The 104,037-nt window shown below is 33.7% G+C and overlaps 7 protein-coding genes across 9 annotated transcripts; 3 read left to right on the forward strand and 4 right to left on the reverse strand.

Annotated features, from left to right (window-relative positions):
- Positions 1 to 12,538: 12,538 nt before the first annotated feature.
- On the reverse strand, positions 12,539 to 16,878 carry LOC129884822 (very-long-chain aldehyde decarbonylase CER1-like). The gene is made up of 10 exons (XM_055959100.1): positions 16,780 to 16,878; positions 16,213 to 16,439; positions 15,656 to 15,888; positions 14,794 to 15,013; positions 14,294 to 14,669; positions 14,090 to 14,197; positions 13,627 to 13,827; positions 13,448 to 13,549; positions 13,053 to 13,226; positions 12,539 to 12,960 (listed from the first exon to the last, which is right to left on the reverse strand). The coding sequence occupies exons 1-10, from the start codon at positions 16,837 to 16,839 to the stop codon at positions 12,790 to 12,792; spliced, it is 1,872 nt and encodes a 623-aa protein (XP_055815075.1). The 5' UTR covers positions 16,840 to 16,878; the 3' UTR covers positions 12,539 to 12,789.
- Positions 16,879 to 23,528: 6,650 nt separating this feature from the next.
- LOC129886814 (very-long-chain aldehyde decarbonylase CER1-like) lies at positions 23,529 to 28,166 on the reverse strand. Its single transcript, XM_055961676.1, has 10 exons — positions 28,087 to 28,166; positions 27,481 to 27,707; positions 26,872 to 27,104; positions 25,677 to 25,896; positions 25,177 to 25,552; positions 24,973 to 25,080; positions 24,511 to 24,711; positions 24,332 to 24,433; positions 23,937 to 24,110; positions 23,529 to 23,844 (listed from the first exon to the last, which is right to left on the reverse strand). Exons 1-10 carry the CDS (start codon positions 28,144 to 28,146, stop codon positions 23,674 to 23,676), a joined length of 1,872 nt encoding a protein of 623 aa, XP_055817651.1. The 5' UTR covers positions 28,147 to 28,166; the 3' UTR covers positions 23,529 to 23,673.
- Positions 28,167 to 41,537: 13,371 nt separating this feature from the next.
- On the reverse strand, positions 41,538 to 45,993 carry LOC129886815 (very-long-chain aldehyde decarbonylase CER1-like). Of its 2 annotated transcripts, none has more exons than XM_055961677.1 (10): positions 45,854 to 45,993; positions 45,509 to 45,735; positions 44,718 to 44,950; positions 44,053 to 44,272; positions 43,281 to 43,656; positions 43,088 to 43,195; positions 42,494 to 42,694; positions 42,291 to 42,389; positions 41,991 to 42,164; positions 41,538 to 41,896 (listed from the first exon to the last, which is right to left on the reverse strand). In XM_055961677.1, the coding sequence occupies exons 1-10, from the start codon at positions 45,911 to 45,913 to the stop codon at positions 41,708 to 41,710; spliced, it is 1,887 nt and encodes a 628-aa protein (XP_055817652.1). In that variant the 5' UTR covers positions 45,914 to 45,993; the 3' UTR covers positions 41,538 to 41,707. The 2 variants fall into 2 exon arrangements, with proteins under 2 accessions (XP_055817652.1, XP_055817653.1); XM_055961678.1 differs by having other exon boundaries at positions 42,494 to 42,690; positions 43,084 to 43,195.
- A 10,309-nt stretch (positions 45,994 to 56,302) lies between these two features.
- Positions 56,303 to 60,457, forward strand: LOC129886816 (uncharacterized). Of its 2 annotated transcripts, XM_055961680.1 has the most exons (5): positions 56,303 to 56,516; positions 57,319 to 57,506; positions 58,433 to 58,911; positions 58,993 to 59,916; positions 60,024 to 60,457. In XM_055961680.1, the coding sequence occupies exons 3-5, from the start codon at positions 58,742 to 58,744 to the stop codon at positions 60,124 to 60,126; spliced, it is 1,197 nt and encodes a 398-aa protein (XP_055817655.1). In that variant the 5' UTR covers positions 56,303 to 56,516; positions 57,319 to 57,506; positions 58,433 to 58,741; the 3' UTR covers positions 60,127 to 60,457. The 2 variants fall into 2 exon arrangements, with proteins under 2 accessions (XP_055817655.1, XP_055817654.1); XM_055961679.1 differs by lacking the exon at positions 57,319 to 57,506.
- Positions 60,458 to 60,990: 533 nt separating this feature from the next.
- LOC129886818 (DNA replication ATP-dependent helicase/nuclease JHS1) lies at positions 60,991 to 78,912 on the forward strand. The gene is made up of 34 exons (XM_055961681.1): positions 60,991 to 61,666; positions 62,796 to 62,963; positions 63,048 to 63,281; positions 63,367 to 63,429; positions 63,568 to 63,753; positions 63,835 to 63,888; positions 63,970 to 64,031; positions 64,757 to 64,889; positions 65,031 to 65,141; positions 65,273 to 65,369; positions 65,541 to 65,623; positions 66,166 to 66,231; positions 67,194 to 67,353; positions 67,478 to 67,529; positions 67,661 to 67,718; positions 67,837 to 67,947; positions 68,466 to 68,522; positions 69,382 to 69,516; positions 69,601 to 69,855; positions 70,656 to 70,730; positions 71,751 to 71,872; positions 71,959 to 72,031; positions 72,131 to 72,235; positions 72,384 to 72,551; positions 75,107 to 75,176; positions 75,260 to 75,411; positions 75,656 to 75,733; positions 75,808 to 75,900; positions 75,990 to 76,127; positions 77,223 to 77,262; positions 77,364 to 77,437; positions 77,544 to 77,678; positions 78,316 to 78,435; positions 78,543 to 78,912. The coding sequence occupies exons 1-34, from the start codon at positions 61,076 to 61,078 to the stop codon at positions 78,699 to 78,701; spliced, it is 4,278 nt and encodes a 1,425-aa protein (XP_055817656.1). The 5' UTR covers positions 60,991 to 61,075; the 3' UTR covers positions 78,702 to 78,912.
- A 931-nt stretch (positions 78,913 to 79,843) lies between these two features.
- Positions 79,844 to 86,708, reverse strand: LOC129886819 (eukaryotic translation initiation factor 3 subunit B). The gene is made up of 11 exons (XM_055961682.1): positions 86,438 to 86,708; positions 85,486 to 85,723; positions 84,343 to 84,489; positions 84,105 to 84,233; positions 83,781 to 83,909; positions 83,621 to 83,704; positions 83,420 to 83,544; positions 83,045 to 83,237; positions 82,423 to 82,955; positions 82,232 to 82,340; positions 79,844 to 80,429 (listed from the first exon to the last, which is right to left on the reverse strand). The coding sequence occupies exons 1-11, from the start codon at positions 86,557 to 86,559 to the stop codon at positions 80,085 to 80,087; spliced, it is 2,154 nt and encodes a 717-aa protein (XP_055817657.1). The 5' UTR covers positions 86,560 to 86,708; the 3' UTR covers positions 79,844 to 80,084.
- A 14,283-nt stretch (positions 86,709 to 100,991) lies between these two features.
- LOC129884078 (amidophosphoribosyltransferase, chloroplastic-like) lies at positions 100,992 to 102,702 on the forward strand. Its single transcript, XM_055958445.1, has one exon. It carries the CDS (start codon positions 101,035 to 101,037, stop codon positions 102,700 to 102,702), a length of 1,668 nt encoding a protein of 555 aa, XP_055814420.1. The 5' UTR covers positions 100,992 to 101,034.
- Positions 102,703 to 104,037: the final 1,335 nt, after the last annotated feature.

The following is a 104,037-nucleotide window of genomic DNA, read 5'->3' on the forward strand; positions in this document are numbered from 1 at the left end:
TTGCAGGTTTATATAATTCGCGTGTTAGTATAATTCACGGGTGAGTTTGTATAGTTGAACTATTTTTGTATAAATTCGAAATAACGAATTTATACAAACACAAACATCTGAACTTTAAACAATTATACAAATTATATTATTCAAAATTACATTATACAAAAGTTATACAAATTACATTATACAAATTTCGAATTATCCAAACATGTGAATTATAAAACTCGAACCGTAATTAACGTTAAATGTTAGTGGAGAATTGTAAATTAGCTAAACTATGGCTATGTTAACTAATTAGCTCGTATATATTTGTTTATTCGCGTAATTTTTCCTAACGTTTTCCTTTGAAAAGGTTAAATTTTGGGACTTTTATATGATTTTCCCAGTTTAGTTAAAAAAAAATTACCTACTTGTACTCATTTATAATTTGTTTATTAGAAAATCGAACAACATAGTTTTGTAAGTTGTCGTGATATATAATTCACATAATTGCGCACCCAAAAGTTGAGTTATACGGCAATAAGAATAATTGAGTCACGTATTTTCTTAAGATATACAAGTTGTATACAACATGTGAATTCTATATCCCAAAAGTATACAACGTACATATTTATTAGAGATCTTATAATTATTTTTTCAATAGATATATACAATGCAATATTTTTAAAAGGAGTACAAAGTCTCATTCTTCATGCTTAGGTTACTCAAAGGTAAATTAGTCACTGAGGAAGTACTTTGAAGATTTAAGGCTCATGGACCCTCAAAATGCTATTATTGTACAGAGGGTGCCAATGAAACTATAAATCATCTGTTTGGAATTGGAGACATTCCAGGTTTTCTGTCACTTCTTAAGAGGGTACCCTAAACGTAATTGGCACTAAGAGACTATTGCTAGTCCCCATGCGAACCACTTGGTTCGGTCACACATCTAATCACTCAGTGGAAGACTCAATTTGAATTTAACATACATTCAAGTGGGCTAACCAAATCAACATTTCGAGAAGAAAATATATTTAAAACAAATCTTAGATCAACTACATATCATAAGAATAGTTTTGAAAACCAAAGCATCTACTTAACACTATCATCTATCCGTCTATGAAGCCTCTATTTCTATCCAGAAGGTGCCGAGACAAGCCCACGGCTACCTCAAAAAGAACTACTCAAAGCGATGAATGAAATAAATATGATTCCTCCGAAAGCAAGGAGGTCTCACAACTATCAGGAAGGAAATAGATCTTCAATGGAGCATCTGTTGATAATCTCTAATACCTTGCCAAGGTAAGGACGCTCAAACTCATTGGATCCACAATCAATCAAAGTCCATTGTTTTGGGACTTGAGAGGCATGACCTCTATCCAACGCTGGCTACGTAGTTTATGGGCTCACCTCATATCGGTGCTCAATACTACTTCCAAATACTTTATTATGCTCATATACATCAACTGAGTAAAATACTCAAAATACTCATTTAGCTCAAAGCTCAACTCTTGCTCAAAATAATAATTAAGAGACTTCTCAAACTCATGCTCAAAATAATAGTTAAGAGATTTCTCAAAATACTCATGCTCAAAATAATAATTAAGAGACTTCTCAAAATACTCATGCTCAATATAATAATTAAGAAACTTCTCAAATTCATTCATACCTTTCCAAAACTCCATCTCAAACAATCATTTATACTCAAAATACTCACGTTCAAAATAATAAAATTTAATAACTTCTCAAAGTCAACTCATTCTCAAATATATGTTTTAGAGGAACATATATAAATTTTCAACTCTTTCATACTCAAATGGTAGTTATGGGACTCCTCAAACTCAACTCATTCTCATTCAAAAACCTTCACAAATTATGTTTTAAAAACTTCATCACTGCATATTATAACAAAATGAAATTTCAATTTGGGTTCATGTGAATGAAGACATGAATGTATACCTTAAATACTCAAACTCAAGGACATCATCAATACATATGGATTTATATACAAAAAAATCAATAGAAATTATAGATAACTAAAGAACTCAACTCATTGAACTTCAAAATTCAATCAACTCGAATCATTGAAGATGTATGGCACGTGGGCAAACTCAGTCTAACGTTGTGATTAGCCTTACATACATGAATCTTAGAAATTATTGAAGAAAAGCATTGGGTTTGGAACCTTGTAGCTTGAAGTTGAGAAACCCTTCTAAGGATTTGTAAAGAAGATCTTAAACTTATAGTCTTTAGATCTCCCAATATTGTAGAAATTCCTTTCTTGAAGTTCTTGATATTTGGGAGAAGAAGAGTTGGGGATTTTGAGAGTATAAGAATGTTTTTAGGCAGTAAGATTGAGTAAAATGACCTTTTAATGAGTTTCGTCGGTAATTTCTGCGAGGTGGAGGTCTCCTCGCCGATCTATTCGGCGAGTCGCCGAAAGGGTGCTTTAGCTCTCCTAAAATACAGTTTCTGAAGGATTTGGGGTCCATTCGGCGATCTAAGTCGGGTTTTCACCGAACTATTCGGTAAGTCACCAAATTGGCTGGTGAGCTCATTGAATTGTCCTGTCCGGACATGCTTCAGTAAAACGATCATAACTTTCTATTTCGAACTCCAAATGAGGCAAACTTGACGGTTTTGGAAAGATGACTCAAATGCCTTTAATTTTATAGTTCATGAGATACCTACCTTTAATTTATAGTTCATGATACACCTACTTCCTTATATTCTAGTAGATATTATTGTTCGAAGTTGACCTTTATACAGACTCCTCCAAAAACTTACCCGATAGAAATTCTTTGGACTTGGCTTGGTGTTAGAGATATCTTATGACCCTAAACCACATATAATACACTTTAAATACTTAAGAATTGATCCTAACTCATATATACAATTAGAAGTCATCGAGTTCAAGCCTATATGCATATGAAGAATGGTATGGGTCTTGGCGTAGAAATTTTTGGGGTGTTACATTTTCTTAGGAAATATTTCTCTAATGCTTGTGGAATCCTTCATAACTCAAATGAGAATCTCAGGGTTAAGATTATTAAATGGTGGTTGATCAAACCTGTCAATAAAGTTCACGAACTCCTTCTCTAGAGTCTTCCATCTATTATTTGGTGGGAAATTTGAAAATATATGTGCAATTTCAAATCTAAGGGTGTTAGAACTCCTATTCCTAGAATCATTGATCACGTCTTCAACCTCCTCTATTTGATTATTAATTCTCAATTTCTAGAGCTTCCATTTTCACACCAAAGCTAGAAATTAAATTGATGAAATGGATAAGACCAAACTACAATGAGCTTAAACTAAATGTGGATTGTTGTAGTAAAGAATATACTAAAAGTGCTAGAGGTGGAGGAGCGCTTAGGGACCATGCTGGACAAATGATTATAGCTTTTCAGTGCCTATTTTGGTCTTTGCTCAAATAATTCCATTGAGGCTCTAGGTCTAAAAACTGGCATGAGATGGTGTCTAAATCATGGTTTTCACAAAGTTACCGTTGATTCCGACTTCCTCTTGATTATTCAGATGGTTAAAGGTAAGCTCAACCCCTTATCAAAGATGATATTAAACATATTCAATACATGAGTTCACTTGATCAGTTCTCTTTCATTCACATCTTCATGGAAAGTAACACTACCATCTTCACCGAGGCTATAAATCTTACGTCTATGATTACATCCACTTTGAAGAATGATGTAGTTGGCAAGCCCAACATTGGAATTCGAGTGAAGAAGGGCAACTTCATATTTGACCCTAACTAAATTTTGTTTGGTTGCTTCTAGTCCTATGGATTTTAGAATTTTTTGTAAGCTTATGTGATGAGTAGCAACCCTTCTCCTTTTTCCTTTCTTTTATTTTGATAAGTTAGAGAGTAAGGATATACCCTTAAACCTAGTTTATTAATGCGGAGGTCAGATCGTTTCACCCCTTCCATGCTCCTTTAGCTTATCTATTGAATCCCTTTGAGGGCAAAAAAAAAGAAAAAAGAAAGAGTATAATTAAGCAGCTGAATGATCCTTCAGTCATAATTTCCTTTCCAAAATGGCCCAACTGTCAATTTATTACTCTAATTAGACATTCGGCTCTTTCACCTTCAACGAACAGCCACTGGATGCATTGATCAAGTTGCCCTCTATTTCACCATTTTCCTAGTGAATTTTGCGTTGTTTCTCAATTCTCTCATTCTTTAAAATTCATATGGACAAAACTAAATCATCATGAACTATAAAAGAAAAGTAAAGCTGCAATTGAAAATTCGTCAAGTTTTGAAGTTCAAATTTTAAAATTTGATCTGTTGCAATGTAAATTATTTTGAGTGAATTATATTCGTTGCTTTATATCTTTCTTTTTATTTTTTTTGATTTTTCTAAATAATTAGAACTTATTGTTGAAGAAGACTCAGAACATCGAAAGCAATTCATATCGAAATTTAAAGACTTTTTAGAGGAGATTTGAGTTGATTGAAATTAAAAAAAAATTTAACTCGTTGAGAAAGATGAATTACTGCAATGTATAAATATTGTATAAGTGTAACAATGTATATGAATGTGTGTGTATATATATATAAAATTATTAATACAGAAAAAGGTCAAATATACCCCTGTACTATCGTAAATAATTTAAATATACCCCTCGTTATACTTTCGGGCTAAATATAATCACATGTTATACTTTCAGTTCAAATATACCTCTCTCATTATACTTTTGTATAAATTCGCCCTTAATTTTAACGGAAGACACTTGAAAAACTCAAAATTAAATAACTCATTCTCAATTTAAATATAACCCTAAATCTTCATTTATTTTTTTCTCAAAAGTTATTTATATTTTAAAAATAAAAAAAGTGAGATGTGTCACTTCAGTAAAAAAAATTAAGTTCAACGAGAATTTACATTTTCGATTATCATGATTGTTTGACTACTAGGATGATTATATTATAATTTTTATAATTTAAGTATGTTGTTTAATCAATATTTTGAATAATATTTGCTAAATTTTGACACACTAACAGTGTATTCCTTTGCTAAAGAAATTCTGCATCTATATTTTATATCTTATTAATATTGCTTAGCTATATTAATAAGAGATGTGAGTAATTTTTTTTAAAACGTTACAGCATTTTCTATCTTATCATTTTGTAAGAAAAAAAAAGATTCAAATTAGTACTTTGAAATTTCATGTATTAGTACTTAAAATTATGTAACGCATTCTAATGTCATTTCTAATAAAAAAAACTCAAATTATTACTTGGAAATTTTATTTATTCATAAAAAAATCAGATATTTAAAATTTGAAATGAGTTATTTAATTTTGAGTTTTTCAAGTGTTCTTCCGTTAAAATTAAGGACAAATTTGTACCAAAGTATAATAAGAGGAATATATTTGAATCAAAAGTATAAAATGAGGGGTACATTTAGCACAAAAGTATAACGAGGGGTATATTTAAACTTTTTTCAATAGTACAAGAATATATTTGACCCTTTTCCATTATTAATATTGATACATTACATTTATATGCTATCATTTTATCTAAAATGAATTTTGGTCGATGGTACATTTACGTAAGAATTTTTGGGCCTCACGGGCACCCAGCGTAAATAACACTTTAGTCAAATTTGGCCCAAAAAGAAAAAGGAAAAGGGGAGCAATTAACGTCAAATCTCAATATAAATCTGTATTGTGAAGTGAAACCCTAGAATGAGATACGGCTAATAGGAAATTGCGAAGTGGAGAAACAACACTTGCTAAAACAACTTCATAGTGATCCTCCTCTTTTGGAGTTTTTTTAGCAAGAGTTGTTTTCCCTCTTCTCAACTCCGTCTATGTGCCACTGTCGATCTATCGGTCTCCAATCTGCAGAGGTTTGCTGCTTCTGTTTGGTTATTTAACAGTTATTTGTATTCTTGGGGGTTACTATTTGTACATCAAACTTCATTCTTTTTCTGTCATTTTTGGCGATCTGTTCAGATATTTTTCTTATTTCGTTTTTGGATCTAAATGAGTTTTGGTTTTGGCTATTTGACCTTGTGTAACTGTAATTCAGTTTAGGTTGTGGCTTTTGATATTTTCTTTGGCGCTTTACTCTTCTTTTTTTTTTAATGAGGTTCAGGGAGCCATCTGGTATTTTAATATCAATAAGGTAATGAGAATTTGGAAATTTATTTAATTGAGAACACTCTTTGAAATGATTTCACATAGTACTCGAAGAAAATAAAGCTCTTGTTTAAATGAGATGTAAAAGGGAGTTCAAGACAGGCCATTATGGTGAAATTGATAGACAAGCTGCTCTTAGGAAGCAGTGCTATTGTATCTCGGATTGAGTACCATCTTCTAAAAAGGATAAATAGATATTACAATGAAATCAATTCCCTATTTCCATTTTAGAAGTATGTAATTAAGGGACTCTTCTTTTTGAAGATTTTTTAATGATATAATTTCAACCTTAGAGCAAATGTTAACTCACATTTCCTTTTCCATTTGTAATTACAATTCATTTGATAACCTATTTATTAGTCTATGAAATTGTAAAGCTATACTTTTAGCCAGAAAAGGGCATATATAGTTACTCACTTTGTTTTCTGTATAACAAGATTATTAGTTACTCCTTGAATTTCTTCAGGACATTTCCCACCTAGCGATTTATATGAACCATTAATTCTCCTTTCATGGTTAATCTGCGTCACTGATCAGGATGATTTTTATCGCCTCTAGGCTTTGACAGAGGAAAATTATAAAAAAGCCACGTAATAAAGCTAGTGCGTGAATGCTTCTATTTTTATTCACACTATGAAATTACTCCGCTGGGTGTCGACCTTACTTATTCTTGGTCAGCCATACGACCAGTAGTAAAAAACAGACTTATAGAAACTTGCATTGTGAGCATTTAAATAGAACAAAACTGATTGATGTCTTCATTCTTCTGTTTTGATCTTTATACCTTCTATCTGTTTAGCTGTATGTGTGCATGTTTTCTCAAATCTGGCCTTCTGACTTACTTTGCTTTTGGATTTCCTTTTTGAGGATGACTATCATTTGATATAAATGCATGAACATGGTGAAATAGAGTGAAGTTCTGAACCAAATGATCTCCATTAAACATGCTCTTAGAAGTAATAATAACTACTTTTACTTGTAAGAAAAAATATATAATAATAACTACCCTTGCACTTAGACATAGGGGTGGCAAAACTAGCCCATGAAAACATGACCTGCCTTTTCTGCACATTGATTAACTCAACCTATTTTAACATGTCCATTTCAACCCATTTAAAACTTGGGCTGATTTGTAGATAGGTAGCCTAGATTGACTCGTGAGACATTTTTTTAAATTTTGTTTGTGTGATATGTTATATATAATCCAGATTCAAGTATTTTGGGTCTATAATTTAGGGGAGTGGAGATATCGACGGTATAACACATATCATATTGGTGCGGCGTGGATGAAGTGGAGGTTTGTCTTTGGATTTTTGTGTGAGATAAAAAGGTACCAACGAAACTCAAAAGTAATATCTATAGAGTGGGGGTTGGATTCGCCTAACTCATAAATGCTGATATTTGCCACATCATCACCCAAGGTTGAACCATATGGAACAACCCAACCTAGTGTCAGAGCTAGAATTTTCACCAAGGGGATCAAATTATACACAAGTAAGCACACGAAGAAGTTAAGGGGGTTTAACGTCTACATATATACATAAAAGATGATTTTAACTATGTATATACAACGTGTTTTTGGTGAAGGAGGTTCTGATGAACTCTCTTGTGCCGCCTAGCCCAACCTATAGTAATATTGTCTGCTTTGAGCGTAGGCCGGTGTTGCTTTAAAGTACATTTTAAGGATCTAGGGGTTGCTCCAAAACCCAACCTTCCTTATTAAGAAGTAGGGTAGAATGTGGAAGTCATTGTAAGAAGAAACTCTCATGTTTATACTTTCCTTTTGGAAAAGGGGTGTTGGGAGCAGGGATAGGGATGAAGAATGAAGGCGCGAGGGTGGTAAGTGTACGTACCAGTTTCTTTCTCTGTCAACTTGATCAAATTCAATGCTTCTATCAAAAATCTGATTATCACCCTTAGCAGTCCTGTAGCGGGATACGAATATCCACATTTGGTGATGAACCATTCTCATGACTATATAGAGGAGTATGAATATGTATGAAAGCCCCTCTGGTTTTCATATGAATAAGTATGAAAAGTCCCTCTGGTTTTCTTCTTTGCCCATGAAGAATGAGTATATGCTATGACCCACCAATTGAGCATAAAGAAAAAAATAAATCAAAACAATAGTTAAAAAGAAGAAGAAGGACTTAGATAAATAACTAGCTAATATTTTTTGTACAAATAAATCTCTTCAAAAAAAATTAAAATGAAAAGGATAAATTAAGAAAAAGACAAATAATAACTTACCAAAAGCAACACCAAATCCCTCCCACGTCCCTCTAAATTTTTCATTCTCCATTTTTTTCACACAATCGCACTATGATCAGATACGGTTACAACTTACATTTGCATACAACAACAACAAATCCAGTATAATCCCACCATGTGGGTCTAGGAAGGGTAGAGTGTACGCAGACCTAACCCCCACCTTGAAAGGTAGGGCGACTGTTTCCGAAAGACCCTCAGCTCAAGAGAGGAAAACAAGATAAAAGGTCAGATAGGGACAAACATATCGAAAACAAGATGAAAACAAGGAATAGCAAAAGTGAGAAAGTCATGGTAGAATAGTACGGAAAGAAAGAGACATTAACTACTATAAATAAATAAGGTAATCAAAGTACAACGGCCTCACACCTATAAACAGCAATACAATGCAGAAATCAAATGGCAATAAACAATGAGCAGAACTACAATTACTATGGTGTAAGGATAAGTCACCTAGCCTTTTATCCTAATCTGAGTTCTCCACAAAAGAAATTATAGTGCGCTAATGCGCTTACTAATAGGGAAGAATAACGAGACTATGTACTAGCCTTCTATCCTAATGTAGGTCCTCCACACCCTCCTATCTAAGGTCATGTCCTTGGTAAGCTGTAACTGCGCCATGTCCTGTCTAATCACCTCTCCCTAATATTTCTTCGGCCTGCCCCTACCTCTTCTGAAACCATCCATGGCCAACCTCTCACACCTCTTCACTGGGGGCATTTGTGTCTCTCCTCTTCACATGCCCAAACCATCTCAGTCGCATTTTCCACATCTTGTCTTCCACAAGGGCCACTCCTACCTTGTCCCGAATGACCTCATTTCTAATACTGTCACTCCTGGTATGCCCACACATCCATCTCAACATTCTCATCTCGGCTACTTTCATCTTTTGAACGTGAGAGACCTTAATTGGCCAACACTCCGCCCCATATAACATAGTCGGTTTAACCACCACTTTGTAGAACTTGCCCTTAAGTTGTGGTGGCACCTTTTTGTCACATAGCACACCGGAAGCGAGCCTCCATTTCATCCACCCTGCCCCTATACGATGTGTGACACCGTCGTCAATCTCCCCGCTGCCTTGCTTGATAGACCCAATGTACTTGAAACTACTTTTCTTTTGGATGACCTGGTCACCAAGCCTAACTTCCGTGCCAACCTCCTGAGGTGTCTCACTCAACTTGCACTCTAAGTAATCTGTCTTGGTCTTACTCAGCTTAAACCCTTTAGACTCCAAGGTATGTCTCTAATCCTCCAACTTAGCGTTAACTCCGCTATGAGTCTCATCGATCAGGACTATGTCGTCCGCAAAAAAACATACACCATGGCACCTCACCTTGAATTTGTCGCGTCAATCCATCCATCACCAAGGCAAATAAAAACGGACTAAGGGCTGATCCTTGATGCAACCCATCACAACTGGGAAGTGCTCTGAGTCCCCTCCTACTGTCCTTACCCTGATTTTGTCACCCTCGTACATTTGCATACACACAGATATAAATTACACTTACACACAGAATATATGGGCAAGCACTGAAAGAGGTAATAAAAAACACAAATAAAAAAAATTAGAGTAAAGATTTTGTTTTTGGTGTGTGTTTGCTTAAGTTGCATTAGAATAATTGAGTATATTTTGGTTAGGTTAAAAAATTACATTAGAAGCCATGGATAGTCGTGTTTATCAAATCTGGTTCTGATTTTTTATTGCTTATATACTTTTAGCACTTTTCATTAATTGCTTTGTGACAGTGACACGCAAATTTTAAGGCCTGAAATTGAAGGTGTTGCTCAAATTTTCTTGCTAATCTAATGAAGAGATGTTGGGACACCAATCCTAGCAAAGGCTTGAAATGGACGAGTAGTGTTTTTTAACTATGATAGAGACTAATGATACCAATATGATCAGCAAAAGGGTTGAAGTATTTGAACAATTTTATTTAGAAAGCCATGTTTCATGCATTTTTCTCTTGATTTTATTTAAAACTTACGCATTTATGCTTACTTTTTCCATTCTACTTCTTCTTCTCTTATTATCCTATGAATATTCCTAACCTTTGTTTTTTCTCTTATTATTACTTTCAATTTGTTTCATTCCATATCATGTTAATTTATAAGGAATTCTTGAATATTAAGTTTTATGCAAGTTTATCTGCATATGATTTAGTCCATCAATTATTTCATTGGTGAAAATAGTGATGTAGTTTGATTTTCGGATTTTTCTGTTATTTTATTTTATTTTATCGATTTATTTTTATACAATTTTCAAGAATTTCATAATCATCAATAGATTGTTTTTCACTAACTAGGTTTTATGCAAATGTATCTACAAGTTATATTAAGAACAACAATGGAGTTTAAAAAATATCATGATTATTAGCCAGATTCAACCTATTATTTTTTTCTTAATTTAGATTTTTCACAACTTTTTTATCGTTGGTTATATTGCATAGAGAAGCACAATAATATCAGTCAAGATTCTTTGGTAAAAGAGAAACGAAATGCAAATTTAAAATTAAATTTAGTTTCAAATCAATACCTTATGATTAGTAATTGACAAACGTCTCTTATTTGAATGTATATGTTGTTCCTTTCTATTTTTTGGTTATCTTTCGTAAAGATATCTTATGGATAATTTGTTGAGCAATAATTAAACAAATTTTACAGAAGTTTTTTTTTGTAAAATTTCGCTCACAAAGATATAGCTATTACATTTTTTTACTATTTTTATTTTAAAAAATACGATAAATAATTGAAAAGTTGACCAAAAAATACCTACATAGAGAAATCTAAGGTACATTTATTATTGATTTAAAATTTCAAAGAATATTGTTGTGACATTTGCTTAGCTAATTTAAAGCAACTGTAAAAGGTCTAAATTTAAAGACACGTGAATAATTTTAGTCGACAATTAGCAAACGTCAAGAAGAAAAAAAATATTTTATAAATGTCGTTATATATTTTAACTTTTTTTTTCAATAATAAATATTAATTTTTTTGAGTGACTAGATAAAAAAAGTGACATAAAATAAAGAATCTATATCTATATTTTTAAGAGAGGAGTGAGCAGAGATATCGAATTAAATAGCAAGCAAAAATAAATTGCATGTCAATCTTTTGATGATATTAATGGGCAATGTAACAAGGTTTAATAACGAAATTCACTTTATATAAATAAAGAAAAAATAAGAAATCAAAATTCAAATCTAAATTTCAACGTACAAATGATAGATAAATAAGTGCAATTTAAATTGAGATGAGAAGATATGTATAAATTTTATATGCTTTAATTTTAAAAGTAGCTTAATGTCAATTTAGTACTCACTTTATTTATATGAACAAAAATAAAAATAAAAATAAAAATAATATTAAAATATTTTAAATTATCAACATAAAAATATAGGTAGATAAGTCCTACTTAAATATAAGATGATAAGATATATAATAATTTCATATGGAAAAAAGTAAAAGAGATTGCGCAACTTATTTTTTAATATAAAGTTAGAATCTCAAAAATTGCTCCACCATTTGTAATAATTTATAATTGAATTAATGACATAAGTTTTGCACCATGATAAATAAGAGTATAATCAAAGGTTAATCATGACTCAACTTATATATGTATATTTTTATTTTATAATAATATATTATTTAATTTTTGTGCATTAATTAAAAAGTAAATGTTTGCACTATAAAATCTCAATAGATTATTTTATAAAACCAATGTTGTACAAAGAATATTTTGATATTAGGAAAAAGAAAGAAAATAATTTTCCTTAATATCAATCGCTTATTGCGCGGGTACTTATACTAGTTCTATTTCTATAACAGCGAATAATTCAAATGTGCGGCGGTTCCCAAAACTTGTGTTTCCTCTTGCATTTGTGTATACAAATGGCTATAACTCTTGAATTTCATTCTAATTTCTTTCTAATTTCCTGATTTTGATTGGAATGTGTGATTTTTCTCTTCATTCGTAATGACTCTTTGAATTCTCATAACTTTGTTAGTTTATGTGTAGTAAGAACATAATCATATTATTCTACTAGCTTATACTAAACCAATTGTCACAATGCTTGTATGGGAAGGAGAGAGTTGGCAAGAGACAACTTGGAATAGGTGATGTTAAGCCAAATCTTAATAAGGGACCTTAAAATGCAAATCTTATTGCTACCTTCAACATGTTGTAGTAGGTTAGCATAGTACATACTACTTTTTATTTAGCCAATGAAAGGGTAAATTTTGTTGAAAGAACTTCTACAAGGGTAACACCTTGAGCAACAAAATAAATCTGTTACACAAAGCTTTGTAGGAAATGTTTTACAAGCTTTTAAGTCACCACCTATCCAAGAGCAGTCTATATATAATTTTAATTTAACCCTTTGATTAAGCAACGACAAACTTAGTTATTGGACAAAAACCATGCCGGAGACTAGCTTTCCACACTTTTTCAGTATCAAGTACCATGCCACCACATTCATGCTCATTCCAACCTTCCAATGCATGCAAAATTCCAGCTATTCTCCAGGCACTCATCACTCTTCTTGGCAGCCAATTCTTGAATCAAAAAATAACATCCATCACTTTAATTATCAAAACATGATCAAATTGGTATAGAGAAATTTAAAAAATTCAATGAATTTTCTAACCTCACAAGAGTCTATATTTTCAAGATGTTTTGGAGCAATCATGGCTGGTGTGTTGAAGTAGAAGCAATCCTTGCGAACTTTCCTTAGTGGGAATTGTGAATAAGGAATGAATAATGTTCCTTTTGGTGATTTCAATTGTTCCTCTTCACTCAATCTATCCCCTACTAGCCATGTCTGCAATGTAATACTTCAATCAAGAGTCTCTTTTTAAATCTACGGAAAAGAGACATGTCATGTTGAGGAAGATTCTTTTCTATCGTTGGACTTTCTAAAATCAAAAATTGCTCAAAACTCAACATAAGGATAAAAGTTTGGGTTAGGAGAGGAGGGAGGGGTAGGTGCAAGGAAATGTTAGAAATTGTCAAGATTTAGATCAGTATGTTTCTGGTTTATACCTTTGAAACATTATACGATTTCGAGAGGACCAAATTAGTTGCAGCCTCGGGGGTAAGCTTTGGTTTAAGTCTCTTGTACTCTTCTTCGTCTAACGTGACAACCTATATATATAAGAAATTACGATGAATGAGATAACAGAAAACCAAAAATGATGGAGGAGATTAATAGTCAAATGTACCTGAATTCCTTCTTGACATAAGGCAAGGGCAATGGAGTTAGCAACTTTGGACAAGCGACCTTGAAGGACAACTTGGGAAATTCCTTTAGGAATGGAGTTGAGGACCACAACAACAGCTAGGCTACTTCCATCTACTACTTTCACTTTCAGGTGAGGATACCTCTTTATGTAAAATTCACCATTACTATTCCGTTGCTCTTCCTGCAAAGTTACATTTGAAATAAAGCATAAGTATGAGTTGACCCTCTTTAATTGGTTTAACGTACAAACACTGATATAGGGGGAGGGGTGGTTTCTTTCTTAAATCTTTTTCTCCATAATAACAATATGTTGAGATTGCTTACAAAACATTTTGCGATAAGCTTGCAAGATAATAACCAGTTAAGAATAGATCACGCATTTTTCTCATACATAAAGTAAGGATGGGTATTATTAGACTTTTTAGACATATATTTTGACTTGCCTGATTTAGGAGTCCAAGGCTCAACACTTTTATGCCTTTCTGATCTGCTTCGATGATGGCTTCCTCGATCAAATTGTTAATACTCTCTCTTTGCCGTTGCATAAAATACTGCAACAAAATCAAGAATCAAGACAAATTACTAATCACTTTAACCACGGACCTGTAAAATATAACAACAATTTTTAATAATGATAACTTGATTACTTGTATGCGATACTTTGGAATCACCCAAGTTTGTAATTTGAGATTCTTGAACAAATTTCTCTCAACAACAAATGTGTGACCATAAATCCATGTAAGCATTATTGACCATAGTGTGACGGGCCACATTAACCAGAAATACCACTTAGAGGCGTGAGGCTTCGAGGCCAGCGATGCAAATCCTAGTCGAAGATGGTAGATGGATTCTAGAGTTGTTAGATGTGTAAGGTGCACCACATCAGGCACTTCAGCTTCTCTCTCAAGTGACTTTTCATACAATGTGTCTGATGACTTGTCCACTGTATCATAGATATAGTCATACAGTGGCATGAAAAGGGAATAGTTTGTTCTGAATTGTGTGTGATGTAGTGAGTGGTACCTGTGCCATCAAAATGTTGATATAATTGCCTAATTAGAGACATTGTTGTATAAAATATTATGTTACACCGTCCGAGAAAAAAAATTTGACTCATAAATATACAGGGCAAGAAGTTTTAACTCACGAGGGTGTATACATCAAGTACTTGAGAGGGGGAAGGATAGAGAACATCCACTTAGGAATTAGCTCAAAGTTACAATGGCCCATGAGGTTCATGAAATCAACGTAGATGATATAAGCACCGAGTGAAGCCATTGAAACAGTCCCAGTGACTACAGTTGTGAACACAGGTATGGCAAAGAGCGTATAATATGCTAGTATCTCAGCAAATGGATGAATTACAGCTGCCAAAATAAAAATTACTTTGTAAACCATACAAGTTGGTAATTGATTGGTAAAATTGAACTATCCCCGGTAAGTTATGTTGGCTTACTCTCTCAATTTTTTTAATGATGACAAGAATTGAAGTGTTATGGCATGTGACTTATGTACCAAAGTGTCTTGGTAAAATGTCTTTCTTGGTACTAAAGCAGAAAATATTATCCCAAATGCTCATTCTCATAACTTTTATTTCACTTGACATTTTTTTTCTTTGTCTAAGATTGTGTTTGCTACGAAAGAAAATGTTTTAATGGAAAGTAAGTGGTTTTCTTAATCATTCTTTGGTGTTTGCAAGTAAGCAGAAATGTCTTTTAAGAACATTTATACATATAATCTAGACAAACACTATAGGGGTGGGTGTGAGGGTGTGTGTGCGCAGTGTTGAGGGATGGAAGGGAGACAATCAATGCGGGGAATGCCATATATATAACTTATTTTCCTACTCTTACCACTAAAGTCCTACATAATTTTTAAAGAACTTATTTTCTAGAGAAAGCATTTCTTTTTCATGCATTTAACCAACCCAACATATCCTAAAACTGTTACGCATCTTCTCCAGGATTGCTCATTCTCTTTCTTAATAAACAATTTTGAAGACAAATTACCAGTGATGGGCTCAGTAACAATGGAGGAGTGGTGATGGGAATGGTAACGAGAGTAGAGAAAATGATGATGCAGAGCTCTGTGAAGCCAATAATAGAGGAACTCTACAGGACCAATATGAATCAAGGCAGTTATAATGACCCCGTCGGTCCTCCACATAGGCATGTGATGAGCTTGTTCCAGCATTAGGTATCCGATATGATATACCAACCAAAAAAGTATGTTCTGATTGTCCCTACAAAACAATTATTCAACCTTACATCAATCGTTTAATTTATATTGTCCTTTCACTTTGTTAGATCCCTTGTATCTACAGTTCAAGAACCTAACAAGTACAGGTTATTTAGGCACATATGCCAGATTATGTAAGGTAAAGCTTACTTGATGACCAAAAAAACTCCCAAGTAACTTTTAGCTAGAGGAAATCTAGGATTTACGTTATAAACATTGACAGCGTAAAATATCTTTTTTGTACGATCAGTGAATTTTAAGATGTAATAGTATCAAAACGAGGTTTGGTGTGAACACCATGGAGTGGGTGAAGAACGAAAGCACATACCAGTTGCTTTCTCTGTCAACTTGATCAAATTCGATGCTTTTATCAATAATTCGATGATTACCCTTTGCAGTTCTGTAGCGGGATATAGATATCCACAGCTGATAATGAACCATTCTGGATAGAGTAAATGGGAGTATGAGTATGTAGAACGTGTCCGTCTGACTTTCATCTTTGCTCATGAAGAATGTGTATATGCTGTGACACGCAAATGGTGCCAACACCAAGTACTTCATCATCCCAACAAATCAGTTTTAAAAAATGTTAGCAGAATTCAAGCTATAATAAAGTAGTGTATCATATATAGCATACTGACAATGCCAATTCCATATATTACGTAATACAGTCTCCGATGAAAATGTTATAGAGTTGCACGAAGCTAACTAGTCACTTTTACCCAGAGTCATCATATTGTATCCATAATCTGAAGTTTATGGATTATGGTATATTGTTAATGTGTACATATTAAGTGTATTTCTTAATAAATATATAGAGTTTGGATCAAAGTTACTGATACCTATAGCTTCGGCCCTGCAACTTTTACCATAAATGATAGAATTAACAGTATACCTTTAAGTTGCCAAGCCGTGCCCATGGCCATTCAGTGAGAATGCCAGGTTTAGTAGCCATTTCTTTTGTTTAGCTTTGCCCCAACTTGTGTGATCTCTATAAAGCTTCTGCTTCAATGGACTTATATACATATAGAATTCTACTACTTACGTACATTAGGGGCATTCATATATATATTTCCTATTTACCTATTTAATTTATAGTACTGTAAAGTCAATGCATCTACTTGTGCCTGCCTGTTATAGTAAGAAATGTTTGGAAAAGTTATAATAGCTTATAAACCAAAATGTGAGGAAATGAAATTGATATCTTAATCATTATTTCTTATTAGCAAAAGTTAAACTTCCAGAGGAGGTTTATATTTATATAAACTAGAATATAATAAAAGGTGCAAATAAGGGTAGTTTAAAAATACTATAGACACACTATTATTTAAATTAGTTTTGTAACAAAAACATCAAAATAAGGGAGGTTAATGTAATATCTCAAACAATATAGAAGGTTAGTGTTACAAGATCAAACCTGAGGGAAAATCTCTAAAATTATTTCTTTTTTATATTGCATATTATATTGAAGCTAAACGGGTTCATTTCTCATATGATCACTTATGACTTAACTAATAGTTATTATTTTCAAAAGTCGCTTTTTTTTTCGATTTTAATTTTTTTTCAAACATGACTTTATGAAATAATAACTATTAGTTGAGTAATCATTCCATAAATCAACTTCAGTTTTCTTTGATGGGACCTAGAGATAAGCAACTATATGAGTACTCCACCTAGCAATGTATAGATTATGCTACCATTAATTGTGTGTTTGCGCAGAAAGTTGGATATGTGCTTGCCCCTTTTTCTTTTCCCTTTAGGAGCTTTCATCGTTTTGCTTCGTTGCGAACTCAAACTCATAATTTTATGATTGGATTATATGTGCATTAATACAAGGGAGTGGCTATATGTATATACCAAATTTTAATTTAACTCAATAGGTTGAACGAGAATTTGGTACAAAACAAATTTCGTTAGATAATTAGGCACATTATTATCAGTAATGTAAAGTCGATCGGTGCAAGTTCTTGTGCCTGCTTGTCATAGCAAGAAACTCGGGTTGGGACTCCAGATTTAAAGTTTATGGGTTTTTTCATGGATATCAAGTATTAATATATAGTATTAAGTGGGTTTATATATAGTTAAATATTTATAAAATATTTAATGAATTTCTTAATATACATATATAATCTGGACAAACATTTTACCTTATACAAGTAAAAATAAGGTCTGCTATACTCTACCTTCTCTAGATCCCATTTACAAAATCACACTTGGTATGTTGTTATTATTAGTCTTGGCAAAAAGGTAACTGTGTTATATTTTATAATAAACTCATGTTCTAAATTCGGCACCATTAATTAGGAGGAAATGATTCAACATAAGGAGATTTGACATAAAAATAAGTCTATTAGGAAGTATACCTAATAATTAGATTTCGTGTATTAGTAATTCCATAGACTTATTTATTTGACATAACATAGTTACTAGTTACAATGTAATTTTATCACTCGAAATCATAATAGACCACAAAATCAATTGCCAAATATGAAATAATTAGCTAGTATGGATGTCTATTACTCTAAAAATAGAAACATATGTCTAGCTCATTACTCTAGTTACGGCAAAGTGAGCCCATATTTTGGTAATCCGCTCATATTTTAATGGGTTGGATGAGTGATCTTTTAGATGGGTAAAATATGGGTTTAAACTCATATTTAATTCATAGAAATATGGATATTCATAAATAAAATATGGGTAAACTATGGACTACCCAAATGGGTTAAGTTTCCAATTTTTATTCACTCAAAATTCATGATATCACCAAAAATGTTGTAATTTCCCTTCCTTTTTATGTTATTCATTAATACTAATTATTAAAAAAAGACAGCCCGGTGCACTAAAGCTCCCGCTATGCGCAGGGTCCGGGGAAGGGCCCGACCACAAGGGTCTATTGTATGCAGCCTTACCTTACATTTCTGCCAGAGGCTGTTTCCAAGGCTTGAACCCGTGACCTCCTAGTCAATTAATACTAATTATTCTCATCTATAATTTAAAAAAAAATAAAGAATTTTAAAACTAAAAAAAAAATAAAAAATTGAAAAGGTGAAGTCTTTACCCTCGGAGTGGATCTCAATTCGAAAGTCGGATTCTGGATTGGGAGTCGGGATCGAGCCCAAATCAAATATCGAGATCGGGTTTCGAATCCGTCATCGAGGTTGGGTGTCGGGGTCAAATTTCAATTTGAAAGTCGGATCTAGGGTCGGCTTCGGGACCGAGTTTGAATTCAAAAGTTGGGTCTCGATTGAGAGTCGAGAGTTGGGGTCGGATCCCTATTTAGATGTCGGGGATCGGGGTCAGTCCTAGGTCGAAAGTCGGGGGTTGGATTCTGATTTGAAAGTCAGGTCCTGAATCTATTTCAGAGTCGTGTCTCGATTTAGAAGTAGGGTCCCGTATCGGGTGTTAAATTTAATTTTAGACTACAATAAAATTAAATAAAACATTTTCAATATTTTTTATCCAAAAAAATTATAATATTTTCTCCATATTGAATTATAAAGTAAAGTACTATTTACTTATTAAAATATTGATAAATATGGATAAACTATTATGATATTAATTCTCATACACGATACCTCCGTAACCTTGGTATAAGCAACTATGTATGAGCTCACCTAGGAATAGATTGTGCGGACATTAATTTATATGTGATGCTCTTTTTTCTTTTTTTTCCTTTTAGTCAGTTTTTTAAAAAATGACCAGTTTCTGTATTAGAAAAAGGTTAATTTTAGACTTCATATTCTGTCCAGTAAGTTATTCTCTCCAACCCATGTTAGTTATCCACTTTTTTTTTACATGCCTTTTAAGAAATCATAAATAAAAAAAGTTTTACTATTTACTCCTTAAGAATATTTTTTTAAAAACTTTATAAACTTATTTACACTTTTAAAAAAATAATTAATTGTAAAGTAAAACACAAAAAGTTTTAATTAATTTTATCTTAGTTTTATAAATTGATAAATAATTTGGAATAACTATTTATAGTAAGGTCAAAGGTAAATAACTAATATGAGACAGATGAAGTGATTTATAGCTACATAAGTTTTTTATTTTTTTATTTTTTTGCCACATACTAAGCTTTTATATTTTGCTTTACACCATAAATTCTAAAACTCTTCATTTCCTTCTTAAATTTTGTACCCAATTAAACACTTTCACATTAATTGAGACAAAAAAATTATTGCAATGTGTAAACAATTTTTTATTACCTGACACAATTAAGCATACCTGATAAAATGTTTTTTTTTTCCACTTCATAAAAATTGATTGTGTAAATGAGGGGTGGGGATTGGTAATGAAATTATTTCGATGGAGTTCCGATATAAGTGAGAATTAATTTGAGGTTTGAGGATAATTAATTTAACTTTGAGGGATGAAGATCAGGCAAATCTAGAATATTTCACATCGTTTCAAAAGTAATTTGATCATTTTTCCTTATAGAAAGGGCCACGAGTGGACATGTGGCACCTGATGCTAACTAATATATATATCATTTGAGACTAATATTGGAAAATATATTTTAAAAAAAAGTATTGGAAATCTCTCTTATGAGATGTCCAAGTGCTGCATGATTCATTCTTTCAAATTGAACTTGTATTTTCACCAAAAGACTAAAATCTTTGGTCAAAAAGTCCTTTCATATTTTGCATAAAAACCTTTGTTCTTTTAATTGAAAATAGGGGAAGGGAAAATGGAAAAGGTAATTACAAAGTGTGAATCAAATTCTCACTCCGTGTTCTTTAGATTAAAAAAGAAAAGATTACAATAATATTTATGTTGTGCACATTTCTCTTCAACTAATATGGAGCTTTTTGAAGTCCTATGAGATTTCACCTTGTGCTTTGTCAATGATATATATGAGTACATTTGATCATACCAATAAAAGTGTGCCGTGCTTCGCGGTATAGTCACAAAAATGCAAAATGTCAGGGTGTTGTCCACATATAAGGAAGTTAAATTATGCATTAAAGTTCAAGTAAAATAGTCTTGCACATGTCTACCTTGAGTGACTCAACTCTATAGTTACTATATATTTTTTTTATGACTTTTGATTATATTTATTATAAATTAGTTACTTTATTGTATATTTGAAATTAGCTCGTCAAAATTTAACATATTTATATAATAATTATTTTTTGACTTATATACTTTGTTTAATTTAATTTGCTCTATATATAGTATAATTTTTTAATAAAAAATATTTAACTGATCATCTTTTACTATATAAGGCTACGTCACTGCCTACGACGTGGTGTAGTAGATTAGATTTGTACATACTTTTTAATTAGCCAAAAATTGTATAAATTTTGTTGAATAAACTTACTCATGCTCGGCGTGAAAACATTGTTTATACCATGTGAAAGAATTATATTAAAGAATAACTAGTTACTACTATTGTTGACAAAAAAAAACTATTTTAGTTGACTAGTGAATTTTAATAAAATTATGTGTATTTAAAAGTTTGTAATCTCATACACTTATTGCTATACCCCAAAATTATCAAAATACCCCTAGAGGATAGCGCGCTCGCATCATGTATCATCCCTAACTTTTTGGCCAATCCGAGGTCGGAATATCAATCAAGGGGAAAAATCATGTGAAAAAGTGATCTCGATTGAATTTTAGGTCAATCGGGTCAAAAGATAATTTTTCAGGGCAAAATCAGTCTAACCAGAAGAGTGCGCGACAAGTCCTCGTCGCGGACCTGCCCCCACCTAATTCATTTTCTCACTTTGTTCATAAAATACATTTGGCAAGTGCGTTTTATGTGTTGCCCAACTTTTATAAATAAATCACATTTGACAAATGCGATTTATATTTATTTTTTTCGTACGTTTTTCAGTTTCAATGAAGAGCATTCCGGTCTTTTCTCCACCCACCCTATACTTAACCCATGTCATTTTGAGGTCATTTTCGACTCCATATTAGTTCCTAAGCGTGATTTTCCTACCAATTACGCTATTAAACTTTGAGAACTAGGGCTGAGGAGAAAAGATAAGGCTAGGGTTTAGAGAAAACAAATCAAATCTTCAACGTTTGATTGATCAATCTTCATTACAGGTATGTACGGCTAATCATAGTGTTGGATTGAGTTCATCCACGCGTCCTACATCTAAATTCTATCGTTAAACAGTTGAGTTGAGTTTTAGCCCTAGTTTCTTGAGTTCTGAATGAGTAATTTCTTTGCTCATTGAGTTCTATATAACTATGCATCGAGATTATTATTGATTCTACACCTTGAGTTCTTAAGATTTATGTTCATGGTTTCATTCACATGAACCCTAATCGAGAATTAGCTAACGTCAAGAACAAAAACTTATTTTATAAATGTCGTTATATATTATAACTTTTTTTTTCTATAATAAATTTCATAAATATTAATTTTTTTGAGTGACGGAATAAAAAAAGTGACATAAAATAAAGAATCTATATCTATATTTTTAAGAGAGGAGTGTGAAGCGATATCGAATTAAATAGCAAGCAAAAATAAATTGCATGTCAATCTTTTGATGATATTAATGGGCAATGTAACAAGGTTTAATAACGAAATTCACTTTATATAAATAAAGAAAAAAAAGAAATCAAAATTCAAATCTAAATTTCAACATAAAAATGATAGATAAATAAGTCCAATTTAAAGTCAGTTGAGAAGATATATATAAATTTCATATGCTTTAATTTTAAAAGTAGCTTAATGTCAATTTAGTACTCACTTTATTTATATGAACAAAAATAAAAAGAAAAATAATATTAAAATATTTTAAATTATCAACATAAAAATATAGGTAGATAAGTCCTATTTAAATATGAGATGATAAGATATATAATAATTTCATATGAAAAAAAGTAAAAGAGATTGCGCAACTTATTTTTTAATATCAAGACAGAATCTCAAAAATTGCTCCACCGTTTGTAATAATTTATAATTGAATTAATGACATAAGTTTTGCACCATGATAAATAAGAGTATAATCAAAGGTTAATCATGACTCAACTTATATATGTATATTTTTAATTTATAATAATATATTATTTAATTTTTTGCATTAATTAAAAAGTAAATGTTTGCACTATAAAATCTCAATAGATTATTTTATAAAACTAATGTTGTACAAAGAATATTTTGATATTAGGAAAAAGAATATTTTGATATTAGGAAAAAGAAAGAAAATAATTTTCCTTAATATCAATCGCTCATTGCGCGGATACTTATACTAGTTCTATATCTATAACAGCGAATAATTCAAATGTGCGGCGGTTCCCAAAACTTGTGTTTCCTCTTGCATTTGTGTATACAAATGGCTATAACTCTTGAATTTCATTCTGATTTCTTTCTAATTTTCTGTTTTTGATTGGAATATGTGATTTGTCTCTTCATTCGTAATGACTTTTTGAATTCTCATAAGTTTGTTAGTTTATGTGTAGTAAGAACATAAACATATTATTCTACTAGCTTATACTAAACCAATTGTCACAATGCTTGTATGGGAAGGAGAGAGTTGACAAGAGACAACTTGGAATAGGTGATGTTAAGCCGAATCTTAATAAGAGACCTTAAAATGCAAATCTTATTGCTACCTTCAACATGTTGTAGTAGGTTAACATAGTACATAATGCTTTTTATTTAGCCAATGAAAGGGTAAATTTTATTGAAGAACTTCTACAAGGGTAACACCTTGAGCAACAAAATAAATCTGTTGCACAAAGCTTTGTAGGAAATGTTTTACAAGCTTTTAAGTCACCACCTATCCAAGAGCAGTCTATATATAATTTTAATTTAACCCTTTGATTAAGCAACGACAAACTTAGTTATTGGGCAAAAACCATGTCGGAGACTAGCTTTCCACACTTTTTCAGTATCAAGTACCATGCCACCACATTCATGCTCATTCCAACCTTCCAATGCATGCAAAATTCCAGCTATTCTCCAGGCACTCATCACTCTTCTTGGCAGCCAATTCTTGAATCAAAAAATTACATCCATCACTTTAATTATCAAAACATGATCAAATTGGTACAGAGAAATTTAAAAAATTCAATGACTTTTCTAACCTCACAAGAGTCTACATTTTCAAGATGTTTTGGAGCAATCATGGCTGGTGTGTTGAAGTAGAAGCAATCCTTGCGAACTTTCCTTGGTGGGAATTGTGAATAAGGAATGAATAATGTTCCTTTTGGTGCTTTCAATTGTTCCTCTTCACTCAACCCATCCCGTACTAGCCATGTCTGCAATGTAATACTTCAATCAAGAGTCTCTTTTTAAATCTACAGAAAGGAGACATGACATGTTGAAGAAGATTCTTTTCTATCGTTGGACTTTCTAAAATAAAAAATTGCCCAAACCTCAACATAATGATAAAACTTTGGGTTAGGAGAGGAGGGAGGGGTAGGTGCAAGGATATGTTAGAAATTGTCAAGATTTAGATCAGTATGTTTCTGGTTTATACCTTTGAAACATTATACGATTTCGAGAGGACCAAATTAGTTGCAGCCTCGGGGGTAAGTTTTGGTTTAAGTCTCTTGTACTCTTCTTCATCTAACGTGACAACCTATATATATAAGAAATTACGATGAATGAGATAATAGAAAACCAAAAATGATGGAGGAGATTAATAGTCAAATGTACCTGAATTCCTTCTTGACATAAGGCAAGGGCAATGGAGTTAGCAACTTTGGACAAGCGACCTTGAAGGACAACTTGGGAAATTCCTTTAGGAATGGAGTTGAGGACCACAACAACAGCTAGGCTACTTCCATCTACTACTTTCACTTTCAGGTGAGGATACCTCTTTATGTAAAATTCACCATTACTATTCAGTTGCTCTTCCTGCAAAGTTACATTTGAAATAAGCATAAGTATGAGTTGACCCTCTTTAATTGGTTTAACGTACAAACACTGATATAGGGGGAGGGGTGGTTTCTTTTTTAAATCTTTTTCTCCATAATAACAATATGTTGAGATTGCTTACAAAACATTTTGCGATAAGCTTGCAAGATAATAACCAGTTAAGAATAGATCATGCATTTTTCTCATACATAAAGTAAGGATGGGTATTATTAGACTTTTTAGACATATATTTTGACTTGCCTGATTTAGGAGTCCAAGGCTCAACACTTTTATGCCTTTCTGATCTGCTTCGATGATGGCTTCCTCGATCAAATTGTTAATACTCTCTCTTTGCCGTTGCATAAAATACTGCAACAAAATCAAGAATCAAGACAAATTACTAATCACTTTAACCACGGACCTGTAAAATATAACAACAATTTTTAATAATGATAACTTGATTACTTGTATGCGATACTTTGGAATCACCCAAGTTTGTAATTTGAGATTCTTGAACAAATTTCTCTCAACAACAAATGTGTGACCATAAATCCATGTAAGCATTATTGACCATAGTGTGACGGGCCACATTAACCAGAAATACCACTTAGAGGCGTGAGGCTTCGAGGCCAGCGATGCAAATCCTAGTCGAAGATGGTAGATGGATTCTAGAGTTGTTAGATGTGTAAGGTGCACCACATCAGGCACTTCAGCTTCTCTCTCAAGTGACTTTTCATACAATGTGTCTGATGACTTGTCCACTGTATCATAGATATAGTCATACAGTGGCATGAAAAGGGAATAGTTTGTTCTGAATTGTGTGTGATGTAGTGAGTGGTACCTGTGCCATCAAAATGTTGATATAATTGCCTAATTAGAGACATTGTTGTATAAAATATTGTGTTACACCGTCTGAGCAAAAATATTTGACTCATAAATATACAGGGCAAGAAGTTTTAACTCACGAGGGTGTATACATCAAGTACTTGAGAGGGGGAAGGATAGAGAACATCCACTTGGGAATTAGCTCAAAGTTGCAATGGCCCATGAGGTTCATGAAATCAATATAGATGGCATAAACACCGAGTGAAGCCATTGAAACAGTCCCAGTGAATATAGTTGTGAGCATGGGTATGGCAAAGAGCGTAAAATATGCTAGTATCTCAGCAAATGGATGAATTACAGCTGCCAAAATAAAATAAAATAACTTGTAAACCATACAAGTTGGTAATTGATTGGTAAAATTGAACTATCCCCAGTTAGTTATGTAAGGCTAGGTCTTAATTTTTTTTTAATGATGACAAGAATTGAAGTGTTATGGCATGTGACTTACAGTAATACATGACAGTAGTATATTTCTGAGTTTAAGGGTGTGCTTGCTAAAATGTCTTTGTTGGTACATAAGCAGAAAATATTATTCCAAAAGTATTTTTGTATAATCACTTGTATTCAACATTATCCTTCCTAGAAAAAAGTATTTTTCAAAATTACTACTAGTACTTACCGAAGCTCAATTTCGAATTAGTTAGAGAAGAGCTAACATGATCACTTGTATAATCTTTTTGTTTATAGATATTTGTTTTACTCAGTTCTTAAATACCAAGCTATTGCTTATAGTGAAATTGACTCAATGTTTAGATTGCAAAAGTTGAAAAATTCCACACATTATAAATATTCTGAAGAAAAATATAACTGGTAATAAAATACCCAATATACTTCCGAACCAATTCAGCCATTAAACTTAGAGAAAGCCAATCTACAAAGTACTTCATTCTCATATCTTTTATTTCAGTTTACATATTTTTTTGTCTAAGAGTATGTTTTCTACGAAAGAAAACAATTTCTTGGGAAGTAAGTTCTGTTTTTAACTCATTTTCTGGTGTTTGCAAGTAAGAAGCAATATGTTTTAAGAACATTTATACATGTATTCTAGACAAGCACTGTAAGGGTGGGTGAGGGGGTGTGTGTGGGCAGATGTGTTGAGGGATAGAGAGGAGACAATCAATGCGGGGAATTTCATATCTAGAGAATATTTTTTTTCATACATTTTAACCAACCCAACATATCCTAAAACTGTTACGCATCTTCTCCAGGATTGATCATTCTCTAACTTAGTAACTTTGATCAAAGTGATGGAAAGCAATTTTGAAGACAAATTACCAGTGATGGGCTCTGTAAAAATGGAGGAATGGTGATGGGAATGGTAACAAGCGTAGAGAAAATGATGATGCAGAGCTCTGTGAAGCCAATAATAGAGGAACTCTACAGGACCAATATGAATAAGGGCGGTTATTATGATTCCATCAGTCCTCCACACAGGCATATGATGAGCCTGCTCTAGTATCAGGTATCCGATATAATGTAGCAACCCAAGAAGTATGACCTGATCATCCCTACATAACAATCATGCAACCTTACATCAGTCATTTATCTTTACATTATCCTTTCCTTTTGTTAGATCCTTTGTAAATATCTACGGTTCAAGAACCTATCAAGTACACAGATTATTTAGGAATGTATGCCAAATTCTGTAAGGTAAAGCTTACTTGATGACTAAAAATAAAAAAACTCTCAAATAACTTTTAGCTAGAGGAAATCTAGGATTTAAGTTGTAAACATTGACAGTGTAAATATATATTTTTTATCCTACTAGTGAATTTTAAGATATAATAGTATCTAAACTAGTTTGGTGAGAACACCATGTGCGACAGTGTGAGTATGAATTTACCAGTTACTGATATGTAGTGGGTGAAGAATGAAGGTACATACCAGTTGCTTTCTCTGTCAACTTGATCAAATTCGATGCTCTTATCAACAATTCGATGGTTCCCCTTTGCAGTCCTGTAGCGGGATATAGATATCCATAGCTGGTAATGAACTATTCTGGAGAGAGTAAATGGGAGAACGAGTATGTAGAACATGTCCCTCTGACTTTCATCTTCGCTCATGAAGAATGTGTATGTGCTATGACACACAAATGGTGCCAACACCAAGTACTTCATCATCCCAACAAATCAGTTTTAAAGAGTTAGCAGTACTCAAACTATGATAATCTCATGATTCAGCACAAAATAGTGTTTGGAAAAACAAAAAGAAAGTAGTGTATATCATAAATAGCAGATTGGCAATGCCAATTCCATATACTATGTAAAACAGTCTCCGATGAAAACGTTATAGAGTTGCACGAAGCTAATTAGTCACTTTTACTAGAGTCATCACATTGGATCCATGATCTGAAGTTTATGGATTATGGTATTTGTTAATGTGTACATATTCAGTGTATTTCTTAATAAATATCTAGAGTTTGTATCAAACTTACTGGTACCCGTAGGTTACACCGTGCAACTTTTACCATAAATGATAGAAAGAGTATACCTTTAAGTTGCCAAGCCGTGCCCATGGCCACTCAGTGAGAATGCCAGGTTTAGTAGCCATTTCTTTTGTTTAGCTTTGCCCCAACTTGTGTGTTCTCTATAAAGCTTATACTTCAACGGCCTTATATAGAATAATTCTACTACTGGTACTACGTACGTATATATTAGGAGGCATACATATTTCCTATTTACCTTTTAACTTACATTATTATCAGTACTATAAAGATCTGTATCTAATTGTGCCTGCCTGTTAGAGCCTGTTAAGCAAGAAACTCGTGCTAAGTTACTAATTTCACGTGATCTGATATCGTACGAACTCTTTTTTGCACCCGTAGAAGCAGATTTAAGATTTGAAGTTTATAGTCCACCTTATGTTTCTCTTCTTTTTTTTTGGAAACTCCAAGATAATCCGCAGCCGCTACAACCTCTGTCACAGCCTCTGCCCTTCGGGTGAGAGGGGATGTAAACCGCACTAGACAAGCCTTATGCGACAGGCTCGATTCAGAGAGGACATTGAGAAGGGATCGAACACGGATGACCACCTCCAAACCAACTGAATCATCCCGAGCAGTACTCATAATTAATTTACAATTACATATTTATAAGCATTTAATGAATTTCTTAATATATATATATAAGGGAAAAGGGTCAAAATGCCCTTAAACTATTTGAAATAAACAAAAATGTCTTATATTTATAGTTTAGTCCAAAAATGTCTTTGCCGTCAATACATTGGTCCAAAATGCTCTTATTGTAATTTAAAGGGTCAAAAATATCCCTATTGTTACAAAATGGGTCCAAAATGTCGAATAAATATTATTTTTTTAACAAAAAATAAATTTTCTTCCTTATAAAAATATTGCTTTTAAGAAACTCTATTCTTGTTTTCTTTCTTTTTAAACCACTTTAAGTAATAAAAATGCAGGAAATTATTTTATTCTTCGTAATCTCATTTTATCAATTAAAAAAAATACTTTTATGTACTTTATGTTTTAATGGATAATATATGTCATATATATAAGATCATAATAAATCTACTATTAATTTTTATTCAAATAACGATAAAAAATAATTATAATAAAATAGTAGTACTTAATTGCACATAGTAGTACTTAATTGCGCGCAAGATAATCATAATTCAAAGGGGAAAGAAGTAGGGCGAGATAAAATTAATATGATATCTGCTTTGATTTTTTCCATGAAACTTGATTGAACATAACTTTTTAGAATTTGAATATAAATGCACACATCAATACCATACGACACATTGCGTCTTTGAGTAGGAAACTGGTACACTTTTGTATGTTCATCCACTCATGTTAATTGTACAAAAGAGAATCCCCCTTTTTTCGAGGGACCAAAATTATACTCAAATATGAATAATTGAAAAAAAATCATTGGCTATGATTTTTTCAAGTAAAATATTTTTTAAAAAAAAAATAGGAGGCATTTATGGTATATATATATTTCTTTTTATGTTTTCGCTGGATAAGTAAAACATCCGTTCAAAAAATCAAGAATTCAATGTTAGTAATACAAATAATTTAACTCACTTAATCCTAATTTATTGTTCAGTTTGATTTGGAGACAACTTAAAAAGAATTGTTTTAATAATTTTGAAATCTAATATATGGTATTTGCTTCTCACTTCCTCCTTGAGTTTCACGGTGGTCCTGGAGCTTCCGTGGTGGTTGAGAATATGATTATGAAAATGGATTTGATTCAATCTGGGCCATCGAAGGGAATGGATTAAATGGGAAGGCTGAATTAGAGAGGAAAAATTACGCGGTATGATAAATCTTTCTACTATGTTACGCGGTATGGATATAGTTTAAAATAATTACGGCTCGCAGCAATCATATTTACTTGGTATGGCAAATATCGCTGCCAGATATACATATGTGTAACGATCCATAAGGTCGTTTTGAGTACTTGAGTTTTTTAATTCATAAAAGACTCGTCCCGTAAATTTTTAATGGATATTTTGGACTATTCGATAACCATAGTTATTTAGTTAAGGGGTAAATTTAAATAACTAATTTAATTAGTGGGCTAAGTTGATAATTTATTTAACACTCTATACCAATTATTAAAGGAAAAGGATAGGGTTTATTACTTTTGGTACATAATTATTTTATTTAGAAAAGAAAAGAGCAAAGAGGGCAGAAGCGTACTTGGCAGACGAACGAGAGGAGTACAACTACTTCCGATTGGAAACGTGAGGCATTGAAGAAAGAAAAATCACCGGTGAATTAGCTTGCTTTACTTTGGTTCTTCGGTTGAGGTATGTTATGACTTTATTCTATATCATAGATAGACTCTCAATAGCGATTGATAGTCATTGAGTAATGTGTGAAGTTTACTATGCATTTAATTGTTGTGGTTTGGATGATTGATATGTTGTTGTGATTGATCTGAAATTCCGAGACTGTGAAATCCATAATCTTGAACTTCCCTATCAAAAATGGTGCCTTGAATAAAGAAGGCTTGATGAAATATTGTTAATGAAGTGGAATGTAATAATGAAGAATGATAAATCAATTATATTTGGATCAGGTGTCACATTCCGGCACGGTAATATTAAAGAAAAACAAATTAAAATGACTTAATACTACCCAATCTCCAAAACTCATTTTTCAAAAGAGTGTGATGTGGAGGCTTGAGTCCTCATGTGTGATCTTGATGTTGTTGACTGGTTATGTAATTATTCATTGGTTGTCACCTGTTAAGTGTTGTTGTTGATTTCCCGCTATTACTTTATACATATTGATTTCTATTTTGAGTCGGGTGATGATACCTTCTCAATACATATTGTCCTGTACTGACCCATACTTGTATCTTTTCTTGTTTTATTTTGTGGAGTGCAGCGAGTGTTCCACCGACTTCGACTCGACCTCAGCTCTAGTCAGTCTCCAGTTCATCGAATTGCAGGGTGAGCTATTATTCTAGCTGACGATGGAATCTCTTGTCATGGCATAGTGTTCTTAGTTTTTGGACACGTTATATTATTTATTTATTTGGTGTTCGTTAATTTGTGACTTAGTTTTAGAATTTAGATGTCCTTCATGTGATGACTTTCAGGTTTTTGGGAAAACGTATTTATTTGAGCTTCCGCGTTATTGTTATATTTATTAGTTGGGATTTGTATCGTTGGTTCTTCCACCTAGGAGGTTAAGTGTGGGTGCCACTCATCGCCTATTTTGGATCGTGACAAACTTGGTATCAGAGTTTTAGGTTCAGTGATCTCATCACACAAGGACAGGTCTAGTAGAGTCTTGCGGAACGATACGGAGACGCCTTTACTTTTCTTCGAAAGGCTACGGCACTTTAGGAAAACTCCATTCCTTCTTTCTTTTATGCTATTACTTGAATCCAATTGGTATCTAGGTGATACAAATTGGTATCTGACCTTCTTCACTTTATTTTTACAGATGGTTAGAACTAGAGCAACCAGGGCACCTAAGCCAGCCGTTGGGGATGTAGGCAGAGGAGGAGTAGCAACGAGAGGCCGTGGTAGAGGTCGCGGGAGAAAGCCCCCCAGGGGCAGGATCCAGATAGCTGGGCCAGCCAAGGAGAGCGCAGCGACCCCTCCACCGGCTGATGAGGTAGTTAGAGATGATGTTAAGGTGGAGGAGGAGCAGGTTCATGAGAGAGAAGCACCACCCCAGCCTACTCCAGAGATGATCCACCAGGTTCTCACCTATCTTAGTGGGTTATCCGATCAGGAACAAGCTCCCCAAGCACCTCATATTCCAGGAGTTCAACATGCAGCTGTTGTGGCTCCCCGCATGACTGCGTCCTTGGGAACAAACATGTTTTCTCGATTGACTACAGGGCCGGTAATGACTAGTGACCAGCATGATCTCTTTGTTAAGTTCTTGAAGTTGAAACCCCAGTCTTTAGGGGTACTGAATCTGAGGATGCCTATGATTTCCTTGTTGATTGTTATGAGCTGCTTCATAAAATGGATATAGTAGAGTGATTTGGTGTTAAGTTTGTGACATACCAGTTTCAAGGAGACGCTAAAATGTGGTAGCGGTCTCATATTGAGTGCCGACCAGCAAAGGCACCACCTATGACTTGGGCAACCTTTTTTGACTGTTTCATGGAGAAGTATATTCCTCGGACCTTGAGGGACAAGAGGAGAGACGAGTTCCTAAATATAGAGCAAGGGAGGATGTTTGTTGCCGCTTATGAGGCAAGGTTTCCTGCCTTAGCCAGATATGCTACTCAGCTTTGCTTTAGTCTAGAAGAGCAGATTTGCCGCTTTGTGAAGGGATTGAGGTCAGATTTACGGATTCTAGCTTTACAGGTTACTGCTTCAGCAAAATCTTTTTAGGAAGTGGTTGATTTTGTTATAGAGGTGGTGGGGGTGAAGCCAGATAACTTCGCTAAGGAGACAACGTTCAAGAAGTTTTGTAAGAAAGGTGAGTTTAGTGGTTCTTACTCCAGAGGACAGAGTTCTGGAGATTATTCGACCCGTCCTATTCAGTCTTTCTTCGTCTTCACAAAGACCCACTCTTGACCATAAGACTTATTACGGATATGGTGATCCTGGACATATCAGAAAATATTGTCTAAGGCAGAGTCAGGCTTGGCATGATCAGGGTTATAGAGCCCCAGCAGTTAGAGATGGAGGCGACGGCTATGATAGGGGCCGTCATTCTAGAGGACGTGGTGGCCAAGGTCGTGATGGTCACTAGTCCGGCCAGAGTGGCGGGCAGGTTGGAACTACTAGAGTACAGCCTAGTAAGGGAAATGGTCAGACAGGTGACAGAGCCCATTGTTATGCTTTCCTTGGGAGGTCAGAGGCAGAGGCATACGATGCTGTTATCACATGTATTCTTCTGGTCTGCGATAGCTTGGCTTTCTTATTGTTTGATCCTGGATCCACATTTTCTTATGTAACTTCCGCATTTGCTAATGGACTTGATTTACATTGTGACTTACTTGACATGCCTATTCGTGTTTCTACTCTTGTTGATGAGTCTGTGCTAGTTGAGAAAGTGTATAGATCTTGCCTTGTGACTTTTGTGGAAAGCAGAACTTATGTAGATTTGATTATTCTAGAGATGGTTGTCTTTGATGTAATCTTGGGTATGACTTGGCTCTCTCCAAATTTTGCTTTCTTAGATTGCAATGCTAAGATTATGACATTAGCCAAGCCTGGGATGGATCAATTGGTGTGGGAGGGTGTCTATCTTCCCACCCTAGTTCGGATTATCTCTTTTCTTCGTGCTAAGAGGTTGATTAGTAAGGGTTGTTTAGCCTTCCTAGCACATCTTAGGGATGATAATTCTGAAGTGCTGTCGATTGAGTCTATCTCGATAGTGTGTGAGTTTATGGATGTTTTCCCCACAGACTTACCTGGTATGCCACCTGATAAGGATATAGATTTTTGTATCGATCTGAAGTCCAGCACTCGCCCTATTTCCATTCCACCTTATAGAATGGCCCCGGCTGAGTTGAGGGAGTTGAAGGCCCAACTTCAGGAGTTATTGGGTAAAGGTTTTATTATATCGAGTGTCTCTCCTTGGGGTGCTCCAATTTTATTTGTGAAGAAGAAGGATGGTAGCCTTCATATGTGCATAAACTATAGGCAGCTGAACAAGGTGACTATTAAAAATAGGTATCCCCTTCCTCGCATTGATGACTTATTCGATCAGTTGGAGGGTGCTTGTGTTTTCTCAAAAATTGATTTGAGGTACGGTTACCATCAGCAGAAAATACGGGCAGCAGATATACCGAATACTATTTTTCGAACCAGGTATGGACACTATGAATTTTTGGTAATGTCTTCTGGGCTTACAAATGTGTCTGCTGCTTTTATGAGTCTGATGAATGGAATCTTTAAGCCATATTTTGATCTCTTTGTTATTGTTTTTATTGATGATATATTGATCTACTCAAAGAGCAGAAAAGAACATGAAGAGCATTTGAGAATTGTGCTGGGATTCTTAAGGGAGAAAAGGTTATATGCCAAATTCTCCAAGTATGAGTTCTGGCTTGATTCAGTGTCTTTCTTAGGGCATGTGGTTTCTAAGGATGGAGTGATGGTGGATCCCTAAAAGATTGAAGCAGTGAAGAGTTGGGCAAGGCCCACTAATGTCTTAGAGGTAAGGAGCTTTATTGGTTTGCCTAGCTACTATCGCTGGTTCGTCAAGGGATTTGCTTCCATTGCTTCCAACTGACCAATCTGACCAAGCAGAAAGTTCTATTTATGTAGTCGGACGAGTGTGAAGAGAGTTTTCTGAAACTCAAGACCTTATTGACTACTGCACTGGTTCTTTCCCTGCCAGTAGAAGGTAAGAATTTCATTGTTTATTTTGATGCATCATATTCTAGTTTGGGTGCAGTGCTAATGCACGAGAAGAATGTAATTGCCTATGCTTCAAGGCGATTAAAGGTGCATGAACATAATTACCCCACTCACAATTTAGAGTTGGCTGCGGTTGTATTTGCATTGAAGGAGTGGAGACATTATCTATATGGGGTAAAGTGTGAAGTGTATACAGATCATCGCAGTTTACAACATGTGTTTACTCAGAGAGACTTGAATTTGAGGCAGAAGAAGTAGATGGAATTGTTAAAGGATTATGATATCACTATTCTTTATCACCCGAGAAAAGCTAATGTAGTGGCTGATGCCTTGAGCAGAAAGGTAGGGAGCATGGAAAGTTTAGCTCATTTGCAGGTTTCCAAACGTCCATTGGCTAGAGAAGTTCAAACTCTGGCTAATGACTTTATGAGGCTGGAAGTAACCGAGAAAGGAGGATTATTGGCCTGTGTGGAGGCAAGATCTTCTTTCCTTGACAAGATTAAAGAAAAGCAATTTGAGGATGAGAAGCTGAGCCGGATTCGTGATATGGTCTTGCAGGGAGAGGCCAAAGAGGTCGTGATCGATGAGGAAGGTGTCTTGAGGATTAAGGGGCGGGTATGTGTGCCCCACATTGATAACTTGATTCAGACTATTCTTGTAGAGGCTCACAGTTCGAGGCACTCTATACATCCTGGTGCAACCAAGATGTATCACGATTTGAGACAACATTACTGGTGGAGCAGAATGAAGCGTGACATTGTTGATTTTGTTACCCATTGTCCAAATTATCAGCAGGTAAAATATGAGCACCAAAGGCCTGGAGGGACACTTCAAAGAATGCTCATTCCTGAATGGAAGTGGGAAAGGATTGCGATGGATTTTGTGGTCGGCCTTCCAAAGACCTTGGGTAAGTTTGATTCTATATGGGTGATTGTTGATAGGTTAACTAAGTATGCTCACTTCATTCCAGTCAAGGTGACTTATGATGCTGAGAAGTTAGTCAAACTCTATATCCGCGAGGTTGTTCGATTATATGGAGTTCCGGTTTCTATCATATCAGATAGAGGTATAGAAGTGTATAGAAGTTAAACTTCATTCACTATTTTTGTATTAGTTTTTTCTTTTATTGTAGAAGCAGATCTAAAATTTAGAGTTTATAAATTACTTTAAGTTAATATACAATAATAATCGACAACCACGATCCACTTATCTACTTTTCTATCACATTTTTTTGTTCCCCTTTTTAAGCAAGTCAAATAATCAAAGCCTTTGCACATAGTAGTACTTTAATTGTGCGCGAGAGATAATCATGATCCGAAGGGACAATGGTTGAACATAAACTTTTAGAATTTGAATTGAAGAAAATTACTGTAAAGTTCTATTATGTTTTATTTATAGAACTCTTATGTGTAATTGTTCGATTATGCATATATTTCACCCAAAATAATGAATTAAATAAGGATAGGTGGCATTTGAACCCAAAATAATCATTGAAAATGAAATTGTGATTTTAAAAAAAAAAAAAATCTACCCCCACACATACCCAACCCAACCCTCCCCCTTGGGACACCATTTCATCTGCTCCCCGTCCCCAAACAAGTCTTTTCTTCTTACTTTTGTTGCTGTTCATGTTGAATCATACAAGTAATTTACATAAGGTCAATAGTAAATTGGGATGGTTGTTTGCTGGCAAATTGATCCATGAAATGTTTTTGTCAAAATATTTTTAAAAAAGATATTTTTTATTTGATAGGTACATGTTGCCATTAATAGAAAATAATTTTTGATAGGTACTAAAAGATTATTAAAAAAAAATCAGTTAAAAGCTTATAAGAATTAGATGAATTAAGTTATGATCCACATTTTAGTATAATACATCTCAACTTAAGTAACTTTTGGACAATCATTTACTAACTCAATTTATTTTAATCCGCTCAAATTCAGATAAATCTGACATTTAACACCTCTAATTAAGTACCATTACTTGTATGTGTGCTTAAACGTACAGTACATTTAACCAAAGATATGTCTCACTAGTCCACATTAAAGTTGAGGACCAAAAACAACTTGCAAAATAAATCTTGGGGGTTCAATTATTGTACTTACTCTTGGAACCAAAATTTATTCATGCATGCCAATTTACTCATAACATATATGTGCTATGTCTGACATTATTGTAATGGTTATTAAATGGCAAACAACAATCTTTTGTATAAGCAAATTCATAGAAGTGGAACTTGGTCAGGAAGCTTGCTTTGTTAATAAAAGGAAATGAATGAATAAATAGCAAAGTGAGAGTGGGAAATTTAATTTGGACCCTGTTAGGTGAAGACAGCTAGCTTGTCTTAATGAAGGGCATTTCAGGTTTTTGGAAGTTGTGAGTCATACAAAGAGATGGACAAAATCGTGTGATGGAGCAAGAATATACATGTGAAACACAGATACGGAGCGAGACGAGCAAGAGAGAAGCGAGGCGAGAGAGAGGCGGTTTTAAATGAGGTTGTAGCTCAGCCTCTATCTATATGCATCGAATACATTGAATCTTGCTTTAAACTCTGACAAGATTTGTAATTATCAAAAATGTCATTGCGTTATGTAACTTCACTCTATACTATTGTGTTTTGTGAAATTTCCTCTTTTTAATATATGTTAATTAACTATATTTTTTTGAAATTTTGGTCAAGACGGATTGGTTTTCTTTAAATTGAGTTTGTATTTATAAGATTAAGAATACTAAAAGTTGATATGTGTTAAAATGAAGAGTAAAAATTATCACTCATTGAAAAATTGGATTTTTTGATAATTATGACTTTTTGTTACTAAAGCGAAAAGTTTATACTTTGGTGTTAGTAAAGTGAAAAATTTATAAGTTTTCTATTTAAAAAAATATAATTATGTGGCTTTAATGAAAAAAAAACTCAAGCCTATATAATCATTTATGAAATTTAACACATTAAATCTCGAAACAATTCATATGAAAATTTTGGTCCTGAAAGTGGAGCTAGTTAACTTATCAAAATACATATATCACCAAGGCACAAACTTTCATCAATAAATCTCTAAAAGAAAATTATAATTCGAATGAGAGGGAACTAAACCTCTCGCTAAACAAACATGTAAAAAATAAAAATCTTGCAAAATTAAAAGTTCTAGTATTGCATCAGTGTTGATAACATATATTTGCTCTTGGACAATATTACAAAGTGAAATACTAATATAATGATAAAATAAAATATAAAAATAAAAGGAAGCATGAGGGTGAATGGTTAATAAAAGATATCAACGTTAATGCTCATCAATGCAAATTTAATATCAAAAATAAAGGTAACAAGACAGCACATTCAATAATGAGATAAAGTGTCAAAAACACAAATAAATTATTTTATTTTATTGAATTTCATACTTAAATTATTGAGAATATGAGTATTATACATAAATTATCACTTTGAAAAATACTCATCTCTCTTTTATTCCACTCTCATCATAATATGTGTACTACAATCTCTCTTTTATTTTCAAAAAAAAAATGTCACATCACACTATGCATAGACAAAACATTCCACCTTGACAAAAATTAAATAAATTATTAGAAGTTGAAATTAAATATTAAGTATTATCCTGTTCCACCACTTTCTCTCACCATATCCCTCACCCCCATTTTTTTTAGTTTTATTTTTACTTTTTAAATTTATTTTATAAAAATATTTTTAAAAAGTTCTTACTTCATCCCCCCCACCCCCCCACCCCAAATTAGATATTATTTTAATTTTTTTAAAAAAAAATTATATCCCGCCTGACCTAGCCCTATGCTTCCAAAAAAAAAATCATTTTGTGTTAAAATATATATATATATATATATGATTTTAGGAAAGTATTTTTGACTTGCCGCAAGATTTTTCTTAAAATAAAATTTTTATTTCTTTTATATTTGATACGCAAGTAGAAAAAAATTCCTAAAAATATATTTACATATCTAACTCAAAACGAAAAAATATAAAAAAGATAGAAATAAATTAAGAGCGGAGGGTTAGAGGGGTGGGTATAATTTTATTTTTTTAAAAAAAATAAAAATAATAACATTTTTTAGGAAGGAGGGGGAAGAGGGTGAAGCAAGAATTTTTTTAAAAAAATATATTTATATAAGACATTTTAAAAAATAAAAGGACGGGAATTGTTGGTGGTAATTGGGGGGGGGGGGGGGGAGGTGGTGAAGTGAGTGAAAAAATATTTAAATTTTATTATTTTAAAAAATATTATTTTTTTGGAGATAAAAAATATTTTAGTCTTTAACTTTTAATTAATATTAGTAGTTTATTAATTTTTTTCAATGTGGAATATTTTATCTATGTGGCAAAATTTTTGCAAAAAATAGAGAGAGTGTATGTAACTCACACTTCTAATAGTTTATGTATGAAACTAAAAAAAGAGAGGATAATTTAAGTGTGTTTTTGATATTTATCTTTACAATAAATAATATTACCTGAAAAAATAATTCCTCCGGTCCATTTTTATTCGTCAAGTTTGTTTTTTTACACCCTTTGAGAAAAATATTAAATAGGGTGTAAGTTGACTAAATTATCCTTAATTATTTTTCTTATTAATTTTAATATTTTTTTCACCACATTAATATTTTTTTATATTTGTGACCAAGAAATGTGAAAACAAACGACTAATTATGTCATGGACAATGAGGTTACAAGGCTGATTAGTCATTCTAATTGAATGATGTACAAGATTGCTAAAATTATAGACCGTAAGTAAAAGAGAGAGAGATATTTTCTTAGTGGTGTTGGCCATTATCAAGAATGAATCGTTTTTTCGTGTGTTTTGATTCTGAAGGTTGTCGTATCTTTTTGAGGGCAATTATTCTTAATATTAAATAACTATATAAAATAGTAATATTTGAATTTAGAGTTACATAACATTTTTAATAAAATTAATTTAATAAAGGAAAAAAGATCAAAAATATCTCCAACTTTTGTTTATTAGTTTACTTTGTCTCTATCGATAAAATTAAGTTAATCCTATCATGTCGTTTGTAAAGTTTGCACGCGTAACCCTAATTTAACAAAATCCCCCAAATTCAATCAAAATTAATCCGATTTTTTAAAAAATGACTCATTTTCATTTTAAACCCTAATCTAATCCACACCCAACCCAACTACAAGTAACCCAAACAAATATACCCCTCCCATCTCACCTAAATTAACTACTAACCCCACAAATTCAAATCAATCTCCAAGAACCCCCAAAATAAGAAAATCTAATAAAGATTTTTAAAAAAAAATCACTTGCTGTGGCAAAAAAAAATCTTCAAACGCGTTCCTCTCTATCACACACACCTTTACCAAACATTCCTCCAAATCCTCCTTTCCATTATATTTCCATTTTCTAAGGAAACTTTCATAAATTAAAAAAAAAAATTGCTTCCATCACCTATCCTCTCTCCGTCTCCAGCTAGACAAACATGGCTCATTTAGAAAGAAAAAAAATTAATTCAAATTTTAATTAATTAGCCAGACAGATTCCTAATTATATACATATTTATAGAGACCATTTTCCATTAATTGCATTCTTTGGTCTCTGGATATTCATAAACAAGACCCGTATTTTTCTATCACATTTTCTTGAGAAATTTTTTTAAAAGGTTAGATGCTTATAAAATTGAGTCTTTTATAGTAAGCAACCTTTTTTTTTTTGAAAAAAAAAACAGCAAATAGCATCAAGATTGGAGAATTTGCTTTTTTTGTTGTTTTTCATTTTTTAGAATAAAAGACATGAATTGTTTTTCATGTTTTTCGTTTCACGAGAATAAAACATCTAATAATACTAAAAAGAAAAGAAAAGAAAAGAAACATCAACTTCTGTTCATCCTCATAGAGAAAATCTCTCGCCAGTACAAATATTGGCTTTTGCCACAGCAAGTGATTTTTTTTTTTGATCTTTATTGCATTTTCTTATTTTTGGGGTTCTTGAAATTGATTTGAATTTGTGGGGTTAGTAGTTAATTTAGGTGAGATGGGAGGGGTATACTTGTTTGGGTTACATGTAGTTAAGTTGGGTGTGGATTAGATTAGAGTTTAAAATGAAAGTGGGTCATTTTTAAAAAATTGAGTTAATTTTGATTGAATTTGGGAGATTTCGTCAAATTAGGGGTACGCGTGCAAACTTTACAAACGGCAGAAGTAAGATTAACTTAATTTTAACAATAAAAATAAAATGGACTAATAAATGAAAGTTGAAAATATATTTAACCCTTTTTTCCTTTAATAAAATATACCTATAACTAAAATTTTCTTGAAAACTCAACAAAAGCTAAATAATACAAAACAGAGGGTTGGGCTATTCGGTTTTCACGGGTAGTACTAGTAGGTCAGTCATCAGTAGACTTCCGTGGTTGCCTGTTAAAACTTAAAATTGTGGGCTTGAACCTTATTTTGGCAGAAGTACACAAATATGTATTTTTTTGAGACATAACTTCAGATATTCGCCTATAAAGTTTGACAAATTTTGGACATTTTGTTTGAAGTGTGGCCTTTTAAATTAAGGATAAACTTATGTTTTTGTCTAAAGTTTGGTATAACTTATCAAAAGTAACTTGAGACATTTTCACTGAAGTTGTGGATTTAAAAAAGTCAAATATCAGATATTTTTCTCTAAAGTTTGGTATGGCCTGCCAGACGCCACCTTCGAACATTTTTAACTGAAGTTGAAGTTGTGAACTTAACAAGATCAAACTTAGACTTCTAGTACTAAATTGTGAATTTAACATGACTTCAAATATATAATGACTTCTCAATTTCAGACATTTTTTCGCCCTCCCAATTCGAAGACCCTTGAAATGCCTAAATTAAGCAAAGAAGTTGTGACCTTCCCAGCTCTAGGAAACTTCATTAGTATTAAAAACTGTTTAGAAAGTGTGGCCACCTACATTGACTGTTAGTATATAATTAGTGATACTCTAACTATTTGTGTCATACTTAATTGTTTTCAGTGTGCAAATTGCTTCCATATTCAAAGAAAACTTGAGGAAAATTATCAAAAAGTATTTAACAAATCATTGACCACCTCTTGATATACTTTGTCTGAAGTTCATTAATACTTATACAAATATAATAATTTTTAAAAAGTGATTATAGGTAACATATAAGTCATCGTTCAATAATATGTTGTGTTCATATTACATCTTAATTAATTATATAACGCATACACAACTCTGGAAAATGTTTCACATAATGCAAACTAATAATTTGGCTGATCCAATAATATATAATACTAATAACAAAGACATTAATCTATACTTCTAGTTCTTGGATTGATCTGTAGAAGTAGCCATTAATGTTAACGGGCGAAAACCATGATCAAGACTGGCTTTCCATACTTTGTCAATATCAAACATCATGTCACCACACTCATTCTCATTCCAACCTTCCAACGCGTGCAAAATCCCAGCTATTCGCCATGCACTCATCACTCTTCTTGGCAGCCAATTCTGCAATTAATATTGTATAATAATGTTATTTCATTATAAAACAATCGGAAAATATTGAAGAGAAATGAATGAAGTATTACTATATAATAATTACCTCACAAGAGTCTACATTTTCGAGATGTTTAGATGTAATCATAGCTGGTGTGTTGAAGTAGAAGCAATCCTTGCGAGCTTTCCTTGGTGGGAATTGTGAATAAGGAATGAATAATGTTCCTTTAGGCGCTTTCAATTGTTCATCTTCACTCAATCCATCCCCTACTAGCCATGTCTACAGTATATATATATATAATACCTCAATCAACAACTAAACTTTTTTTGCTCCTTTCTTATGAATAATCAAGATATAGGAGTAAGGACAGTATATTTCGATGTTGTTTAATTGGTTTATACGTACCTTTGAAACATAAGATTTCGACAGGACCAAGTTAGTTGCAGCCTCAGGGGTAAGCTTTGAATTAAGCCTCTTGTAATCTTCTTCATCTAACGTGGCAACCTGTGTATATTAAAAAGGAAATTACTATATACAATAATGAATGAGAGAAAGGAAAATATAAAAAAAAAATGGAGGAGATTCATATGATATAATCAAATATATACCTGAATTCCTCCCTGGCATAAGGCAAGGGCAATGGAGTTAGCAACTTTGGACAAACGACCTCGAAGGACAACTTGGGAAGTTCCTTTAGGAATGGAGTTTAGGACCACGGCGACAGCTAGGCTACTTCCATCAACCACCTTCACTTTCAATTGAGGATGCCTCTTTAGGTAAAGTTCACCATTACTATTCAACTTCTCTTCCTATAAGGTAATTACATTTTTGTACAAGTATTAATAGGGTGCAGAGGAGAATTCATAATAATTCTATTTCTCCCTAATACTCAATACTTGTGATAGCTAAAAGATGTTTTGCAATTGAAATAGGAAATCACATATTAAGAAGAGATCATGCAATTTTCAACAACATTCTCAGTGTAATCGCACAGGTAGGGAATAGAGAAGGTAATTAATATATACGCAAATCTGATCCCTACTTTGCATAGGTAGAGACTAGAGAGGTTGTTTCTGATAGACCATAAGATCAAGGAAAACATTTCAAAGCATGAAAGTGAGATCATGCAATTTTCTCTAAGGTATAAAGTAAGGACAGAGCATTATTAGTTTCCTTTACATATACATATACTCTGGACTTGCCTGATTTAAGAGTCCAAGGCTCAAAACTTTTATGCCTTTCTGATCTGCTTCCATGATGGCTTCCTCAATCAAGTTGTTAATAGTCTCTCTTTGCCATTTCATAAAGTACTACAACAAAAACAAGAATCATATCAGATAATCGCTTTCATAAATTATAAAAACAATCTTGAATATAATACTATAGATTACATACTTGTACGCGATACTTTGGTATAGCCCAAGTTTGTAATTTGATATTCTTGAACATATTTCTCTCGACAACAAATGTACGACCATAAATCCAAGTAATCATTATTGACCATAGTGTGACGGGCCACATTAACCAAAAATACCACTTAGAGGTATGAGGGTTCGAGGCCAAGGAAGCAAATCCTAGTCGAAGGTGGTAAATGGATTCTGGAGTTGTTAGATGTGTTAGGTGCACCACATCAGGCACTTCAGCTTCTCTTTCAAGTGACTTCTCATACAATGTGTCCGATGACTTGTCCAATGTATCGTAGATATAGTCATACATTGGCATGAAGAGAGAATAATTTGTCCTGAATTGAGTGTGATGTAGTGAGTGGTACCTGAACCATCAAAACGTTTATCATAGTGGCAAAAGATTGAACCAAATCTTAAACTATTTTTTATTTTTTTTTTTAAACTCTATGTCAAGTCAAACACCATCACATAAATTGAGAAAGAATGAGTAATGTTTTGTAACTGGTTAAAAACATTGTGTAGAGTATATATCTTTGACGTTTATATTTCTAAGATATAAAATGTATGTACTACATGGTCCCCCTAGTTAATGAGTTAGCTAGGCGTGTAAATAATTGCTATTCAGAAGTGGGGACTCTGCATATTCAACGTTTTGGCTTTTAAGATGCACTTTTATTTCGATTAGTTACCATTTTTACCAGATGATTTAATTGCGTAAATTGTTTAGCTCATTGAAAAACAGGGCGATAGAGAAGACTTACGAGGGCGTATACATGAAGTACTTGAGAGGGGGAAATATAGAGAAGATCCTCTTAGGAATGAGCTCAAAATTGCAATGACCCATGTTGTTCATCAAATCAATATAGGTAACATAACCACCAAATGAAGCTATTGAACCAGTCCCAGTGAATACAGTTGTGAACAATGGTATGGAAAAGAGTGTGAAATATGATAAATGCTCAGCAAATGGATGAATTACAGCTGCCAAAATACCAGCAAAAATAATAATTAGTATGTAGACGAATAGATAAAATTAATAAATGAGTTAATAGTCAAAAATGCATTTGAACTATCATTTTTTATCAGTTTTACGTTTCAACTATCCGTTGTTTCCTTTTTTTACTTAAACTATCATCATCTATATATTAATTAAAACACACATTGACTACTAATTGATCCCTTTTCCTACCTAAAATACCATCATCGTTCAGACTTCAAACAGGAAAAAAGATTCGTCACTCAAAATTAACAACTCATAGTTGAGGTTTATTTTAACAGATGGTGATGGTTTAGGCAGGGAAACAAAAGAAGAAGAACAACAGATGGTTTTGGGATGTGAAATTACTCGCGAAAAAAGAGATAGTTTTAATGTGGTTTGACCATTATCTGTTAATAGAATGAGCCTATTTTAAGAAAATGAACTTACAAGTGATGGGCTCAGTAGCAATGGAGGAATGATGATGAGAATGATAACGAGAGTAGAGAAAATGATGATGCAGAGCTCTATGAAGCCAATAATAGAGGAACTCGACCGGACCAGAATGAAGCAACGCAATAATAATGATCCCATCAGTCCTCCAAAAAGGCATGTGATGAGCTTGTTCCAGCAGCAGGTATCCAATATAGTATAACAGGCCATTAAGTATGATCTGATCATCCCTACAAAAACAATTTAACGTTTAAAACTCAACCTGTTAGCTCCAGTTTCGTCATAGATTTTGAAGCTGTGTTTGACATGCATTTTTACTTAGAAAATATTTGAAGTTTTGCGAGCACAAGTCTCAAAAAACTAGCATCAATTTTAAGTCGTTTTATATGGAAAATATTTTTTGTTGAAAAGTATTTTTTAGGTATTTGGTTGGCGAGTGAAATATTTGTTGAAAAAAATAATATATGTTAAGAGGATTTAAAATAATATTAGCAAAGATCAGAAAGTATTTTAACAAAATAAATTTAATACTAAATAATAATATAATACAGTAATGTTTAACTGTTAATGGAGCCAGTGATATCAAATATGAATTATGAAGTTAAAGAGTTAAAACACTGCCAGGAAAAACAACTTCTGTCCAGAAGTGAGAGAATTTTGAGAAAAACTAACTTTTGTCTAAACCAAACATCAAAAAATGACTTCCAATTTACCAATCACATCAATGTTTACTTTCTCTTGGAATTTAAAAAAAATAAAAAATAACATACACAGAAAAGATCATTTACCAGTTACTCTCTCTATCAACTTGATCAAACTCGATGCTCTTATCAACGATCCGATTATTACCCTTTGCAGTTCGGTAACGGGATATTGATATCCATATCTGGTTGTGAATCATTCTCGAGAGTAAAAGTGGGAAAATGATTATGTATACAATGTCCCTCTGCCTTCCATCTTTGCTCATAAAATATGTGTATGTGCTATGACACACAAATGGTGCCAATACCAAGTACTGAATCATTCCAACAAAGAATAATATATATAATTAATTAGCTAGCTATTATAATAAGAACTTCATGATGTTTATTTAATTAAGTGTAAAAAGATACTCATATGAAATAGTATAGTACCTTGAAGTTTCCAAGCCAAGTCCATGGCCATTCAGTGAGAATGCCAGGTTTAGAAGCCATGCTAGCCTTTGTACTTCTTCCTACCAAATTAAGCTCCTAAGCTTTTGTTTTTTACCAGCTTAGTTTGTTCTCTCTTTAAGCTAAAGTCCTCTCTTTATATAGAAACTCTCCTCATTTTTATTTATTACATTTCGTTTGAGTTAATTTAATTTAATTAAATTAGATTGATTTAATATTCTAAATTTAGATGATCAAAAATTATACAAAAAATACTAATTCAGTTGGAATATTTCTCATATTAATATGATTTAAAAAATAATCATAAAATATTGATAAACATTCATGTGGTTTGATTCTTGAAAAATAAATGTGACTAGTAAAAATGAACGAAAGAATATATTTTTCTTACATAGTTTCTAAAATATGTAGAATTTATCTCTAAATTTACTATCAAAAGTAAAAAGTTTGATTTTTAAAATTTAAACGATGTCATATAAATTGAAACAGATAGAATAGGAAAAATCCGTCCAATTAATGCCTTTTACCCCCAAAGCGTCCCTAGGATCGATAAGCACATGTAGCCAAAGGGGATTTAATTATATCATATTAATAATTGTTTTTAAAGTGAAGTGCGAAATTCAAAATGAATAAATAAAAATAAATGAAATGAATAGTTAATTATATCTTAATTTTTTAAAATAACGATAATTATTTTTAGATTATCCATTTTTAGTGTGGAGTAGTACCAAAAGGAAAAGGGTTTAATTGAATAATTCAAACATCTATTTTAGGAAAGTTTTGGTATGAAAAAACATTTATTATTCTCAACTACCATAGGGAAAAGGGTTTATTGCTGGGGGACTGTTTCTGCATTGTTGAAGAAAGTAGTAATGGCAGACCAACTAATGTGTTTCACAGTTCATATCTTTACTGCAAGTGTGTTAAATAGTTTTTGCTTTTTAAGTTTTTTATTTATTTAAAAAAATGTTTGGAAAGACAAAAATTTAAGCCGATCGAAAAGGTAAAAAAATAAGCTAAATATCAAAAACTAAATATTAGCGACATATGATTTTTAACTTTTAACTTATAAGCTATTTTAAAAAAAGTCAATTAAAACACTCTCTAAGTCCGAAAGCAAAGGAAAATAAGAGATTAATGAACATTGCAATGATCATGTATAAAATTTGGTATGCCAAACTTTAATTATATTTTTTTTGTGCAAATAATCAATGAAAGCTAGTTAAATGGAAAAAAAAGAAAGATTGAAGAATGGAAATGATAATAACGTTCCTTGTTTCAATCTACTAAATAAACTTGAAGAATATGTACAGCACATACAATTAACAATAATTATATACATATATAATTCTAGTATTTTTTCCTTCTTCCTAAAATTTCTACCAAAAAGATTGAAGAATCCAAATTGACAATTAAGGGTCTTATTTCTTGTGGGTCATGAAAAGGAAAATACTTCTAATACTCCCTCCATTTCATTTTACTTGTTTTGAATCTTGTGATTATTAAACTAAAAATATATATAATTTATTTAAATAGTTTTTGAATTTTGAAATCTTAAATAATATGAGATATGTAATCAAAAAGTTACTACTGCTACTAAATATAAAAAGCAATACTATTATTTTTTTTAAGCATACCAAAAGAAGAGGTAAGAGATATAAGTTGAAAGTATTTATCAATTTAAAGGACAGTTGTTGGAGCCTGATCGAGAAGTTCAGATGTTCATTCTGCGTGACGAGGGACAAGCGGTGGAAGAGGAAAGGACAAGTACAGGGAGCTATGCACCATAGTATTTAAAGTTTATCGAACTAAAAGCGGCCGAAGAATTAAATGGAGAGAGAGTTGATATTTCTATTTTAATTTTACTATTCAATTAGTTTTCACTATTTAATTAGTCAAAGTTTTTGAAAGAAAGTTTAACAGATGTTGGGAAAATTGATATTTAGTGAGGGTTGGCACCCTGTAGTGAATGTTATTATAAAGCTAGTTTACCGAACTAAGATATGTTTGATGGGTTTAATTAAAAAAAGGAAAATAAAATTATGTTTTTATTATTAATTATAACTTTTGACATGATGATAAACGTTTGATCCTGATATTAATACTATTAGCATGGTATGACTATGTTCATTATCCCCAAAAGATCTCACACTACAAAAATTATATATTCCTACACATTTATATGTTGTCATAAACATGAACTCTAATATGTCGTTACAATAACATATTTTTTTATGACGAAATTATTTCACGTCTCAAATATAACTAATTTTAAGATAAATAATAATCTGTCATAAATTGAATATAGTATTAACAACAAATAATATACTGTTGACTATTTAAAATTCGTCATTAATAAATGTGCCAAATCAGTTTCTGTCTTTTTGATGAAAACAAAATTTCTGCTACGTAGGAGCTTGTGTTTCATCACTAAAAGAAGGAACTAGGGAAGATGCAAGTAGTAGTACCAGTTTTCCTAATTTAATTTAATGCAAGTTATCATATTCTACGTACCCAAGTCCCAACTACATTTTTTCTATTATAAGATCCTCCAACCTCTTTAAATTTCATCTACTGAGTATTTATGTCTCTTAAAAAAAAAAACCGTCTGCTTGAAGAATTTCTTAGGATTTTTATATAAATGAATTCTTTTAAATTAATAATTATTCAGGTTTTTTTTATTACGATCGATAATATATTTATCTTAATTAATAATTAAAATCACCCCATTATTCTCCTTCTCTCTCCGCCCCTTTCTGCGTGCTTCTCTTCTTCTTTTTTCCTATTTATTCTTTTCTCTTTCTCTTTCTCCCTTTTTTTAAAAAAATAATAATTAATTATTTTAATTTAAAATTAATTTTAAATAGTACTGAAATGTTTGAAATTCACATATAATACTTATAATATATTTGTATTTAAAAATATTTTAATTATATATTTACCACATTTATTAAAAGATGCATATAATATGTATCGTAAATTGATTTCAAAATATATTATAATTATTGCTTATTTTTTCTCTTATTAATGGTGCTAAAATATATTATTGTATTATGAATATTTTAATTATATATTCACCACGTAATTGAAACATGCATATAATATATTGAATTTAAAATCTATTATAGTTATTTTTTATTTTTTCTCTTATTAACAGAATATATTATTGTATTAAAAATATTTTAGTTATATATTCACCACGTGCATTGAAATGTGCCTATAATATATTGAATTCAAAATCTATTATGATTTTTTATTATTTTTTCTCTTATTAACGGAATATATTATTGTATTAAAAAATATTTTATTAATATATTCACCACGTGCATTGAAACATGTCCATAATATGTATAATACATTGAATTCAAAATGTATTACAATTCGAATTCAATATTATACATTGTTATAAATTCGATTGTTGTTATTTCAACAAATATAATGCATTTCTAACAAGGTAAATTAATTTGAATAGTATTGGAATGTTTGAAATTCACACATAATACTTATAATATATTTGTATTAAAAATATTTTAGTTATATATTCACTACGCGCATTGAAACATGCGTATAATATGCGTAATATATTGAATTACAAAAATATTATAATTATTTTTAATTTTTTTCTCTTATTAACGGTGCTAAAATATATTATTGTATTAAAAATGTTTTAGTTATATATTCACCACGTGCATTGAAACATGCCTGTAATATAATATATTGAATTCAAAATCTAATATAATTGTTTTTTTTTTTTTATTATTAACGGAATATATTATTGTATTAAAAATATTTTAGTTATATATTCACCACGTGCATTGAAACATGCTTATAATATGTATAATATGTTAAATTCAAAATGTATTACAATTATTATTTATATTTATTTTCTTTATTGTGTTAGAAATGCATTATATATGTATTTAATAAAAAGATCATCTAATTTAAAAAATAGTAAAATCATCATTTTCATAAGATTCAATCCAAAATTAAATTTAAATTAGAATAATTAATTATTATTTTAAAAAAGGAAAAATAGAAAGAGAGAAAGAGAGAGAGAGAGAGAGAGAGAAAGAGAGAGAGAGAGAGAAAAGGGGAAAAAATGAGAAGAAGGAAGGAGAGAGAGGGGTCGGGTGGGAGGGTGGAGGAGGAAAGAGAACGAGTGAGAGAAAAAGGGAAACGGACTAAAGAAAAAAAAGGAAAGAGGGGAAAAAAGAAAAAAAAATGTTTTTATTTTTTTTAACTATTTCGATTAAAAAAGTATTATCATTTTTTATGAAGTTAAAATATGTACTAAAATTCATAATTAATGTTATATATTATATTATTTAAGAAAATGAGTTATTTTTTGAGGGGCGAGGGGTGGGTAGGTGGGGAATTAATTATCTAAATAACTCCTTAAATTTGATAATTTTTTTTAAAATAGACACTCAAATAACTGAACACTTAAATTTAGCTGAAGTGTGTCCTTTACACATAGAAAATATAAATTAAGGAGGAGAAAGTATTTTAAATGATAAAATTAGTAAATAAAAGTAAAATTATTTCGTTTGAAATTAAATTTATTGATTTGAAATATTGGCTTTATATATGTAGTCGACGCTACCCAGGTGACGATTGATCCTATTTTGTTTTGAACCCGTGACACTAGCTAGAGCCGTTTTGAACACCCTTAATCACAAGATATTACTGTTGAATGTGTAGGTTTCGATAGACCATCATTCTAACGCTGCCTACATCACCAAGTCTTAAATCCATTCACTATAATAATGCTCATATGGAGAATACTTTTATATATTGAGTCAAAAGTCTATTGAAAACAGTTTTATACCTCACAAAGGTACGAATAATGTAGGGATATGCAAACCTTTAAGTACAAAGTGTTTTTTTTTTATTTTTCATCCGTTGTTCGGAGCACGCATTGGAGCTCCAATTAAATTTGGATCGAGTATTGCAGGGCTTATTCGGAGTGACTCTCCCAACAAAAAGACTCAAATCCGAGACTTCTCGTTAAAGAAAAAATAGTACCATCACTACACCACAAACAATATTGGTGCTTTTAAGTTGTTACGACCCAACCCACCGGGCCGTGCAGACACCTACTCTAAAACCCAAATAGGAGAACCCTTGCAAAAATATTATGCGGAAGTTTAACCAATATCAAAATAATAGCTTGAAAAGTCAAGAATACACCATAATTGAATTTTAAAGCTCTAGGGTTTATTACAATGACACTTTAACACCCCCAAAGATACTAGTCTAACACGGGTACAAGAATATCTAAGAGTACCATTTATAAATAAAAATAAGACATAACTCCCACAATAAGAATTATAGCACAATCCCTGACTTTCGGAAGGAGAAACTATGGAGACAGGCCTAAAATTCGTGGGTTGTAGCCTTCCTTGTGCTAAAATTCTCTTCTTCCCTTTTTTCCAAGACTAGAGTAACTTTTTGGAGATTTCTAGTGTAACCCTTATCTATTTTGGCACTTAAGAAAAGACGAAGATAATAAAAATACGACACTTTTTGATTATGTCCCGTCGAATCCCGCTTTGGCGGCCTAATCCCGCTACAGCGGAATCAACACAGACAGTGTCCAGTAAAATGAGAATAATTTTTTACTCTGAACTTCAAATGAGGCAAACTTGGTGGCGTTGAAAACAAGACTCATAGACCATTAATTTGATAGGTTATGGGCCACCTAATTCATTATAGGCTGAGAAATATGGTCGTTTGAAGTTGACTTTAGTTTAAACTCAAGTCCAAAATTAAATCAGAAAAATTCTTTCAACTTAACTTTGAGATAGGAGCATAGTACGCCCTTAATTCACAACTAATGTACTCGCATATCAAAAAGTTGATTCTAATTTTATGATGAATAAAATTTATATACTTTTACCACATATATTTTAACGATGAAATAGATTGTTACAGAAGTACAAAGTTACGGAGACCCATCACTTGACAGAACGAATGAGGAGCAAGACAAAACTGTAATTTTATTGAGAAAATAGACACACATAACATGCAATTCATATCATCATATACATGAATAGATTTTTTTTTCTCGTTGTTTCTGCATTTGAAAATTCATTCATAACTTGTCCTTGTTGAATTATCGAGGGAAAAGGGTCACAACTTTAATTCCATCCTATAATTGAGTGACAAGTAGCAAACTAACAGGTATGAATATTTATTTAGAACCAGACAAGGTTTCAGGAGAAGAAGTCCTATGTATGAATATTTAATTAGAACCAGCAGAAAAGGTTTCAGGACAAAGAAGTCATAGCTATCGTTTGACGCATGTTCCCAAATATTATTGACAAATTATTTTGATAAAATTTTATTATGTATTTGATCATAAATTTTTTTAAAAATATTTGATTATTTTAAAAAAAATGATTTATATCCATAAGTTATAAAATTTATTAAAAATACTTAATATGTATTATCATTTTATAATGAATATATTTCGTTAAAAATAATTTTATAACATAATTGATAACAATTAATCAAAAAAATAATAATATGGGCAAGAACAATACATTAATTGCATACTCAATTTTGTCACTTCAATCTTGTCACTCAAATTATAACTCAAACTTTTTTCGAAGGAGGTAGATAAATATATTAGTTGGAATAGATAAATTATGGGTGTTTTTTATAAAATATAAAAATTTGAGATAATTTTTAAATATTTAAAATTTGCACGTATATATGATGTATAAGTATAAATACCTTCGCGGTGGGGCATTCTGGCTTGACGTGTGTCAATCAATATTTTTCCGGTAAAAAATTATATCGATATAAATGGGTAAAATAAATATTTATATATACTATGTATCTAATCGTCTCATTTTTTTAATATATATATATATATATATATTTAGTTTTTATAATTTGATTTTTTAATGAAATTTTTGATTCGGCACTGTCCCTGGTCCCTCCGTTCTCCTTGATGTATGCGAGGTCGTTGTGTTATTAGGGACAGTGAAGAAGGTAGAGTAAGAGATATTATGAAGCCAGCATATATTTGTCTGTAGATATAAATGCACGTTGATGCTTTCAGTTGGATTCGTATCATTCTTCAATAAAATTAGACATATATCCATGTATAAAACCTAACAGCTAAGGTAAGTGAGACACAAGCTTATCGATTGTTCAAATATTCATAAATGATACCACGTTCATACATCGTATACTCTTGATTATTGGAGCGCTTTTCAAATATAAGAAAAAGGTCTGGGGGCATATATTGTACTTAGGGTGCGTGTTCGGACGTGGAATTAGATATGAGAATTTCAAGTTTGGATATTTGGTTTTTGAAGTAATGAAAGTATAATTCAAATCTAATCTAAATAAGTATGGATTTGATTGGAACTTTTAAGTTCAATTTTAATTAGATTAAGACATAAGTGTCAAAAATATATCTGAAGTATTTCTCTGTTTTGAATTTCATACATAAACTATTGAGAGTATGAATTTTATACCTAAACTATCGCTTATTAGTTTGTGAAACATATTTCTCTCTTCTATTCTATTCTCATCATGATGTGTGTACTATACTCTCTCTTTCATTTAATTTTTTTTTCTCATTACACTCCACATGGACAAAACATTCCATCTTAATAAAAATTAAATAAATTATTAGATTTAGTTAAAATTAAGAATAAAGTATTACTATCTCCCGCCCAAAAAAAATTATAAAATAAAATATATATATTTTTCTCACCTCACTCCACCACTTTCTCTCACAATAACCCCCCCCCCCCAATGTTTTATTTTTATTTTTATTTATTAAATTTCTTTTATAATTTTTTTTTAAAAAAAAATTCTCATCTTCCCCTCCTCCAATAATAAATTAGATATTTTTATTTATTTATTTATTAAAAAGTTCTACCCCATCCTACCTAACCTTTCGCTTTCATTTTTTTTTCTTATTTTCTGTTAGATATATATATGTATGACTTTAGGAAAATACTTTTTACTTGCTGCAAGATTTTTCTTAAAATAAATTTTTATTTCTGTTATATTGGTACGCAAGTAGGAAAAAATATTTTCCTAAAAATATATGTACATATCTAATACAAAACGAGAAAAAAAAAAAATATATATATATATATATATATATATATATATATATATATATATATATATATATATAAAATAAGAGCAGAGAATTAGATGGAGTGGGTATAATTTATTTTTTTGAAAAAAAATAATAACATTTTTTTAGGAAGAAGGGGGAGGGGTGAAGTATGGATTTTTTTTAAAAATATTTTATAAAATAAATTTTAAAAATTTTAAAAAATAAAAGTACGGGGATTGGGGGGGGGGGGGGAGAGGCGGTGAAGTGTGTGAGCAAAATATTTCAAATTTTATTTTTTTTAAAATAATTTCTTTTTTAAAAAAAGTAATTTCTTTTATAAAAAAAATAATCTTTTTTGGGGGATTACTTTAATCTTTAATTCTAACTAATATTAATAGTTTATCTAATTTTTGTCAAGGTAAAATATTTTATCAATGTGACAAGTTTTTTTCAAAAAATGAAGAGAGTAGAGAGAGTGTATTAGATACACCACTGAGGTATTTCTCAAACTAATAAGTGATAGTTTAGATATAGAACTTACACTTCTAATAATTTAGGTATGAAACTCAAAAAAAATGGGATAATGTGTTTTTGACACTTATAATCATTTTGGAATATTTTTTGAATTTTGGCTTTTGACAAACCATAATACATGTCGCTTGTATATTGATACGAACAAGTATGAGTCATATCGTATTATATTACTTGTAATGAATTACAAATTTTACTTAATTAAGGATAAGAAAAGATAACAATTATATCAATTGCATAAGAATAGATAGAAAATATTAATAACTCTAAAAATTCTTTTTTACTTATTCAATTTAAAAAATAAGAGATAATTTATTATTTAATTTCTAATTTTAAGAATAGATAGATATATTAATAACACTAAAAATTCATTTTTATTTATCCAATTTAAAAAATAAGAGATAATTTATTATTTAATTTCTAATTTACTAGCTATATATAGTCATTTCCAATGCATTTTTGAATATATCAAATTAATTATATTTAAAAAACAATATAGTAATTTTTATATATTTTTTATTAAAAACATGTCAAATCAATATTGAACAAATAAAAATGATAAATAAAGTATATATATATACACAAAATAAGTGTGTAATATAATAAAGAGAGAATTTTAAGTCAACAAATATCGAGATGAACAAGGAAGTGAATACTATAGCCATAAATTATGTGGGATCGATTACCAACTGTTTCCCTCCAGGTTGGTAATCAATTAATATGTGTGGATCACCTTAGAAATTCAACTAATATGAAATAGTGAGATTAATACTTTTCTAAGTAACTTCAACAAGAGAACATGGGAGGTACGTTTATAGTGAGAGTAATACTTTTCTAAGTAACTTCAACAAGAGAACATGGGAGGTACGGAAACATGTTGATATATATATAACTTGCAATATATGTCATTAATTGGGAGGACAACAGGAGAACATGGTAGATAGCGAGCATTGAACATTTGATTTATTTATTTTTTATTTGGTGTCCAATATTTTTATTGAAATCTGACTAACTCAGGACCCATTCGAAAAAAGCAATATTTATCAAGATTTTTTTTCACACTCAATATTCCACTTTTTCATTCAACTTTTTAGATTGGTAATCTGTTTGAACACATGCATGACACAATCTTCACCGCGTGACCTATTGTGCCTTGAATTTCACGACGAAATCAGAATTTTAATTCTATACTTGCTATCTACATTTACATACGCGTATATATATATATATATATATATATATATATATTTTGAACCAATAATGAAATTAAAAATTCCGATATGGGGTATAAAAATATATATATAAAAAAAAATATGTGAAGTAATCAAAGGAATCAACATATCCGATAATATACGTCAAAAAAGTTTATCTTATTTATATACTATAATTTTTCAATGAAGAAGTGTAATTGACACCTATTTGGACAAGGATGGCTCCCCGTACGTTCCGCCACTGATCCTAACTAAAGGCAACGAGTTCTATCTATATATTGAGTCAAACGTCATTCAGCTCACTTCTTTAAGTTAATTTTCGATGTTGGTCATGGGACAATAGGTCCTTGATGGTGTGGTAGAAAAGCACAAAAAATCAAACTCACTGGTTTGAAGAATAGTTTCCAAGTAAGGAATTTTTCTTCTATTTCTCATACAGTTAAAACAACAATAACAAGATATCCACTAGCTATAATTTCACGTGCAAGGTCTAGAAAAAATAAAGTAAACATAAATTATATCTCTCTCTATATATACACCTTGTGAAGGTAATATAAATTATACATTTGAGGTCCAAATATGGCAACCATGATCCACATACTTTTTTCGGAAAAGGGCCAGGCCCATAATAGTGGGCCTTCCAACCCATTAACACAAAATTCCGGGTAAAAAAGGAGAAATTTTCTTCCCTCTCTCTGAATTTTCCCTCCAAATCCACAGTTCCCCTACGTTTCTCTCTCTAGTAAAATCTCTTCAACCCTACCCCAACTCCATTGGAGATCAGCACACAATTAACGCCTCCCAGGGAAAAAAGGTAAATTTATCTGCTTATAGTTTTTGAATATTTCAACTTGGGGTTGTGTGTTGCCGTGTTCATTTTGATGGTTTTGGTGTGTCTCTGTGTGCGTGTGTTGCTGCTATTGCTTGAGATCTTGTTAAGTTCGTCTTCAAGAACAAGTATTAGACGTTTTTGTGGTTTTGCAGATTCTTTTCTGTGAGAAAAGAACGGATTTTACAAGAATTTAGATACTAGTTTTATTGGGTATTGGCCAATATTTCGTTGTTTTCCATAGACAACAAAAGGTTGCAAATGTCAATTGAAAGAATTCAGGCTTTATTTGGTAGAAACTGTTAGTTATTGCATTTTCCTCTCTCGTATTGAAAGAATTCAATTTTTTGCTATCTCCCTACTTGGCATAGCAGTTTGGTTAAATTTTGTTGGTATTCTGATGTGACAAAATCTGAATGATCACAAGGTTTTAGGAACTTAGTTTGAATTACATTGTACTAGTAAGAGCAAGAACTAACATTAGTCAGTTGGCCCTATTGTGTCTCATGTTTGGAATGTTAGCTCACTTTCCTTATCTTTATGGTGTTTAGCTGATTAAGTTCTGCCAAGCTTTTAGTTGGATTTTTTAAATGATAACATAGAACTGGTTTTGTATTTGATCTCTTTCTGTACAAGTTCAACCTTCAAAATATATTTTTACTTCTGGGTCTTCTACAGATGGGAGTTACTTTTTCTTAGCTGATTCTTTTGGTAGATATTCTTTCAGAAGTTCCTAATCTGTTACTCTTAAAGACCATTGAATGGTTTTTTCATTCATTGTATTTAGGTGCCACCAAAACTTAAAGTAAGTTCTATAAAATGGTGGTTAGGCCGTTGTTGCTATATGGTGCGGAGTGCTGGCCAGTCAAGAACTCTCATGTTCAGAAGATGCATGTTGCGGAGATGAGGATGTTGAGATGGATGTGTGGACATACTAGGAGTGATAAGATCAGGAATGAAGTTATTCGGGAGAAGGTGAGAGTGGCTTCTGTGGCAGACAAGATGAGAAAAGCGAAACTGAAATGGTTTGGGCATGTGCAGAGTAGGTGTGTCGACGCCCCAGTTAGGAGGTTTGAGCGGTTGAATTTGGGGGTTATACGGAGGGGTAGGGGTAGACCGAAAAAGTATTGGGGAGAGGTGATTAGACAGGATATGACGCAACTTCATATCACCGTTGACATGACCTTAGATAGAAATGAGTTGAGGTCGCGTATTAGGGTAGAAGGTTAGCAGGGGTAGAATGTTGTCTTGCCCTGTGATGGTTTAGGGTTGATCTTAGGTCTAGGCGTGCTAGTATAGTTGTGTTGTTATTGCCCTTTGATTATCACTTTATTTTGTTATTGATATTGTTTTTGTCTTGTAGAATTTGTATGATATGATTTGTATATATACTGTTGCTCTCTCTTTTTTTGGGATTGATACTTTTGAACGGAGGGTCTTTCGGAAACAACCTCTCTATCTCTATGAGGTAGTGGTAAGGTCTGCGTACAATCTACCCTCTCCAGACCCCACTTGTGGGACTTCACTGGGTATGTTGTTGTTGTTGTTGTTGTTGTATTTAGGGCTCATAAAAACTGCACAATTTATGAGTATATAATCCTTGATGATAGATTTAGTCATTGCCTTAATCTAGAAACTAAACAAGTTACGAAGACAACAACACCAATATATCCAGTGAAATCCCACAAGTGGGGTTTGAGAAAGGTAGAATGTACACATATCTTACCCCTACCTTTATGAAGGTAGAGAGGTGGTTTCCAATAGACCTGTGACTGAAACAAAATTGAAGGTTGTCAAACTAAAATAAGATTCAACTTCTTGCGGTTCTCATATTATCAGAACAAGTATGTTTTTAGTTAATTTTGTACTTCAACTTAGGTTGGGGATGTTTTGTCTTGCAGGTCAAGTGTAGATACATGTTGTGGCAAGGAAGTGAAACTATCATTTGAGTTCTGTCGTCATCTGGGGTTTTGATCCTGATAACTATTCTGCACAGGACTGTTTGGGCTCGCATTTGTTTTTACCAGAGTTTTTCTTTGTATTGTTGCTCCAGAAATCTATCGTAGGAGGGCTTTATAGACAAGGGATCCAGAATAGGTCATCTTCCTTTTGTTATTCTTTTGAAAGTTTCCCTCTTTTTTCTTTTTCTTTTACCTTTTTTGTGGTGGTGGGGGTATTGGAAAGGTTTCTCTTGAAGCCTAGGCCTGAAGATGGAAATAGAAAAATCACAACTTTATGCTGAAGGAGGAGCGGAGGCAATATTAAATGTTCAACCTAATACATCAATCTCTATTGCTTATCACCAACACTTTGGTCTTCATGATGATTTAATGCTTCTTGAGCTTGATGAGAAACTCCTACCTGATATCCTCAATCAAAGGTACGTGGTATTGTTCAGTGAAGTTCTTCAATTTGCGTTTTGTTTATCTAGTTTTAAGTTGAATTTATTCTTATTCTGCAGAGTAACATTAAGAGGGCAGCCAGATGAGGATGCAGTTCTCTGTAGTCAGTCAAAAACTTATGCCATTAAATTTGTCGGAACTTCTAATTCTGTATTCCTTATACCTCCTTCCAACCAATCGATCGAACTTGGAGCTTCACCAAACTCAAGTGAAAATGATCATGACAATTCGGTGGTTGCTTCTGTCATCAAAGTAGTACCTGGCAGTATGGAACTTGTCGAGGTTGCTCCTAGATTGGACAAACTCAAATTGCTTCTCTCAGAAAACCCTTATGGTTTTGATGAAGTGTCACAAATGAATACCGAATTCACGCACAAAAACAGGGGCTTGTATTCATGGAGTGACCTTGTCGAAAAGGTGCAAGCCAGTGACGAGGAACTGTGTACAGGGTTGCGAGCTCTTGCAGCAGTAGAGATAGATGGATATTGGCGACTTTTAGATGAGAACTTTGTGGATGAGATTCTGAACATGCTTTTGCATAATGCAGTGCTGAATGACTGGCTTTTAAGTGCTCTAAACGAAGATGAAGTTTTGCCTGTGCTGGAAGCAGATGGATTTCCTCGCGAAATAGTAAGGCACTGTTTGGGAGTTTATGGAAGTAAGGTGGATGATGAGACTAGAGGAGGCTGTACATGGAAGCTGGAAGAAAGGCCAATTTGCGTACATTTCGCTAGAGTAATCCTAAGAGGGAAAAAAATGAAACTTGAAAGATTTATGGAGGAGTGGAGAAAGAAAGTTCCAGAAGAGATGAATGAAAGTTTTGATGTGCTAGAAGGAGAAGTTTTAACCGAAAAGCTCGGGATAGAGACTCGGATTTATGCTTTTAGTGTTTCTTCACTGCCATCAGTGCCTGCTGAACGGTTTTCCAAACTATTCCAGGAGAAGCCAAAGTGGGAATGGAAAGAACTGCAGCCATTTGTCAGGTTGGGTTTTACATTTCATTGCCTATGATTTCAATCTTGTTTCTTTTGTTGTACTTGATGGTTGAAATATGATATGCTCCATTTTTACTTCTGTTATGAATTTATAGGGATCTGAAGGTACCAGGACTTTCTTCAGAAGGTTTACTACTCAAGTACACTAGAAGAAGTCAACCAAGTGCAGATGCTGAACCAATTTTCAGTGCAAGATAATATTTGTTCCACAGTTTGGATGGCTTTCTAGATTTGTAAAGAAGGAGATCATGTAATGTAAACTTGATTTTAGAATTTGTTAACAAGTTTACTGTCTAGTTGCTTTGCCTCTGCAATCATTTTGGGATAATTCTTGTCTCGCTTGTTTTAATGCATGTAGCAGCTCCTTGGTTTATTTACCTGTAACAACAGTAAGAATTATTAACCTCATGGGATTACAATGGGTATGTTGTTATAGTAAGAACTATACCAGGGAGAAGAAACTATTGAGCTGCGTCCTGTGTTTTGGAGCTCATTTGTTCATCAGTACTAATTTGCATGTTAAGCCAAAGTTGACATTTATATTTTTAATTGTATTTTTCTGCCTGTGATATTTGTCCAGTATCAAAAATAAATTATTTCCTCGTCTTCTCTGAACTTTAGTTTAAAGTGAAAAATGCTCTATTCAAATTTGAAAGAATTTATATTCAAGGAAAAAAGATAAAGCTTATAACAAGACAGGAATTAGTTTGGATTTTCTTTTCAAACTTTTTCTGAGAAATCAGAAAACGGAGACTTTTCTAAACTTACTACTCCTACTAGTATCTTCAAAAAAACAAAAAAATCTAAATAGAAATGGGTGTCAAAACTAAAACTAAAACTAAAAATTGTGAATTATAGCTTTTATTTTTGAAAAAAAAAATGTCTTGTATTTCACCGTAAATCCATTAAATTAAAATATTAAAAAAATAAAAAACTTCTGGTGTAAATCCAACTTTTAATCGGTACCGTTGCAATCAAATCAGACGGTCCAACTTCACTCCCTCCTAAGCTTACCCCATTTCTCTTTTGGCGGGAAAATGTCTCTTCTGAGTTGTTACACAATTTCAACTTCTTTCTTTCTCCGATTGACTTAAAGCCCTAGTTATTCTCAGGTGAATAGCAAAGCTCAGTTCGATCAAAACGTAAAATGCCTCCAAAGAAAAGAACAAATTCAGGATCGACAAAGAAATCAACCATTCAAAACCAGAACCTTCAGCAGCAATCTCAGCCGTCCAAATTTGGGATCCAGCATTTCTTTGAACGCCACACCCAAAATGCCCTTTCACAGAAATCCAAAACCCTCCTTGTTCCTCACAATTCTAATTCCAATTCCAATTCATTGCAAAACTCTAAAGAAAGTTCTAGTGTATCAGTATCCAAAACTCCTAGAAATGTTTTAGATTTAAGGTGTTTGGATTCTAATGAAACGAACTACGGTGCACAAAAAGGTCAAAATGGATTGAATTTCAATAAGTTTGACGAGTTTAATTCAGTGTCTCTAGTTAAAAGCAATGGAAATGTGGTCGAATCAGATAATGTTGATGTGTTGGAGAGAATTAAGGATAAGGAAAGTAGTTTGAGTTTGAAAAACAATGAATCGGGTAGTTCATCTCAGAGTACACCTACGGAGATTGTGGTAGCTTCAGGTTCAGGGGAGGAGAAAAATCAAGCAGAAGTAACGCCTGAGTTTTGCAAGTCGGTATCTTTGAATAAGCGGTTCAAGTTTTCTCCAGGAATGGTAATTGTCTTTATTTTCTGATATTTATTTGTTAAGTTTACTCAGAACTAACTTCTCAATGCCCGTATATGAGTGAAGGGTCTCCTTGTTTACTCAATAATTACAAGATTGCAACTTTTTAGACTCATTCTACAAGAAGTTGCGTATTGAGGGATTGGGTCAAGAGTGGGAGGAAATTAGCGAGTAAACTCTTTGATATAATATCATGAAAAAAGACGTTTAAGCAATGCAGTTATCTGTGTCAGTGAAGCTAAAGTACCCATGTTTCAACAGTATCTGCTATTTGTATAAGATTAAATTCTTGTTCTACTTTATATTTGAAGTTGGGAAGGAGAACACTCTGTCCACTTGGTTATTCTTGGAACAGGAAGCCTTGGTCAAGCCAAAGCAGTAGCAAGTCTAATTTGAATCCATTATGAGAGGAAGAAGGTCGCATGAAGAAATTTTTAGCAGATGATATACTGTCTACGTGAAATTGGGGAACTTGAAAACCAGGGAAGAGTAATAACATATCTTATAGGTGAGTAATAACTCTAACCACTAAAAATTGAAGTAGGAGAGTAATAACTCTAACCACTAAAAATGTATACCCCTGGTACATCACTATTTTGCAAACGTGACAATGTGAGTAGGAGATAAACTAAGATGTGCGGAGATAAACTAAGATGTACTCGCTGATGTGAGTAGGAGATAAACTAAGATGTACGGAGATAAACTAAGATGTACTCTCTGCTTGCTCCATGCTACAGGACTTAGCTTGTTGTAGGGCCAGTTGCTTTATAAGAGTTGTTTTGGTCGAGGTTGCTAATCTCTCGCTGCAGAACTGGGGAGTTTAGGTTTCTAACCTCAGAGATCTATCACAAACATTGTATAGACATAGCATGGATTTCCAGATTTTGGAATTTTGAAGACATGTAGATGGTCTTCTTTGCCCCCCGCAACCTCTTTTATCTTGCATGGAGGATTTTGAATCTCAGTCGTTTAATAAACTTAATGCACCTTTAGTCTATCTATTCGGATACTTAGACTATGCATCCATGGTTAAGAAAGAATAAAATCTAACTGATTCAAAAGTTTTCCAAGTTTGCTTGTCAGTTACTTATGAATTAATATATGCTGTTGTTGATAGCTGATCAAGCAAAGCCAGGATGATGGAGGTGATGAAGTAACATGGAAAATATCTCCAGTGAATGAACGACTTCATGCCATGTCCAAACAATTACCAAAGATGGTAAAGGTGTTGGCGGATTCGTCACGGTTCAACTCCTTAAATACTCAAGAATGTTCACTGAAAAAGGTACACTAATATAATGTATAGTATGCTCTGGGACATGTTTTGTTATTGATCATTGTAATACTATAACACTAATGATTACTACAGATGCCTCCTGAGACAGAAAGAAAGTTTGAGAAGTGGCTTTGTTCACCTCCACTGAAGGCACTTGATAAATCGTTAGTATGCTCAAATATGGCTAGCATGGGGAAAAAAAATACAGATCACACAATGGATTTGTGGGAAAACAATGGAAACTCTAATTGCCAGGGAAAAACTGAAGTAACCAACAGTCAGAGTCCTTTTCAGACTCCACCTTCTTTGACATACGGCAGTGATAAGGTAGTATCTGCCTCATCAAACAACTAAAATCTGTCATGTTTCTTGTAGAAGATATGTTCCTGATGATTTCTGGCAATTAATACAGCCTGCCAACATGGTCGATCCTAATGAAGCCACTGATCAGCTTGGTTCCAGGCAACACAAAAAGGTCTTTGACTGCCCTGGTATTTTCAGCTAATCAAATCATTAACATTTGTTACTCATTTCTAAACCCATGTTGTGCAGAAGGTGTAAAGTCATACTTCGACAGTCCCTGTGTTTTATAGGTCTATATATCCTGTTTCAGGCATTGATTGAGCTTTTAGACCAAGTAGAAGATGTAATTTCTGTTGAACCACAATGTGAAGAGAAAATTGCACCCCATGGTCATGATGGACCAGCTAAGCCGGATGCCGTTTTGCAGAAACTGTCAGAAAACTTTTGTTCAAGTGACCAAAGGAAAGAGTCAACTATCTATTTTCTTGTATTGGAGGTATGTCAGCTCTTATCTTATGTAAATAGATCCTTTATGTGAATTATGGATCAATTTAATTTTAGCCATATGTAACTACAGGTTTCTGAGAAGCATGGACAAGTTGAAACATCTGGGCCGCAGTGCTCCTTCAAGGTTTGTGCCAAGTGCTTTGCTAAAACTTTTCTGAGTTCTCAATAAAACAAGTGATGTGTGGACACCTGCAATGACTTTCAGGTTTTGCGCTTGCTGAATGAACAAAGTGGAGAAGAAAGGGTTTTGCAATTGTGGGATGAGTGGTAAGGAGTTGAATCTCTGTTGTTTCATCTCTCATCAAGCTGCTGAATATACATGAAACATAAATTCACAAACAAGCTATTTTATTGTCAATCTCTTTTATAATAGATAAGCGATACTCTTAAATAGTTTCCTCTCGATCTCTGTTATAGTATAACGTAGACAAGCACAAGATGGAAGATGAACTTTCCTGTTCACAATGACTTGCTACTCGAACATAAATCTATTGCTACTCTTACATGATCTTCCCAACCAACAAGTATAGTTGTGATGATTTTTAGTCTTGCAGAACAATGATCTTAATGTGCATTGTGTAGCTTATATTGTTATTTGCTTCTTTAGAACTGTCAGACCCAATGAGATCATCGTGTCAAACAGAGATTACTACTGGAAGGACTTCTAAAGACTAGTTTTTTCTCTCTGTTCTTCTGGGCCTCTGCATCATATGACTTTTGATGTTGAGGTAGCAGGTTATGTTTGTCTATTGTGCATTTGAATTACAAAGGCATCTTTATCCTAAATCCAAAGACAGAAGACAACATTTTAATCTCATCCACTTTTCTGCATTGTTTCATTTTTATGTAAATACCTTCCAGTTGTGAGAAACTATAATTCATCATCAGTACGAACCATTTGTGGAAGAGGATTGAAATCGTCTCTTCTTAAGCTTTGCAATTCTAGTTGTTGACAGACATGGTATTGATGAGAAACATAAATCTCCTTCCAGGTGCTATAGTGTTGTTGCACCAGGGGATACTATTCATGTCATTGGTGAGTTTGACAGTGAAGGAAAATGTGAAATAAACCACGGGAAGAATTTCCTCATTGTTCATCCAGATATTTTAGTTTCTGGAACCAGGGTATGTCTGAGCAATTACTTTTCATTTGTTTGTTTCAATTCCTCGACATGTTTTCACTGTTATAGCTTCTGGAAAGTTTTACTTCCATCAATTGATTCTTCTTTTTTCTCCATTGTTCTTGAACATTGAGTTTTCTGTTAGGTTGCTGGCAGCTTCAGTTGCTCAAGGCGAGCTGTGCTGGATGAGAGGTTAAAATCTGGAGAGTATTCAGCTGCAGCATTGATTGGCACATTATTACATCAGATGTTTCAGGTTTTATGAATGAAAAGTTTCCCCGTCTTTCGATGGCCATAGGCACATTGATTGGCACATTATTATATTTTCATTGCTATGCATGAACTATAAACTATGTCATATGAAAGTGACTGACTACCGTTTTCCAGGCTGGGCTGATCAGAGAGTCCCCTTCAAAAGAATTCTTGGAGGACTATGCAAGGGTAGTGCTCCAGAAGAGTCTTGAGAGCCTATATGCCTGTGGAGGTGGGGAACATAAGTTTCTACCAATTGCTCCTTTGTGAAGTCGTTATTATTTACGTTGGCCGTCTGAAAACATGCTTTCCTTGAAGGATAATTTTCACAGAACTGTCCCCAGTAAAGCACTTACATGATCCATTCCTTTCAACACTGAACTCAACCTTATGGTAATTGCAGTTGATGAAAATGATACTCACAAGACATTGATCGAGGCAATTCCAAAACTGCTGAATTGGATAAGTTCCTTCCGATATTCAGAGGTAAATGGCTCTATAATTTAATAAGCCTGGTTGTTGTTAAACACTATCTTGAGGCCATTAATGATTAAGCTGGAAAGTCAGTGTTGTGATTTTGAAACTTTAGAATGGTGTGGACTCCTTGTTAGACTAAGATTGAATCAGGTTACTTTGTTCAACAATGCATGAAACCCTGTCAAGAATATTTTTTTTCTACAGAAAGGCGACATTTTATGGATTATTTACAGATTTTGTACTAATCACTTGTAAAATGTGTAATACATGGATACAAGTGCGGGTATCTAGTATGGGCGTGGATCTAGAAGTATGATTTGTCATCACCTAAATCTAAACTAAATGTAGGGCAAGGCCTGTATTCTCTATTCTGTTGATGCGCTATCCCTTTTTCTCTATGCTCCATTATTTTCTGCTTCGTTGGTGGCTTGATCTTTTCTGTTGATCTTGATTATAGTTTGTGCGTAATCTTACATCTGTTCCTACATTGATATTTTTTCTCTCCATTTTTACCTAATATATTTATGAGCTTAACTTATTGTAACATTTAGGTTTCAGAAAGCCCAAGCATTGATTTTGGAAGTGAAGATGGAGTTAAGAAGATTAAAGTATCTGAAGTAAGAAACCTCCCTTTTCCTTTCTTGGTAATGCAGGCTTGAGTTACTTCCAATCTATACCTTTTAAGGCTATCCATTGAATAATTAATAATCTTGAGGTATGAGCTGTTAATTCTCAGAAACATAATTTGCAAACAATTCTGTGATATAAAGTATTAACCACATCAGGATGATCATTAGAAACAGTTCCATTTTAACACATTTGTATCTAACATTAGTGTCTTTTCATATTTGTGAAGAACAAAATAAAAAAATCAACAAGCTTCCTATTTAAAAAAACTAAAAAAATCAACAAGCTTCACACAGCAACCTCAAATTGAAAATTAATTCACTCACTTTATCTATTAGACAATAGTGTGGCAACTGGAATTAGTAAATACGTGTAAATTGTTCTCCTACTTTATAATGTTAAGATGTTTTTAAAAGAAAAGGTTCATTATTAGTAGATGAGTTAGGGGACATTAGATATAAGTTGTGTTTGTAAAATTTATGGGGTAAGGAGAAAATTAAAGGATGTTTAGTATTGAGAAACCAATGGCACTTGATGATCTAACATTTTTTCTCATAACCTAGACAAAAATTACTACTTACATTCCCCAAGCATTTACAGGATTCATCCTTCAATTAAGTTAGGCTACACGCACTTGGGACTGCTTTATTTATCCAAGATTATACCTGATTTATTAGGTTTGATTGGGTATTGAGCAGTTTTTCTGAATGACATAATTTGTGTTAAAGGACAATAAACTGCATTATGATCCAACTAATGGTGCTTTTTCGCATTACGTACATGACAGACCCTTTTTTTCTCGAAAAAAGAATAGCATAACGTTTCCTACATGAAAGAACTTATGCTTGCCTTTAATTGTTTTCTTTGAGATATATATAACATGGGTCACCATCCAGTCTGTCTATCCTCCCTGAATTTATATTCTTTTCTTTGTGGATGACCTTTAATATAGGTACTTGACATTGAAGAAATGGCATGGGCTCCAAAATATGGGATGAAAGGCATGATCGATGCATCCTTGCAAGTAAATGTAAAATCCAACGCCAATGTACCTAATGAGATGATTATGCCTCTCGAATTTAAAACTGGGAAGGCAACAAATGGGCAGGCAAGTTTTTTTGAGCATTTGCGAAAATAGTACCACTTAGTTGTGAAGTGACGATAATTTTCCACTTTACATGTTCTTGCTAGGCACCTAACCTCTACGCTGTTGTTGACATTACATTCTGCAGGCAGCTATGGAACATAGTGCTCAAGTCATGCTGTATACCCTTTTAATGTCGGAAAGGTTCACAGAACCCTGCCTACTTGCATAATTATTCACCTGCTGTTGACATATTTTGTTACTTCCTTGTATATTTTCCTTTAATTCTTGTTTATAGATTCATCTCATTGTTATCTATTTTTTTTGCTTACTAGATACTCGCAGCATATTGGCCATGGTCTCCTGTATTATCTGCACACAGATCAAACACAGGTAAAATCTAGCATCTTTTCTTTTCGATAAGTAGTTAAAAACAAGCATCTGTAAGAATTATATAGATTGCTTTTCTTTTCCTTTGCAACCTTCTAACACTACAGTTCATTTTTTCAAGGGAATTACGGTTTGCAGATCTGACTTGGTTGGCCTAATAATGCGTCGTAATGAACTTGCAAATGATCTTCTTAAAGCCTCTATAACTCAACAATTGCCACCAATGTTACAGGTAAGGTATCTACATCTCATCCTGTTACAGAAGCGTTTGCTAGTGCTGATATTTTGCATCAGTACTTACTAGTCATTGAATATATTGCTGATTGGGTTTCACATAACAGTGTGTCATCCATTTAATATTCAGGGTTATCCCACATTCTTTTGTGTCCTTTAGTAATTCCTGGTAACATATAAAATTTTTACTGAAATATATCCCCCCCCCCCCAATCCCCCTTCTTGGTTCTGTTGTTTTCAAGCAGGTCAGCCTTTTTCGCCCCTAAAAGTGTAATTCATTTTGACTACACCTTCATAATTTGTATTCGGTACTACTTATTTCTATAGAGACCTAAGCATGGCTGTCATCTTCCACCGCTATCCAGGCCATGATCATTTAGCGCATTGAATTATAAGTAAACATCACAAATGTGATCAGAAATGAATTAGCTTATTACCTAACCAAAAAGAACTAGCCTAACAAAATCTTTTAGACATTAGTAACTAATTCTGTTGACTTTCATTCTTTTGATGCAGAGTCCAAATATGTGCAGAGGCTGTCGCCACCTCAGTGTCTGTACCATTTATCATAAGGTACTTTGAGTTCTCTTTATTGAAATGAAGGTACTTTGAGTTCTCCGGGTCTTCATTGCGACAAGTATCCTTTTTTCCCTTTTACTTATATAGACTTTCAAAATAATCGGTTAAAGGGGCCTCCATGATAACTCAGCTATCAATCCTGAAACATTATAGCATCTTTACCTCTGCTTGCCTATAAATAAAATGTTCTCCTTTCAAAATTAGTGGAGATTCTGAGAAACTCAAATGATAAACCATCTACGGAAGAAAACGGGGAGCTTAGTTGTTGAAATCAGTAACTACATCCTTTGGTTGGTGAATATTCTTGTAATAAATATGCAAACGTAATAGCTTACACACACATAGAACAATGTAGTTCTTTTCTCCGGGATTTTACCTGTTAATGTGGTTAAGGTGAAATAGATACATTCCGATAGACAAATTGGTACTTAACGATCAACAGAAAATTATCATTACACATGCCATATTTAGACTACTAGTATTAGACCTGAAATGTAATCAAGGTAATCTCACAGCTTTCTGAATATGAATCAGTTTGCCTTAGGATGAGGAGTCAGCTTCTTGCAGTGGAAAGGACTTGAGGAACATATTTGATAATTGAGTGGCAATTACTTCCTTTTTTGTTTATCCAATTGGGTAAAATAAAGGAGGAGGATAAATCAACATTTATGTTTCCTAAATGAGCCTAATCAATGTTGACATGAAAATCAGCCATTTTATCTTGATCTAAATACTTCTGCACAATTCTCATCTTAGTTATATATCTTATTATGGGGAACATCGACCTTCCAATAGTAATGGGACTTCATCAAGTTAAAACCTTATACTACTGTATCCTGAATAATTTTCATAGGCATACGGTGGCACCACAGAAGGCAGTGGCTTGGGCAGTGTGTTTGATTCACTTGTTAGCCATCTAACAAATGCACATACTAATTTTCTTCAAAAATGGGATCAGTTGATTGACTTGGAGGCCAAAGAAGTTGAGGTACAATACAAGGTCGATTGCGAATTAAGAAATCACCTCCTGACTATTGAATATCTCTTTATTTGTTAACTTTATTTTTTTCAGGCTGTTAAGAAACAAATTTGGTCTTCACAAAGTTTAAAGAGTGACCTTTATGCTCCTTGCTTATCTTCTCTTGTCCTTGATACGTCAGAAAGAACCACATCAACACACTTTTGCAAAGGAAATCAATTCATGTATCACTTTGTACATCGAGATTGGACTTCCTTGGGCACTCATCAACAGGATGGAGATGCTCTGAACAGTTCCAGTTTTCCTGTGAAAAATTTTGAATCCTCGCTTAGGAGTGGGGACTATGTGGTATTCTTCTTTCCTGTATTATTTTTGTTTTATGCCCTCACTGTACTATTTTCGGTTTTTCACAGCAGTCAGCTGAAGCAAGAATCACTGGTCCATTGGTATAACATCATCTGTTTATCTCCAATAGACCAGTGGTGAGACAGAGTTGTTATATTATGCATCTCTAGTGAATTGCATGATCCTGTCCCTACGGATTATATTAATCTGATGGCCTACTGGTTCATTTAGTTGATTTTATGAAGTTCTGAAGCTTTTCAGAATTCAATCAATCAACTGTGCCTTAATCCCAAATTAGTTGTGAGCCACAAGAATCCTCTGTATTCATTCTGCTCTATTCTAAAGCACATTCCTTGGTGGGCTCTGTGCTCATCCCACAAATTCGGTAACTTAGAGGATTTATCGTAGTCAGATTCTACTTTCACACTGACCATCAACTCATCAAAACCCTTCAGCTTTACTTGGGTTTGAGATTGGCTATGCTTCATGAAGCTCACATAGGAAAGGGAGTTATTTTCACTATTCAATGACAAAAACAGAATTTTAGTCAATTATTTTCTGAAAAGATGGAGGAATTCCTGATTTAGTTGGGGTCATGGCTTATATTTGTAAAAGTTGCCAGCAAAGAGTAATTTCTAATTTTGTTGGACCTCTTATTAGTTAAATTGTTTGTTTCATCCTCTGGTTTCTCTTTTGTACGTGATGTGATTATCTGAAATGAAGGTGTATACTTACAGGTGTTTGGTTCTATTCTTGGTCATGAGTGACCGACGGTATGACTATATATATTTTATATTATTCAGGTATTGAGCACTGAACCTGGTGGGGTACTAATAGCTACTGGAGTTGTTGTAGATATGAGTTGCTCTCGCATCTCGGTAAGTATTGTATCTTTATTTGGTATTCATTCTTTAATGTGAGGATTTGTTATTACTTTAGTGATTCTCTATTTTTATCTGAAGGGCTACAAAAAGCCTAGAATGCATGGATATACCTTGTTTTCAGATCCTTCTTTTCATTCACCTTAGGTAGAGCAATCCAAAATTTTGAAATAATCTCATTTGTTCTAGCCTAAAATAGGAAATTTAGGATCTGTTTAGCCATAAAAAATATTCACTTTTTTCCAAAAATTTTTTTCACTTTATTTGAAAATCAGTGTTTCGTCATGAAAATTCCAAATTTGAAAAACAGCTTATAACTTGTTTTCTAACTCCATCTCATAATTCCAAATAAAATGCTCTCTTCTTTCATTTGCAAAAAACATAATCAAACGCAACTCTATCTTCAACTCCAACTTCGAAAATTCCAAATTAAGTGATAAATATTTGGTTTCTATGGCCAAATGCCTGCCTATATTTCTCATCCACCAGTATCTTTGTTAATGCTTTAGCTCTCAGTTTGGTCCCTTTCAACAGCTGAAAAGCTTTTGCATTTCTTTAATATTAAGGTAGCTCCAACCTATACAAGGGATTATAAGAATGATATATTTTGATTAATTGATTAACAGAAGTAAAGCTTCACATGGATCTTCATTTTTTTCCCAGTTTAATAAGGGAAACTACTTCAGGACCTGGAAGCAATGTCCAGAATGAAAAGTTTAAAAAGTGTATACACGGAAGTTTTCTAAATCAGTGTTCTTCTTAAGAAATAATTACAACTAAAGCACACTAGTGTGCAGCTTACTTTATTTATTTAGGAGCCAAAGATTTTGCTGTTAATATATCTATCTTATCATAGTATTGTTTTCAAGTAGTAAAGGTCCATTGTCACTCATTCTGAAGTGAGCCAGATAATTCTGGTACTGATTATGATAATCCTTTGGATTTTGGGTCCAATACATGTAAAAAAAAAAACATGCACAGATTTTAGCTGTGTAATAGTTTACTTTCATTATGTAGGTATCTCTTTCCAAACGCTTAAGGCTTCCAGGAAGCAGCCGGACTTCACAGGCACAAGATCTTCATAAGCAGTTGTGGCGAATTCATAAAGATGAATTCATGGGTTCATTTGCTATTATGAGGTATTCTAATTTTTTATGCTTTATTATTCCATCTGAAGCACACCTTTGTGTCCATGTGTAACTTACTCCTGCCTTTGGTTTTGAAGATTCAACCTCATACAACTGTTTCTGCAAAATGAGCAGAGTTCTCATCTGAGGAAGATTATAGTTGATCTGGAGGTGAATGATCTACTTAATTATGAAAATTTATTTGCAGCTCCTCAGCCACAGCCTCATTAATGAATGACAAAAACGAATATTACCTATAAAATTCTGCAGGTGCCTAGGTTTGATAGTGGATGCCAATTTAGTCAAGATCCTGCCATTTCATACATTTGGTCAGAAAAAAACTTGAATGATGATCAGCGTAGAGCCATACTTAAGGTGAAGAATTATTGACACTATCTATAATTTGATTTATAGTTGCAACTGAAAATCAAAAGTATGGTGAATTATCAGAATCATACTAGGAATAAACTAGATACAAAGCTGTATTGGGTACCCACACCATATTGAGTTGTCATTACTGCAGATACTCACAGCAAAGGATTATGCGCTGATACTAGGAATGCCAGGGACAGGCAAAACATCCACTATGGTCTATGCTGTGAAGGCACTGTTGATAAGAGGTTCATCCATTTTGCTTACCTCCTATACAAACTCAGCTGTTGACAATTTGCTTCTCAAACTGAAGTCTCAGGTCATCTCTATCCTTGATGCTACTAAAGAAGCTTAATGCTTTTGATCTTTGTTTAACTACTTTTATTTACATACTATGCTGTATATCATAAATTTAGAAGATATATGCTGTAGAGCTGGTGTCAATATTGTATAAAACCTTTCTTTAAATAGGCCCTGTCTTGGAAAGGCTGAATTTACCAAAATGAAGAAATATACATTCAGTGCAAGGCATTCATATGGGTTAATTTGTAGCATTAGGATGAAACTGATGATTTAAGAAGGGCCTACTGTGGCAACTACAGTCTCTAGCTGCTTCTACTGGTATTATTGTTACATCATCATCTCCTCTTTATCCTTCAATCATTTAGAAACAGATGCCTACACATCCCATTATACTACCTCCAAACTCTTAAAATAAATTCTAGCATAAATCGCATTCCTCTCAGTTCAGTGTCAATTGAATTCACTCATTCAGTAGAACAGTAAGTGTTTTTCGGGACTTTTGTCTCATTTCTGAACCCTAATCTACAAAAGTTACCAGTGACTAGTTGCAGGATGGTATATTCCTCCCCAGCTAGCCACAAAGGAAGGTACTTTATAAATTTTGCTAATTTAAAAGCGCTGGCATAAATCCAGCCAATAACGTAATGTCTCTTTGGCCTTTTGATTTCACATGTAGTGAAAGAACACTTGATAAATGATTAACTAGAATGACTTTCATGGCTTGCAGCAGCACCTGAAGAGTGCCTATGGTCTTCCAATATCAAGTTTCTAGCTTCTAATCAGACAAGTTCGCGATCTTGTCCCTTACATGTTTGAATGCAAAGTAGGATCTTAGGCTTAACAACTTATTCACACAAAGTAACAAGAATAAAATGAGTATACCTTGAGCCATGATATTCCTAAGTAGGTCAGCTAAGGAGGATCTCCACCTGTCATTTGTGTTAAGTCTCCCATATTGGTTGTGGGATGGGCATTTAGTTTCCTTATATGGACTTGGGCAATCCTTTCCTCTTGATCTAGCTTTTGAGGTTGAGGGAGGCCCAAATGCTATATATATCATGGTATCAGAGCTAGGCCCATCCCAATTTGTTCACCACCAATATTGTTCTTGATCCATGCACCAGGCTTCCAGCCCTGGGTGTGTCAGGGGTGTTAAGTCTCCCACATGGTTGTGGGATGCGCATTTGGTCTCCTTATATGGACTTGTGTAATCCTCCCTCTTGAGCTAGCTTTTGAGGTAGAGTTACGCCCAGATGTTATATCTATCAATTTGAAGATCTGCTGGAAGTGTGTATGAATTCTCCTGAGGTAATTTGCAATTCGTTGACTTGTATTTCCACGAATTTTCGAGCTCGGAAAATCACTCTTGAACTACTTGAACAAGGAGGGCTGGGGGCTATTACGTGACTGATCGCGCTCTATTTGACATATCGTAAGAAGGGGTTGTACTTAGAATGGCCGGTGCGAGGCCTTCAGATAGTTACTGCATTGCACGAGCTTCAAAAGAAAGAGAGATCGAGTCACTAAGCAGAGAATTAGATCCGAGAGCGAAAGAGATTATGAAAGTTCTCCCACCGGGCAACCCTGAAACAAGTTCTCAAATCAATCTATTCGAGCACTTGAAAGCTGTATAATTTCATGTGTGAAGCATAGTGAGAGTGACACAGATCTCCTTTAAAAGACATTCAAAATATGAAAATCTAGTTATTTAATGGATAAGGTAACACAGTATAACTGTTCAGCTTAACTCAATGTAATCTTGAAGAAAGAACAGCTCGAATGTAGGCATTCAACTTTTAATATAGTTAATAATAAACTTTAAACTGTCTTGTAACTTGAAGCATTTTAAAGAAAAACTAACTAATGACTATCAAAAATTCTGAAGGAGGGATATTTTGAATCCGAATTGATGAAACACATGGCATTTACTTTGAAGTAATTGTCCTGCATATTGTAGATCATGTATAACTTTGCCTCACGGCCCTTACCATGAAAAATGTTGGATAGTGCTGTTAAGCTGTTGATGAATTCAAAAAGCTGCTAGGCTAAATGTTAGTGGGGCTTAGGCGAAGGGTCAAACAAATACAGAGTATTAGCTTCATGGTGTTAACCAAATCGTATCCTTCTAACCCGTCTTTACATAAATTAAGATAATCCAGAGCCTGCCAATATTTTAAGTAAAATGTGGATTACCTCTTCGTGTATAAATATTTCCAAGTAAAAGATATATTACTTTTGTCCATTTAGATATTAAACTACATTTGTCGCCTGTTTGCAAGTAAAATGAAGCTGATTGACTCACTCATGTAAGTGTTATTGTGGAAGATCTCTTTGCTTCTTCCACTAAAGGCATGTATTTTTGAAATGTTCTGCTAGAAACGATCTCTTTACATACTTCAACAACATATTACTGAGTATCATTTATTTTTCCTAGTGCTTTAATCTCTGGTATGCTCTGCTGATTGTCAACCACAAGACACAAGTGATGTACTGCTTATCTGCTTTTATATATACATACCAATCCTAGTACGACTTCAGGGGACTGTGGGACTAACATATATACTGTTGCAGGGTATAGATTTTATACGTATTGGAAGATACGAGGTTGTGCACGAGGAAGTTCGGGAGAATTGCATATCAAGTTGGTTTCTAGTAACATTTTCAAAGAGTTACTTCATGATTGACCCATGGAATACTAACTTACTGCTGGACTTTCTCCTACAGTGATGGACACTCATGGTCTTGAAGAGATAAAGCAAAGGCTAGAGCAAAGCAAAGTTGTTGCTGTTACATGTTTGGGGATAACTAGCCCATTGCTTTCAAACAAGAGATTTGATGTGTGTATCATGGATGAAGCTGGACAAACTACGTTGCCGGTATGTTTATTGTTTAGGTTGCAGTAAAGATTTGAACATTTTGGTCAATAAGGTAGTGAATGAGGTTTACTTGTCAATGTTGTAGCCTTTATTTGTTGCAATTGTTCTATATAAGCTAAATTAACAGCTTCCTGTGCGTTTCTCTTCTATGTTTTTAGAGCTAGTTATTTTATGAACTACATTTGTCACGAGATGACAAATCTATTTTGGGAAAAGAAATGACAACATTACATTTACATTCCAGGTATCATTGGGACCACTGACATTTGCTTCAAAATTTGTTCTAGTTGGGGATCATTATCAATTACCACCACTTGTCCAGGTATTTCTTGATTTCCTTTGCATTGAGCTCCAATGCGATTATAACTTGTGACACAAAATCTGTCTGCATATTAGAGTGCAGAAGCTAGAGAATATGGAATGGCAGTAAGCCTGTTCTGCAGACTATCAGAAGCTCATCCCCAAGCAATTTGTGCTTTGCAAAGCCAGGTATTTTCAAAATTCAGTAATATGTTGTTTCCTTCCACCTCTGAAGCTCGTTTGGTTTGATATAGTTGCCACTATGGTACAACTTGCAGTACCGCATGTGTGCAGCAATAATGGAATTATCAAATGCCTTGATATATGGTAACAGATTGCGATGTGGTTCTTCTGAAGTAGAAAATGCCAAAATCAAGTACACAGGTTTGCCATCTGGGCCTACGTGGATAAAGGAGGTACTAGTCACTGATTTCATTGCTTCCAAGTATGATGCTGCTTTATTTTTGTACTGATCCAAACATAAGAGGCCTGCCTCATATGGAAAGAATGACACTAGGATGGAAAATAGAGGTTGTTTCCAAGAATGATGCTACTTTATTCAATACATGTTCCAAAGAGGCCTGCACCTTCTAAAAAAGATTGATGTTTGGATGGGAAATATACACCTGGTGAAACTTGTCATTGTTTGAGCACTCATAAGTTCTTTCCTGCAAATAAGTCAAGAGTCTGAGCTGCTGGTTCTTCTCTGCTAAGTTAATACTAGCAAATTTACTAATCTGCACTTTCTGATTGCTTCTCAAGGAGCAAGTCTGGTCATATTCTCATGTATCATGTCATAACCACATTGCAGCTGTCATCTTAGAGTATTACTCTTCCATTTATATGTACTTCAATGTGCTCATTTTGGTGTTGCTGATTAACGTTGATCTAGATGAGTGACACACTAAAAATTCCTCTTTTTATTATATGCACTCCAATGAAAGAGGGGTCAAGTAAAAACCTCGTGCATCTCTTGTTTTAGCATTTCCGTCTGGTAAATAGACACATTGTGACACATCTTTTGCTTGTCCATTCTTTTCTGTCCTAACATGAAAACATAAAAGGATTCAGTTTCTAACTGAAGCTGTACTACTTGTGAATCGTGAGGCTTTTGGATAATTAATTGGTTGATCTAATATGTTTAGACTAAGGGAAAAACAGAAAAGCCATAACACATGTTCTTCGCTAACCTTGTATTATGAGACAGAATTGTTGGTTAATTTCCTTGTGTGTTAAAGAGTAAATTGTTGCTGTCAACAGTTTCTCAATTTTGTACAAAGTGGTAGGGCACTGACAAAGAGTTCAATTTGTGTACAAAGGTCATGATGGGAATGTAGGTAAAGGATAGATTTGGTGCAGTGATTTGGTGTGAGCATTATTTGACAAGGATGACCTTATCTTAAGAAATTATATTTCTTTCAGAAAATAAGTTGTGTGAATTGTGAGGGTTAATACCCCAATAGCTTCTTTTTAATTTCTGTGAAATAATCTGGTATGATTGGTCTTGACAGGCTATGAATCCAAACAGACCCGTCGTCTTTATAAACACAGGTTAGGCAAATTTCTATCTCAAGACAAATTCTGCAGGCTTGTCAAATGCAGTTTAAATGTCCTTGTCCTAAACTGTCGCCTTATCCTTGATTCCAAACTAGATTTGTTGCTTGCATTTGAAACAAATGACCGGAAAGCTGTAAATAATCCAATGGAAGCAAATATCATTGCCGAGGTATGAATGCCTCTTGCTTCTTCCATGAACATCTTAATGACCATTAGCATCGGATCACAAGAAAAATATTAAGCTCCAATTTCTGTATAATTATTTTGGCCTACAGATTGTGTGTAGATTGTTGAGCAGAGGTATATTGGAGGAAGAGATAGGCATCATTACACCCTACAATTCTCAGGCAGATCTTATCCGGCAAGCTGTTTCCACATCAGTGGAGATACATACAATTGATAAATACCAGGTTAAACCTATGCTGATGTGATTACATTCTCGAAAAACATCTTCAGTTTGCAACTTTTCTTATTCATAAGAAGCTGCTTTACCGCAGGGGATAATAGAAGGGAAAGAAAATCAGTAGACTAGCCTAAATAGAAGCATAGCTGTCTAAGGTTATCCTTTGACATGTTGTGTAATTGTCAATTATATACCTAGGATACTCTAGTTTATGGCTATAGGAGCCTGAATGCCAGTTGAAGAAGGCAGAAATTGGCTGGTTTTCCATTTATGAAACAGAAATTTGGAAGCCTAAAACTTCACAATACCCGCCCAGAACAAGAAGTCTAATCTCACAATGCTACTTCAGAGACACTAGCTTTGTTCAATGGGGACTTCGGCCTAGAAAAAGCTACCTAAGTCCTCGTACAATTGGTTCCCCATCTCTCCTCAACCGTTTAAGATTATCTTGTGCCAGTTATTAGCCTCCCAAAAGCTGGTTTTGCAAATCATGAATAATCCCATCTACTCGGCTTGCTTTTAGAATCATTTTTGTGTGGCTCGAGGATGTCTTGCAGTTACATCAAGTAGTGTGATTTCTTAGGTCTTGGGTAGAAACTGGTACATTCTGTCCTAATTGTCCTAGTCTTAATCTATGTTTGCAGGGAAGAGATAAAGATTGCATTCTGCTGTCCTTTGTAAGGTCAACTGAAAATCCAAGGAACTACATTTCTTCATTGCTTGGAGACTGGCACAGGATTAACGTGGCTCTTACTCGTGCTAAGGTTTAGATACGGTTCCTCTGAATGGAATTTTTCTTCTTTTTGAAACTTTTTGCATAAGTTCATCAGACTCCAAGTAATAATGTACTTCTCTTTTGTTGATTGAACAGAAGAAGTTGATAATGGTAGGTTCATGCATTACGCTATCGAACGTGCCTCTGCTAAAGATTCTTATTGAAAAAGTGGAAGAGCAAGGTGGCATTTTGAGCGTCTCTAAGAAGGATATTGCTCATAAACCAGAATTGAGAAGATGCTCCAACCTGAGATGATGTTAAAGATATTGCACCCAATTTTGCCATCTGCGGTCGTGTAAATTATTGCCAAATTTACTTCTCTAATGTAAATGTAAATATTGAGACCACATTCAGCCAGCCACTCATTCTTCTGTAAATAACAGAACATTCTATAAGTTCAAGGGCAAACTTATCAAAGAATGTCTGATGATTTATTGGGTTAATGGCTAGTATATTTTACACTTTCCATCAATAACCGAAATGACAGGCATTGGTCATAAAGTTTAAATTCGCATCTTCAGTTTAGAGGCATTATGTTGCCATAGACCAATAAGTTTCTTCCTTTCATAAATATGGGTAAAACAAACAACAGGTAAAGCACGGAGCCAGTGTCTATATTGCATTTAGCCAATTAAGTAAAAACTGTAATTATTAGATATGTTGAGAATTCTCGAATTTGATTCTAAAGGGTTCTGTCCAACGTGGATAGGTAAGAAAGGAAACCACACATTTTACTCTTACAGGCAGAAAAATGAACACAAATAGATGTCACGCCAACAACCCTACATTCAAACGAGAATTCGTTTATTCGTTTCTGAAGTAACATACTGGGAGAAGCACTGGTATAGATTCATCACAGCCTCCCTCAACAGAGAATAGGTCTGTCCCTTGAAGTTATCCTGAAAAGTTATTTACACACTTAAACTATGAGAGCAACCGCTTACCCCTATTCTTGTTTGATTTGGTATTGATATCTCCCTGACACATACGAAATCAGGTGAAATAACTTGTATAAATACGCCTCACATATAATGATGCTGTGTTTTCTTAGCTATGATATTAAAGTAATTGGGTAAAGTTTGATGAAATTTTCAGACACGCTTAAAATGTATGTTTATGTAGTGAAAAAGACTAAAGATGTAATAAACTTATGACACTGAAGATAGTGACAGAGAAGAACGTAGTTGACATATATGGGAAGAAGAAAAGGAAAACGAAATATAATTATATCACTTAATAATAATCAGCGGTCATTATGAGGATGAAACCCATAGGTATTGTAGTATTGTGTGATGCTTGAATATATGTTACTTTTATCAAAGCGCAACTTACAAGCATTTGCACATAAACCACAAACTGAGGAAAAATCCTTGCAGATAGACAGATACCAACAAAAATAATGAAAAAGTTTCTGTAATCAAATTCATTGCACATTGCAACAGGAATTTCGGACTAGTTAACAGACAAAACTCCGAATAGTATAATCAAAAAACAATGAAGTGAAAGAAAATAAGTTGGAAAAAAAAAGAAGGAAAGTTTTTAACCAAATATCCTTCCTTCCTACCTAAAGCTCAGTTTGCTTCTCCTTGGTAGCTGGCGAAGAAAATGTTGGACTGGGGATTCTCAAACCTCTTGAATTCACTGTTGGCTCTCTTCAAAAGGAATAACCTCCTCAATAACATTTAGTATTTCCTCTACTTCAACTTCCTTTGCCTCGTATTCCTCCTCTTCATCACTGGCTTCCCCATCACGCAACTTTTCCCTCTCCATTTTCTCCTTCTCATGCAACTGTTTCCATTCGTTAATCCATGTTTCCCATTCTTCTTTCAGCTTCTTTCGCTTCTCACGATCTTGCTCACTCAACTGCAATGAAACATCCTGATCCTCTGCTTCATACTTCTTGCTGTATTTTTTCAAGTTCTTAGCTATCTCTTCCTCTTTCTCCTTACTCAAGAAGGATGGTGGTCTAGGGCGCCACAAAAACTGTGTAAACAAGAAGCATTGCAATATATGAGTATAGAATATGTCATGTAATGGATATAAGCATATTCCTTCAGAAAAAGAAAAAAAGGCATAGCCAAGCAGTGCTCAGTCACACAGCAAATACAAGAATACATAGTAAAGATGATAGGTCCAATCACATTTAACATAGTAAAAACTGCGGAAACCTACCTTAGCGTTCTCATATTGCAAACTGCAGGAAACCTACCTAAAGTGCTAAGAAGACATAAGTCCTAGCACATTACTAACACAAACCCAGCCCTATAGCAGTCACCTATAAATAAGAACAAGGAGTACAACAAACAACAGAGAAAATGTCCAAAATAGTTCCCTTATCTTTGGGCATTTCAAAGTCATCCTAATTCTTTAACATGGAGCGCTAATAGTCTTATTGTTCTCTAATTTAGTGCACTTTTTTTAATCTCACTCCAAAAGACTGTTATTGTTTTAACAGAGAGCAGCTCATGTGCTGTTCAGATGAGATACTTTACCCCCACAAAAATCAAACCTCTCCTGGTGTTTCTTCTATTTCATTCGAGAGACCAAAGGAATCTTTGTATGTGATTTTCTATTCTTGCCGAAGAAATATTGAAAGTTGTTTTATTTGAATGTCTGCTGCAAAAAAATCGAGCAAATGAAAAACCAAAGTCCAACAACTAGAGGCTGAAATCATGCTTTAGCAAGGAACGTCTGTGCCTTGATTGTGAAACATCAACTATAATATAATAAAAGATAAAAAGATGTTTCAAACTGCATAAAATGATTCAATCACAAAGTTATCTGTATGAAGTATTATAGTTATCATGTAACTGCTACTGAGAAGTATGATGCTTCGTTGAGACCAATAAACAATTCTTGAAGCGATGTTAAATTATAGTTTATACCATATGAAAATGTAAAACTTTAAGGTAAACTTGAAAAAGGGATATATCATGTTAAGAGAAGCCAGTTTTACTAGCGCAACAAAATTCAAAAGAATGACAGATAGCTTTGAGTTAATAAGGCATTTAATAACCATTAATCAACTTTGATACTTGTTGCCCCGTAAATTCTCATTTAATTAATTACTTGTTCAATTGTCGTACAACTCGCATTTTTTGAAGGAAACAGGTACTAGAGACGGTCCTTTTCATGCGACCGCAAGCATATGCCACGCAATCACAACCTTTCATCATAACTACCTGCTGAATAATATATCTCACAAAATTGGCTATTACCCTCTTATCATCTCACAGTTCTTGTCTTATTTCACTTAAAGCAACTCTTGATGAAAATCTTATGACATCTATTAAAATGAAAAGATTAAATACACTGTAATAAAACATGAAAAGAAATGTGCAGCAAGCAACACGCTGATGGAAGAGCAGATCAAATAAATGCCAGCTGGAAGTATGTTCCCGCATTAGCATCAAATTCTAATGTATAACACTTCAAAAGAAATTATACAGATCTACTTGTAAGAGAAGATCTGCGCATAGCAAGAGATTTAGTGCACCGGATTGACTTTTTTTTTTTACTTGTAAGAGAAGAAACAACGAAGTCTAAATGTCTGGATTAAAAAGAAGGGGGGGGGGGGGGGGCACATCTCACAGGACAAGTAGCTAGCTCTTTCCCGTTAAAAGATAACAGCAGTTTGAGAAGATACTGAAAATGCACCAAGTTTACAAATAATAAGGATTATTAGTGCTCTATATAAAAGAACAAGGATGATTTTGAGTCATAAGCCCAACAATAAGGGACTACTTGGGCTTTTTCTTGCAAACAACGCATGGTAAGATTGTTACCTGGAAGAAATGATCCTTGAGTATCCTATACAGCAGCTTTCCGTTGAAAGACCAAATGTTGAATCCATTTTCCATCTCATGAACTGATGTAACAGCTGTCGCTACATACCTTGAATTGCAAAATAAAAAAGCATAAGGACCAAATAGGAAGGTCTTATAGGGGAAAACTGATGAGAGTTAAATGCAATTACCTTCCAGTCGGATCCCATTCGACATCTGTTGCCATAAAATGCTCAGCAGATGCCATGGTATCAAGCTCATCAACGTCAAAGAATTCCAACTGTCCATTGAAGCCTTTCATTCCTGCCAAAACAATGAAGCGGCCTCCAGGTGACCAGTAGAGAGCATTAGCCTGCTTTCCCTTGAGAGTTGTCAGCTTTGAAACACGGCCTGTGTTAGTGCCAGACCGCATAGAGTAGAAACTGACATCTGGCCTGGGGTTGTCACCATGGATGACAGCGAATCTGTGACCCTTAGGCTCCCAAGCAAATGCAATAATTTTATCATTCTTGTTGTCAAGCTCCAAAACCTCGATTGGAATATCCCGTTCTTTGATTCTGAACAGCTCAAAACCAGTGTATGTGCTTTTCTTAGTCTTCGTGTACCGGTCAACTTTGACAGCAAGGTAGTCTCCATTGCTTTGCCAATACATTTTGCAATCACTTACACTGAAGAGATTCTTTTGCCTCAACTCCTCTTTGCTTGGGATTTGCACAAGACTGACCTGTCAATTTAACACAGGTTTAGTTCAAATGCAACTATGAGTAGTTCCTCCAAATTACTGGAGGCTTGCATAGAAGTTTTAGAACAAACCCTGGCAGGTTGATTTCCGCATTCAGGAACAAAAAGTGAAAGAATTGGATCTGTTGGTGACCAGCTAAAATCCATAACATTTTCAACCTTGATAGATTTCTTGTCAATAAGTGAGAAAGTTTCTGTTTCATAAACAGAGATGACATTCTTTCCTATTCTTGCAAAGTACTTATCCTCTTTACCACCACTCCACCTGAAATCATCTCAAAAACAAAGTTAAAGAGTATCCCACAATCCATTTTTCATTATATTTCCGAGACGTCCCATATTTAAGTATACAATTAAGTATGCAAGAGTTTGCAAATGTTAGGAATGACTGAAAAGAAGTGGTAGAGAAGGATAGAAAATGCCTCTAACAATAGGATCAAAGCTCACCTAAAGACTGGCCAGGACACACCAGTAACACCTCCAGTTCCTCCAACTGCAAATTCATCAGCACTTCCCTTAAAATCTCTCATCACTTTTCCAGTTCTCACGTCAAATATATTTAACACAACCCTCTGAAAGAAATCTGTATTAGAGATAATCTAGTATGGCCACAATTGGGTATACAAACAGCATAAAGCTGAGACTTACGTGAGTGTCACGAGGGTTACTTGGTTCATGGCTGCTGTATGTCACCAGATATCTCTCACCAGGGGAGAAATCAATCAGTTTTACCTGCATTTAAATCCTGTAGAGCTAAGTCACAGAAACCTGTAAAAGTTTATCTTAGAGAAATAAGCACAAAACTAACCTGAGGATGTGCATAGCGCATGAGGCGGTTGAAAGTGGTGGCACCACCCCATATTGCAGCACCTTGTCTGTGAACTGTTGCCAAGTAAGTTCCCATAGGGGACCATTGAACAAAACTCTCAGTCCAGTACTGCACTCAAAAAGACATCATTAGCAAAGTTTAGTAATGACCCATCTGCATGAAAGAAAGAAATATCCTTTGTAGGATGCAGTTTCTGTACAGAAGCATTTTATTTTTTGAAAATATGAGATGCTAGACAGTACAAATAAGAACAACCATGAGTGGACAGCTAAATGAGCAAAACGAGAATATAAGTCCACTTACAGAACGTTTATAAACAAGCTCAGGCTTCAATTGTCTTGCATCATTCCAGAGGACCTCTGTTTCATTGAGAGCCCGAACCACGTACTGATCTCTAGCTTTCTCATCAGTAAGCCACTTTAGCAGCATTTCCTGCCAGCGACACAAACATCTCAGTAATAGTAGATGAATGGAAAACTGGCCAAATATTTAAGACTCAATGCTCGCTGAGGAAAAACACAGAGTTGGTGAAGAGCCTAACCCCTGGAACATAAGGCTTGATCTCTGGTGGAGCCCACTCATCTGGAACTTTCAGGAACTTCTCAATGTCTTCAAACATGTTGACAGCAAATATATGTGACCTATCTAATTTGTATCCATGAGTCTTCTCCTTACTCAGCTCAGCTTCCTAAAGCAAGAAAAAATAGCGACATGATGCTCATTAGCCAAATGAAATTAGATATGTCATCTTCAATCACATCAAATGGACTACATAAACAGGCATGGAGAATTGTGATAAGCAAACAATAATACATGAACATTCAGACGATTTGAAATATTACTCATGCATCACCAAAATGGAGCTCCTAGGTTGTCTAAACACTCCAACAATAACACAGGCAGATCCATTTCTACCATTTAGTTCATAGTTGGATATAACCATCAAAAAAAGTAGATAAACAAGTGAACATTGAACAACTTCCTGCACTTAGTAAGCCATGGATCACAAAATTTGAACCATATAAGTTCCTCATATCCACATCACACAAGCACGACTTAGAGTATAATAAATCTAGGATGCAGCCAAAACGTGTTTATAATCAGCATCTAACTAAAGAACAGATTATGACACTTAATAATTCCTCAGTGTAGATGACATGGTGCTAGCCTGTGAGCATTTTACTTCTTTTGCTGAAATTTCCATTTTTACATATCTTTTATTCATTCACAATCACGTACTCCCTCATCCCAATTTATATGATGGCGTTTATCTAGGTGTGGTATCTTAGAAAGAAAGGAAGACTTCTAAAACTTGTGGTCCAAAATAAGGGACATATATTTGTGTGGCAAGAAATCATCTAACTAGGGATAATGATGGGCATTATGAAATTAAATTGTTACTAAATATAGAAAGATGTCATTCTTTTTTGGATTGAAAAGAAAAGAGTGTCACCTAATTTGGGATAGAGGGAGTAATATTCTTCTTAGGCTAAGTAAGAGATCTGCACATAGAAAGTACTAATCAAAAGTAGAGACAGAAACAATATATTCACCTGCCACAAACATAAAGATGGTAGAAGAATTAATAAATCACATATCTCAACAGTTCTGCTACAATTCTCAAGCATTTTGTCTAGAAAAATGAGATACTCTTATGGCTGCTAAAAGAGACAAATTGGAGTACCTGAGGAGTATTGTACTCTATAAAGCAGTACCCAAGGGTTTTCTGAGTCTCAGGATCAACAGGCATATAGAGACCACCCTCCTTAATAACACCAAGTTGGCTGTAAATTTTCCGAACTACTCCTTCCAATTTCTCATATTTCTCTTTAGGCACAACTGGAAGATTGTCCACCACCAGTATGTTTCCAAAACCTGGATCAAACTCCAAGGGGTCCTCCTCCATCAAATCATCATCATCACTGTCCTCGTCACATCCAAAAACAGCACAAATTCAAGACCCAAGAAAAAGTTTTATAAAACACAGCATATGAACTAAAAAACAAAAAACAATTATAAGAATAATCTAAACTTAAACAAAAGAAACAAAACTAAGCAGAGCACGTAAGAATTGACATATAAATCAAGATATTGACCTGGGTATGAAAATATAAATCAAGGTATTAAAACCCACCAAGTCAAAAAGAAAGAGAACCACTAAAAATTCAAACTTTACAGCAAAGACAGTAAAAATCCATATATAAATAGAGATTGTTGACGTATATATTCAAAACTCACAATGCAAAACCGTAAGATATTCAAAATCCATATACAATTATGAATGTTCAAAAACTAGAAACACAAAACGCAAGAAAACACTAAAAATCAAATCTTCACAACATAATTTGCAAACTCAATCAAAGGTAAGAGAAACCCAGACATAGCAGTCGATATGAAAAATCAATATATTGAACTGGGTAGGAATATGTTAATAAATCCAACAAACCCAAACACCCAATAAAAACACTAAAACTTTCCAATATTCAGTGCCTATCAATCAAAGCCATAATTTCAAACTCAATAAACTTAAAAATCAATACTTTACGGCAAAGAAACATAAACAGATAAAAGCTGCATATATAAAACAAGAAAACTGCAGACTTCACATCAAAGAAGCAAAAAATCAAGATTCAGACCTGGGTATGCCTAAATTTTCACCAGGAGGAAGATGAATAGATTCAAGGTCGATTTGGGTAAGATCCACACCAAGCCTATCAGATATAGCTCTAATTTCTTCCATAGAAACCACTTCCGACATGATTGAACTCTAACTTTATGCTCTTTGCTTAACTTTTTTTCTATGCTCAATACGACTATGAGATGGTGCGGAGATAGCCACTTTGAATTGAAGCTGAAAAGAGAAGTTATGGGGTTAGGCCTTAGGGATAGAGAGCAATGTGCAGGCATAAGGAGGTAAGTAGGGTTTATATGTTGCTCCGGGCAAACGGGTCGATTCTGCGGACCCGGGCACAAATACTCTACCCTTTAACCTATACCCAATTACCCATATTCATAAAATCATATAATAATAATAAGAAAAAAAATATATCAAAAAAAAATGTTATAAAAATATCCTATCTTAACCTTATATAAAAGTGAATAACAATATAAATAAAATAGGTGGAATGACTTCGGAGGTTCTTATACTTGGCTTCATTTGTCACATAGACCTTTCTACTCACGTATTTGTCTTGTGAACCCTCATACCCACTGAAACTCAGCATTTTAAACACTTTGTGGTACGTGACTTACAAACGAGCACACGTAAATTTCCACGTCATTTAAAAATTCCACATAGAAAATAACGTGTTAAAACTTTATAATTTCCTCTCTTTCAAACCTTTCATTTTCCTTTCTTTCTTTTTCACTCGGACCCTCTTACTCCTTTATAGTTTTGATTTTCCATCTTGAGCACCTCTGTTTTTTCCGATTTTCAGAGCTTTTTAGTTCACATTTCACTCTGTAGTTGTAAGTTTGTCAAGTTATATTCTTTGTTTCTTGGTTTTGAAGTTGTTCTTGGTGTTTGATTTTGAATTTTGTTGTATTTTAGGGTTTAGATACTTAGCAGAGGTTATTGTGTAATTTTTTGGAGGAGTTTGCTTTGTTACATGCCTAATATCAACTTAATACCAATTTGTAGAGGTGTTATTCTTCAATGGCATTTTTTATGAATATGTTGTAATTCTAGGAATTTTTTTCGTAAATTTTGTTGGATTTTGTTCTTGTTAGTGGTCCAGTTGAATTACATTCTAGGGCTTTTTATTGCCTTCTGTAAACAATTAGTTAAATGTTAGGGCTTTAGTTTAAACTTAAAAATTAGGACTTTTTATTGTATTTCGTAAAGAATTAGTCAAAATCAATTATATGAAAGTATTCTTGTGACTTTGCAAGCATGGTAACAATATGGCTTCAACAATTGTAACTCTTCAAATGAATTATGCAGACTGTTTTTTATCAGATCCTGAACTTAGATATGCTAATGAAATTTTTTATGTTAAACAAAATAGAAATAGATATGGATGAACTTCATATCATATTTTTTCAAAAATTAGCTAGTGAATTGGAAGTTGAAAAAGTTGAAACATTTGGGTGCAAAGTTAACAAAAGAGGTGGTTATTACATGTTAAATAGTGATAAGGATGTTTTAAGATTTATTAACAACTTGAAGGGTGGGTACTTTGTTGATGTTTATGGGGTACATCAAATTAGTACCCATTTAGTTGTTGAGGATGTAAATGAGATGCAACTGGCCCAATTGTTAACTCCCCAAAAAGATCAGGTTGATGTGTCTTCCCTTCAACCACCTGTTATAAATAGTAAGGCTGATGTGTCTTTCCTTCAACCATCTGATGAAAATGATAGGGCTTATGTGTCTTCTCCTCAACCACCCGATGTAAATGATAGGGTTGATATGTCTTTCCTTCAACCATCTGATGAAAATGTTGATGGGAATATAAATGAAGAGCAACAGTCTAAGGTAGACAAAGAAAAAAATAAGGAGACTACTGAGGACTTAAATGAAGGTGAAGGTGAGAGTGAAGGTAATAACTTTTCTTTCTACCATCTTCAAACTTCTGATGAATCTAATGTACATGTAGATGGTGAACAATCTAATTCTGAATCACTGTTTGATGTTGATGAGAACATAGATGATATAAGTAACTTGGATGAGAAGTTTGTTGAAGCTAGAAAGTCAAACATTCAAGAAAAACTTATTAAAAAAAGGCTTCTAGAGTAAATGTAGAAGAAATACCCTCTGGTCTTGTAGGTATAGATGCTGATTTTAAAGATATTAATAAGAATAAGAGGGGAAGATATGAAAAAAAATTGGGTGGGGATGACTTATATTTTGATAGCTCAGATCCTGATAGTGAAATTAGTGAAGATGAAATGGAGCCTGTTGAATTTGATGAGGTTGTAGATCCACAGCTAAGAATGCAAGTACCAAGGTCTATTTTGACCCAACTGTCAGAAAAAATTTATTTCAGTTGTATATGATTTTTGTCAACAATATTCAATTTAGGGAAGCACTGCAAACTTACTCTATTCAAAAGGGTGTAAACCTTAAATTGAAGCCTAATGAAAAGGAAAGAAACAGGGCAAAGTGTAAAAAAGGTTGTCCTTGGCATATTCTTGAAAATGTTGAGGGCAACACTGAAAATTTTATTGTGAAGACATATTTTCCTGTCCATAAGTGTTGCAAAATAACAAGAAACAAGCTATCAAACTCCATCCAAGAATAGGACTATATGTTAGCAAAACAAGTTGTAGAATGGCAAAAATAAAAGTTCTAAATGATCATATGGGTGATTTCAAAGAGGAATTTGATAGATTGTATGATTATGCCGAGGAGTTGAAGTCTACTAATCCTAAAACTACTGTAGCTGTTAGAACATCCAAGAATACTATTCCTGAAAAAGAGGTATTTATGAGAATTTATATTTGTCTTGGAGTACTAAAAATAGATGGAAGAAGGGGTGTACAAGGATAATTGATTTTGATGGTGCATTTCTAAAGGGTGTGTGTAAAGGTGAAATATTGTCTTGTATTTTCAAGGATGAAAATAATCAAATGTACCCTGTAGCATGGGCAGTAGTTGACAAAGAATCCAAGGATACATGATCTTGATTTATGAAATGCATCAAGTATGATCTAGAGTTGACACAAATTGGGGGTGAAGGACTCACTGTTATGTCTGATATGCAGAAGGTATGTTACACTAATTTCTGCTTCTTTTTTATTTTCTGCAGTTGCTATGTTACACTAATTTTTTAACTATTTTTTATAGGGTCTGCATATAACACTTATTGATTTATTGCTAAATGTTAAACATAGATAGTGTGCTATACATATTTGGGCCAATTGAAAAAAGAAATGGAGGTGTGAAAAAAGGAGAAAAAAAGTTTGGCAGGTTGCCAAGGCTCCATTTGAAATTCATTTACAACAAAAACTAAATGAAATGAGTCTGTTGGGAGAAGACATTGTGAAAGCTTTGTTAAAATACAACAAAAAAGCATGGTGTAGGGCATTATTCAAGGAACATAGAAAGTGTGACATAGTTGAGAATAATATGTGTGAGACATTCAATAGTTGAATCTTGACAGCTAGATTCAAATCAATCATTACTATATTAAAAGAAATTAGAGTCAAAGTCATGAAAAGAATGACTCAAATGAGAGAGTTTTTTGAAAAATGGGTAACTGATATGTCACCTATGGCTATGGAAGTTCTTAGAGAAAATGTTGAACATGCAGCCATTTATGAGGTTAAATTTATTGGAGATACTGGCTATGAGGTTCGGTATCCACCTTATAAACATGTTGGTAATCTAACAAATAAGGTGTATAGTTGTAGGTTATGGCAACTGAAGAAAATTCCTTGTGCACGTGCAATTACTACAGTGCATTACAAGAATTTGAATGTTGAGTCTTTTGCTAAGCATTGATATAAGAAGGAGACATATCTGAAAGCCTACAATAAGTTCATTCAACCTATGACAAACATGAAGATGTGGCCAAAGAGCACAAAGCCAATCATTGAGCCACCTAAAATCACTACTATGCTAGAAAGACCAAAAAGAAACAGAAAAAAAGACAAGGATGAGCTTAGTAAAAATAAGTTTGAAAAGGCTACAAGAAAGGGAAGAAAAATAAAATGTTCTTTGTGCAAGAATTTTGTACATAGCAAAAAAAGATGTCCAATTAGTGTAAGTTTTTCTTTCAATTCTTCAATATTATTAATAAAATTTATGTTGTCAATACTTCTGTATTCAACTTGAAATATTGTGTATGCAAAAAAATAGATCCAGAACTGGAACTTCAACTGCAGGAACTGTTGCTGCAACTATGAAATATCAACCACTACTGCAGCAACTCCTACAGATGTAACTGATAGTACTGAAATGCCAACCACTACTTCAGCAGCTGTTGAAACTTCAACTCTAGGTGCTGTAAATATTTTTGTAAATGTTGAAAATGTTTCTTAACCAACGAGTCAATTCAGTACTCAACAGTCAACTACTAGTGTTGGTGGCTCAAAGAGGAAGTAACACAGTTAAAAGAGATGGTGCAAATTCTGGATATATGAGGCCAAGAACATTTGATTCTAATGTGCTATTTGGAGAAAATGGTAACGTGATACAGAGGATAAGTATAATTATTTAAGGACTTTTATTTGATAATATAGAATCGCTAATCTTTAACTAATAATATTATTGTTTTTTATCAGTCTGAAACTGTTGATAGAGTGTTACATAGCCCTACATTGAAGAGTTTAGTGCCTAACAATATTGATCTTGGATACAAACCTAATGGACTAAAGTGGAAGGATGGAGCTGTAATTACTCAAACATAACTACAAGAAGAAAGTTAGAAAAGAGCAAACTGTTCTACAAGTACTCAGTCTAGAACAACTCATGCCACACCAGCAAATCAATCCACATCAAGCACTCAAGACATAGTTTTTCACAGTAGAGACTTATGTAAAGTCTAGCTTAATTCTCTCTAATTTTGTGGTCTAGAATACTTTTCAACTGTTAACTTATGTTTTTTGGTTTAGTTTAATTCCATCTGTTGTGTTAACTTGCTATGAAAACCAAGTTATTTTTATTTTATCAATTTGTGGGGAAAATCACAGTAGTAATTATAAGACTTAAACTGAATATTTTCATTACAATATATTTCATCATCATAGTATTGACATGAACAAATCATCACACCATCTTAAATACAATACATAAAAATCGAACGACAACAATCACAATAACACTGATATCAATACTAATGCTTGATCTCCCATGTCTTTCATGCCTTCTATATCTTCCTTGTATTCCCTACCGTCCTTGTCTTCCATGATCAGCATTTGTTGAGGGGTTATTCATGCAGTATTGTTCTTGATATGTAGGATGAACTTGGTATGTAGGGTCAACTATGTTAGCCCATCGAAAAAATCTACATCCATTATCATTTGTATATTTTTGACAGCCCCAAAATATTCTCCTAAGATTAGTTGGTGTTTTTGACATCTTAAGTTCAGCAGGAAGTCCACAATAGCAAAAAATGAATCGTCATTGTGAAGAATAATAAATTTTAACCAGTAAAAAATAAAGTAAAAAATCAACAAGGCTTGAATAACTTTGGAGAACAAGAAGAAATTTGAAGAGAAGAAATTTGGAGAGGGATAAACGAGAAAAAAATTGAAGAAATTTGATAAGAAGAAGCTCAACAATGATTTTAGATAATTTGGAGAAGAAGATGTTGTTATAGCTCCCAAAAATGATTGTTAATGACTTTTTAAAAGACCTTCACACTCCAAAAGTGAGTGTATTACACGCACTTGGACTACTTTTGCCACATAGGATGACAGGTCAAAAAAAGTGTTTAAAATATTGAATTTCAGTGGGTATGAGGGTTCACTTGGCAAATACGTGAGTAGAAGGGTCTATGTGACAAATGGAGCCAAGAATAGGGGCGTCTGAGGTCATTCCACCAATAAGATATACTTATATGAGAATATCGATTAAATCAAATATAATATGATAATATTTCATATTGAATTACTTTGCGTAAACATTTTCTTTCAATAGGCATAAAGAGTAATTTTCTTTAATAAGTATATATAATAATAACTATTTAATATTTTAATGATAAAATCCTAATCTACGTAATAAAAGTTGAGTGCATGTATGAGAAAAAAAATATCATATCAAACTTATCGAATTGATATTATACAAAAATATAGACTAGATACACCTGAATTTTAATGAAAAAATATGTAGATATGAAAATGTGAAAAATATTGAGTCAGACATATAAGACCGAATGTAACATAAAAATATGGGATAATTTCAAACATGAGCATTTGAGAAATATATATTCTTGAATTCATTTGAAAAATGAGGAAAAAAGAATATGTTAGACTTGTGGAACTGACATTTGTACAGACGTATGAAATAGATTCATACAGATAAAAAAATAGGTACAAATATGACTTGTGAAAATCAAACATATGTTGAAATTGTGTTAATTTTAAACGTGAATGCATGGGAAAAAAATTGGATTAATTTGAAAATTGAGAAAACAATATCATATTGATATGACCGAAATTTATACAAATATATAGATTAGTTTCATACAAATATTGAAGAAATGGTAAGATCGAATCTATGAGATCAAAAATATTACAAAGTATGATAAAATTTTAGATGTGCGCACCTCAAAAACATATATTTTTGAATTAATTTTAAGCATAAGTGTTAACCTAGCAAGCTACCATGGTTAAAGAGAGGTTAGAGTATTGTTACAAGCTGTTAAAAGTAGTTGGGAGGTTGTTAGTAGGTGGTTATGGGTAGTTAAAATATAGTTAAATGTCAACTTGTATGAGTGTATAAATAATGTACATATACAAGTTAGAAGTATAAGAGTATGTACTGATGAAAAGTGTAATACTGTAGTTTTGTCCTGGATAATGAATGTTGTTACACCTGGATTGTTGAGTAGTATTGTTTATGCTGGTGATGCATACAAAGTCTGGAGTGATCTAAAAGAGAGATTTGACAAAATTAATGGTGCACATGTATTTAAACTGCACAAGGAAATTCGTAGTTTCACTCAAGGAACTATGACTATTACAGAATACTACACACATCTGAGAGGGCTGTATAATGAGTTTGATTCTACATGTCATGTCCAGGGTGTTCTTGTGCTGAATCTAAAAGGTTCCAAGAACACTTTGAATACTAGAGACTGCTTGAGTTTCTTATGGGACTGAATGAGTCCTATTCAGCTGCTAGAGGTCAGATATTGATGCAGAATCCAATTCTCAACCTAAACAAAGCTTACTCTCTAATAGTAGATCATGAAAGCCAAAAAAACCTGGCAAGTTCATGTCATGAAAGTGTTACCTTTAAAATGGTTGAATGTACTGCTCTATTCAGTAAAAACAGGGGAAATGGTCCTAATCGGGATGGCAACTTTGGCCATCAACCAGAAGGTGATGGCAATCCAGGAAGAGGGCACTATGACAACCAATACAAGCCACAAAAATTCCAAAAGTCAACTCTTATATGTGAGGTCTATGGCTACAGGGAACACTCTAAGGAACAATGTTTTAAAGTGAAAGGCTATCCAGCTGGATGGAAGTCAAAGAAGAAGAGGGAATAGTTCAATTCAAATTCATATGCTAATCAAGCTAAGGTTACTCAATGTAGAGGTCCTAATTCCACAGGTGACACACCTTCACTTACAACCTTCTTCACACAGGATCAGTACCATCAGATCCTGTAGATGCTGGCTAGAGGAGGTGAAAATGGAGGAGAACACTCAGCTAAAGCAGCTACAACAGGTAGTGCTCTATCTGCTTTAGTCTCTAAATATGTAGATAAAAGTTGGATCGTTGATACTGGAGCAACAAACCATATGACTTCTAAGACTGAACTTCTAAATAACTTTCACACTGTATCACCATCTGAAAAGAGATAAGTAATGTTACCCACTGAAAATGTTGTGTCAGTCTCACATGTTGGTAGTACAAACATTCTTGGGAATCAATCCATTGGAAATATTCTATTTGTACCTGACTTCAAGTGTAATCTTTTTTATGTATCACAACTCACCAAAGAACTCAAATGTATGACAACCTTCTTCCCTGACTTCTGTATTTTCCAAGATCTCTTCAGTGGTCAGGTCAAGGGGATTGGTAAAGAGGATCAAGGGATCTACATTCTGAAGGAAGGTGCTCCAAAGGCAGAAGTCAATAGTTGTTCAACTCAGTTCCAAGGTGTAGCTCCTGCAAACTCCACAAGTAGCAGTGTCATCCCAGCTGGCAGACCTGCCATAGCTACTCTATGGCATTTAAGACTAGGCCATGTACCTGTATATATAATAAAGAAATCATCCAGTATTGAGATTCTAGACACTGAACATTCTACTTGTACAGTTTGCCCACTTGCTAAGCAAACTAAACTTCCTTTCCTTGTAAGCTCTCATGTGTCAAATGTTGTATTTGAACTTGTTCATTGTGATATTTTATGACTTTCCTTTCCTACAGGGTACCTACTCATGATGGAAAGAAATACTTTATGACTGTAATTGATTATCACTCCAGGTTTACTTGGATTTTTCTTATAGCTTTTAAGTCTGACACTATTGTGATGTTAAGAAATTTTTTCACACAGGTTCACAAATTATTCTCTACAACTGTGAAGACTCTGAGAACTGATAATGGCTGTGAGTTCCTTAGTGCTGCATTTCAGAACATGCTGTCTACACTTGGCATTTTTCATCAGACCACCTGTGTTTATATTCCTCAACAAAATGGAGTTGCTGAGAGAAAGCATAGAACTATCCTGGAGATGGCCAGGGCACTCAGGTTCCAATCCTTTGTACCCTTAAAATTCTAGGGTGAGTGTGTCACTAATGCAGTCTACCTCCTTAACAAAATCCCCTCAAAACTCCTTCAGTTCAAAACTCTATTTGAAATGCTCCATTTACATCTTCCTTCTTTAACTCACATTAAAGTCTTTGGTTGCCTTTGCTATGCCACAGTCCCACATATCCATGACAAATTCTTTCCTAGAGCCATACCAGTTGTCCTTATGAGATACTCCTCATCAAAAAAGGGGTACCTCCTATATGATCTCCACTCCAAATCCTTCTTTGTAAACAGACATGCAATGTTCAAAGAAGATATTTTCCCTTTCAAGGATGTCTAAGTCTCCTCTAATCCTCTATTTCCAGTTCTCACACTTCTAGACTCCTCTTATCCCTCCCCACAGCCACACTTAGAGTCCATCCAACCACCTTCACCTCCTGCAGCACCTCTTGAGTTCCACTCTCAGCCTCCTTCCCCTCCTTTCCCACCCAGAAAATCTTCTAGACCTATTAAGCCACCATCTTGGCTTCAAGATTTTATCACCACCTCTACAGACAACTCTTGTTCCTATCATATTGCAGCACATATATCCTATTCTCATGTCTCTCCTTCTTACAACTCTTATCTAGCTGCATATTCAGTCATCACTGAACCCATATCCTATAAAACTGCCTCTCTTGATCCTCAGTGGGTTCAAGCAATGCAGTTGGAAATTGATGCTTTGGAGGCTAATCATACCTAGTCTCTGGTTAATTTACCCCATGGAAAAAGACCTATTGGCTGTAAGTGGGTGTACAAAATCAAGTATAAATCTATAGGTGAAGTTGAGAGGCTGAAAGCAAGACTGGTGGCCAAAGGGTTCAACCAATAAGAAGGCCTAGACTATAGTGAAACCTTCAGTCCAGTTGCCAAAATGGTCACTGTCAGAGCTGTTGTGGCCCTTGCTGCATCTAGGGGGTGGTTTATTCACCAAATGGATGTCCACAATGCCTTTCTCAATAGGGACCTGCTGGAAGAGGTGTACATGACTACCCCTGATGGGTTTGCTAGACAGTGGGAGTCCAATACCAAGGTCTGCAAACTCCACAAGTCCTTGTATGGACTCAAACAAGCTCCCAGGCAGTGGGACTTGAAGCTGACTGAGGCCTTACTGAAGCTGGGATTCCATCAAAGCCACTATGACTACTCCTTGTTCACCAGGCAAGTTGATAGTGATATACTTATTGTACTAGTCTATGTGGATGACTTACTGGTTACAGGTAGTAATACTGGTCTAGTAGAGGACACAAAAAGAGGCCTACAAAAGCAATTCAAAATGAAAGACTTAGGTGAGTTGAAGTTCTTTCTAGGCATTGAATATGCTAGATCCAGTCAAGGAATTCACATGTCTCAGAGAAAATATGCACTGGAACTGATTGCTGAATGTGGGCTAGGAGGAGCTAAACCTGCAGGAACACTATTAGAACAGAATAAGAAGCTTACATCAGTGAAATATGATGAACACATTTCACATGAAGGCAGAGTTGATGATCAACAACTACAGCACCCTGAAAGGTACCAAAGACTTGTGGGGAGGCTCTTGTATCTCACTATGACTAGACCTGACATAACTTTCCCAGTCCAGGTGTTGAGCCAATATATGTACAGTCCTAAGGAGTCACATATGTAATCTGCACTAAAAGTTGTCAGATACCTCAAGAAAGCTCCAGGCCTTGAGATATTAATGTCATCTCAAAGTACAAATACTTTGACTGCCTATTGTGATTTTGACTGGGTGCTTATCTGGAAACAAGAAGATATGTTACTGGATACATAGTAAAGTTTGGTGGATCACTAATTTCCTGGAAATCAAAGAAACAAGAGACAGTATCCAGAAGCTCAGCAGAGGCTGAGTTTAGGAGTATGGCCAACTGTGCAGCTGAGGTCACCTGGCTGGTAAGTTTGTTTAAAGAGCTTGGAGTTCAGATTGAATTGCCTGTTAACATGGTCTGTGATAGCAAGACTGCTATTCAAATTGCTGCAAATCCCATCTTTCGTGAGAGAACCAAACATATTGATATAGATTGTCATTTTTTAAGGGAAAGAATCTGCCAGGAATTGCTGAAAACCAAATTCATACATACAAAAGACCAGCTAGCAGATATACTTATCAAAAGTCTAGGAAAATCTCAACATCAACAATTGCTAAACCAGCTTGGAGTTATGAACCTCTCCAAACCATGAGCTTGAGGAGGAGTGTTAACCTAGCAAGCTACCATGGTTAAAGAGAGGTTAGAGTATTGTTATAAGTTGTTAAAAGTAGTTAGGAGGTTGTTAGTAGGTGGTTATGGGTAGTTAAAATGTAGTTAAATGTCAACTTGTATGAGTGTATAAATAATGTGCATATACAAGTTAGAAGTATAAGAGTATGTACTGATGAAGTAAATGAAATAGCTTTTCATTTTTTCAAGATATTTTTCTCTCTCTATACTTTTCTGCTCTTCCTTCTCTCTGCAACTCCCTTCTCCATTCCTCTGTATATTCTTCTTCATTCTTTCTTCTTTTTCTTCCTCTGGCAACTTGCCTCCTTTCTCTTTCAGGTCTAACTCCACTGATGGAGTTATCAATAAGAAAAATTATTATGTCAACTAATGTTTGTACAAAAATACAGACCAGGTTCATGTAGATATGCCTGAAAATTAGATATTAAAATATTAAAAATATTAGATCGCACTTGTAAGTTCGAAAGTATCATAAAAGTATGGAATAATTTCAGTCATATATTCACTTAAACGTATATATATTTTTTTGAATTAGTTTTTAAAATGAGGAAAAAAGATTGTTAAGCTAGACTTGTGAAACTGACGTTTGTACAAATATATAGCATAAGTCTATACAGATATGCCCAAAAAAAGAGTAGCCATTAAAATTTCAAAAATGTAAGTCTGAACTGATGAAAACGAACAAATTTTGAAATTATGAATCAACTTCAAACATAAGCACATGAGAAAGATACTATTTTTGTTAATTTGAAAAATGTGAAAGAAATATTATGTTGAACTTATGAGACCCAAGTTTGTACAAATATATAGATATTATGTTGAACTTATGAGACCCAAGTTTGTACAAATATATAGATTAGGTTAATACAAATACACCTAATCTATATATATTATATGTTTTTAAATTTAGGTGAAAAAAATAATTAGATATTAATACGTGAAAAATGTAAGATTAGGCCTATAAAATCGAAAATATTAAAGTATGGTATAATTTCATATATGAGCACTTGAGAAATATATATTTTGGATTAATTTAAAAGATAAGAAAAAAATATTATGTCGCATCTATGAGACTGAAGTTTTTACAAATTTATAGACTAGACTCATATAAATACACATGAAAAAAATTAGGTATTACATTGTGAAAAATGCAAGTCAAACATATAAGACTGAATATATCATAAAATTGTGAGTTAATTTCATACGCGATATGGATTAACTTGTAACTTAAGAAAAAAATTGTTATATCGAACTTATGGAACATACATTTGTACGAATATAGATTAAGTCCATACATATACGCTTGGAAAAATTAGATATAAAATTCATAAATAATATTAATATACCTTGTGGATTCAAAATGAAAAGCACTTATTTTTTAATATTAAAGAGCAAAGTTATTTTAAAAGCAAATAGCCGTGCAAAATAAAATACACAACAAATACTGGCTAAATTGGGTGATCAAAATAGAGTGTCCCGTAAATTGTTTTACCAAAATTACAAGAAAAAATAATAGTATACTTTTAGATAATGGTCTTTTACACATTTTTCATCATTAAAATTATTATAATCTTTAATAACGATGTGCATTAAGAACTTAATTACATTAAATTAATTTTAAAAGCATAAAATGAAAAATGCATTCATAGTAATCCTACTATTAAATTGACAGATTACTAATTTACTTAGATTTTTTTCTTTTAAAAAAAACTTAATGAATGATTTTAGTCTCAAAGGCATAAATAGTGCATGACTAGAGCTTGTTAAACGAGTTAGGTTAAATAGGTTCAATCAAACTCGAATTTAAGGAAATTAAATTTTGATCGAGGTTCAATTAAATCAAGTCGAGTGTAGTCAAATAATGTAAAACTACAAAAAGAGTGGGACCACTTCAAGTCACTTACACTTGAAGAAAATTCTAGACAAAAAAATTATGATGGGGTTGCATCAAGGATCAGCTCTTAGCCCGTTCCTATTTGCCTTGGTGATCGATGGATTGACACGACAAATTCAAGGTGAGGTGCCATGGTGTATGCTTTTTGCGGACGATATAGTCCTCATCGATGAGACTCGTAGCGGAGTTAACGCTAAGCTGGAAGATTGGAGACGCACCTTGGAGTCTAAGGGGTTTAAGCTGAGTAGGACCAAGACAGAGTACCTAGAGTGCAAGTTCAGTGAGACACCTTAAGAGGTTGGCGCGAAAGTTAAGCTCGGGGAACAAGCCATCCAAAAGAGAAGTAGTTTTAAGTACCTTGGTTCTATCATGCAAGACAGCGGAGAGATAGACGAGGATGTCACAAACCGTATTGGGGCTGGATGGATGAAATGGAGGCTCGCCTCCGGTGTGTTATATGACAAGAAGGTGCCACCACAACTTAAGGGCAAGTTCTACAAAGTGGTCGTTAGACCAGCTATGTTATATGGGGCGGAGTGTTGGCCAGTTAAGGTCTCCCACGTGCAAAAGATGAAGGTTGTCGAGATGAGAATGTTGAGATAGATGTGTGGGCATACCAGGAGTGACAAGATTAGAAATGAGGCTATTCGAGAAAAGGTAGGAGTGGCCTCGGTGGAGGACAAGATGCGGGAAACGCGACTGAGATGGTTTGGACATGTGAAGAGGAGAGTCCCAGATGCACCAGTGCGGAGATGTGAGAGACTGGCCATGGATGGTTTCAGAAGAGGTAGGGGTAGGCCGAAGAAATATTGGGGAGGGGTGATCAGACAGGACATGACGCATTTACGACTTACCGAGGACATGACCCTAGATAGGAGGGTGTGGAGGACACAAATTAGGGTAGAAGGCTAGTACATAGTGATTTTATTCTCCCTTATTCGTAGGCGTATTAACGCACTATGATTTCTTGTACTCTGATGTATGTTATTTATGGTATTTATGTTATTATCCAATAATAATATCTACTGTTTTTTTTGCTTTGATTATACTATTGTTTGGACTATTTTCGTCATCTACTTATCTACTTATTTACTCTAATATTCCTGTCTGACCTTTTTCTATGCTTTTTTTGAGCCGAGGGTCTTTCGGAAACAGCCGTCCTACATTGGTAGGAGTCAGGTCTGCGTACACTCTACCCTTCCCAGACCCCACGATGTGGAATTTCACTGGGTTGTTGTTGTTGTTGTAATAGCAATATCATATAGTTTAAATATTAAATTAATAAAATAAAATGTAATTACATGCAATATTACAAGCGACCATGAGCGTCGATGGTGCAGTTCAATCGATTATTTTATAAAATTTACATCATATCAATCTCCAGGTTATTTTATTTTGTAGGATTAAAATTGAATTTTTAAAAACTGTCTCATCATCTCACTTTCTCTTCGATTTTATATTTTTATTAAAGACGTCAGGTAAAAGGAAAATTAAAATTTAAAAATAAAAGTGCATCCCAATTTTATATATGTATAAATTTTGTTATTATTTACTTCCATTATTAGAATCCTAACCTTACTATATTTGTAATTCCTTTTCTTTTTCCTGTTAAAGAGTATGTACCACAAAGTTTACTACTATATGTCTTTTTTCGTATATAGTCATTGTTTTGTTTTGCCTGTGTCCTTTGCAATTCCTTCGGCCACCCATGGCTACCAATATTTCTGCTAATTCTTCCACTACCAATCTACTCGACCAACGACTCTTCTGGTCGTCTCCAGTTTGTACAACAACTTCCTATAAAAATCTCCTAATTAAACCGTACCAACAACAACAATGTCTCTTGATCACCTCTTCCAATAAGAACAACCCCCGCCCCTTAGCAGTTAATTTGTCGCGTAAAGTGGATCAACAACATGATGATTATTTGGACGATGACAAGCCAAGGGAAGAGTGTGGAGTGGTTGGCATCTATGGTGACCCAGAGGCCTCACGCCTATGTTATTTGGCACTTCATGCCCTTCAACACCGTGGTCAGGAAGGCGCTGGTATGGTTACCGTTCACAATAAAGTTGTCAAATCGGTTACAGGTATTGGATTGGTCTCTGATGTGTTCAACGAGTCGAAACTTGATCAACTTCCAGGTGACATGGCTATTGGTCACGTCAGGTATTCTACTGCTGCTGGCTCTTCTTCAATGCTGAAAAACGTTCAGCCTTTCGTTGCAAGTTCTAAATTTGGATCCTTTGGTGTTGCACACAACGGTAATTTTGTGAATTACCAATTGCTTCGTGCTGAACTTGAGGGGAAGGGCTCAATTTTCAGTACCACCTCTGATACAGAGGTGGTTCTTCACCTTATAGCAAAATCAAAGGCGAGGGCTTTTGTTTTGAGGATTCTTGAGGCTTGCGAGAAGCTCCAGGGAGCTTACTCGATGGTGTTTGTGGCTGAGGATGGTAAGTTAGTTGCAGTAAGGGATCCCTTTGGGTTTAGGCCATTGGTTATGGGTAGGAGGAACAATGGCGCTATAGTTTTTGCCTCGGAGACATGTGCTTTGGACTTGGTTGAGGCTACGTACGAAAGGGAGGTCCATCCTGGTGAGATGGTGCTAGTTGATGATACTAGTAAAGAACCTCAATCAATGTATCTCCTGCGGCCTCACCCTCCTGACCCTAAATCTTGCATCTTTGAGCATATTTACTTTGCTCAGCCTAATTCAATAGTATTTGGGAAGTCGGTGTATGAGACTAGACATGCTTTCGGGGAAATTCTTGCTACAGAGTCTCCTGTGGAGGGTTGTGATGTTGTGATAGCAGTTCCAGATTCAGGTGTAGTAGCAGCACTTGGTTATGCAGCAAAAGCAGGGGTACCATATCAACAAGGTTTAATAAGGTCACATTATGTTGGCAGGACATTTATCGAGCCATCCCAGAAGATTAGGGATTTCGGGGTGAAGCTTAAGCTCTCACCGGTTAAAGCAGTATTGGAGGGAAAAAAAGTGGTAGTTGTGGATGATTCAATCGTTAGAGGGACGACTTCGTCAAAGATTGTTAGGATGTTAAAGGAGGCAGGGGCAAAAGAGGTCCATATGAGGATTGCAAGCCCTCCAATTATAGCTTCTTGTTACTATGGGATAGACACTCCTAGTACAGAGGAACTGATATCTAACAGGATGAACGTGGAGGACATTAAGAAGTTCATTGGGGCGGATTCTCTAGCCTTTCTGCCAACTGATAGCTTTCCTATGTTATTAGGCAGTGATTATACAAACTTTTGTTATGCTTGTTTTTCAGGTAAGTATCCACTCTACCCAAGCGTGGCTATGGAGGAGTCTATAGATGATACAATGAAGTTAACACTTAACTGTAGCTGCTAAATAATTTTTTAATTTTTTTTTTATAGTAGTAGTATTCTTGACTGATTATTTGCAGAAAAGTAAAATTTCCGAACGTGTGCGCATAATTTATTTCATTTATAATTTTGTCCATGCTAATATCATTTCCCCCCAATAATTTCAGCTACATTTTTTAAGTAGAGACAAATTTCTCTTACTTGAAGTATTCCAAATTGAAAGAGGAAAGAGACTCAAATATGCCATCGAATTTTAAAAAAAGATTTATTTATGACATCCATTAAAAATTTGGCTTATTTATGCCATTTCTATTTGAAAAAAAACTCATCCACGCCATTATTTATGAACTAAAAATATTTTTCGTTTTTCAAAACAATTTTGTACATGTGGTCAATTATGATTCGACCACGTCATTAACAAAATTATTAAGTTAAAATGGAAATTGTTCAAATATGCTATCGAACTTTGAGAAAAGGCTCATCTATGCTATATGTTAAAAGTTTGATTTATCTATGCCATTTCAGTTCACAAATAATGACATGGATGAGCCTTTTCTCAAACGGAAATAACATAAATGAACCTTTTCCCAATTGAAATTAATTACACCTCCATTAGAACCAGCTCGAAGCAAAAAGTAATGGTCGGACTCAGGGGCGGACCTACATACAGCCTAGGGGGTTCATCCGAACCCCCTTCGTCGAAAAATTACACCGTATTTATAGAATTAATTTGTTGGTTTGTGAGTATATATTAAATAATGAACCCCCTGAACACAAGCCAAAGATTTGGTCCAGCGGTAAAGGGGTTCACGAAATTGCAAATTCTGGAGCTAAGTCTGTGGGTTCGAGCCCGGGTAGCAACTTCTTGTTTTTCATATTTTAGTTTCAGCATATTTTAATTTTTATTCGCTTAATAAATGAAACGTCCAACCCCAATATTGTAATATTAAACTCTATTATATGTGTTTAATTATTTTACATTAATATTTTAGAGCACAAAATAAAATGAATTACACTTTACAATAAAAAAAATTCTATTTTTATAAAATTAAGTAAAAGTTATAACTTTTTTTGAGTTTTCATATTTAAAATTTTAAAAAAAATTCTCTCATACTCATTTTAAGTCAAACATTTAATTTTTATTTGATTAAGGAATAATATGATTATAAGTAAGATTAAATAAATAGGATTGGATTTTGGAAGTATTCTCTTATCCTTCTACTACAGATTAATGACCACAACTTAAGAAAAAATATGCCTTTAACGTACAAATCAAGAATTAAGAAAATCCTCATTATTAAACTTTCATTTAATTATTTCTCTTATTTTAATATATTTTTTTGGATAGTATAATCTTTTG

This window comes from Solanum dulcamara, chromosome 4 (assembly GCF_947179165.1).
Source record: "Solanum dulcamara chromosome 4, daSolDulc1.2, whole genome shotgun sequence".
Taxonomy (NCBI): Eukaryota; Viridiplantae; Streptophyta; class Magnoliopsida; order Solanales; family Solanaceae; genus Solanum; species Solanum dulcamara.

Excerpts from the sequence above, each read along its gene's own strand:
- LOC129884822 (XM_055959100.1), bottom strand. The coding sequence starts at position 16,839 with ATGGCTACTAAACCTGGCATTCTCACTGAATGGCCATGGGCACGGCTT. Across the intron at positions 16,440-16,779 it reads CACGGCTTGGCAACTTAAAG|TACTTGGTGTTGGCACCATT; the intron begins GTATACTGTTAA and ends GGGATGATGAAG. Across the intron at positions 13,550-13,626 it reads TATGTCAAGAAGGAATTCAG|GTTGTCACGTTAGACGAAGA; the intron begins GTACATTTGACT and ends TTATATATATAG.
- LOC129886814 (XM_055961676.1), bottom strand. The coding sequence starts at position 28,146 with ATGGCTACTAAACCTGGCATTCTCACTGAGTGGCCATGGGCACGGCTT. Across the intron at positions 27,708-28,086 it reads CACGGCTTGGCAACTTAAAG|TACTTGGTGTTGGCACCATT; the intron begins GTATACTCTTTC and ends GGGATGATGAAG. Across the intron at positions 27,105-27,480 it reads GTTGACAGAGAAAGCAACTG|GGATGATCAGGTCATACTTC; the intron begins GTATGTACCTTC and ends ATTGTTATGTAG.
- LOC129886815 (XM_055961677.1), bottom strand. The coding sequence starts at position 45,913 with ATGGCTTCTAAACCTGGCATTCTCACTGAATGGCCATGGACTTGGCTT. Across the intron at positions 42,695-43,087 it reads GCCTTGGACTCTTAAATCAG|GAAGAGAAGTTGAATAGTAA; the intron begins GCAAGTCCAGAG and ends ATTACCTTATAG. Across the intron at positions 42,390-42,493 it reads TATGCCAGGGAGGAATTCAG|GTTGCCACGTTAGATGAAGA; the intron begins GTATATATTTGA and ends TAATATACACAG.
- LOC129886816 (XM_055961680.1), top strand. The coding sequence starts at position 58,742 with ATGGAAATAGAAAAATCACAACTTTATGCTGAAGGAGGAGCGGAGGCA. Across the intron at positions 58,912-58,992 it reads CCTGATATCCTCAATCAAAG|AGTAACATTAAGAGGGCAGC; the intron begins GTACGTGGTATT and ends CTTATTCTGCAG. Across the intron at positions 59,917-60,023 it reads GAACTGCAGCCATTTGTCAG|GGATCTGAAGGTACCAGGAC; the intron begins GTTGGGTTTTAC and ends ATGAATTTATAG.
- LOC129886818 (XM_055961681.1), top strand. The coding sequence starts at position 61,076 with ATGCCTCCAAAGAAAAGAACAAATTCAGGATCGACAAAGAAATCAACC. Across the intron at positions 63,430-63,567 it reads GTTCCAGGCAACACAAAAAG|GCATTGATTGAGCTTTTAGA; the intron begins GTCTTTGACTGC and ends ATCCTGTTTCAG. Across the intron at positions 66,232-67,193 it reads AGAAGATTAAAGTATCTGAA|GTACTTGACATTGAAGAAAT; the intron begins GTAAGAAACCTC and ends CCTTTAATATAG.
- LOC129886819 (XM_055961682.1), bottom strand. The coding sequence starts at position 86,559 with ATGTCGGAAGTGGTTTCTATGGAAGAAATTAGAGCTATATCTGATAGG. Across the intron at positions 85,724-86,437 it reads GAAAATTTAGGCATACCCAG|TGATGATGATGATTTGATGG; the intron begins GTCTGAATCTTG and ends TGACGAGGACAG. Across the intron at positions 83,238-83,419 it reads GTGTCCTGGCCAGTCTTTAG|GTGGAGTGGTGGTAAAGAGG; the intron begins GTGAGCTTTGAT and ends AGATGATTTCAG.
- LOC129884078 (XM_055958445.1), top strand. The coding sequence starts at position 101,035 with ATGGCTACCAATATTTCTGCTAATTCTTCCACTACCAATCTACTCGAC.